The 136,543-nt window shown below is 48.5% G+C and overlaps 1 protein-coding gene and 1 long non-coding RNA gene across 3 annotated transcripts; one reads left to right on the top strand and one right to left on the bottom strand.

The window, feature by feature from the left end:
- Positions 1–23,632: 23,632 nt before the first annotated feature.
- On the bottom strand, positions 23,633–91,005 carry DMBT1 (deleted in malignant brain tumors 1). Its single transcript, XM_070363768.1, is given in 45 exon segments — positions 23,633–24,192; positions 26,017–26,285; positions 26,878–27,266; positions 36,217–36,401; positions 37,484–37,692; positions 39,328–39,469; positions 39,706–39,735; positions 40,799–40,831; positions 41,429–41,455; positions 41,953–42,031; positions 42,033–42,274; positions 42,674–42,876; positions 43,173–43,326; positions 44,876–44,908; positions 49,576–49,602; positions 50,017–50,340; positions 51,425–51,451; positions 52,044–52,073; positions 52,853–53,176; positions 53,732–53,761; positions 54,732–54,758; positions 55,334–55,363; positions 56,112–56,435; positions 58,570–58,599; positions 59,378–59,701; positions 60,791–60,817; positions 61,397–61,426; positions 62,205–62,528; positions 64,220–64,249; positions 65,024–65,080; positions 65,083–65,346; positions 66,437–66,463; positions 67,043–67,072; positions 67,850–68,173; positions 69,274–69,300; positions 69,880–69,909; positions 70,698–71,021; positions 72,050–72,076; positions 72,668–72,697; positions 73,465–73,788; positions 74,845–74,889; positions 77,341–77,370; positions 79,277–79,306; positions 80,337–80,399; positions 90,875–91,005. Coding segments are annotated over 45 exon segments (5,763 nt in total). The 5' UTR covers positions 90,936–91,005; the 3' UTR covers positions 23,633–24,025.
- On the top strand, positions 88,323–107,890 carry LOC138985823 (uncharacterized). 2 transcript variants are annotated; one of them, XR_011462784.1, is made up of 3 exons: positions 88,323–89,039; positions 102,582–102,763; positions 107,433–107,890. It is a non-coding gene; the product is annotated as an uncharacterized lncRNA (long non-coding RNA). The 2 variants fall into 2 exon arrangements; XR_011462785.1 differs by lacking the exon at positions 107,433–107,890 and adding an exon at positions 103,819–105,431.
- The last annotated feature ends 28,653 nt before the right edge of the window (positions 107,891–136,543 follow it).

A 136,543-nucleotide genomic window follows, 5' to 3' on the forward strand; every position in this document is an offset into this window, starting at 1 on the left:
CATGGAAGGAAGGCAGTTCCTCATCTTACCTCCCAGCCCAAGCAGCCTGTCTTCATCCTACGTCATCCCACATCAGGCTCGCTGTCCTCCCCTGCAGTGTCCGTGCAGCGCTGCGGCTGCCTGGGGGGAAGAAACCAGTCTCTTTTCTAAGGGCACTCAGGAATCCAAGTCTCAGGTTCCTAAATTCACAACAGCCTCTGGAGAAAATTTATGGGGTAACAGCAGCTTTTGAGGACTTCCGTCTCTCAGATGGTTGTCCCAAACCTCATACCTGGTTTCTGAGGTTCCTAAACAAGCCTGGTCTCCTTGCTTCTAGCCCCTTCCCCGTGGACTGCTCCCTGGCACACCTCTCTTCTCCTCTCCATGAGATGCACTGGGTGTCTGCACCTGGCTCAAAGACCCTCTAAGTACCTCCCGCTCCATCAGAGCTTCCCAGCTGCTCTCTTTCTAGACCGTCCCATGGGTAGGCATCATCTCCTTCTCAGTGACCATGCTTTTATTCTCAGGGAGGAGCTGAAGGGTCTGCTGGGCATTTTGTAAGATGCCTTCCCAGAATCACAGGTTTATTCAGCATCTGTTCCCCTTGCATGTGTCACAGGCCTTGGGAGAAGCTGATCCCAGACCCAGCTCCAAGGACTGGCCTCAGTGGTGAAGGAGGTGGTGTGAGTGTCCCCAGGAAGCTCCCCATCCTGGCGATGTGCAGGAATGAACATGTCCCCAGGTGAAGGGACAGGGGAGGTCTGGCTGCAGGGGAGGTGGGAGAGGTCTGCTCCACGTCCTCCCCACTGAGGGTGAGGCCAAGTCACAAGGGAGGCAGAGCAAGAGGATGGTGGGCTGCCAGCCCAGAGCCGCTGGGCAAGCTCGCCCCAAAGCCCCTCCCTTCCAGCTCCAGGGGACACTGCCCGTCCTTTTGGTTGAAGGCGTCCTTGTGGATGGCATGTCAGTCTTTTGAAGGAGGAAATATCCTCACCCCTTCAAGGTGCCATGAATCCCAGAACAAAAAAGTGTTCCTAAAATTTCTTAGAGAGTCTTAAAAAATGAAATACATCTATCCCCTTTTTGAATCCCCAAGCTGGCAAACCTGCTCCAGCTGTTTTGGTGTGTGTGTTTGTGAGAGTAAAAGCAAAAATTTCTAATCCTGCAACAGAAAATTGACCAAGGGTGATGCCAGCCATTCTGTACTGCTCGTAATGTAATGGAATTCTTTCCAAAGACTCATCAGTAAAGAAGCCGTCTTGCTAGGTGTTTTTCATAGCTGCACTTTATGATGTTAAGCTTGTACCTGTCAGTGAGTGGTTTCTAAGAGTTTTATTTGACATCATTAATAGTTACAGAATTTTGTTTCATTTGTTTTGAATCTATTGATGTGTCATTATAGATTTTATGTTTATTCTGTTAACATGACAAGTTCCTCTAAATAGGTTTTTGGTGTATCGTTGTACTCTTGGGATAAATCCTTATGCTTTACAAATATTATCACACTACTAAGTCCAGTTTCTAAAACTGTATTCTATTTCATTTTTTGCTCTTATATTGACATCCATGTTCTTGAATTAGATTGCATGACATTTTCTTTCCTGTATTGTTCTTTCCCATTACTCGTATCAGATTATACTTACATCAGATTATTCTAAACTTATAAAATGAGCTGGGTACCCTTTTCACTTCCTCAAGATATCTTGGAAAAGTTAAAGGTCATCGAAACAGTGATTTTCATTGTTAAACTCCCTGGAACTATCAACTTTCTGAAAAGAAATCTTCTCATTATTAATTCCATTTTTTTTAAATTATGAAAGTATGATAACATATTTACAGGAGATTTGGAAAATGTAGAACAAAGTTTTATATAGGTTATGTTCAGCTCAGCCTAGAATGGAAGAAATATGATTCCCAAATTAACCTGTGTGAAGACTGGCTGGAAAGAAATGCAGTACTTTACAGGATCATTGAAAATGCATGTGTGAACCTATACTCATTCACTCATTCATTCATTTAAGAATTGCAACTTGGACATTGGAGTCCCACAGTGGTACAGCCACACAAGGAATAAACAAATGATAAGTTAAATGACCCAGGGATTTATACAAGGTAAGTGAGGGGGGAAAAGGAGCGAGATCCCTGCACCTAAGAGGTGTCAAGAAGATGATAAGGTAACGTTAGCCCTCAATCTGAACCATGGTATCCTATATGGGGGTGGGGGGGCGGCGGTTCTGGCAGAGGGCATGTGAGTCAAAAGGTTTGGACAGATGCGATCCTGGCAGATGAGATCATGTGACAAAGGCATGGAGTTGCCCCAAATTCTTCAGTCTCCAAAACTCAGTGTGTGATGGTTCAGCATTGAAAGGAGCAGAGGGGAGAAGAGGTTAGAAGGGAGGGAATCTCAGAAAAGGAAAGATTTTGGAAAACTAGGCTAAAGTGGGTAAACTTAATCCTGAAGACAGAGATCCAGAGAAGGGTTTTCAACAGGAAGTGCAAATGGAATCAGATGTGTTTAGACGCGTGTGCTGGATATTGAACTGGAAGAGACCAGGGTGGGATCTTTCCTAAAATCTACAACATCAGCAAAGAAGCCCCACCTCCAGGGAACTCACCTGAGGAAGGGAGACTCCAACACGGCTTCTGAGCTGGTCTCCTCAGGATGGTCCAGATAGACGAGTGGTGCTCTCAGGGGAGCTGATGACCCTGCCCAAGTCTGGGGAGACTCTACACCCCCCACCTGACGAGTGGTGCTCTCAGGGGAGCTGATGACCCTGCCCAAGTCTGGGAGGAGACTCTACACCCCCACCTCTCCAAAGAGAACAAGGTAACACAGAGGAGGATCCGGGTGTGCCCTCGTGTGTGGGGTTTGTGTCACGCAGGCAGATATTATGCTTCTTGGTCCTCCTAACATCCTGGCCTCTGGTAAAATGCAGCATCAAAACCTGAATCTGGGAATATTACTAAGCCATAAAAAAGCACAAATTTGAGTCAGTTCTAGTGAGGTGGATGACCCTAGAGCCTGTTAGAGAGAGTGAAGAAAGTCAGAAAGAGAAAAATAAATATTATATATTAACACATATATATGGGATTTAGCTTCCAAGGTCAGACGAGATTGGCCATGTTCAGGATGGCATGGGCATATCAAACCCATCAATCCTAAAGAAAATCAGTCCTGGATGTTCACTGGAAGGACTGATGCTGAAGCTGAAGCTCCAATACTTTGGCCACCAGATGTGAAGAACTGACTAGGTGGAAAGGACTCTGGTGCTGGGAAAGACTGAAGGCAGGAGAAGGGAACAACAGAGGGTGAGATGGTTGGATGGCATCACCAACTCAATGGATAAGAGTTTGAGCAAGCTCTGGGAATTGGTGATAGACAGGGAAGCCTGGCATGCTGCAGTCCACGGAGTCGCAGAATTGGATATGACTGAGTGATTGAATTGAAACTGATGGGATTTGGGGCTTGGGTTCACATGGTAAAGAATCTGCCTGCTAATGCAGGAGACCTGGGTTTCATCCCTGGGTCTGGAAGATCCCCTGGAGAAGGGAATGGCAACCCACTCTAGTATCCTTGCCTGAAAAATTCCATGGACAGAGGAGCCTGGCAGCCTACAGTCTATGGGTTTGCAAAGAGTTGGACACGCTGCAGAGACTAACACTTTACTTATGGGATCTAGAAAAATGGTATAGATGAACCCAATGGAGATGCAGATATAGAGACTGGACCTGTGGACACAGTGGCACAGGGAGAGAGTGGGACGAATGCAGAAAGTAGCAGCAACATATATACACTAACACGTGTAAAATGGGTAGCTGGAGAGAAGTTGCTCTATAACACGGGGAGCCAAGTCTGGTGCTCTGTGAGGACCTAGAGGGCTAGGATGGAGAAGGGGAGGGAGGCTCACGAAGGAGGAGATATATGTAAAATTACGGCTGATTCATGCTGTTGTATGGCAGAAACCAGCACAACATTGTAAACATTAAAAACCAACAAACCAACCAAGCAACAAAAACCCCTGAATCTGATGATCCCACAAACAAAACATGTTTTACTCTTTGCATATCTTTTTAAGACACCCGAATGTAGTTCTAGTTGGCCAGTGGGCATTAGAAGAAATTTAATGTATCACCATCAAATATTCTTTATCACCAACCACATTGTCAGAAAGTTTAGCAGAAAGATGCTCCAATGTCTCTACTCTGTCTTAGAGGTTTATCTTGGGCACAAGAGGGAAATAGTAAATAGGCAAAGTAACTATCCAAAGACAGGCCTCAAAAAATAAAAACCTCTATGAGTTTAAAGAACTTCAGAAGAGGTTCCTGTCATTCTCACTGATGTCTGATTCTGTAACCTGTGACATGAGGACATTTAGAGTAAAAGAACAAATCCAGACCAGGTAAAGAGACTTTATTCAAAATGATTATAATGACAAGTGGAATGATCCAACAACAAGACTGGCAAGTATCGAAAACTCAGGAATAAGGAATCTTTCTTTGCAGGGAAGAGACAGAAGGCTGGAAAGGATGGAGGAGACCAGATGGGACGAGCAGGTGTGATCAGACAGGTGACCAGGATGTGTCTCTCCTCGTGGTCAGCTGATTCCAGAAGCGTCTTCCAGGAAGATTGTTTTCATCTGCAACATTTGTCCACTCTTAGGTGTGAGCACGATCACTAAGCTGTGGATGGAGAACTTAACTAGAGTTTGGTTAAGTCAGTTACACAGGGGCATCCCCCATAGCTCAGTTGGTAAAGAATCCGCCTGCAATGCAGGAGACCCTGGTTCAATACCTGGGTTGGGAAGATACCCTGGAGAAGGGATAGGCTACCCACTCCAATATTTGTGGACTTCCCTTTTGGCTTGGGGAGCTTCCCTAGTGGCTTAGACGGTAAAAGCATCTGCCATGATGCGGGAGACCCGGGTTCAATCCCTGGGTCAGGAAGATCCCCTGGAGAAGGAAAGGACAACACACTCCAGTATTCTTCCCTGGAAAATTCCATGGATGGAGGATCCTTATAGGCTACAATCCATGGGGTCACAAGAGTCAGACATGACTGAGTGATTTCACTTTCACTTTCTTGCCCTTGTGGCTCAGCTGGTAAGGAATCTGCCTGCAATGCAGGAGACCTGGGTTCGATCCCTGGGTTAGGAAGATCCCCTAGAGAAGGAAAAGGCTACCCACTCCAGTATTCTGGCCTGGAGATTTCAGTGGACTGTATAGTCCATGGGGTCGCAAAGAGTTGGACACGACTGAGTGACTTTCACTTCACTTCAATTAAACAAGCATTTTCTTCCCACTGGTAAGTGGGGGAAAAGTTTAGCTGATCATTAATGAGAAAAAAGAAACAGTTTTGAGAAACTGTGTCTGATTTGCCTTAGGTGACACATGTATATATTTGTATGCATAAATATTTGGTGAACATAATATACATTTTGTGTAGTAAATGGCGAATATCCATCCTGCTATATCTATATCCGAAGATATATATGTGCATTATATCTATATATCTGGTAAATATATGCGTTTTATATAATATACTATGTGTAGTACACATTTTAAATGTACACACTAGAAATGCTTAAGGTTATAAGATCCAGAAAGGGAAATTTTCTATTTGGGAGGAATATGGGACATAATCAAAGGGAAGAGTAAAATTTGAAAAGAATTTTCATATGGGTCTTTCCAATTCCACTATCTCAGATGCAGAATGTTGAGAATGAGCGGGTGGATGTCTCTGGAGAGACTCACTGGGTCATCCTGACTCTCGCTCACCCAGTGATGATCATGCAGAACTTAGATTCCACCTTATTTCAGCAGTCATGTAACAGCCACCTGCCCAAGTGGCCACAGAGCCACGCACGGACAGGAGAGGGCACTTCAGCAGACCCCTGTCCATCTCACCTACCTGATGGACGCCCGTAGTAAAATATATCAAAAGAAGATACTGGCTGGTTGGAACTTCTGTAGTACTTCACAGTCATGACATTGGAAGAAGATCGAAACACCAGGTGTCCCCCTGAACAGAACTTCCCAAATGTAGTACTGTCTGGCAGCCCGTCTATGATTTCCACATACTCTTCATTACAGTTGAGGCTGTTGGAGCAGAGGGAAGGGCAGGCATCAGCCTTGGGAATCGTGGTCCCTCCGGCAGGCAGCCTCCCCAGTCCAGACCCCACACAATCACACAGCTTTGTGCACCAGACTTCCCAGGCTGGTGCCCATGGGGAAGGAGACTCATCCTTCAGGAGTGGGTGGTGGTCACCCAGGACCCTCGCCCCCACAGGGGCTGCAGGTGACTCCTTGCCTCCTGGGCAACCCCACTGACGGGGCTCAGGGAAGCCCACCCAGGACTCTGGGATCAGGAGCCATGGGAGGGCACAGTACAACCAACCCTGAGGACCGTTTCCTTGGGCACAAGCACGGAGTCAGGTGAGGCCCAGACATGCGTGTGTGATGCCACTCCTGCTTCACCCTCTGCACCCCTAGCACAGGGGGCCCAGCACCCCTTCTTGGCCTCCAGGATCTACAGAGGCGAGAGGGCCGTCCAGCTCTCCCTGCTGTGGGCAAAGTGCACACTCGGGGTGTCACACTCCTGCTGAGGTCTCTGTCTCCTCCTCCTGCCCATCAGACCTCACCCCACCCTGTCTTCCTCTCTCAGCCACCAGCGTGTGTCCCAGCCAGGAGTGAGGTTGGAGCCTCTCTGGGCTAAAACGAGACACGGAAGGGACATCTCACCAGGACACACACTCAGCTCCCTCTGTACTAGCTCGCTCTTGGACTCATTCCTTCCTAGTCCCATATCCAAAACTTGTCTTGGGGAGTGTCAAAGAGACAATAATGAAAACTTTTAGAATAATCTATCCCTCTGATCCTAACAGAAATGGTGATGTAGGAAATGCCTCCCTCCTTCAGCCCTGGCGTGTGGTTTTGGTAGATGGTCTGAGCCCTGCTGTGAGGCAGGCATCTCCAGGTTGTCCTCCTCACATGGAGCAGCTCCTCCGCCTAGTGGGAGACCTGATCTCACAGAAGGACACGGCCCTCAGCTATAAGATGATAGAACTAATCTCAGCCTCCCCTGACGGTGACCTTTATTCCACAAATAATGAAAATGTCACTTCCAGGTTGAAATATATGAAGAATAACCGGCTACAGAAGTGCTGTAACTATTGCTACTTTGGAAACACCTTCTGGAGCATTATAACTTCCTTCATACTTTCAAACATTTATTAGATCTTTCATTCAGTTATTCACTCCTAGGTAAAACAAGCAAACAAGCAATAGACACGCATCCTAGGAGAGACAAACTCAGACATCAGCAGGAGTGATGTTATGCTGTCAGTCCCCCAGAGTTTTGCACGGATTAATGGATGGGGCACAAATGCGAGAAAGATCTGCCCAGCTGTGGACAGTCAGAGCAGGGGTTTCTGGTGCGATGGAAAAGTTCTTCTTCCAGTGAACTCGTGAACTAGGAAATGAGGACCCTAAGCAGCAGATGATGAGTCTGGGAGAGGTGGAAGGTGCCTTCCAGGTAGAGGGGACAGTGTGAGCAAAGGCTCAGAGCTGCCCAACCGTCTGATGGGTCCACAGCTCAGTGTGTGCTGGCTCAGCTCAGAGAGGGGCAGAGGGGAGAAGAGGTTACAAGGGAGGGGAGATCGGGGTCCCCTGGAGGGATCTGAAAACCATGCAAGGAGGGTCAGCTCTATGCAGAGGGCAGGGGGCCATGCAGGGTCATCAGCAGGAGTGAGCTGGAGTCAGGATGTGTCTGGATGTGTGTGCTGGGTGGTGCAGGGGGAACGGGAAGGGGCAAAGAGGGACACCTTCCCATAAAACCACACCATCAGCAAAGAACACTCAACTGAGCACTGACCTGAGAAATGGAATTGTCAGTACAATTCTATAACCTCTCTCCAAGAGGATGGTCCAGGTACACTTTGGCTCCCATGAGGAATAGCTGGAGATCCTCCCAGAGAAGTTTCTGCGGACGCCCCCACATTTTCTAGCGTCTACAACAGAAGGCAGTTTTCTTGGTGCCCAGAGGCTGTGACAACCCCTGGGTTGGAGGGCGGGGGTTGCTGTACCATTCTTGGGGCCCACACCATCATTAAACCTTGTGATTTCCGGATTCCAGAAATCACAAATCAACATCAATGATCCAAGTCTAATGACCTCCAAAAAAGTGATTTTGATGTTTTACTCTTTTAAACATTATAAAGGGAACCATACCCATCACTGAAATTTGTTTTGACCCCTGGAAACAGATATATTTAATCCCTCTTCAGCAAATAAATCTTTATCATCAACAGCATGGTCAGACTGGAAGTCAAAAGGTGCACACAAACCCCTCCTTCTGGGTGCTGTGTGTCTCTTCCCAGTGAAGCCTGAGAAATAGCAAAGGAACAGCCTGAGGAGCCAGACCCCTCAGAGCCATGAAAACCCACTCACTGTGCAGACCTGCAGGGAGCACCGGGACCCACTCAGTGACGCTCAGGCTCCACATCTGTACGTGAGGATAAAAGGAGCATTTTCCTTCAGGCATTTGGATCTAATGAGCTCCTGGTTGGAAGGTGCTCAGCCAGTGCCTGGGCCTGGAAACCTCTAGAGCACACAGCCCATCTCTGGTCAGCTGCACCCTCTGACCCGGTCCATCACGATATCCTCACTCCCTCTCCCTGTGAAGCTCTCATCTCTGACCCTGAAGATGGTGATGTCCCCCAGCCATTAGGAGGCGGCTCCATCCTCCTTGGCCACCTGCTTCATGGAGATGTGGCCCCTTCCTCCTCCCTGCAACCCCCAGTGAGGCTTCTCCTGAGTTTGGAAGATGCGGTGGGGTGGAGAGAAGGAATGAGGCAGAGGGGGCGTCCTCAGAGGTCAGGAGAGACTGGAGTTAGGGATTGTGATGACGGAGCCAGGCTGTGAAGTACAGAAAGCTATGTTCTTTTGGTAACGGGTACGTACATCTCCCTTGTAGAGAAGCCACTTGCACCTGAACTTTAAGGCTCATCTCTACGTGATGAGGGGAAGTGGTGAAATCACATCGTCTACACTTACCTTCATCCGATTCTGTTGAAACCGTTGTGGCTGAAAGGTAGCAAAACAGAAAACATCGTGAAAATGAGAGGTTACAGAGGGGTCAGGGTAAGAGAATGGAAAACGCACAACCCAGTGACGACGAGCCGTGTGCCAAGGGATGGCCGTGAGAGGAGAGAAATGCTTCGCTGCCTCCACCCTGGGGACCATCCTGGTCACACAGGGGAAGGGCAGACCATTCGAAGGCTAGACCATTCAGCTTGATGTCTTTGTTTTCCCCAGATCTACTCAGTTTAGGGCCAACGTTCTCTCTCTGCAGCCAGAGTTGGAAGAGTCAGCCCCCGGGGAAGGTGACCACCTTGTCCCTTTAGCCTAGGGTTATCCAGGTCTCAGCACTGAACTACCTTCTCCCAGAAAATGTCTCAGTCCCGGCCAAACTAAGAGAGTAGTTCACCCAACTAGGACATGAATGTTTCTCATTAATCCTTTGGTGGTGAATTTGATGTTGTATTGAACACATTGAGTAAAATTTTCAGTTAAGGAGAAGTGAACCATCTTACTTTGTAGAAGCTTCACTGTATCAGGGACCTGAGTTAGGTGCATGGATCCAGGGCCCTGCTTTCAATCACGTGGCCTCCCAGAGTGGACCTGCACTGTGGCTTATCTTCACGATACAACGATCAGGCGTAGCAAAGCTTAAGAACATCTGATTCTTGGCCCTCGTCACAGCCCTGTGGGGATGAGACATGCATGGCTTTGGACAAGTCATTTTCTCTCCTTAAGCCTCAATCCATTCATCTCTAAAATGGAAATGAACAGTAAGAGCCTCCTTGGTTCCAGAGGACAGTCCACACACGCATAGCTCAGTGCCTGGTGCAGGGATGCTTCCCACTAGGGACCCTGCCACTCATTCATTTCCTTTCCCGTAGAAACTGCTTTCCTTAGTAAATAGAAATCAGCAAGCCCTCTGGAAACTATTTGACATAAACGTCAACCAGGACACTGGAGTCCATCCCCACCTACCCTTCCTGAGTCTGAAGTGTCATTGGATTGGGGGCACAGTTACTTTCAAATTTCTTTTGATATTGATTTCTAACATAATTCCACAGTGATAAGAGAACAGACTATGATTTCAACACCTTTAGACCATGAAAGTTTTGTACCTTGTCTTATGTCCCTGGATATGTTCCAGTGTCTCCTAGTTTATCGTCTATAGGAACCTGAATAGAATTGGTATCTTACTGTTGTGTGAAAACTGTATAAATCTTAATTATGCTGAATTGGTTCACAGGGCTTCTCAGGTCTGTTATATTCTTTTACTTCTCTGTATATTCTTTCTATTAATTTTGAGAGTTTGATATTAAAACTCCAATGAAACATCTTATTTATTTAAAAAAATAACTGTAATAGATAGCGGAACTATATGTAACTTTGTTCTGTATTTTCCAAGTCTCCTGTAAATGTGTTATCATACTTTCATAGAGGGATGGTATGGGGAGGGAGGTGGGAGGGGGGTTCAGGATTGGGAACACGTGTACATCCGTGGTGGATTCATGATGATATATGGCAAAACCAATACAATACTGTAAAGTAATTAGCCTCTAATTAAAATAAATTTAAATTCAAAAAAATAAATAAAAATTAAAATATAAAAAAAAATCCTCCCCACCCTGGGGCATCCATCACAGTCTGCTTAGGAAGACACAGATTAAGGTTTGCCTGAAAGCAGGCCTCAGGGACAGAAGCAGAAATCATTCCTATTCCTTCAGGTGACGTATCTGGCCTGGACCCACACGTACAGTGACCTCCTCTGATCTAGAGTCTGAGGTCCCGACTTTGAAGCAGGGGGAACAAACAGCCCCTTGTAGGAGTTCAAGACACATCACCCCAAAACATGCCATCTTGATCTACTGACGATTTGAACTGAAGGCACTTGAGAAACAGCAGAAGCAGGAGGGGCTCTGATGGACCCATTTCTACCTACAAGGCGCCCATGAAGTGTCCCAGGAGAAGGGCTGCCCCTCCCCACCCCCACCCCGGGCCTCATCACAGGAGCCTGGGATGGACCCTAAGAAGGATCTGGGCGCACACACTGACTGCACGACCCTCTCCTTCCGCTCGGCCCCCACTCAGCTCCTAGTCGTGACCCACCATTGACTGTAGGGAGAGAAGGGGGGAGGGAAGAAAGAGCCTAGTCATGGGGACAGTCCCTGATAGGAAGTGTGAGGGGCAAGGTGAGCAGCGGAGGAAAAACAGGGAGAGGGGAGGGAAGCTGAGTGAGGCGAGAGGAAAAGAGGAGACGGAGCTGAAAAGGGCAGAGGAGGAAGCACAAAATGCGACAGACAGAGAGACCCAGGAAGGAGGAGACAGATTTCCCTGAAGAAATGGCTGCCTTCCTATTCTTTCCTGCCAGCACTGGGAACCAGCATGAGTAGTGAGTCCCTCAGTCATGTCAGACTCTTTGAGACGCCATGGGCTGTAGCCCGCCAGGCTCCTGTGTCCAAGGAATTTTCCAGGCAAGAATACTGGAGCAGGTTGCCATTGCCTTCTCCAAGGGATCTTCTCAACCCAGGGATCGAACCCACATCTCTTGAGTTTCCTGCATTGGCAGGCAGATTCTTTACCACTACCGCCACCTGGGGAGCCCAAACCAGCGTGGGGCCCTCTGTGTTCAGTGCAGGCCCAACGGCTAGCCCCCTGAAGGATTATGACTATCTGTCAGGATGGCCTCAGCCCTGCTGGGAGCTGCTGCTCCTGCTGGTCATTCCTGAGCTCATGTTGCTGCCACGTCTCATTCCCAGGGACAGAGGCAGAGCACCCCACCTGTCCAGGGGCTTCTCCAGGGGCCCCCGCTTCCCCTTAGATGCCACCCTCCAATCAGGTCCAGCCAGGGTCCCACCTCCAGCACCCACACTGGTCACACATCCAAGACCCCTGAAAGGCTGACCATGACTGGTTCACTTCATCCAGATGTGGGTGAGGGCTGGCTGTCCTGCAGGGCATCCCAGGCGAGTGAAAGTCACTCAGTCATGCCCAACTTTTTGCGACCTCGTGGACTATACAGTCCATGGAGTTCTCTGGGCCAGAATACTGGAGTGGGTAGCCTTTCCCTTCTCCAGGGGATCTTCCTAACCCAGGGATTGAAGCCAGGTCCTCCGCATCGCAGGCAGATTCTTTACCAGCTCAGCCACCAGGGAAGCATCCCAGGGGACATTGGTTAAGGCAGAGGGGGCCCAGGGAATGCATGCCAGAACAAGGACAGACAGCCCAGAAAATGCTTAAAAGTCATTATATGCTCAGCCCTGGGTCACGGCCATGCTGCTGAACCCTCCTCCTCCAGGCCAGGCTGAGGGTGGCATCTCCTTGGAGGAAGGCAGCTTGCAGATCCTCTTCCGTGGCAACAAGCGAACTGCACAGAATCTCTAGGTTGAACAGGAAGCAGAGAGGCCTGGGGGCAAGGGGCTGGGGGCCAGGCTTTACCTGTGCTGAGCAGCAAGGCCCAAGGGATGACGCTGGGCAGCTTCATCTTGGCAGCCTGGCACCAGCCTCAGCAGTGAGCCTGGCCCTGGAGGCCTGGGGCTATATACACACAGCAGCTGACACCTGATCTCCTCCTCCCCTGGAGCTCAGCCCAGCAAGGCTGCGGGAGCCCCGGGTTCTCTAGGAGAAGTGGGCTGCCTGCTGCTTCCCCCTTGTCTATGTCAGAGATTTTCTGTGTCCTTTCCCACCCAGACTGGGAAATGATGGCCTGTTTCTTCTCTCCCTCTCCTGTTTTTGTGGTCCTTGATGAAGGTTGACAAATTAGCCACAGACCACCAGGATGCCCTGTTTTCAGGGCCCTCTTCCCTGGGGTTCAGCTGCAGCATATCCACCTCTAGTTACTTCATAAACCTCAGTATGACTTGGATGGAGAGGAACTGAGACCCAGAGAGACCAAGGGACTTGCCCACATCCCAGGGTGCCAGTGGCAGAAGCAGGACCAGTCTGATATCTTGGCTGCCTGGTCTTAAGAGCCCTCCTGTGTCACTCAGGGCAGAGGCAGGTAAACAGCCCCCCACCTGCTCCAGGTGCGGGTCATGATTGGTGGGGCAGCTGGAGTACATGTCAGCCTGTGTGGTGTGTCCACAAGGGTGACCTGGACACACATGTCGGAATTCTTTCTGTTTATGATATAAAGATCACGTGGCTCAGTCCGATGAGTGTCACAGTTGTGAGAACCCAGCAGAAGCCCCTGTGGAAGACAGTCTAGCAGGTTCTCAAATGTTCCACACTAGTTTGTATATGGGCCCAGGTTTCTACCAGGTATTTACCAAGGAAATGAAAACATGCGTCCACACAGAGAATTGTGCATGAATATTTATGGCAGCGTTATTCATTAGAGACAGAGTGAAAAAAATCCAAATTTCCATCATCTGATAAATAAATAAAACATGGTCCATCCCTAAAATGATAACCATTCAGCCACCAAAAGGAATGGCAGCCCACTGGCCTTCCAAGCATCATTACCAGCTATATACACACCAACCAGGAGAAGCCGATGTCCAGTTTCCTGATTAAACAGCTCTGAATTTTACCAAGTCTTTCAAAACATCTTGGTGATTACCATTGTTTGAAATAATATCTTCTATTAAAATGTGCATTTCTCCAACTCCAGTGCATTTGGCCACTTCTCCAGTGTTTCTAGTCCAACCCCACTTCTTGTGAGAAATGTCTGTTCATATATATCTTTGAGCCAAGCTTTTATTACTGTTGCATCACTCACTTTTCCTTATGAGTTGTAGAAACTTCCTGCTCTTTCTAACTCATACCTTTCTTTACAGGAGCCCTAATGGGCTCCCAGTGGGAGGGACATTCCACCTCCAGCAGAACACAGGGAAGCTGTCTGAGCCATCTGCTCACTCAAGCTCTTCTGGCTGATGAGAGGAGGAAGTTTATTGGACAGGGTCTCCCTCTCAGAAAACAGTGCTGACTCTGCTCCAGTTGGTTATGCTCCCTGGTTGCTATATGTATAAAATGCAATCGTTCCTCATAGTTCTCCTTCCATCTAGAATCTCCCTTCCCTTACCATTCTCTGTTATCCCTTCCAGTCCCCTACACACAGAATACTCCCTGGCTCTGGTCTGTGGACAGAACAAGGAGCACCCCGTGGCTGTAAATGGCTGGATGGAGGGAATGCAGGAGCCATGGGAGGAAGGCAGTTGCTTGTCTTCCATCCCAGCCCAAGCATCCTACTTCAGTCCCCATGTGTCGGGCCCGCTGTCCTCCCCAGCAGCATCCAAGCAGGGCTGTGACTGCCTGGGGAAAAAAGAAACTATAGTCCCTTTCCCAGGGACACTCAGGAATCAGGCTTAGGTTCCTGAAGTGTCTGTGCCCCCTGGAGGAAATTTATGACGTAATAGTTTTTGAGGACTTCCGTCCTTCAGATGTTTGTCCCAAAGTTCACGCCTGGTTTCTGAGGATCCTAGACAAGCCTGGTCTCCTTGCTTCTAGCCCCTTCCCTGTGGACTGCTCCCCAGCACACCTCTCCTCTCCTCTCAATGAGATGCACTGGGTGTCTGCACCTGTTCCACAGACCCCCCCTAAGTGTCTCCCACCTCATCAGAGCTTCCCAGCTGCTCTCTTTCTAGACTATCCCGTGGATAGGCATCATCTCCTTCTCAGTGACCACGCTTTTATTCCCAGGGAGGCTCTGAAGGGTCTGTTGGGCATTTTGTAAGCTGCCTTCCCAGCCCGGATTCCCTCCTCATTGATAGAGAACTGCTATTTCATTCCATTTCTATTCCCCTTGTGTGTGCCATGGACCACGGGAGAAGCTGACCCCAGACTCAGCTCTGAGAGGAGGTCAACAGGAAGTCCCCGTCCTGGTGATGGTGCAGGAATGAGCATGTCCCCAGGTGAAGGGATAGGAGAGGTCTGGCTGCAGGGGAGGTGGGAGAGGTCTGCTCCACGTCCTCCCCACTGAGAGTGAAGCCAAGTCACACGGGAGGCGAGCAAGAGGATGGTGGGCCGCTGGTCCAGAGCCACTGGGCAAGCTCGCCCCAAAGCCCCTCCCTTCCAGCTCCAGGAGGCACTGCCTGTCCTTGTGGTTGAAGGCGTTTGAGATGGGGGTCCCAGTCAGAAGGAACCTGACTGACAGGTGCAGAAAAGACAACCTTACCCCTTCAGGTTCCCAGGATACGAGGGACACAAAGTTTTTCTAAGATTCCGTAGAGAGTCTTAGGAGAACAACAATTATCTTCCTTTTGAGCCCCCAAGCTAAGCAGACCTGCTCTAGCTCTGCTTTTCTTTGGAGGAAAGGCCATAATTTCTAAATCTTCCAGCACAATATTGATGAAACATGATGACAGCCATCTTGTGGTATTCTTAACTCTACTGCTGCTGCTGCTAAGTCGCTTCAGTCGTGTCCAACTCTGTGCGACCCCATAGACGGCAGTTCACCAGGCTCCTCTGTCCCTGGGATTCTCCAGGCAAGAATACTGGAGTGGGTTGCTATTTCCTTCTCCAATGCATGCATGCATGCTAAGTCATTTCAGTCGTGTCCAACTCTTCATGACCCCATAGACAGAAGCCCACCAGGCTCCTCTGTCCACAGGATTCTCTAGGCAAGAATACTGGAGTGGGGTGCCATTTCTAGGGATGCTCTTTATATCTTAATCACAAACTATATGTTTTGCTGGATGTTCTTTCTAGTTGTGATTTATGAAAGCAAACTTGCTTCTTTCAATGACTAATTTCTAATAGCTTTGTTACAACGTTAACAGTTATTCCATTTTTTTGAGTTTGTTTCTGTATCCATTGAGGTGTTAATATGGATTTTAGTGTTTATTCTATTAATATGAGAAGTTACTTTCACAGATTTTTTTTATCTCAAGTTATCTTTGTATCCTTAGGATAAATATTTATTTTTAAATTATGGAATTTAGTTTCCTGAAGTTCTGTCCTATTCTTTTTTATTTTATGTTTGCACCTATGTTCATAAATTTTATTTACTGATTTCCTTTCCTGTACTATCCTTGCCTATTACTCATGTCAGATCATAGTTTTATCAGATTTTTCTATATTTAAAATGATTTGGGTAGCCTTTTTGAGTTCTCTAAGATATTTTGAATAAGATAAAGATGATTGAAAACAGCAATATTTCCTTGTAAAACTGCCTGAAAGTATGACCTTTGACCACAAAACTTTTTTTCACTCTGTGGACAATTTCAGGGCATCAGTCATCACGTTTTATTAAATAACCTCTGATGTGATTATAAATGGATTGTTTTCTTAATTTCTTTTTCTGATAGTTTGCTATTAGTGTATAGAAGCGCAATAGATTTCTATATATTAATTTTGTATCCTGCAAATTTACCTAGTTCATCAATGAGTTCTAGTGGTCCTTGGGTGGCATCTTCAGGATTTTTAATCTGTACTATGGGGCTGCCCAGGTAGTGCTGGTGGTAAAGAATCAGCCTGCCAGTGTACGAGTCCACTTCAGCTCAGTTGTATCTGACTCTTTGTGACCCCATGGCACGCCAGGCTTCCCTGTCCATTACCAACTCCTGGAACTTACTCAAACTCATGTCCATTGAGTCGGTGATGCCATCCAACCATCTTTCAATCCCTTCTCCTCCTGACTTCAATCTTTCACAGTATCACAGTCTTTTCCCATGAGTCAGTTTTTCACATCAGGTGGCCAAAGTATTGGAGCTTCAGCGTCAGCATCCATCTTTCCAACAAATACTCAGGACTGATTTCCTTTAGGATGGACTGGCTTGATTTCCTTGATGGCCAAGGGACTCTCAAGAGTCTTCTCCAACACCACTGTTCAAAAGCATCAATTCTTTGGCACTCAGCTTTCTTTATAGTCCAACTCTCACATCCATACATGAGTACTGGAAAAACCATAGCTTTGACTAGATGGACCTTTGTCAGTAAAGTAATGTCTCTGCTTTTTAATACACTATCTAGGTGTGTCATAGCTTTTTTTCCAAGGAGTAAGCATTTTTTAATTTCATGGCTGCAATCACAATTGCAGTGATCTTGGAGCCCAAGAAAATAAAGTCTCTGACTGTTCCCATTGTTTCCCCATCTATTTGCCATGAACTGATGAGACTGGATGCCATGATCTTAATTTTTTGAATGTTGAGCTTTAAGCCAACTTCTTCACTCTCCTCTTTCACTTTCATCAAGAGACTCTTTAGTTCCTCTTCACTTTCTGCCTTAAGGGTGGTGTCATCTGCATATCTGAGGTTATTCATATTTCTCCCAGCAATCTTGATTCCAGCTTGTGCTTCATCCAGTCTGGTGTTTCGCATGATGTACGCTGTATATAAGTTAAATAAGCAGGGTGACAGTATACAGCCTGACATACTCCTTTCTCAATTTGGAACCAGCCTGTTGTTTCATGTCTGGTTCTAACTGTTGCTTCTTGACATGCATACAGATTTCTCAGGAGGCAGGTAAAATGGTGTGGTATTCCCATATCTTGAAGAATTTTCCACAGTTTGTTGTGATCCACACAAAGTTCAGTGCAACACATTTGACAAAATTCCTGCCAATGCAGGAAAAGCGGGTTCAATCCCTGGGTCAGGAAGATCTCTTGGAGTAGAAAATGTCAACCTGATCCACTACTCTTGCCTGGAAAGTTCTATGGACAGAGGAGCCTGGTGAGTTACAGTCCATGGTGTTGCAGAGTTGGACACGACTGAGTGACTGAACACATCTATACTATGATGACATTTGTAAGCAGTGACATTTAACTTCAGCCATTCCAGTTTGAATTCCTTTTATTTTTCTTTTCGGCTTGCTGTAACTAGGAATTCCAATACTATGTTGAATTTAAGTGGTGAGAGTGAGCATCCTTGACTTGTTCCTGATCTTGGATGGAAATGCTTTCAACTTTTTACCACTGAATATGATATGAGCTTGGAGAAGGCAATGGCACCCCACTCCAGTACTCTTGCCTGGAAAATCCCATGGATGGAAGAGCCTGGTGGGCTGCAGTCCATGGGGTCGCTAAGAGTCGGACACAACTGATCGACTTCACTTTCACTTCTCACTTTCATGCATTGGAGAAGGAAATGGCAACCCACTCCAGTGTTCTTGCCTGGAGAATCCCAGGGATGGGGGAGCCTGTTGGGCTGCCGTCTATGGGGTTGCACAGAGTCGGACATGACTGAAGCGACTTAGCAGCAGCAGCAGCAGCATTATATGAGCTGTGGACTTGTTGTATATGGCTTTTATTATGTTGAGTTGTGTTCCCTCTATATACACTTTGTTGAGAGTTATATTTCTTTTTAAAAAAACTCTCAGGAAATTGTAATCCATTACATCCTGTGACGAAATTTGCACCAAGTACCCTTCATTTCTCTGTCAAGTCTTTCTTATAATTTACGTGAAATTATCTCATATGTTAGGTGCTAAATAAAACTCACTTTGTACTATTAGAAAAAACTCTCAGGAAGCATGGCTTTTTGAAGCAGAAAACTTTGAATTGCTAGTTCTTTTTTTGACAAACAATATTTATTAAATCAAAGAAGTAATGAATGGATGAATGGGTAAAATACTTATTTTTAAAATCTGTCTCATTACGCTTGTTTTCATAAGACCATTTTTTGACCATGCCATATCACTTGTGGGATCTTTGTTTCCTGACCAGGGATCAAACATGGGCCCCAGCAGTGGAAGGGTGGAGTCCTAACCACTGGACCACCAGGGAAGTTCCGTCATGAGACTGCTTTTTAAAGCAGTTTTAGATTCAGAGCACAATTGTGAGACAGGAACAGAGGTTCCCCACATAACCCATGCCCCACACATGCACAGCCTCCTCTACTACATCAAAACTCAGCAGAGTGGAACATTTGTCATAACTGAAGAATCAGAGTTGAAGCATCATAATCATCTGAGGTTCATAGTGTACATGAGGGTTCACTCTTGGTGTTGAACATCCATGGCTTTGGACAAAATATATGACATGGATCCATCGTTATAATAGCACATGGAGTATTATCACAGTTTTCAAAATCCTCTGGGCTCCACATCGTCATCATTCTCCCTTAAGCCCTTCAAACCATTGACCTTTTTATTGTCTTCATAGCTTTACCTTTTCTAGAATGTCCAATAGCTATAATGGTACAGTGTAGAGCTTTATCAGATTGGCATCTTTCACTTATCAATATGCCTTTCAGTTTCTTCCAAGTGTCTTTTTGTGGTTTGATAGCTCATTTCTCTTTAGTGCTACAAAATGTTCCATTTCTGGATGTACTCTACTTTACTGACCCATTCACCTTCCAAAGGACATCTTGGTTACTTCTGAGTTATGACAGTTATTAATAAAGCTGCGTAATATCTGAGTGCAGACTTTCGTGTGAAAATGTTTTCAACTCTTGTGTGTAAGAACCAAGATATATGATTAGATACCACATGTAACGGATACCATATGACATTTGTCTCTCGCTGACTTACTTCACTTAGTACGACAACCTCTAGATCCATCCATGTTGCTGCAAATGACATTATTTCTTCTTTTACGGATGAGTAGTATGTATGTATGGAGAATGGCACCCACTCCAGTGCTCTTGCCTGGAGAATCCCGTGGGCGGAGGAGCCTGGTGGGCTGCAGTCCATGGGGTCACTAAGAGTCGGGCACGACTGAGCGACTTCACTTTCACTTTTCACTTTCGTGCATTGGAGAAGGAAATGGCAACCCACTCCAGTGTTCTTGCCTGAAGAATCCCAGGGACGGGGGAGCCTGGTGGGCTGCCATCTATGGGGTCGCACAGAGTCAGACACGACTGAAGCGACTTAGCAGTAGTAGTATGTATGTATCTCTCTATATATGTATATATACACCACATCTTCTTTATTCTTTCACCTGTCAATGGGCTTTAAATTGCTTCCTTGTCATTCTATTGTAAACAGTGCTGCAATGATGTATTTTATTTAATTAGAGTGCATATATCTTTTAAAATTATTTTTCTGTATTTATTTTTGACTGCACTGAGTCTTCATTGCTGTGGGCTTTCTCTAGTTGTGGAGATCGGGGCTACTGTTCATTGAGGTGAACAGGCTTCTCATTGCAGTGGCTTCTCTTGTGGAGCACAGGCTTCAGTAGCTGTGGTGCACAGGCTTAGCTGCTCCGTGGTGGCATGTGGGATCTTCCTGGACCAGGGATCGAACTCATGGCCCCTGCATTGGCAGGCAGATTCTTAACCACTGTACCACCAGGGAAGTGCATGTATCTTTTTTAATTAGAGCTTTCTCTGGATATATGCCTAGGAGTGGGATTTCTGGATCATATATTAACTCTATTTTTAGTTTTTAAGTACAGAACCTTTGTACTGTTCTCCATAGTGGCATCACCAATTTACATTCCCACCAACAGTGTAGGAGTGTTCCCTTCTCTCCACACTATCTCCAGCATTTGCTATTTGTAGACATCTTAATCATGGCCATTCTGATCAGTGTGAGGTGATAATTCATTGTGGTTTTGACTTGTATTTCTCTAATAATTAGTGGTATTGATTCTTTTCATGTGCCTATTGGCCCTCTGTGTGTCTTCTTTGGAGAAATGTCTGTTTAGGACTTCTGCATTTTTTTGAGCAATTTTGTTTTGTTTTGTTTTAATTAAGCTGTGTGAGCTGATCATACTCTCTTGGTAACTGTAGCGTTGTAGTAAATTGTGAAGTCAGATAGTGTCAGTCTCCCAATTTTGTTCTTCTCCTTCAATAATTTCTCATCTATTTGAATCATTTCCCTCCACAAATAAAGCTTTCAATCAGCTTGTCAATACCCACAAAATAACTTGCTGGGATATCAAAAGGAGTTGCATTGAATTCATAGCTCAATTTGGGATCTTGACAATACTGAGTCTTCCTGGCCTTGAACATGGATTGTCTCTCCATTCACTTAGCTGGCCTTTGATGTCTTTGAACAGAGTTTTGTGGTTTTTCTCATATAAATCATGAAATAATTTTGTTTAATTAAAATCTCAGCATTTCATTTTGGGGTTCTAAACTAAATTATATAGGTTTTATTTCAATTTTTTTGCTTGTTCATTGCTAATATATAGGCAAGCAATTGACTTTTGTGTATTAACCTTTTTATTCTGCAGCCTTACTATGATCATATATTACTTCAAGTAGTTTTTTTTTAAACAATTCTTTCACATTATCTAAGAAATGATCATGTCATCTGTGAACAAAGTGTATATCTTCCTTACCAATCTGAATGTTTTTTACTTTCTTTCTTTGCCTATTGCATACTGGAAACAAAACTTTTCAGTAATTAGTATGATACTGAAAATGAGTAGTAAGAGAGGATATACTTGCCCTGACCCAGATATTTGTGGGAAAGCATTGTCTCTCAGTAAGTATGATGCCAGCTATGGGGTTTTTATACATATTCTTTAACAAGCTGAGGAAGTTTCTCTCTGTTCCTATTTCATTCTGAATACGTCTGATGAATGAGCTGAATTCTTTCAAGTGTTTTCATGCATATATTGTTCTGATCATGTGATTTTTCTTTTTTGCCTTTTTGATGTGCTAGATTACAATAATTGACTTTTGAAGGTTGAGCCAGACTTGTGTACTCATAATAGACCCCACATGACTGTGCGCATAATTCTTTTTATACATTGCTGGATTCAGTATACTATGATTTTGTTGAGAATCTGTGCCTGTATGAGTTTTAAGTTATTTCAAAATAATTTTTTTTAGAAATATTAAAAGTTATGCTTTCAATGATACTATTGGTCACCTTTAAGATTCCAATTACAATCTTTGCAGGAGTGTTCTTAAAAATTAATCTTAAAAAATTAATCTAGAATGCTAGGTAAATCCATAAAGACATAAAAGATTCATGGTTTCGAGGTAGTGTTAATCTTCCAATTGGATGGAGGTGGAGAGGGATGACCGTTTATGGGCACAGAGCTTCATTTAGGGCTGCTGAAAATGCATTGCAAGTTGACAGAGATGGTGGTTGCCCAACATGGTGATTTGGAAAAGGCAATGGCAACCCACTCCAGTACTCTTGCCTGGAAAATCCCATGGACGGAGAAGCCTGGTGGGCTGCCGTCTATGGGGTTGCACAGAGTTAGACACGACTGAAGTGACTTAGCAGCAGCAGCAACATGGTACTTATACCAAATTCCACTGAAGTACACACTTTAAAATGGTTCATCCTATGTTACCTAAAATTCACCTTGTTAAAAGTGAAAAGTGAAGTCGCTCAGTCATGTCTGACTCTTTGTGACCCCACGGACAGTAGCCTACCAGGCTCCATGGTCCATGGGATTTCCCAGGTAAGAATACTGGAGTAGGCTGCCATTTCCTTCTCCAGGGGATCTCCCCAACCCAGGGATCGAAGCCAGGTCTCCTGCATTGCAGACAGACGCTTTACCATCTGAGCCACTAGGAAAGCCCACCTTGTTAAAACATTCACCCAAACAAGCTAATCCGGAGTGAATATCTGTTCCAATTGTTGATTTCGTTGGCCAACGTGTTTAGCATTTTGTCTATTTTATGTGTTGTCGTTTGGTTTCACAGGTCCATTTGGAGTGGGATGTTTTTGTGAATCTCTGTGTCTTTCTTCCTCTGCCCTGTCCCCATCCTCCATCCCTACACTCTCCTCTCCTGTCTTAGCAGTTTTGCAGTGACCATGAGTCCAGAACCAAGGGCAGCTCTAGTAGGAGATCTGGTCAAAGATCCAAGAGCACCAGCTGTGTCTGTCTTCTGCCTCCCACAGTGGGGCCCCAGATCCAGCAGAAGATTTTCATCAGCCTCTCTCGGTTGATGGTCATTGGGTGGGTTGATGCTCATCAGTCCCCATGAGGTTGGCTGGCTCCTGGTCCTTCCAGTAGGTCCTGCCTGTAGGAGAGACAGGGGGTCCCAGCTCCCATGTAACCCCTGAGCTTCACCCCACCAGCCATTAGTATTTCATCAAACAAGAGTGATTTAAATGAGGATCCATTGGCCAAAGGACAGAGGTTTTATTGGCCACACGGCCAACCCTCTGCCGCAGCGTCAACCTGGCCCCCTGTCAGCCTGGCAGGAGACGCCTTCACAAAGACTTTAAAGGTTCCCACTTCCTGTACTCCCTGACCCTCCACCAAATCGACTCTCCTCCTCACACCTCCCAGGAGATCATATGGGAGGAAGGAGATGTGTCCAGGGTCACTGCTGGTTTCTGTCCTGTGACCCCTTGTAAGCTCCTAACATTTCACCCTCTCAACCCACAGCCCCAGCTTGATGCTGCCCCAGGGCCCTCAGGTCAGCCTTGGCCTCCTGAAACTACCTGCTCCATCAGGGACTCGTAGCAAGAAGGAAGTGTCCCCAGGGCTCTTCTACAGAGGCTGTAATGGGTCTGGGAGGGGAGGCAGGCAGATATGGGGGTGGGTGGCAGTCTGCCCACCCGCGGTCACCTTGCCTATGAAGACCCCCAGGGGCCGTGACTGGAAACGGCTGGGAAGCTGTGTCGGTCCTGTCTGTCCACTGCTCACTCCACAGTCTCCTCAGTCTTGGGGTCACTACAGCGCAGGGCCCCACGGCCATTCTCATTCCTGCGGGAGCCCCTCTACCCGTCTACCAAACATGAAGAGGTCCATGCTGGGTGCAGCCTCGGAAACAAGTGACCAATCTGACAGTTGCTTTGAAAAAAGTTATTTATTCAGCTTGCCCTATAACAAGGAAGGGCTAAGATATATACACCACAGGCCAAAGAATCTGGTTCCTAAAAGGTCAGAAAAGAAATTCTATCCACAACAAGTGCTCCTAGTGTGTAAGATCCCTGCTACAGGCAGGATTTTTAGGTCCCTGACCTGCTTGCCTGACATTTTGTCCCTGTGCAGAGCCTATGTTTTGGGGGAAACCTGCTCTCATTTTTCTCACCCCCCTCCTCCATCCACCCCCACCATGCACCAGGCCAGAGTTTAACACAGTTGTGTGCTCTGGGTACCAAGCTCTGGATGCTGGTTTCTTCCCTCCTCACATGGCTCCAGAGCACAGGGACTTGGGTCTGAGCACCACATCCTCCTGCTTCACATCTTAGTGCTTGGAGGCTGGGCACAGGCTGCCCGCACTCTCCGCCCCAGTGCGAAGGCTGCCACGGCCACGACCATAACCACGAGGACCCCGGCAAAAATGGTGGCAGTGTGGTAGCTCCCGTGGGTGCTGGTCTCCTCCTCTATGTCCACCACCTGCCGGTCTGGGAAGGAGAGGAGACTTGAGGTCAGGATGAGCCCAGCAGGGAAGGAGAAGGGGAGACAAGTAAGGGCAGGGTGGGCGTGTGGGCGGGTGGGTCCCAGGGCATGGTGATGGCAATCAGAACCATTTGGTGGGAGGGAAAAAAATAAAGGGAGAGAGGAGTGCTTTTCAGGAAACTGAAGCCAGATTCCACCCCCTCGAGGGCAGCTGAGTGTCAGCCTTGGGAGATTTCAGTGTCTTGTCAGCTCTTAGGAGCAATGAAGGATTCTAAACATAAGGGCAGAGATGGGCTTTGGGATAGTCTCTCTGGCTGAAAGCGCCTAATGGATGTGAAGGGAGGGAGTTGGGGCATTTGACCCCATCTGGGAATGGCTACAAAGGTCCCAGCAAGAGGCAGAGACACAGACCTTGAGCTACTGCTGTGTCAGTGGGAATAGAGAGAGAGGAGAGAAAGGAGCGGTGCCCCATCGGCACCCTTTGTCCGGTCCCTGCCCCACCTTCCTTCTCTCTGTAGCTCCACCCGCCATGGCAGGTGACCTGTGATGGAGCTGTGTCTCCTCCTGCTGGAGCTGCAGGGGTTTTGATCTATTTAGTTCTATCTCCTAGCACATAATAGACCTTCCAGAGATGATCTTCAAAGATCACACCAGTCCACCCTAAAGGAAATCAACCCTGAGTATTTACTGGAAGGACTGATGCTGAAGCTCCAATACTTTGGCCACCTGATGTGAAGGGCCAACTCATTGGAAAAGACGCTGATGCTGGGAAAGATTGGATGCAAGAGGAGAGGACGACAGAAGATGAGATGGTTGGATGGCATCACCGACTCAGTGGACATGAGTTTGAGCAAGCTCTGGGAGATAGTGAAGGACAGTGCCTGACATTCTGCAGTCCATGGCATCTCAAAGAGTCAGACACGACTGAGCAACTGAACAACAACAAAAATGCCCGGAATGCTGAAAATGTGAGGGAAGAGCCCGGAAGCAGCCAGACTAGGGGAGGGCCTGGGTCTGGGCCCTGGGAGGGAGGGAGCTGTCAAAGAACCTCTGTGAGGATGAGCCTGTGCCTTCAGGGGAGATTGTGGCAGCTACTGCTGCCCCACCACTAACACCACCACATTTGTTGACCTGGCCCAGCCTGGACCAGAAATGATGGGAATCCCTCTGCAAACATAACCTCATCTGCACCCACAACAGCACAGCACAGCAGGGGAACTCTGCTCCCCATTCCAGGTGCAGAAAATGAAATGGCTTTTCCAGGGTCAACCGCTGGGAGCTGTCAGAATAAACCAGTCCTGCCTGGATCTACACGGCCCTGCACAGACCCTGAGGTCACAACCCTGAAGGTACAGTTTGTTATCATCATAGGTAATAATGTAATCATTAATGTTAACATTGATGACAATATGATGGTAACAAAGTCACTGATCTTTGCAGCCAATGACTTGTACCAGGCAGAGGCCAAAGCAGTGTAACTAACGGTGTTTTATGTAACCCTCTCTGCAGTCCTAAGAGCTAAGTATTAACGTTTTTGTTTCATGGATGAGTGTGAGATCGGTATTCAGAACTCACAGGATAAAGGTGTCATGTATGCTGTGTCCCAGCTTAGAACTGTCTTGACCAAACCCCTCACATGCATCCCCACAGACCAGAAGCCCTTGGAAGAACATGGGAACCAGGTCTAGTTTGACTCTGTATCGACTCCATGTCATATAGCACAGGTGCCCTATTCAAGGGGAAATAGGACAGCCACGGAAGCAGCCTGAGTCCCTGTGGTCCACAGTCCGGGTCCCAGGCAGATGGGGGGTGGGAGGGGGGCCACCTACCGAGGTTCCTCTTCTGGGGCGAGGCCTGCAGCTGGATGGGTCCCAGGACGACATCCACCTTCTCCTGGTAGGAGCTCACATCCCTCTTGGCCCTCACAATGCAGCCTCTGTTGCAGCGGGAGAAGGGGTCATACGCCCTGCACACGACCATCTTGCACTTCAGGTACACGGAGGGGAAGCGGTTCAGGAAGTGGAAGGAACTGAACTTGAAGCGGACGATGTTGGACGAGGGCTGGTGGTAGGATCGGTAGGTCTCATCCTTCACACACCTGGAGGAGCAGAGGAGTGGGTGTGAGCTCTCAGCAAGGCGCTGCGCTCCTCATGCCACCCGACCACGCACTGCACGTCCTCTGGGGAGGATGGCGGTCACGGGGTCACCTGCTCCCTTCACAACCCTCCTGTGGACCACCTGCTGGGCAGCCTCTTTATCCACTGCGCCATCTACCCCTTGTTTAACCTTCCCAACAGACTGGGATAAGGGCTTCACTACACTCATCTGATGGCTGAAGAAACTGGCTCAGAGAGGTGCGATTTTCTATCCAGGGTGATGCAGCTAGCATGGCACTGAGCTGGCTTCTCAACTGCAGTCTGCTTCAAAATCAATGTTGCTCCTGCTACATGCATATCTTTGGAACCTTAAGACTCGGCTGGAGTTTAGTCACTTGGTCTAGTGTTACTTTATAGCTAAACTGCTGGATGACAACTGACGACTCCCTGAGTTCTCCAGATACCCAGAAATGATAGCCTGGCTGCTGAAGCCTGAGCTACTGGAGCCCAGTCTGCATTCCTTGTGCTCTGAGCTAGCTGGGCATGAGTTTATCAGGTAAAAGCTGAAGTCCACTCCCAGAAGACGCTACTTACCCGCTCCGGATGAGATCGTAGGTCAAAGATGTAAAGTCATTGGGATTCGGTGATGCCACACAGGTGTCCACAAATAAGGCTAGGGAGGGGTTAGAACGGAGGATTTCAGCCTGAAGGTACAAATTCTGGTTTAGGTCCACATAGTATGGGCTGCTGGTCACCGGATACAGGAATGAAGAGGATGTATAAAAGGAAATGTTCACGTCAAAATTGCCGTATTGTGTGTTCTCAATGTCTATGGTGTCATTAGTAACATAGACCGTGTTAACCCAGGTGTTCTGGAGCATCTTGCAGCTGATGTGAATTTGGAGGTCCCTCTTCCTATTGATGATGCTTCTTGAAGCAGTCGCTTTGAGGAAGTTGGAGTAGGTAATGGTGTCGTTATCCACCTGGGAGGGGCAGGAAGGAGAGCAGAATCAGGCAAATGTCATCCACTAAGGGCATCTCATTGCTGGTTTGGGTTAGGAGGAGATTGAAGTGATGCTGCAAGACTGCAAAATGCTTCCAAAGCCTCAGAGAGATGGGAGGTACCTGTCGCTATGGCTACCGTTACCTGGGATGGACACACTTCGCAGCAAGATCCCCTCCTTTCATACCTCCCCTTTCCTTTGCCTCAGGATACAGACCACAAGGCTGGTGGTCCTCCTGGGAGCTGCTGCTCATGGAAGGATGGGTGTGTCCGGATGACCCCTACCCCGGCTGCATGACTAAGTTGAGTTTGGTCTTCCTGGCTTGGGGCCCTTCGGGCTGTTCTGTTTCAGTCTCACTCTTGGTGGGAGAAATCAAGGGAGGCAGTTGTGAGGGAGGGGTGGCTGGCAGGATTCGATTTCACTGTGCTGTGGGGATGCGTGTAGCTACTGCAGCTTGGTGTCTGAAGCTGCCGGAGCCCAAAGCAACAGAGATCCAGACTTATAGCCGTGGCAGCTCTCTGACCTCTGGGCAGGAACCTCCCCAGAGGTTCTTATGGAGCACCGGGTGGGTGCCATGGCAATGCAGGAGCACTTCCATCACGCTTTGGTTCTCCGCTCCCCAAACCACAACACCATTTCCTACTGCACCTTTCAGGAAGCAGCAAACTCATATGATTGTTGGTCTCTCATGCTGCTTGATGTGCTTATGTCTTGTAAGAGCAACCTCTCCAGGGAAAAGAGTCTCGCAACCTGATGGTCTATGAGCAACTCAAGGAAGGGTGATGTCTAAGCATCTCTCTTTTCCCAGAGCTTGGTAGTGCTGATGATAGCATCATTAGCATCAATAAAAATTCATGGAATGGAGGAAAGGCCCGGAGCATAGAAGCCCAGCCAAAGTACTGTGATGGAAGAAGGATGGAGCTGGCAGTAGCAAGCCCAAATGGCCAAAAGGTCACAGGTGAACAAGTGCCCCTGGAAGCCCTATGGTCACGATCCTCTGGCCGCAGGTGAGGTGAGCACAAGAGCAGCATTCCCAGGTGGAGACAGGGGAGTGGGGGAGGACTCTCCCTCCCAAATGCTGTGATGGTCAGAACCTTGCCTGGTATGAGTTCCCACCAGTTGTGGGCGCTTTTGCAGGAATGGACACAAAAATAGTGGCCTAGATAGAAGCCCTTGTAATATGTGAAACAACCGTACTCTTTAAAAAAAAAAAAAAAAACATGGAAGGGGGACTTCCCTGGTGGTCCAGTGGTTGAAGGGCAGGGGATAAAGTTTTAATGCCTAGTCAGGGAACTATGATCCCACATGCCCTGTGGCTGAGTCAAAAGAAAAATGAGTCATTGAGTCAGTTACACATGTACACCATGAGGAGCAAAAGTGCATTCCTGGCCACTTGGGAGATTAGACAAGTTCCCTTCTGAAGCCAGCACTTGTACAACTTAAATATAATTATTCTTTAGAACAGCATGTATTGCAGAGGCTTTCACTCCATGTCTGAAGTCGCAGAGCTCAGCTCTGAGTTAGTCCCTTCCAGAAAGACTTGTGAAAAGAGAAAAGTTTAACAAGTAACTAAAGTGGTCAGATATGCAGATGACACCACCCTTATGGCAGAAAGTGAAGAGGAACTAAAAAGCCTCTTGATGAAAGTGAAAGTGGAGAGTGAAAAAGTGGGCTTAAAGCTCAACATTCAGAAAACGAAGATCATGGCATCCAGTCCCATCACTTCATGGGAAATAGATGGGGAAACAGTGGAAACAGTGTTTATTTTTTTGGGCTCCAAAATCACTGCAGATGGTGATTGCAGCCATGAAATTAAAAGACGCTTACTCACCAGAAAATTACTAGAAATAATCAATGACTATAGTAAAGTTGCAGGATATAAAATCAACACACAGAAATCCCTTGCATTCCTATACACTAATAATGAGAAAACAGAAAGAGAAATTAAGGAAACAATTCCATTCACCATTGCAACGGAAAGAATAAAATACTTAGGAATATATCTACCTAAAGAAACTAAAGACCTATATATAGAAAACTATAAAACACTGGTGAAAGAAATCAAAGAGGACACTAATAGATGGAGAAATATACCATGTTCATGGATTGGAAGAATCAATATAGTGAAAATGAGTATACTACCCAAAGCAATTTATAGATTCAACGCAATCCCTATCAAGCTACCAACAGTATTCTTCACAGAGCTAGAACAAATAATTTCACAATTTGTGCGGAAATACAAAAACCTCGAATAGCCAAAGCAATCTTGAGAAAGAAGAATGGAACTGGAGGAATCAACCTACCTGACTTCAGGCTCTACTACAAAGCCACAGTTATCAAGACAGTATGGTACTGGCACAAAGACAGAAATATTGATCAATGGAATAAAATAGAAAGCCCAGAGATAAATCCACACATATGGACACCTTATCTTTGACAAAGGAGGCAAGAATATACAATGGATTAAAGACAATCTCTTTAACAAGTGATGCTGGGAAATCTGGTCAACCACTTGTAAAAGAATGAAACTAGACCACTTTCTAACACCATACACAAAAATAAACTCAAAATGGATTAAAGATCTAAATGTAAGACCAGAAACTATAAAACTCCTAGAGGAGAACATAGGCAAAACACTCTCCGACATACATCACAGCAGGATCCTCTATGACCCACCTCCCAGAATATTGGAAATAAAAGCAAAAATAAACAGATGGGACCTAATTAACCTTAAAAGCTTCTGCACATCAAAGGAAACTATTAGCAAGGTGAAAAGACAGCCTTCAGAATGGGAGAAAATAATAGCAAATGAAGCAACCGACAAACAACTAATCTCAAAAGTATACAAGCAACTCCTACAGCTCAACTCCAGAAAAATAAACGACCCAATCAAAAAATGGGCCAAAGAACTAAATAGACATTTCTCCAAAGAAGACATACAGATGGCTAACAAACACATGAAAAGATGCTCAACATCACTCATTATCAGAGAAATGCAAATCAAAACCACTATGAGGTACCATTTCACACCAGTCAGAATGGCTGCGATCCAAAAGTCTACAAATAATAAATGCTGGAGAGGGTGTGGAGAAAAGGGAACCCTCTTACACTGTTGGTGGGAATGCAAACTAGTACAGCCACTATGGAGAACAGTGTGGAGATTCCTTAAAAAACTGGAAATAGAACTGCCTTATGATCCAGCAATCCCACTGCTGGGCATACACGCTGAGGAAACCAGAAGGGAAAGAGACACATGTACCCCAATGTTCATCGCAGCACTGTTTATAATAGCCAAGACATGGAAGCAACCTAGATGTCCATCAGCAGATGAATGGATAAGAAAGCTGAGATACATATACACAATGGAGTATTTATTACTCAGCCATTAAAAAGAATACATTTGAATCAGTTCTAATGAGGTGGATGAAATGGAGCCTATTATACAGAGTGAAGTAAGCCAGAAGGAAAAACATAAATACAGTATACTAACGCATATATATGGAATTTAGAAAGATGGTAACAATAACCCGGTGTACGAGACAGCAAAAGAGACACTGATGTATAGAACAGTCTTATGGACTCTGTGGGAGAGGGAGAGGGTGGGAAGATTTGGGAGAATGGCATTGAAACATGTAAAATATCATGTAGGAAACGAGTTGCCAGTCCAGGTTCAATGCACGATACTGGATGCTTGGGGCTAGTGCACTGGGACGACCCAGAGGGATGGTATGGGGGGGGAGGAGGGAGGAGGGTTTGGGATGGGGAACCCATGTATACCTGTGGCGGATTCATTTTGATATTTGGCACAACTAATACAATTATGTAAAGTTTAAAAATAAAATAAAATTAGAAAATAAATAAATAAATAAAAGACGCTTACTCCTTGGAAGGAGAGTTATGACCAACCTAGATAGCATATTAAAAAGCAGAGACATTACTTTGCCAACAAACGTCCGTCTAGTCAAGGTTATGGGTTTTCCTGTGGTCATGTATGGATGTGAGAGTTGGACTGTGAAGAAGGCTGAGCACCGAAGAATTGATGCTTTTGAACTGTGGTGTTGGAGAAGACTCTTGAGAGTCCCTTGGACTGCAAGGAGATCCAACCAGTCCATTCTGAAGGAGATTAGCCCTGGGATTTCTTTGGAGGGAATGATGCTGAAGCTGAAACTCCAGTACTTTGGCCACCTCATGTGAAGAGTTGACTCATTGGAAAAGACTCTGATGCTGGGAGGGATTGGGGGCAGGAGGAGAAGGGGACAACAGAGGATGAGATGGCTGGATGGCATCACTGACTCGATGGACGTGAGTCTGGGTGAACTCTGGGAGTTGGTGATGGACAGGGAGGCCTGGTGTGCTGCGATTCATGGGGTCGCAAAGAGTCAGACACGACTGAGCGACTGAACTGAACTGAACTGAAAGTGGTTTTAGTGGAGAAGGAAATGGCAGCCCACTCCAGTCCTCTTGCCTGGAAAAGCCCATGGACGGAGGAGCCTGGTGGGCTGCAGTTCACGGGGTCGCAAAGAGTCGGACACGACTGAGTGATGTCACTTTCACTTTCAAAGTGGTTTTGCTGCTGGGGGAACCTTGCCTCTTCTCTGACCTTGGTTTCCCTTTTCTCCTGTCAGAGGGAGGCTCTGGGCTGCAGGGGATGCCAGAGCCTGCACTTTGGCCTCAGGTCTGGAGAAGAACCTAGAAGGGGCTCTATGCCTTCCAGGCCTCCATGGGAAGTGTTACTCGCTCGGTTGTGTCTGACTCTTTGCGACCATGTGGACTATAGTTCACCAGGCTTCTCTTGTCCGTGGGGTTCTCCGGGCAAGAATACTGGCGTGGGTAACCATTCCCTTCTCCAGGGGATCTTCTGGACCCAGGGAATAAACCCTGGTCTCCTACATTACAGGCAAATTCTTTACCACCTGAGCTACCAGGGAAGCCTCTATGGGAAGTATGCTGTATTTATATTTTCTTTTAAAAAATGGGGAACTTTATATTGGAGTGCCAGTGATTAGCACAATAAATCACATAAATGTTGCCATCTTGTTATTTCTTCAAAGATGAACTGAAGTGTCTTCAATTTGTACATTCACATGAAAGTGTTTTTGAATCCACATTTGTCTCTGGTTTCCATGGTCAAGCTAGATTCTGAACGCACACCAAGCCACGTGGCATGCGAGTTTAGTTCTTGATCATAAGAAGCCGTTCTGATTTTAAAATTCATTATTAGACATCTGCCCAGGTGGCACTAGGAGTAAGGAACCCACCTGCCAATGCAGGAGATGCAAGAGAGGTGGGTTCAATCCCTGGGTTGGGAAGATCCCCTGGATGACAGCATGGCAACCTACTCCAGTTATTTTTGCCTGAGAAATCCCATGGACAGAAGAGCCTGGTGGGCTGCAGTCCAAGGGGTCGCAAAGAGTCGAACACTACTGAAGTGACTGAGCATGCACGCCCACACTGTGCAAGGTGTGGGATGGGTGGGGAGACCAGGCTGTCCTGGCCTCTACATTTGCCCGACACCGGCTAAACAGGGTACCTGGAGGAGATGCAGATAGTTCCAGCTACGGATCACACTATCCTGTCTTTGAATCTCAGCTCTGCCACTCGTGACCATGTGGCCTTGAGCAAGTGGCTTAACCTCTGTAAGCTTCTGTTTCCTCTTGATTAAATGGGAATAAAGTTTGTCTCAAGAATTTTGAAAGTCTCATTGAAACTCAGAGTTCAGTGTCTAACACGCAAACTAGCCATTAGTAATCTGATTATAAAGGCTGAGGCTCTGCACCAAGGGGCGTAGGCCATGGCAAAGATGAATGAAATGTGGGCCTGCCCCAGAGGCATGGTTTGTAGAGGATACAGGTATTTAAATAAGCAGAGGAATAAGAATTAACCTACGCGGCCCACGACCATCCAGGTTAGAAGACCAGGGCTGCCCTGTGGCTTTGGCATCTCCTAACAGAAATGAAGGAACACAGATGGAATAGCCCAGACATCAGAGGCTCCAGACCGTACATTTGGAGCCTGGAGGGGTGGTTGCCTGTGGTGGACCAACTTCCCCTGACTAAACTCAGGACAAACCAGAATCCAATATGACTGATCTGTGAAATGTAAAAGCCAGGTGGACTAGAGCGTTTGCAGGGCGTGACTCATCTTCTCTGCACTTAGGCCTCCATGACCCACTCAGATCCTCCCAGAAGGAGATCCTATGGGAGCTGGGTGACCACAGTGGTGACTGCAGACCCTCGGGCCCAGGCACCCTTCCGCTGCCCACAGGCTCCTCTGGTTAGCTAATCAGCACCCCCTGCCTCCATCACTGTTCCTTGTGACTGAAACAGATGAGGCACTGCGCCCTTGGGGCCCCTTGCCTGGCACACAGCAAATGGGTAGAATGTCTTTGGTGACTGACAAACCCTCTGATCGTGTGTGTCACACACACTACACACATTTGAGCACTTCGTGCTGTATATTTGCTGCAGACCTAAACCTAATAAAAAACTTCCTAGGTGGCTCAGTGGCACAGAATGCGCCTGCGAATGCTGGAGACACAGGTTGGATCCCTGGGTCAAGAAGATCCCCTAGAGTAGCACTCCAGTATTCTTGCCTCGGAAAATCCCATGGACAGAGGAGCCTGGGAGGCTACAGTCCATGGGGTCCCCAAAGAATCGGACACGATCCAGCAACTAAACAACAACAAACCTAATAAAAGTATTTGCTCTGTGTCTGTTTCCTGACATCATGAGAAATGCTGAGCTGGATGAAGCACAAGCTGGAATCAAGATTGCTGGGAGAAATATAATAACCTCAGATAGGCAGATGACACTACCCTTATGGGAGAAAGTGAGTAAGACCTAAAGAGCCTCTTGATGAAAGTGAAAGAGGAGAGTGAAAAAGTTGTCTTTAAGCTCAACATTCAGAAAACTGAGATCATGGCATCTGGTCTCATCACTTCATGGGAAATAGATGGGGAAACAGTGGAAACAGTGGCTGACTTTATTTCTTGGGGCTCCAAAATCACTGCAGATGGTGACTGTAGCCATGAAATTAAAAGACGCTTACTCCTTGGAAGGAAAGTTACGACCAACCTAAACAGCATATTAAAAAGCAGAGACATTACTTTGTCAACAAAGGTCCATCTAGTCAACGCTGTTGTTTTTCCAGTGGTCATGTATGGATGTGAGAGTTGGACTATAAAGAAAGCTGAGCACCGAAGAGTTGATGCTTTTGAACTGTGGCGTTGGAGAAGACTCTTGAGAGCCCCTTGGACTGCAAGGAGATCCAACCAGTCCATCCTAAAGGAGATCAGTCCTGGGTGTTCATTGGACGGACTGATGCTGAAGCTGAAACTATGATACTTTGGCCACCTGATGCAAAGAGCTGACTCATTTGAAAAGACCCTGATACTGGGAAAGATTGAAGGTGGGAGGAGAAGGGGACAACAGAGGATGAGATGGTTGGATGGCATCACCAACTCAATGGACATGGGTTTGGGTGGACTCCAGGAGTTGGTGATGGACGGGGAGGCCTGGCGTGCTGCGGTTCATGGGGTTGCCAAGAGTCGGACACGACTGAGCGACTGAACTGAACTGAACTGTTCCCTGACAGACAAGATCTGGAAGTGGTTACTTAGGTGGCACTCAAAAATTCAGATCTAGAATGGAGAGTTTGAAATAAATTTGCATGAAGTTAAATGCAACAACTCTCAGAGTGCCAGCAGTGCCATGCTGATGGCAGTAAGAGGCCCGACGTTCTCATAATCCCAGAGCTCCGTCTGCCTTTGCAGGCATCTCCCCCACCAGGCTGGCCCATCACACGCTGACTCTCCATTTCTCAGCTTCGCAGAAATGGAATCACAGGGCAGGGCATCTGGTGTGCCTGCCTTCTTTCACTCAGTGCCACATTTTTGAGATTCTCAGAGTCTGACGTCAGCCCTGCCCCTACCTACCTGGCTAAGGAGCCTTAGGCAATCTGCTTGACTCCTGGAAGCCCAGTCTCCCTGCTTTTCAAGTGGGATGATAATGAGGGAAGGTTTGTTGCATCTTGTTGCTGGGGGACTCGGGGAGTTTGACAGGGACTGATCTCAGGGTCTGTCACTTGTAGGGTGACAGGATCGAGGAGTTTCTCGGGACATAGGACTTCTCGCTAAAATTGGCCAAGCCCCACGTCAGCCAAGACAGCTGGTCACCCTAGGTGGTGACAGCTCAACAAGTGACACTTGCGGAGGCAGATGTATTGTGAAGCTAATAAGCTTAAGGACTTCCCTGGCGGCTCAGTGGTGAAAAACATCTGTCTTGGTTTGATGCTTGGATGAGGAAGATCCCCCAGAGAAGGAAATGGCAACCCACTCCAGTATTTTTGCCTGGAAAATCCCATGGACAGAGGAGCCTGGTGGGCTACAGTCCATGGGGTTGCAAAGAGTAGGACACGACTGAGCAACTAAAAAACAATTAAGTTTTGGCTTTAGCACCCCCATCCCCACCCCGACCCCAAGCACAGGTCCTCCCAGGGGTCAGCAATATGCTGGCACCACCATGCATTTCTGTAAGATTTCTAAAAGTAAGATATGCTTGCTTTCTTTCCATGAAGGAGGCACCCATCCCTCTCACCCACCCCAACCTCAACCTATATAAGCTCTAGGACCTTCAAAACCTGGAACGGCCCCTGGGAGTTGCTACTGTTCTTGCTGACCTGATGGCAGCCTGCCAGGCACCCTCTCTGATGGACACTGTGGGAAAAAACTCCCCGCTGACCTTCCTTCTTTTTCTGTTTGAACGTGGCTGGAGCCACATCATGACACCAAGGAACACATTTATATCCTCACCCAGATTATGTTCTGGTTATACCACAGTCATGTTTTCTGGGTCCCCAGGATTCCCAAAGCATAGCATCCTTCGCTAAGAAAGCTTGCTTGGCAGGAGGTGGGGGGAAGCTCCAAGCTTACCTGCTGGATGGTGCCGCAGCCGGAGTAGGGGATCACGAACGTCACCAGGCTCGACGTAATCTGGGGCTGACACTGGTAGCTTGAGTCCGAGCCGGGAATGGCAAGGTCCCTGACAGAGTAGCCCAGGGATTGGAGGTAGCTCGTCCTCACTCTGGCTTCCATGTGATTTTGCAGGCAAAGCAGCTCTGGGGGCCAAAGGCAGACAGTGCAGTCAGTCACCGCACCCCCGCTAAGCCCACAGAAAGACTGAGATGGCTGGCCCATGGTCTTCCTGTGGACACAGCTCACCAAACCCCCTCCAGATGCCCTGGGGCTCAAGTCAGTTTCATTCGCCTGAGACCCCTATGAGGGCACAGGGACTAGGATTCCTCTGATGGAGAAATGGAGGCAAGATGTAAAACAACAAAATGTTTCTGCCAGGTTGCCATTTATCCTTTTAGTAGGATAGCACTTGGGCTTTGCTGGTGGCTCAAATGGTGAAGAATCTGCCCACAATGCAGAAGACCCAGGTTCAATCACTGAGTGGGAAAGATACCCTGGAGAAGGGAATGGCAACCCACTCCAGTATTCTTGCCTGGAGAATTCCATGGACAGAGGAGTCTGATGAGCTACAGTCCATGGCATTGCAAAGAGTCGGACACAACTGAGCGACTAACACACATACACACAGAGTAACACTTGGGGCAACTTGCAGGGATGTTGGGAAATCAACATCCTTAGCTATGGACTTAGCATAGGTCCTGCAGCTAAGGGCAGGTCAGTGCTTAAAATCCTGACTGCAAAGATAGCCAGCACATCTCCTTGCCCGGCCCCTGGTCAATCTGTACATCAGTCCATTTAACAGATCCAACCATGGCTGCCATCCTCTGCTGGATGTGGCTGAGAGAGCAGCTCAGACCACTTTCAGGAATCAGCTGAATGTGCTAGATCTCAGGACAAGGTCACAGTGTCCCTCACTCTGGGAAGGCCACAAGGTCTCAAGCCAGGTGGTCCCCTCTGCCCTTGGCACTGACATCTCACTGTCTGATGACAGCATCTTCTCACCCCTTCTACTTCGTCTCTGCTGACCATAGAAAGGCCAATCCACCACCCATCGGCCAGTCCTGGGCAGCCAGAGTCCCCAGATCCCCTGCTCTTGGCCCCCTTCTGCCCAACACCAAGCCTTGGCGGCCTGATGGGGTGACTCTCGTTTCTCCTTCCACAGCCCTGGGATGGCTGAGCCACTGAAGGCGCTCAGAGGTGTCACTCCAGATGGGCGGGGACTTACTCGTGTTCCCATTGGAAAGAATGGAGAAATATTCAGCTGAGAACCCTCTCTTGGTGATGGAGATGTCGCTGATGAAGCGGATGGAAATGAAGTTGGACGATGAGGTGAAGGAGCCCCTTGACCCGTCACAAACCCGGGCGAGCAGTGGGGAGCTGTGGTGGGGGCCGTCGTACACTTCGATGTAATCATAGTTACAGCCGCCTTCCAGCCTGCAGAGACGGAACACACAGTCTGGCTTCACTTCCAACCAGGATTTGATGCCGGCGGTCAGAGGCCTTACGCCTCTAAGCCAGAAACTCCGACAAAATTAATAATCGAAAGGAATAGACTTTCATTTTTTACCAGAGTAGAGTCAATGTACAATATTACACAAGTTATGGGTGTAAATACAGTGATTACAATGTTTAAAGGCTATACTCCATATATACTTATTTAAAAAATATTGGCTATCCTCCCTGGGATGTATTGAAAGCATAGAGCCTTGTAGCTTGTTTTCTACGTCATGGTTTGTCCCTTTTCATCCCCTACCCTGAGCGCCCCTCCCTCAACCCCTCTCCCCACTGGTAACCACCAGTTTGTTAGACTTTCTTAAATCCAGTGGAGGTTCATCCTCCCATGACCTCCATACATCGGTCTTAGTCCTGCCTTTTGGGGTCATGCATATGAAATCTACAGCTCCTCTCTTGACAGCCCTTCGCAGTACGTAAGAAAGAATGACAGCCCACCTTCGACTTCTTCTTTGATGAAAAAGACCCCAGTTTCCCATAGAATTTTTTTCTTAAAATCCATGAATTCATAGTGACAGAAACAAATAATTGAACAAGTAAATATTGGGCAAATGAGATAACCTCTCTGCAGCTCGGATTTCTTATTTATAAAGGTGAAATCTCCCAATGCAAGTGTACTGAAGAGAGCTATCAGGAGGCTCTAACAGTGGAAAAGTGCTTCCTAAGATGCCACAAACGGTGGTCACTGATATTAAGATGCTGGCTCAGAACTAGTCACGGTCAACCTTCCTCTGTAGAATTTCATGAGCTTTAAGTACAATCCCCCAAATGAATAGTAATGATGAAGAGATTAAAATAACATCATATCTTTTGCAAAACTTCACGCGAATTTCCAAGGCAGAAACTCCCAGGCCACCGCAAGCAGAAATCAAGAAAAAAAAACTACTTTGTTCAGTGGTGACTGTTAGAGAAAAAATGACGGTACCCCCTTTCCAGGACTCTACAAGCTACTGGTGTCTCAGTGTGGTCACCCCTGCCCCTTGAGCCAGTCATATATCCTGGTGGTTCTGATGTTGTCTCCTCTGCTTAAAACAAGGATTCCCACCCTTCACTGGATGAGGAACAGATAACCTAAGCTCTGTCACAGGAATTATTCCTCTTCTGCCCGAAACCACTCCCCCAAGAAAGAGGGAGCAGAGAGAAAAGAGTTCAGAAAAACTAGTGTGGTTGTTAATAGGATTCTTTGTGCTATTACTACTTCTAACAATAACCCCTCCCATTGGGTAACACTGCCCGAGTATTTTCATATATTTCTCCTGTGACTTTCCCAGGAACCAGGAGGGGAGGGGAGCGGATATTATATTCTCCTCTTTTGAGGCTCAGGAGAGTTAAATGACTTCCTGAGGTCACACAGCAAAGCAGTGATGGACCTGCAACTTGACCCAGGACTCTGATCCTGGCGTCCCCTCCACGGCTGCTTCTAGGCTCGGTCGAAAATGGAACCCATAGAAAAAAAGGGCAGTGGGGCAAATATCTCTCCTGAAGTGCCATTTCTCTCCTCCTAGAATGTCTGCAAGGGGCTCACCACATGGCCCTCCCCGCTGCACATGCACTCACTGGACATCTCTGAAGGTCACAGTCACTCGGTAGTTGTTTTGAACTTCAATGTCCCACACACACTTGGCGTTGTTCGGATAGTTCCTAGGGTAGAATGGGCTGGAAAAGTTCCCTGAAAACTGGGTCAGGAAGCCTCCGCAGGCTGTTGGGACAAAGGGAGAAATGCCGATGACCCGCAGTGTACACTGTACAGTCACATGGGGGAAATCCACCGGGAGGTGCCTACACCTGGACTGCCTACTGAGGGTTGGGGCGGTGCCCCTACAGGGAGGCTGTACCTAGGGAAGCCCTCTCCTCACTGTTCTCCTCATCCCTCCCCAGTGTCACTGTCATCAAGGAGAAGGGAAGGGGGACTGGTCAGTGGGGCTCAGAACTTACTGGCTGGGCCGGTGACGTTGTAATCAGGATCTGTTGACAAACAGAAAAGATAATGATCAGTTTCCTGGCAACCTTGGTTCAGCTGCTGAGTCCTTGTCAGCTCTGCGCTGGAAAAATGCCAACCCCAAGTTCCCAGAGAGATGCCAGATGCGGGACTTGCCCTCTGGGAGCTCACAGCCTAAAGAAGAGGATGGAAAAGAGCAAATCCCAGCCTCCAGGGATGGGACTGTGATGGAGCAGAGCCCAGGAGGTGCTAGGAGCTGGGAGATTTGGCTCCTGATCCAGACTGAGGAGGGAAAGGGGACGGGTACACAGAGAGGTGAGGCCAAAAGGTCAGAAGTGTGCTCTAGGCAGAGGGAACAGCATGTGTGAAGGAACCTAGGTATGAGAGTAGCTGGCATAACTGGGGACCCCCTATGTGGATGGAGCAGGGATGGGAAGGATAGCAGGAATCAACTCCACAATGGGAAAGAATTTGCAAGCCCTAGAGATTATCCTGAGCACTGAGGATCTGGGTCCAGACGGTGCTGAGGATTCCAGCCTCGAGGCCAGGACAGACCTTGGCATTTGATGAAGATACCCTAGAGCACTGCAAAGAATGGGTCAGGGGGAGGGAGCCTGAAGCTGCTGCTGCTGATGTAGGAGACAAGGTGGTGAGGAGGGGAGGCTGTGGATGCAGAGGAGACATATGGGGCAGGGTGGGGGCAGTGAGCGGCGGTTCAGCACCCACTCAAAAGCAGGCTATTGGGAACTTTTGTTGATTACATGCCAGGCTCCATCCAGGCTGCACTGACCTGGGACTAGTGTCCCAGACGAGGGGCGAGACCTACACAGTGGGAGACTTCACCTAGACATTGACCAGAGACCCGAATCTTAGGATGGTCAGGTGATTAAAGGACAAAGAAGAGCCTGGAGAGAGGCCCAGCCCTCCTGGGGTTGGGACATCAGCTACAGAGACGCCACGTGGCAGGAAAGTCAGGAGCGGTGAACTCATTGGAGAGTGAGTGCCGTGACTACAGCCTGGAGACCAGCAGCAAAGCCTGGGGAGAGGAAACGCAAGGCCTGCGGGTCAGGTGAAAAATGTGATACTTACTCTGAGTGGGTGTAGTTGTTGGGGACAGCCAATCTAGAAAGAAAACCAAGTGATTTTAGGATATTGCTGGATCATTTTTTAATTCCATACTCAAGGGTTTGATGGAGAAAGTAAATCGTTCTCCTTACTTCAGGACTTCTCAGAGACTTGATTATACCAATTTACACTGACCAGACAAAAGGGGTTAGAGACACACCACATCCAAACATACTAGAATCAGATATTTTCCTTGTGTCATAAAGATCATTTGGGGAATCGCTCTCAACATGAAGGATTATTTAAGAGATAAACCTCTGTAGGGCTGCTATTCGGTCATAGTTCTACAATGCTGACAGTTCTGCTTGGCATGACTGGGACACTTATTTTCATAGACGTGATCACAGGACATGATCCTCTCCACCCCCACAGCAGCTCTGAACAGGCGCAGGCAGCAGGAGGTACCAGGGGATCAGAGGTTCCTCCAGGGACAGCTGAGTGACAGCCCTGGTCCTGAGGACCCAGAGGGTCACTGAACAGCCTCCAGAGTCCTCGGAGGGAAATGACTCTTCAGGAGGAGGCTGCTCTTCTATTGGAAACCTGAGAGGTGGAATCCCGGAGAGGCTTTGGCTGGGTGGGGCTGCAGGGACTCACCTGGAGTGGAGGAGTTGGTCGGTATATCTGCAAGAAAGAGGAAGTATGATCAGCCTCCACACCAAGTTGTTGTTCAGTTGCTAACTCATCTCGGGCACTTTAGGGACTCCAAGCACTGTACCCCGCCAGGCTCCTCTGACCATGGGATTCTCCAGGCAAGAATACTGGAGTGGGTTGCATTTCCTTCTCCAGGGGTTCCTCCCAAACCAGGGATCGAACCAGCATCTTCTGCTTTTAGGTGAATTCTTTACCCTTTGAGCCACAAGGTAAGCCCATAAAGCAAATGGGAGAGTAATGGTAAGCTGGATAGCAGCTGAGTGATCAGCACAAAGACCAGAGATGAAGTGGCCTCTGCAAGGTCTCCCGAGTGCACAAGTCAAGGGGTACTCTGACAAGCTCCTGCCCACCCCCACACCCTGAACTAGCCACAGACACCATCAGTCACTGGCCTCCAGTTTCCCCCGCTCCAGTGTCCAGCAGCTCAGAGGTGAAAGGGGCCTTCCGCAAATGACATCACCCAATACCTGAGCAAATGACTCCAGCATCTTCATGGTGGCCACAATTGTGGTAGAACCAGCCTCGGTTCCGGCACTGCCAGAGATTGGGACTCCGCCCCTGAGCACACCACGTCATCCAAGGTGATGGGACCAGAGCCAGAGCCAAAGTAGGCATTTCCTGGGGCTGAGACTGCATATCCACAGCCCAGCTGTCTGCACACCACCTGGGCATCTTGAACGTCCCAGTTGTCATCGCACACTGTTCCCCACTGGCCACCATGGTAGATTTCCACACGCCCAGCACATGTGGGATGGGAGGAGTTCCAGTTCACCAATCTCAAGCTGACATCTGAAAGACACATGCTGTAAGAGGTGATGACCCCATCCCCCAGCAAATACCCAAAGCCAATTAACCCCTGGTTCTTTCCCCATCCCAAAAGCCACCCAATGACACTGATCAGTGAATAAACAGCTACATGATCCACCTGGAAGGGGCTCTTGACATCACAGAGTTCAGATCCCCCATCTTCTAGATATATTCTTTTCCGCATCTGCTTCCATATTCTTTCCACACGGTTTATTCACAGGTTACAGAATATGGCTCCCTGTTCTCTACAGTGGGACCTTGACGTTTATCCATTTGAATGTAGTAGTTTGCATCTGCTAATCCCCAAATCCGCATCCACCCCTTCCCCAAAACCCCATCCCCTTGGGAACTACAGATCTTTTCTCTATGTCTGGTACTCACTTCTTGGAAAGGAGTTATACCAAGCAGAAAAACCAGTTTTTTGGACACTGCCGTCACTCCGAAATCGAACAGTCAATCGGTTGGAATAAGAAGTGAATATTTCCCTGGTGTAACGACAGATTCTCCTCGCTGAGGCATTGCTACTCAGCGGTCCATTAAGGATTTCAACATAGTCATAACTGCAGCTACTGTGTGTCTCCAACCTGTATGGAAAACGGGGTTCATGTCAACATCAGGATGTCTGCTGCTCATAAACTTTGTAGCTATTTTGAACTTTATGAGAAATGTCCTTGAATCTAAGATCTTCTTCTTGCTCTTTCTTAATCAGATCAAAGGACTGCCCAGTATTGTCTGATACTTCCCAGTGGGGACCAGAGAAACCTGAAATGTAGTCCATGGTACCTGAGAGGGGAAAGCCTCCTGGCCCAGGACCCAACCCAAACCACAGGGTGGTCCATGGAAGATGCCTCCTTCTCCAAGTGGCCTGGGGGTTACTTACTGCAGACTGTCGAAGCCCAGGTTTATGAGGTAGCCGGGGTTCACTTGTATTTCCCAGACACAGTCGGCGTTGTTGGGGTAGTATCCTGGGTAGGATGGGCTAGAAAAGTTCCCACTGGCACTGAATAAGAAGCCACCACAACTTGAAAAGGAGCCTGCAGAGCAGAGAGAGAGGAACATTCCCATTGTGGTGGGTCTCCGGGGGTGTTGTGACCAGCGGTCGTCTTCTGGGTGAGTGTCCTCAGAAAGTCCTTTTCCTTCCTGCAGGACTTCTCAGTGCCTTGACCATTCCACCTACTCGGAGACTGGCCAAAAGGACTGGCGTGCACAGAAGCACACCTTCCAATTTTGGCACCAGATGTTTTCAAGTGGCCCTAAAAATGGCAACCCACTCCAGTGTTCTTGCATGCAGAATCCCAGGGATGGGGGAGCCTGGTGGGTGGCCGTCTATGGGGTAGCACAGAGTCGGACACGACTGAAGCGACTTAGCAGCAGCAGCAGGAAAGATCATTTGTGGTTACTCTCAATGTGAAGGAGCATTTAGCAGAGAAAGCTCTGTAAGGCTGCTACTCCGTCTGTTTTGAAAATGGCCACAGTTCTGCATGGCATGAGTGGGACACTTATTTTCATAGAAATGATCAGAGGACCCAATCCTCTCTCTCTCTCACTGAACAGGCACAGGCAGCAGGAGGTGGCAGGGGACCAGAGGTCTCTCCAGGGACAGCTGAGTGACAGCCCTGGTCCTGGGGACTCGGCTGGTCACTGAACCGATTCGAGTCCTCGGAGAGAAATGACTCCCCAGGTAGAGTCTGCTCTTCTCTTTCTGGAAACCTGAGAGGGTGGAATGCCAGAGACAAACCTGGCTGGGTGGGGCTGCCGAGGCTCACCTGGAGTGGAGAAGTTGACTCCTGGTGCTGCAAGAAAAGAGGTAGCATGATCAGCTTCAGCATCCACAATGGGCTGCAATGAACCCATCAGTTTCCTGAGAGATGCTGAGTGCCCGGCCCCTTCATGGCCAGAAAAGGGCGGCCTAGGAGTTGCACCCAGGAGCTGAATAGGAAACATCAATCTCGCATATCGTTCTTCACAAACATCAGCAAATATCTGGGCAATTTCACTCTTACAAACTGGATGTCCCCTCCTCGATGTGAGGGATTGACCTTGCCATTGGCTGAAGATGACCATCACCGAGAGAATGGATCATGGGGAGGGGCAGGCTGAAGCTGCTGCTGCTGTAGGGAGCCCGGTGGGGAGGAGGGAAGCGTGAGCATGCAGAGGAAATATCTGGAAGCAGGGTGGGGTAAGGAGCAGTGATTCAGTGGCAACTCAGAATCGGGCTGTTGGGAGCCTTTGCTGGTGACACACCAAGCTCAGCAGTGAAGCAGAGTCCATCCAGTCTGCTCTGACCCCTGACTAGTGTCCCAGGCAAGGAGTTGAACATAAACAGGTGGTCAGCATCATCTAGAGACTGACTAGATGTAGGAATCTCATCCTGGTCAGACGAGTAAAGGACAAAGAAGAGCCTGGAGAGAGGCCCAGCCCTCCTGGGGTTGGGACATCAGCTGGGGTAATCACCTGGCATACAGTCAGGAGAGGTGGACTTATTAGAGAGTGAGCACCCTGACTGCAGCCCGGAGACCAGCAGCCAAGCCTGGGGAGAGGAAACCCAAGGCCTGCGGGTCAGGTGAAAAATGTGATACTTACTCTGAGTGGGTGTAGTTGTTGGGGACAGCCAATCTAGAAAGAAAACCAAGTGATTTTAGGATATTGCTGGATCATTTTTTAATTCCATACTCAAGGGTTTGATGGAGAAAGTAAATCGTTCTCCTTACTTCAGGACTTCTCAGAGACTTGATTATACCAATTTACACTGACCAGACAAAAGGGGTTAGAGACACACCACATCCAAACATACTAGAATCAGATATTTTCCTTGTGTCATAAAGATCATTTGGGGAATCGCTCTCAACATGAAGGATTATTTAAGAGATAAACCTCTGTAGGGCTGCTATTCGGTCATAGTTCTACAATGCTGACAGTTCTGCTTGGCATGACTGGGACACTTATTTTCATAGACGTGATCACAGGACATGATCCTCTCCACCCCACAGCAGCTCTGAACAGGCGCAGGCAGCAGGAGGTACCAGGGGATCAGAGGTTCCTCCAGGGACAGCTGAGTGACAGCCCTGGTCCTGAGGACCCAGAGGGTCACTGAACAGCCTCCAGAGTCCTCGGAGGGAAATGACTCTTCAGGAGGAGGCTGCTCTTCTATTGGAAACCTGAGAGGTGGAATCCCGGAGAGGCTTTGGCTGGGTGGGGCTGCAGGGACTCACCTGGAGTGGAGGAGTTGGTCGGTATATCTGCAAGAAAGAGGAAGTATGATCAGCCTCCACACCAAGTTGTTGTTCAGTTGCTAACTCATCTCGGGCACTTTAGGGACTCCAAGCACTGTACCCCGCCAGGCTCCTCTGACCATGGGATTCTCCAGGCAAGAATACTGGAGTGGGTTGCATTTCCTTCTCCAGGGGTTCCTCCCAAACCAGGGATCGAACCAGCATCTTCTGCTTTTAGGTGAATTCTTTACCCTTTGAGCCACAAGGTAAGCCCATAAAGCAAATGGGAGAGTAATGGTAAGCTGGATAGCAGCTGAGTGATCAGCACAAAGACCAGAGATGAAGTGGCCTCTGCAAGGTCTCCCGAGTGCACAAGTCAAGGGGTACTCTGACAAGCTCCTGCCCACCCCCACACCCTGAACTAGCCACAGACACCATCAGTCACTGGCCTCCAGTTTCCCCCGCTCCAGTGTCCAGCAGCTCAGAGGTGAAAGGGGCCTTCCGCAAATGACATCACCCAATACCTGAGCAAATGACTCCAGCATCTTCATGGTGGCCACAATTGTGGTAGAACCAGCCTCGGTTCCGGCACTGCCAGAGATTGGACTCCGCCCCTGAGCACACCACGTCATCCAAGGTGATGGGACCAGAGCCAGAGCCAAAGTAGGCATTTCCTGGGGCTGAGACTGCATATCCACAGCCCAGCTGTCTGCACACCACCTGGGCATCTTGAACGTCCCAGTTGTCATCGCACACTGTTCCCCACTGGCCACCATGGTAGATTTCCACACGCCCAGCACATGTGGGATGGGAGGAGTTCCAGTTCACCAATCTCAAGCTGACATCTGAAAGACACATGCTGTAAGAGGTGATGACCCCATCCCCCAGCAAATACCCAAAGCCAATTAACCCCTGGTTCTTTCCCCATCCCAAAAGCCACCCAATGACACTGATCAGTGAATAAACAGCTACATGATCCACCTGGAAGGGGCTCTTGACATCACAGAGTTCAGATCCCCCATCTTCTAGATATATTCTTTTCCGCATCTGCTTCCATATTCTTTCCAACACGGTTTATTCACAGGTTACAGAATATGGCTCCCTGTTCTCTACAGTGGGACCTTGACGTTTATCCATTTGAATGTAGTAGTTTGCATCTGCTAATCCCCAAATCCGCATCCACCCCTTCCCCAAAACCCCATCCCCTTGGGAACTACAGATCTTTTCTCTATGTCTGGTACTCACTTCTTGGAAAGGAGTTATACCAAGCAGAAAAACCAGTTTTTGGACACTGCCGTCCTCAAATCGAACAGTCAATCGGTTGGAATAAGAAGTGAATATTTCCCTGGTGTAACGACAGATTCTCCTCGCTGAGGCATTGCTACTCAGCGGTCCATTAAGGATTTCAACATAGTCATAACTGCAGCTACTGTGTGTCTCCAACCTGTATGGAAAACGGGTTCATGTCAACATCAGGATGTCTGCTGCTCATAAACTTTGTAGCTATTTTGAACTTTATGAGAAATGTCCTTGAATCTAAGATCTTCTTCTTGCTCTTTCTTAATCAGATCAAAGGACTGCCCAGTATTGTCTGATACTTCCCAGTGGGGACCAGAGAAACCTGAAATGTAGTCCATGGTACCTGAGAGGGAAAGCCTCCTGGCCCAGGACCCAACCCAAACCACAGGGTGGTCCATGGAAGATGCCTCCTTCTCCAAGTGGCCTGGGGGTTACTTACTGCAGACTGTCGAAGCCCAGGTTTATGAGGTAGCCGGGGTTCACTTGTATTTCCCAGACACAGTCGGCGTTGTTGGGGTAGTATCCTGGGTAGGATGGGCTAGAAAAGTTCCCACTGGCACTGAATAAGAAGCCACCACAACTTGAAAAGGAGCCTGCAGAGCAGAGAGAGAGGAACATTCCCATTGTGGTGGGTCTCCGGGGGTGTTGTGACCAGCGGTCGTCTTCTGGGTGAGTGTCCTCAGAAAGTCCTTTTCCTTCCTGCAGGACTTCTCAGTGCCTTGACCATTCCACCTACTCGGAGACTGGCCAAAAGGACTGGCGTGCACAGAAGCACACCTTCCAATTTTGGCACCAGATGTTTTCAAGTGGCCCTAAAAATGGCAACCCACTCCAGTGTTCTTGCATGCAGAATCCCAGGGATGGGGGAGCCTGGTGGGTGGCCGTCTATGGGGTAGCACAGAGTCGGACACGACTGAAGCGACTTAGCAGCAGCAGCAGGAAAGATCATTTGTGGTTACTCTCAATGTGAAGGAGCATTTAGCAGAGAAAGCTCTGTAAGGCTGCTACTCCGTCTGTTTTGAAAATGGCCACAGTTCTGCATGGCATGAGTGGGACACTTATTTTCATAGAAATGATCAGAGGACCCAATCCTCTCTCTCTCTCACTGAACAGGCACAGGCAGCAGGAGGTGGCAGGGGACCAGAGGTCTCTCCAGGGACAGCTGAGTGACAGCCCTGGTCCTGGGGACTCGGCTGGTCACTGAACCGATTCGAGTCCTCGGAGAGAAATGACTCCCCAGGTAGAGTCTGCTCTTCTCTTTCTGGAAACCTGAGAGGGTGGAATGCCAGAGACAAACCTGGCTGGGTGGGGCTGCCGAGGCTCACCTGGAGTGGAGAAGTTGACTCCTGGTGCTGCAAGAAAAGAGGTAGCATGATCAGCTTCAGCATCCACAATGGGCTGCAATGAACCCATCAGTTTCCTGAGAGATGCTGAGTGCCCGGCCCCTTCATGGCCAGAAAAGGGCGGCCTAGGAGTTGCACCCAGGAGCTGAATAGGAAACATCAATCTCGCATATCGTTCTTCACAAACATCAGCAAATATCTGGGCAATTTCACTCTTACAAACTGGATGTCCCCTCCTCGATGTGAGGGATTGACCTTGCCATTGGCTGAAGATGACCATCACCGAGAGAATGGATCATGGGGAGGGGCAGGCTGAAGCTGCTGCTGCTGTAGGGAGCCCGGTGGGGAGGAGGGAAGCGTGAGCATGCAGAGGAAATATCTGGAAGCAGGGTGGGGTAAGGAGCAGTGATTCAGTGGCAACTCAGAATCAGGCTGTTGGGAGCCTTTGCTGGTGACACACCAAGCTCAGCAGTGAAGCAGAGTCCATCCAGTCTGCTCTGACCCCCGACTAGTGTCCCAGGCAAGGAGTTGAACATAAACAGGTGGTCAGCATCATCTAGAGACTGACTAGATGTAGGAATCTCATCCTGGTCAGACGAGTAAAGGACAAAGAAGAGCCTGGAGAGAGGCCCAGCCCTCCTGGCGTTGGGACATCAGCTGGGGTAATCACCTGGCATACAGTCAGGAGAGGTGGACTCATTGGAGAGTGAGCACCCTGACTGCAGCCCGGAGACCAGCAGCCAAGCCTGGGGAGAGGAAACCCAAGGCCTGCGGGTCAGGTGTAAAATTGTGTTACTTACTCTGAGTGGTTGTGGTTTGTGGGGGCTGCCAACCTAGAGCGAAAAACAAGTGATTTTAGGAGGCTGCCCCAAATTGTTAAATTCCATCATCATCATTTTCATGGAGAAAGGAAATCCTCGTCCTAATAAGGATTTCTCAGAAGCTTGACTATTCCCTCCTACAGTATTACTAACCACGTGGGCTAAGTACATAGAATTCCCACCTGATTCAGGAGCAGATATTATCACTGTGGGAAAAGATCATTTGGGAAATTGCTTTCAACCTGAAGAAATTTTTTAACTGATAGATATTTGCGAGTCTGCTACTTGGTCATGGTTCTAAGTGGTCAGTCTGCATGACATGACTGGGACACTTATTTTCAAAGAAATGATCAGAGGACCTAATCCTGTCTCCCCTCATAGTAGCTCTGACCAGGCACTGGCAGCAGGAGGTGGCAGGGGGCCAGAGGTCCCTCCAGGGACAGCTGAGTGACAGCCTTGGTCTTGGGGATTCCACTGGTCGGTCACTGGACAGCCTCCAGAGTCCTTGGAGGGAAATGACTCCCTAGGAAGAGGGTGTTCTTCTTTTATAAATGTGAGAAGTGGAAACCCAGAGAGGAGTCTCACTGTGTGGGGCTGCTGGAACTCACCTGGAGTTGAGGAGTTGATCTGTGCAGCTGCAAGAAAGAGGAAGCATGATCAACCTCATCACCCAGGCTCAATGCAAGAAACCCATCAGATCCCTGAGACAGAGATGCTGAGTGCCCGGTCCCTCCATGGCCTGAAAAGGGCGGCCTGGGTTTTGTCCAGAAGAACTGAATATGAAACATCAAGCTCAGAACATCAGTCTCTACAAATGAAAAAAGTCTGAGGGGAATTTGCTCTTACAACCTGTAATCACACCCCTGCTCTGGGGGCCCAATACAGAAGGGGCTGCAGTGGATACATGAAACCCACCCGCCACCTATCAGTGATAGAGGAAGGGAAATAGCCCATCTTCCATGGAAGCTCAGTGTGATTGGAGCACAGTGCAAAGAAGAGCTCTTGTTGGGAGAAAATCACTCACTAAAATGGCGGTCATGGAAACCAACCTGAGCAGATGACGCTGGCATCCTCGCTGTGTCCACAGTTGTGTGAATTCCAGGGGCTGTGGGAGCAGCTCCACAGGTAGGTCTCATGGCCTGAGCAGCCCACGTCGTCCAGGACAATGGGCCCTGAGCCCTGACCAAACCGGGCATTTCCTGGGGCTGAAATGGCCGAGCCACAGCCCAGCTGCCTGCAGACCACGTTGGCATCGTTGGTGTCCCAGCTGTCGTCACACACGGTGCCCCAGGAGCCTCGGTACAGGACCTCCACCCGGCCCTGACACCTGTCACCTCCATTGACCAGCCTCAGGGCCAAACCTGACTCGGTTCCTGGAAGGAGACAGGAAAAGTCAGCCTCCTGTTTCTCCTGAAGGAAAAGGCACTGAGGACTGAGATTCAGATTTCTTCCAGGGGAAGGCTGCTGAGGTCTAGGCAGTGAGTCCATAAGGACTGGACTGAGCGTGGTCCTCACTCTTTATCTCTGATGGCGTGTGATAGAAGCCTTGACTGTGCACTGTGGACTAGCTCTGCAGGTTCCTTGATGGCATCCCCAAATTCAGCAATTCAGGCACTGAATCCTGTCTCAGGATGCAGGTGGAAAGAGGGGAAGCCCACAGCCTGTGTGGGCAACCTACATCCGAGACCTCTGGGATAAAATGAGCCTCTGCAAAGGAGACCACTGACACAGCTTCCCTTTCCCACCAAGGTGCCGAGTTCAGCCATTCACCCCTACGTGGGAACCCACTCCATCAGCCCAAGGTTATTCTGAAGACTTTTCCACTCAGTACGTATTCATGTACTTTCACACACAAAGTGTAGCTTGAAGCTTTTTTTTTGTTTTTGCTTGAATCCTGAAATAACCTTGGAATTGTTGAATATCATTGGAGGACTTGGAGATGACTGGGGAGAAGGCACCTATTACCAGCAGGCTGTTCACAGTCCCCCCAGGACTTGTCAGCTCAACATCAAGAACAAAAAGACTCTTTCCTCCTGTGGCAGGAGACTTGTGGCTGACAGGCGCCCTCTGGCAGGAAGCAACCTGACACTGAAGCTCATAAACAAAACCAAGCAGAGGTCAGAAAAGTGCATGGGGACAAAGAGTATTGGAACTTCTGGATCCTGCTGTACCTGAAGGTTGCCTTATGGCTCAATATCCTCGATATGTAGGCCGTGGCACCACCCAAATTAAGAGTACGAGTGGCCATCCTAATACTTGCAAACAAAAGCATTCTGAGTAACATACGGCACAACTCGTAGGTAAAGCTTATCCATAACTCTGGCCAGTGAAGGCAATCATCCAGAGTGGATGAGGTAGTGACCTCAGAACCTGGACCCAAGAGGCAAGAACTGCACCCATGTCTGTGGACTGGAATGTTGCATGCTGGTAGTTGAGCAGGACCTGAATGACGCTCACCATAGTCAGTTGTTGGATACCACCAATCTGGAGGGGAAACAGAGCAGGATTACAAAGAAGGTTGATAGAATCAAGGCTGGTCTAGTTCCTATGACTAGGATCAGAACAGTGGGGTCTGAGGAACTTCACAGTCCGGAGAGAAGAAGCCTTTTCTGAGAGTTTGCTGTGAGCCCAGATCATGTCATCAAAGGTACACACTCATCTAATGAGGCGGCACAGCCCACAGAGCCATCAGCACGTCCTGCTGACTGGGTACTTCTTGGTAATATAAACGCCTAGACTCGGCCATCGGTGGAGGACAGGAGAAAGCTCTGTCCTCTCCATACACATAACTTTTGGTCCAGAGAATGCGTGCAAGCAGAAAAGACCCCGGGACACACCACCCTGTCACCCAAAACTCTGGGGAGACACTGTGTAGCCACGAAATATTGAAGTAACTTAGACAGTCCAGAGGATGCCTGAGTTATGGCTCATCTGGAAGTGTCTTTGTGGTCCAGAGTAATCAGGGCAGGTACTGAGAGGTGGAAAACCTCCACAGTGCCTGCTTGGGGATACTGGGTGGGGGCCCTGGGGGCGACTGGGGAGGGGACATCCCAAGTTAAGAGGCAGCAGGACTCACCTGGCACAACCGTGGACTGGGTCTGGGCACCTGGAGGGGAGAGAAGGGAGGTCAGACACAGTGCACAGAACGGGCTCCATGAGGGCAAAGGGGTGATGCTAAGATGCAGGCCAGGTGAGCGGTCAGTGCATGCACCTGCTCTGCCATGGATGGCGGGGCCTCTGTCATCCTCAACCCTCCAAAGATGCTCCTCCTGAGAGGTCCCAGCAGACCAGCATCTCTTATTTCCAAAGTCAAGGTGATTGACTCTGTGTCTTGATGACACAGTGGACCCGGAGCATTCGTCAGGCCCACAGCTTTTATGGATCCACTGAGACACTGAGACGGGGCCCCAGCTCCAGGTCAAGTCCCATGTGTGATCTGTCAGGGTCAGCCTTAGGGGATGACAAGGGGGTGCCTGGCAGGTCACACAGGGGCCAGTGCCCTGCTCACAGCAGACCTGGTGCCCAAACCGTGCTTCCCAGTTCCTTGGAGGGGCCACGGTCCAGGACTCAGAAGACAGAACCGAGGCCACCAGCAGCGCCAGCCCATGCCCTCTGCTCAGAGACCTCCTGGCAGACCTGTGCTCTTCTGCCCCTGGTTTGCACTGGGGCATGGAGCAAAAGGCTTAATGTCACTTTTGGTGTGTGTTTCTGTTCTAATTCTCTGTCTACATACCCAGGGGCCAGACAAAAGCTGATATACTAAATAAGCAAAACACTAAGAGGATTTCAAGGGAAATGGAAAGGTAGAGAGTGTTTCTCGAGGGGATCAGAATGTGAGCAAGAAACCACCTCCAGAGAAGCGCACCCAGCTTATTTGAGACCCACCTGAGCAGATGACGCTGGCATCCTCACTGTGTCCACAGTTGTGTGTGTTCCAGGGGTTGTGGGAGCAGCTCCACAAATAGGTCTCATGCCCTGAGCAGCCCACGTCGTCCAGGACAATGGGCCCTGAGCCCTGACCGAACCGGGCATTTCCTGGGGCTGAAATGGCCCAGCCACAGCCCAGCTGCCTGCAGACCACGTTGGCGTCGTTGGTGTCCCAGCTGTCGTCACACACGGTGCCCCAGGAGCCTCCGTACAGGACCTCCACCCGGCCCTGACACCTGTCACCTCCATTGACCAGCCTCAGGGCCAAACCCGACTCGGTTCCTGGAAGGAGACAGGAAAAGTCAGCCTCCTGTTTCTCCTGAAGGAAAAGGCAACGGGGCCTGAGATTCAGATTTCTTCCAGGGGAAGGCTGCTGAGGTCTAGGCAGTGAGTCCATAAGGACTTGACTGAGCGTGGTCCTCACTCTTTATCTCCGATGGCGTGTGATAGAAGCCTTGACTGTGCGCTGTGGACTAGCTCTGCAGGTTCTCTGCTGGCATCCCCAAATTCAGCAATTCAGGCACTGAATCCTGTCTCAGGATGCAGGTGGGAAGCCCACAGCTTACATCCCAGACCTCTGGGATAGAATGACCTTTTGCAGCTGGAGACCACTGACACTAGCTACCCATTCCCACCAGGGTGCCAGGTTCGGCCATTCACCCCTATGTGGGAACCCACTCCATCAGCCCAAGGTTATTCTGAAGACTTTTCCACTCAGTACGTATTCAGGTACTTTCACACACAAAGTGTAGCTTGAATCTTTTTTTTTTAAGCTTGAATCCTGGGGGTGACGGTGGGGGAGGGGAAGTCCTGGAGTCAAAAGGCAGCAGGACCCACCTGGCACAACCGTGGTCTGGGTCTCGGTAGCTGGGGGAGAGAGAACGCAGGTCAGACACAGTGCACAGAAGGGGCTTCACGTGGGCTAAGGGGGGGATGCTAAGTTGCAGAGCAGCTGAGGTGTCAGTCCTTGCACCTGCTCTGCCATGGATGGGTGGGGGGCCCTCTGCCATCCTCAACCCTCCAAAGAGGCTCCTCCTGAGAAGTCCCAACAGACCAGCATCTCTTATTTCCAATATCAAGGTAATTGACTCTATGTCTTGATGACACAGTGGACCCGGAGCCAATCGTCAGCCTCACAGCTTTTATAGATCCACTGAGGCAGAGACAGGGCTCCAGCTCCAGGTCAAGTCCCGTGTGTGATCTGTCAGGCTCGGCCTTAGGGGATGACAAGGCGGTGCCTGGCAGGTCACACAGGGGCCACTGCCCTGCTCACAGCAGACCTGGTGCCCAGACCGTGCTTCCCAGTTCCTTGGGGGAGCCATGGTCCAGGACTCAGGAGGCAGAACCTGAGTCTGCCAGTCTCTCCAGGACTTGTCAGCTGAAGATCTAGAACAAAGAGGCTCTTTCTTCCTGTTGGGATGTAGACTTGGAGCTGACCCCTGCCCCCATGACAGGAATGAAAGTTAGAATGAAGCCCAACACATGGAAATCAGAGGTCTAAAAAGTGGTTAAGACAGGTAGTCCTGGAACCTCTGGATCCAGCTGTACCTGAAGGTTGCCTTATGACTCAGTATCCTCAATATGTAGGCCGTGGCACCAGCCCAAATTAAGAGAGCACGAGTGGCCATCCTAATACTTGCAAACAAAAGCATTCTGAGTAACATATGGCACAACTCATAGGTAAAGCTTATCCATAACTCTGGCCAGTGAAGGCAACCATCCAGAGTGGATGAGGTGGTGACCTCAGAACCTGGACCCAAGAGGCAAGAACTACACCCATGTCTGTGGACTGGAATGTTGCATGCTGGTAGTTGAGCAGGACCTGAATGACGCTCACCATAGTCAGTTGTTGGATACCACCAATCTGGAGGGGAAACAGAGCAGGATTACAAAGAAGGTCCGTAGAATCCTGGTCTAGTTCCTGTGACTGGGATCAGGACAGTGGGTTCTGAGGGGCTCCACAGTCCGGGAAGAAGAAGCCTTTTCTGAGAGTTTGCTGTGAGCCCAGATCATGTCATCAAAGGTACATACTCATCTAATGAGGCGGCACAGCCCACAGAGCCATCAGCATGTCCTGCTGACTGGATACTTCTTGGTAATATAAACACCTGGACTCGGCCTTGGGTGGAGGACAGGAGAAAGCTCTGTCCTCTCCATACACATAACTCTTCGTCCAGAGCATGGATTCAAGCAGAAATGACCCCAGGACAGACCATCCTGTCACCCAAAGCTCTGGGGAGTCTGAAATCACTGAGGCAGTCCAGAGCATCAGATGCCTGTGTTATGGCTCATCTGGAACCGTCTACATGCTCTAGAGTGACCAGAGCAGGTACTGAGAGGTGGAAAACCTCCACAGTCCCCTCCTGGCGCTGCCAGTTGGGGGCCCTGAGGGTTACTGGGGGGAGGGGACATCCAGAGTCAAGAGGCAGCAGGACTCACCTGGCACAGCCGTGGACTGGGTCTGGGCAGCTGGAGGGGAGAGAAGGCAGGTCAGACACAGTGCACAGAACGGGCTCCATGGGGGCAAAGGGGTGATGCTAAGATGCAGGCCAGGTGAGGGGTCAGTGCATGCACCTGCTCTGCCATGGATGGCGGGGCCTCTGTCATCCTCAACCCTCCAAAGATGCTCCTCCTGAGAGGTCCCAGCAGACCAGCATCTCTTATTTCCAAAGTCAAGGTGATTGACTCTGTGTCTTGATGACACAGTGGACCCGGAGCATTCGTCAGGCCCACAGCTTTTATGGATCCACTGAGACACTGAGACGGGGCCCCAGCTCCAGGTCAAGTCCCATGTGTGATCTGTCAGGCTCGACCTTAGGGGATGACAAGGGGGTGCCTGGCAGGTCACACAGGGGCCAATGCCCTACTCACAGCAGACCTGGTGCCCAAACCGTGCTTCCCAGTTCCTTGGAGGGGCCACGGTCCAGGACTCAGAAGGCAGAACCGAGGCCACCAGCAGCCGCAGCCCATGCCCTCTGCTCAGAGACCTCCTGGCAGACCTGTGCTCTTCTGCCCCTGGTTTGCACTGGGTGTGTATTTCTGTTCTAATTCTCCAGCTACATACCCAGGGGCCAGACAAAAGCCTATATAATAAATAAGCAAAACACTAAGGGGATTTCAAGGGAAATGGAAATGTAGAGAGGGTTTCTCGATGGGGTTCAGAATGTGAGCAAGAAACCACCTCCAGAGAAGCGCACCCAGCTTATTTGAGACCCACCTGAGCAGATGACGCTGGCGTCCTCGCTGTGTCCACAGTTGTGTGTGTTCCAGGGGTTGTGGGAGCAGCTCCACAGGTAGGTCTCATGGCCTGAGCAGCCCACGTCGTCCAGGACAATGGGCCCTGAGCCCTGACCGAACCGGGCATTTCCTGGGGCTGAAATGGCCGAGCCACAGCCCAGCTGCCTGCAGACCACGTTGGCATCGTTGGTGTCCCAGCTGTCGTCACACACGGTGCCCCAGGAGCCTCCGTACAGGACCTCCACCCGGCCCTGACACCTGTCACTTCCGTTCACCAGCCTCAGGACCAAACCCGACTCGGTTCCTGGAAGGAGACAGGAAAAGTCAGCCTCCTGTTTCTCCTGAAGGAAAAGGCACTGAGGACTGAGATTCAGATTTCTTCCAGGGGAAAGGCTTCTGAGGTCTAGGCAGTGAGTCCATAAGGACTTGACTGAGCGTAGTCCTCACTCTTTATCTCCGACGGCGTGTGATAGAAGCCTTGACTGTGCGCTGTGGACTAGCTCTGCAGGTTCTCTGATGGCATCCCCAAATTCAGCAATTCAGGCACTGAATCCTGTCTCAGGATGCAGGTGGGAAGCCCACAGCTTACATCCCAGACCTCTGGGATAGAATGACCTTTTGCAGCTGGAGACCACTTACACTAGCTACCCATTCCCACCAGGGTGCCAGGTTCGGCCATTCACCCCTATGTGGGAACCCACTCCATCAGCCCAAGGTTATTCTGAAGACTTTTCCACTCAGTACGTATTCAGGTACTTTCACACACAAAGTGTAGCTTGAATCTTTTTTTTTTTAAGCTTGAATCCTGGGGGTGACGGTGGGGGAGGGGACGTCCTGGAGTCAAAAGGCAGCAGGACCCACCTGGCACAACCATGGTCTGGGTCTCGGTAGCTGAGGTCAGACACAGTGCACAGAAGGGGCTTCACGTGGGCTAAGGGGGGGATGCTAAGTTGCAGAGCAGCTGAGGTGTCAGTCCTTGCACCTGCTCTGCCATGGATGGGTGGGGGGCCCTCTGCCATCCTCAACCCTCCAAAGAGGCTCCTCCTGAGAAGTCCCAACAGACCAGCATCTCTTATTTCCAATATCAAGGTAATTGACTCTATGTCTTGATGACACAGTGGACCCGGAGCCAATCGTCAGCCTCACAGCTTTTATAGATCCACTGAGGCAGAGACAGGGCTCTAGCTCCAGGTCAAGTCCCGTGTGTGATCTGTCAGGCTCGGCCTTAGGGGATGACAAGGGGGTGCCTGGCAGGTCACACAGGGGCACTGACCTGCTCACAGCAGACCTGGTGCCCAGACCGTGCTTCCCAGTTCCTTGGGGGAGCCATGGTCCAGGACTCAGGAGGCAGAACCTGAGTCTGCCAGTCTCTCCAGGACTTGTCAGCTGAAGATCTAGAACAAAGAGGCTCTTTCTTCCTGTTGGGATGTAGACTTGGAGCTGACCCCTGCCCCCATGACAGGAATGAAAGTTAGAATGAAGCCCAACACATGGAAATCAGAGGTCTAAAAAGTGGTTAAGACAGGTAGTCCTGGAACCTCTGGATTCAGCTGTAGCTGAAGACAGAACTATGACTAAATGTCTTAGACATGGAAGTTACTAGGTCCTAGTCCAGCTTGAGTGTCGGTTGAAATCTTACCACATGGAAACTGAAACAGCCTGACTAATACATTCTCTAACGGATAGGTGAAGGTTATCCACAGTTCTGATGAGTAGACGGAATCCCTGCCGTTGAATGAGGTGGTGAACACAGAGCTTTAAGCCAAGATTTAGACATTGAACCCTGAGAGTTCAGCAGCATCCAAGTGACGCCTACCATAACTAGTTGTCGGATACCACCACTCTGGAGGGGAAACAGAGCAGGATTACAATGAAGCTCAGTAGAATCAAGGTTGGTCTCATTCCTATGACCAGGAACAGGACAGTGGGATCTGAGGGACTCCACGGTCCAGGGAGAAGAAGCCTTTTGTGAGAGTTTGCTGTGAGCCCAAATCATGTCATCAAAGGTACACACTCATCTAAAGAGGTGGCACAGCCCATAGAGCCATCAGCATGTCCTGCTGACTGGGTACTTCTTGGTAATAGCATCACCTAGACTCCACCTGGGGCGGAGGACAGGAGAAAGCTCTGTCCTCTCCATACACAGAACTCTTGGTCCTGAGAATACGTTCAAGCAGAAATGACCCCAGGACAGACCACCCTGTCACCCAAAGCTCTGGGGAGACACTGTGTAGCCACGAAGTCCTGAAATCTTGAGCCAGTCCAGAGGATGCCTGTCTTATGGCTCATCTGGAAGTGTCTTTGTGGTCCAGAGTGAACAGGGCAGGTATTGAGAGGTGGAAAACCTCCTCAGTTCCCTCCTGGGGCTACTTGTTGGGGCCCATGGGGCTGACTGCTGGGGAGAGGACGTCCCGGGGTCAAGAGGGAGCAGGACTCACCTGGCACAACTGTGGACTGGGTCTGGGAAGCTGGGAAAGAGAGAAAGAAGGCAGGTCAGACACATAGTGCAGAAGGGGCTCCACAGGTGTAACGGGGGTGATGCTAAGCTGCAGACCAGGTGAGGGGTCAGTGCGTGCACCTGCTCTGCCATGGACGGCGGGGCCTCTGCCATCCTCAACCCTCAAAGATGCTCTCCTGAGAGGTCCCAGCAGACCAGCACCCCTTATTTCCAAAGTCAAGGTGATTGCCTCTGTGTCTTGATGACACATTGGATCCAGAGTCAATTGCCAGGCTCGCAGCTTTTATGGATCCACTGAGGAATGAGACAGGGTCCCAGCCCCAGGTCAAGTCCCATGTGTGATCTGTCAGGCTCGACCTTAGGGGATGACAAGGAGGTGCCTGGCAGGTCACACAGGGGCCACTGCCCTGCTCACAGCAGTTCTGGTGTCTAGACCGTGCTTCCCGGTTCCTTGGAGGGGCCACGGTCCAGGACTCAGGAGGCAGAACCGGGGCCACTGGCATCCCCAGCCCATGATCTCTACTCAGAGACCTCCTGGCAGACCTGCGCTCTTTTGCCTCTGGTTTGCACTGGGGCATGGAGCGAAATGTCACTTTCCATTTGGTTTGTTGTTTTGGTAATTCTCAATCTACATACCCAGGGGCCAGACAAAAGCTAATATACTAAATAAGCAAAGCACTAGGAGGATTTCAAGGGAAAGGGAAATGTAGAGAGTGCTTCGTGAGGGGATCAGAATGTGAGCAAGAAACCACGTCCAGAGAAGCACACCCAGCATATTTGAGACCCACCTGAGCAGATGACGCTGGCATCCTCGCTGTGTCCGCAGTTGTGTGAATTCCAGGGGCTGTGGGAGCAGCTCCACAGGTAGGTCTCATGGCCTGAGCAGCCCACGTCGTCCAGGACAATGGGCCCTGAGCCCTGACCGAACCGGGCACCTCCTGGGGCTGAAATGGCCGAGCCACAGCCCAGCTGCCTGCAGACCACATTGGCGTCGTTGGTGTCCCAGCTGTCGTCACACACGGTGCCCCAGGAGCCTCGGTACAGGACCTCCACCCGGCCCTGACACCTGTCACCTCCATTGACCAGCCTCAGGGCCAAACCCGATTCCGTTCCTGGAAGGAGACAGGAAAAGTCAGCCTCCTGTTTCTCCTGAAGGAAAAGGCACTGGGGCCTGAGATTCAGATTTCTTCCAGGGAAAGGCTGCTGAGGTCTAGGCAGTGAGTCCATAAGGACTGGACTGAGCGTGGTCCTCACTCTTTATCTCCGATGGCTGTGTGATAGAAGCCTTGACTGTGCACTGTGGACTAGCTCTGCAGGTTCCTTGATGGCATCCCCAAATTCAGCAATTCAGGCACTGAATCCTGTCTCAAGATGCAGGTGGAAAGAGGGGAAGCCCACAGCCTGTGTGGGCAACCTACATCCGAGACCTCTGGCATAGAATGAGCCTCTGCAAAGGAGACCACTGACACAGCTTCCCTTTCCCACCAAGGTGCCGAGTTCTACCATTCACCCCTACGTGGGAACCCACTCCATCAGCCCAAGGTTATTCTGAAGACTTTTCCACTCAGTACGTATTCATGTACTTTCACACACAAAGTGTAGCTTGAAGCTTTTTTTTTTTTTTATTGCTTGAATCCTGAAATAACCTTGGAATTGTTGCATATCATTGGAGGACTTGGAGATGACTGGGGAGAAGGCACCTATTACCAGCAGGCTGTTCACAATCCCTCCAGGACTTGTCAGCTCAACATCAAGAACAAAAAGACTCTTTCCTCCTGTGGCAGGAGACTAGTGGCTGACAGGCGCCCCCTGGCCGGAAGCAACCTGACAGTGCAGCTCATAAACAAAACCAAGCAGAGGTCAGAAAAGTGCATGGGGACAAAGAGTATTGGAACTTCTGGATCCTGCTGTACCTGAAGGTTGCCCTATGGCTCAGTATCCTCGACATGTAGGCCGAGGCACGAGCCCTAATTAAGAGAGTGTGAGTGGCCATCCTAATACTTGCAAACAAAAGCATTCTGAGTAACATATGGCACAACTCATAGGTAAAGCTTATCCATATCTCTGGCAATGAAGGCAACCGTCCAGATTAGATGAGGTAGTGACCTCAGAACCTGGACCCAAGAGGCCAAAACTGCATCCATGTCTGTGGACTGGAGTGTGGCATGCTGGTAATTTAGCAGGATCTTAATGTTGCTTACCATAGGCAGTTGTCGGATACCACCAATCTGCCGGGGAAACAAAGCAGGATTACAAAGAAGGTCGGTAGAATCAAGGTAGGTCTCGTTCCTATGACCAGGGACAGGACATTGGGACCTGGGGGGCTCCACCATCTGGGAAGAAGCCTTTTCTGAGAGTTTTTGTGAGCCCAGATCATGTCATCAAAGGTACACAGTCATCTAAGGAGGTGGCACAGCCCATAGAGCCATCAGCATGCCCTGCTGACTGGGTACTTCTTAGTAATAGCATCACCTAGACTCCATCTGGGGTAAAGGACAGGAAAAAGCTCTGTCCTCTCCATACACAGAAGTCTTGGTCCAGGAATACGTTCAAGCAGAAATGACCCCAGGACAGACCACCCTGTCATCCGAGCTCTGGGAGACACTGTGTAGCCACGAAGTCCTGAAATCTTGAGCCAGTCCAGAGGATGCCTGTCTTATGGCTCATCTGGAAGTGTCTTTGTGGTCCTGGGCAGGTATTGAGAGGTGGAAAACCTCCTCAGTTCCCTCCTGGGGCTACTTGTTGGGGCCCATGGGGCTGACTGCTGGGGAGAGGAGGTCCCGGGGTCAAGAGGGAGCAGGACTCACCTGGCACAACCGTGGACTGGGTCTGGGAAGCTGGGAAAGAGAGAAAGAAGGCAGGTCAGACACATAGTGCAGAAGGGGCTCCACAGGTGTAACGGGGGTGATGCTAAGCTGCAGACCAGGTGAGGGGTCAGTGCGTGCACCTGCTCTGCCATGGACGGCGGGGCCTCTGCCATCCTCAACCCTCAAAGATGCTCTCCTGAGAGGTCCCAGCAGACCAGCACCCCTTATTTCCAAAGTCAAGGTGATTGCCTCTGTGTCTTGATGACACACTGGATCCAGAGTCAATTGCCAGGCTCGCAGCTTTTATGGATCCACTGAGGAATGAGACAGGGTCCCAGCCCCAGGTCAAGTCCCATGTGTGATCTGTCAGGCTCGACCTTAGGGGATGACAAGGGGGTGCCTGGCAGGTCTTACAGGGGCCACCGCCCTGCTCACAGCAGTTCTGGTGTCTAGACCGTGCTTCCCGGTTCCTTGGAGGGGCCACGGTCCAGGACTCAGGAGGCAGAACCGGGGCCACTGGCATCCCCAGCCCATGATCTCTACTCAGAGACCTCCTGGCAGACCTGCGCTCTTTTGCCTCTGGTTTGCACTGGGGCATGGAGCGAAATGTCACTTTCCATTTGGTTTGTTGTTTTGGTAATTCTCAATCTACATACCCAGGGGCCAGACAAAAGCTAATATACTAAATAAGCAAAGCACTAGGAGGATTTCAAGGGAAAGGGAAATGTAGAGAGTGCTTCGTGAGGGGATCAGAATGTGAGCAAGAAACCAGCTCCAGAGAAGCGCACCCAGCATATTTGAGACCCACCTGAGCAGATGACGCTGGCATCCTCGCTGTGTCCGCAGTTGTGTGAATTCCAGGGGCTGTGGGAGCAGCTCCACAGGTAGGTCTCATGGCCTGAGCAGCCCACGTCGTCCAGGACAATGGGCCCTGAGCCCTGACCGAACCGGGCACCTCCTGGGGCTGAAATGGCCCAGCCACAGCCCAGCTGCCTGCAGACCACGTTGGCGTCGTTGGTGTCCCAGCTGTCGTCACACACGGTGCCCCAGGAGCCTCGGTACAGGACCTCCACCCGGCCCTGACACCTGTCACCTCCATTGACCAGCCTCAGGGCCAAACCCGATTCGGTTCCTAGAAGGAGACAGGAAAAGTCAGCCTCCTGTTTCTCCTGAAGGAAAAGGCACTGGGGCCTGAGATTCAGATTTCTTCCAGGGAAAGGCTGCTGAGGTCTAGGCAGTGAGTCCATAAGGACTGGACTGAGCGTGGTCCTCACTCTTTATCTCCGATGGCTGTGTGATAGAAGCCTTGACTGTGCACTGTGGACTAGCTTTGCAGGTTCTCTGATGGCATCCCCAAATTCAGCAATTCAGGCACTGAATCCTGTCTCAAGATGCAGGTGGTAGGAGGGAAGCCCACAGCCTGTGTGGGCAACCTACATCCGAGACCTCTGGGATAAAACGAGCCTCTGCAAAGGAGACCACTGACACAGCTTCCCATTCCCACCAAGGTGCGAGTTCGCCATTCACCCCTACGTGGGAACCCACTCCATCAGCCCAAGGTTATTCTGAAGACTTTTCCACTCAGTACGCATTCAGGTACTTTCACACACAAAGTGTAGCTTGAAGCTTTTTTTTTTTTTTTTTTGCTTGAATCCTGAAATAACCTTGGAATTGTTGCATATCATTGGAGGACTTGGAGATGACTGGGGAGAAGGCACCTATTACCAGCAGGCTGTTCACAATCCCTCCAGGACTTGTCAGCTCAACATCAAGAACAAAAAGACTCTTTCCTCCTGTGGCAGGAGACTAGTGGCTGACAGGCGCCCCCTGGCCGGAAGCAACCTGACAGTGCAGCTCATAAACAAAACCAAGCAGAGGTCAGAAAAGTGCATGGGGACAAAGAGTATTGGAACTTCTGGATCCTGCTGTACCTGAAGGTTGCCCTATGGCTCAGTATCCTCGACATGTAGGCCGAGGCACGAGCCCTAATTAAGAGAGTGTGAGTGGCCATCCTAATACTTGCAAACAAAAGCATTCTGAGTAACATATGGCACAACTCATAGGTAAAGCTTATCCATATCTCTGGCAATGAAGGCAACCGTCCAGATTAGATGAGGTAGTGACCTCAGAACCTGGACCCAAGAGGCCAAAACTGCATCCATGTCTGTGGACTGGAGTGTGGCATGCTGGTAATTTAGCAGGATCTTAATGTTGCTTACCATAGGCAGTTGTCGGATACCACCAATCTGCCGGGGAAACAAAGCAGGATTACAAAGAAGGTCGGTAGAATCAAGGTAGGTCTCGTTCCTATGACCAGGGACAGGACATTGGGACCTGGGGCTCCACCATCTGGGAAGAAGCCTTTTCTGAGAGTTTTTGTGAGCCCAGATCATGTCATCAAAGGTACACAGTCATCTAAGGAGGTGGCACAGCCCATAGAGCCATCAGCATGCCCTGCTGACTGGGTACTTCTTAGTAATAGCATCACCTAGACTCCATCTGGGGTAAAGGACAGGAAAAAGCTCTGTCCTCTCCATACACAGAAGTCTTGGTCCAGGAATACGTTCAAGCAGAAATGACCCCAGGACAGACCACCCTGTCATCCGAGCTCTGGGAGACACTGTGTAGCCACGAAGTCCTGAAATCTTGAGCCAGTCCAGAGGATGCCTGTCTTATGGCTCATCTGGAAGTGTCTTTGTGGTCCTGGGCAGGTATTGAGAGGTGGAAAACCTCCTCAGTTCCCTCCTGGGGCTACTTGTTGGGGCCCATGGGGCTGACTGCTGGGGAGAGGAGGTCCCGGGGTCAAGAGGGAGCAGGACTCACCTGGCACAACCGTGGACTGGGTCTGGGAAGCTGGGAAAGAGAGAAAGAAGGCAGGTCAGACACATAGTGCAGAAGGGGCTCCACAGGTGTAACGGGGGTGATGCTAAGCTGCAGACCAGGTGAGGGGTCAGTGCGTGCACCTGCTCTGCCATGGACGGCGGGGCCTCTGCCATCCTCACCCTCAAAGATGCTCTCCTGAGAGGTCCCAGCAGACCAGCACCCCTTATTTCCAAAGTCAAGGTGATTGCCTCTGTGTCTTGATGACACACTGGATCCAGAGTCAATTGCCAGGCTCGCAGCTTTTATGGATCCACTGAGGAATGAGACAGGGTCCCAGCCCCAGGTCAAGTCCCATGTGTGATCTGTCAGGCTCGACCTTAGGGGATGACAAGGGGGTGCCTGGCAGGTCTTACAGGGGCCACCGCCCTGCTCACAGCAGTTCTGGTGTCTAGACCGTGCTTCCCGGTTCCTTGGGGGCCACGGTCCAGGACTCAGGAGGCAGAACAGGGCCACTGGCATCCCCAGCCCATGATCTCTACTCAGAGACCTCCTGGCAGACCTGCGCTCTTTTGCCTCTGGTTTGCACTGGGGCATGGAGCGAAATGTCACTTTCCATTTGGTTTGTTGTTTTGGTAATTCTCAATCTACATACCCAGGGGCCAGACAAAAGCTAATATACTAAATAAGCAAAGCACTAGGAGGATTTCAAGGGAAAGGGAAATGTAGAGAGTGCTTCGTGAGGGGATCAGAATGTGAGCAAGAAACCAGCTCCAGAGAAGCGCACCCAGCATATTTGAGACCCACCTGAGCAGATGACGCTGGCATCCTCGCTGTGTGCGCAGTTGTGTGAATTCCAGGGCTGTGGGAGCAGCTCCACAGGTAGGTCTCATGGCCTGAGCAGCCCACGTCGTCCAGGACAATGGGCCCTGAGCCCTGACCGAACCGGGCACCTCCTGGGGCTGAAATGGCCCAGCCACAGCCCAGCTGCCTGCAGACCACGTTGGCGTCGTTGGTGTCCCAGCTGTCGTCACACACGGTGCCCCAGGAGCCTCGGTACAGGACCTCCACCCGGCCCTGACACCTGTCACCTCCATTGACCAGCCTCAGGGCCAAACCCGATTCGGTTCCTAGAAGGAGACAGGAAAAGTCAGCCTCCTGTTTCTCCTGAAGGAAAAGGCACTGGGGCCTGAGATTCAGATTTCTTCCAGGGAAAGGCTGCTGAGGTCTAGGCAGTGAGTCCATAAGGACTGGACTGAGCGTGGTCCTCACTCTTTATCTCCGATGGCTGTGTGATAGAAGCCTTGACTGTGCACTGTGGACTAGCTTTGCAGGTTCTCTGATGGCATCCCCAAATTCAGCAATTCAGGCACTGAATCCTGTCTCAAGATGCAGGTGGTAGGAGGGAAGCCCACAGCCTGTGTGGGCAACCTACATCCGAGACCTCTGGGATAAAACGAGCCTCTGCAAAGGAGACCACTGACACAGCTTCCCATTCCCACCAAGGTGCCGAGTTCGGCCATTCACCCCTACGTGGGAACCCACTCCATCAGCCCAAGGTTATTCTGAAGACTTTTCCACTCAGTACGCATTCAGGTACTTTCACACACAAAGTGTAGCTTGAAGCTTTTTTTTTTTTTTTTTTTGCTTGAATCCTGAAATAACCTTGGAATTGTTGCATATCATTGGAGGACTTGGAGATGACTGGGGAGAAGGCACCTATTACCAGCAGGCTGTTCACAATCCCTCCAGGACTTGTCAGCTCAACATCAAGAACAAAAAGACTCTTTCCTCCTGTGGCAGGAGACTAGTGGCTGACAGGCGCCCCCTGGCCGGAAGCAACCTGACAGTGCAGCTCATAAACAAAACCAAGCAGAGGTCAGAAAAGTGCATGGGGACAAAGAGTATTGGAACTTCTGGATCCTGCTGTACCTGAAGGTTGCCCTATGGCTCAGTATCCTCGACATGTAGGCCGAGGCACGAGCCCTAATTAAGAGAGTGTGAGTGGCCATCCTAATACTTGCAAACAAAAGCATTCTGAGTAACATATGGCACAACTCATAGGTAAAGCTTATCCATATCTCTGGCAATGAAGGCAACCGTCCAGATTAGATGAGGTAGTGACCTCAGAACCTGGACCCAAGAGGCCAAAACTGCATCCATGTCTGTGGACTGGAGTGTGGCATGCTGGTAATTTAGCAGGATCTTAATGTTGCTTACCATAGGCAGTTGTCGGATACCACCAATCTGCCGGGGAAACAAAGCAGGATTACAAAGAAGGTCGGTAGAATCAAGGTAGGTCTCGTTCCTATGACCAGGGACAGGACAGTGGGACCTGAGGGGCTCCACCATCTGGGAAGAAGCTTTTTCTGAGAGTTTTTGTGAGCCCAGATCATGTCATCAAAGGTACACAGTCATCTAAGGAGGTGGCACAGCCCATAGAGCCATCAGCATGCCCTGCTGACTGGGTACTTCTTAGTAATAGCATCACCTAGACTCCATCTGGGGTAAAGGACAGGAAAAAGCTCTGTCCTCTCCATACACAGAAGTCTTGGTCCAGGAATACGTTCAAGCAGAAATGACCCCAGGACAGACCACCCTGTCATCCGAGCTCTGGGAGACACTGTGTAGCCACGAAGTCCTGAAATCTTGAGCCAGTCCAGAGGATGCCTGTCTTATGGCTCATCTGGAAGTGTCTTTGTGGTCCTGGGCAGGTATTGAGAGGTGGAAAACCTCCTCAGTTCCCTCCTGGGGCTACTTGTTTGGGCCCATGGGGCTGACTGCTGGGGAGAGGAGGTCCCGGGGTCAAGAGGGAGCAGGACTCACCTGGCACAACCGTGGACTGGGTCTGGGAAGCTGGGAAAGAGAGAAAGAAGGCAGGTCAGACACATAGTGCAGAAGGGGCTCCACAGGTGTAACGGGGGTGATGCTAAGCTGCAGACCAGGTGAGGGGTCAGTGCGTGCACCTGCTCTGCCATGGACGGCGGGGCCTCTGCCATCCTCAACCCTCAAAGATGCTCTCCTGAGAGGTCCCAGCAGACCAGCACCCTTATTTCCAAAGTCAAGGTGATTGCCTCTGTGTCTTGATGACACACTGGATCCAGAGTCAATTGCCAGGCTCGCAGCTTTTATGGATCCACTGAGGAATGAGACAGGGTCCCAGCCCCAGGTCAAGTCCCATGTGTGATCTGTCAGGCTCGACCTTAGGGGATGACAAGGGGGTGCCTGGCAGGTCTTACAGGGGCCACCGCCCTGCTCACAGCAGTTCTGGTGTCTAGACCGTGCTTCCCGGTTCCTTGGAGGGGCCACGGTCCAGGACTCAGGAGGCAGAACCGGGGCCACTGGCATCCCCAGCCCATGATCTCTACTCAGAGACCTCCTGGCAGACCTGCGCTCTTTTGCCTCTGGTTTGCACTGGGGCATGGAGCGAAATGTCACTTTCCATTTGGTTTGTTGTTTTGGTAATTCTCAATCTACATACCCAGGGGCCAGACAAAAGCTAATATACTAAATAAGCAAAGCACTAGGAGGATTTCAAGGGAAAGGGAAATGTAGAGAGTGCTTCGTGAGGGGATCAGAATGTGAGCAAGAAACCAGCTCCAGAGAAGCGCACCCAGCATATTTGAGACCCACCTGAGCAGATGACGCTGGCATCCTCGCTGTGTCCGCAGTTGTGTGAATTCCAGGGGCTGTGGGAGCAGCTCCACAGGTAGGTCTCATGGCCTGAGCAGCCCACGTCGTCCAGGACAATGGGCCCTGAGCCCTGACCGAACCGGGCACCTCCTGGGGCTGAAATGGCCCAGCCACAGCCCAGCTGCCTGCAGACCACGTTGGCGTCGTTGGTGTCCCAGCTGTCGTCACACACGGTGCCCCAGGAGCCTCGGTACAGGACCTCCACCCGGCCCTGACACCTGTCACCTCCATTGACCAGCCTCAGGGCCAAACCCGATTCGGTTCCTAGAAGGAGACAGGAAAAGTCAGCCTCCTGTTTCTCCTGAAGGAAAAGGCACTGGGGCCTGAGATTCAGATTTCTTCCAGGAAAGGCTGCTGAGGGTCAGGCAGTGAGTCCATAAGGACTGGACTGAGCGTGGTCCTCACTCTTTATCTCCGATGGCTGTGTGATAGAAGCCTTGACTGTGCACTGTGGACTAGCTTTGCAGGTTCTCTGATGGCATCCCCAAATTCAGCAATTCAGGCACTGAATCCTGTCTCAAGATGCAGGTGGTAGGAGGGAAGCCCACAGCCTGTGTGGGCAACCTACATCCGAGACCTCTGGGATAAAACGAGCCTCTGCAAAGGAGACCACTGACACAGCTTCCCATTCCCACCAAGGTGCCGAGTTCGGCCATTCACCCCTACGTGGGAACCCACTCCATCAGCCCAAGGTTATTCTGAAGACTTTTCCACTCAGTACGCATTCAGGTACTTTCACACACAAAGTGTAGCTTGAGCTTTTTTTTTTTTTTTTTTTTTTTTTTTTTTTTGCTTGAATCCTGAAATAACCTTGGAATTGTTGCATATCATTGGAGGACTTGGAGATGACTGGGGAGAAGGCACCTATTACCAGCAGGCTGTTCACAATCCCTCCAGGACTTGTCAGCTCAACATCAAGAACAAAAAGACTCTTTCCTCCTGTGGCAGGAGACTAGTGGCTGACAGGCGCCCCTGGCCGGAAGCAACCTGACAGTGCAGCTCATAAACAAAACCAAGCAGAGGTCAGAAAAGTGCATGGGGACAAAGAGTATTGGAACTTCTGGATCCTGCTGTACCTGAAGGTTGCCCTATGGCTCAGTATCCTCGACATGTAGGCCGAGGCACGAGCCCTAATTAAGAGAGTGTGAGTGGCCATCCTAATACTTGCAAACAAAAGCATTCTGAGTAACATATGGCACAACTCATAGGTAAAGCTTATCCATATCTCTGGCAATGAAGGCAACCGTCCAGATTAGATGAGGTAGTGACCTCAGAACCTGGACCCAAGAGGCCAAAACTGCATCCATGTCTGTGGACTGGAGTGTGGCATGCTGGTAATTTAGCAGGATCTTAATGTTGCTTACCATAGGCAGTTGTCGGATACCACCAATCTGCCGGGGAAACAAAGCAGGATTACAAAGAAGGTCGGTAGAATCAAGGTAGGTCTCGTTCCTATGACCAGGGACAGGACAGTGGGACCTGAGGGGCTCCACCATCTGGGAAGAAGCTTTTTCTGAGAGTTTTTGTGAGCCCAGATCATGTCATCAAAGGTACACAGTCATCTAAGGAGGTGGCACAGCCCATAGAGCCATCAGCATGCCCTGCTGACTGGGTACTTCTTAGTAATAGCATCACCTAGACTCCATCTGGGGTAAAGGACAGGAAAAAGCTCTGTCCTCTCCATACACAGAAGTCTTGGTCCAGGAATACGTTCAAGCAGAAATGACCCCAGGACAGACCACCCTGTCATCCGAGCTCTGGGAGACACTGTGTAGCCACGAAGTCCTGAAATCTTGAGCCAGTCCAGAGGATGCCTGTCTTATGGCTCATCTGGAAGTGTCTTTGTGGTCCTGGGCAGGTATTGAGAGGTGGAAAACATCCTCAGTTCCCTCCTGGGGCTACTTGTTGGGGCCCATGGGGCTGACTGCTGGGGAGAGGACATCCTGGGGTCAAGAGGCAGCAGGACTCACCTGGCACAACCGTGGACTGGGTCTGGGCAGCTGGGGGCGAAAGAGGGCAGGTCAGACACATAGTGCAGAAGGGGCTCCATGGGGCCAAAGGGAGTGATGCTAAGCTCTAGAGCAGATGAGCTGCCAGTCCTTGCACCTGCTCTGCCATGGGAAGGGGTGGGCTCTGCCATCTTCAACCCTCCAAAGAGGCTCCTTCTGAGAAGTTCCAACAGACCAGCAGCTCTTATTTCCAATGTCAAGATAATTGACTCTGTGTCTTGATGACACAGTGGATGCAGAGTCAATCGTCAGGCTCACAGCTTTTATGGATCCACTGAGGCAGTGAGCCAGGGCTCCAGCTCCAGGTCAAGTCCTTTGTGTGATCTGTCAGGCTCGACCTTAGGGGATTTCAAGGCAGTGCCTGGCAGGTCACAGAGGGGCCACTGCCCTGCTCACAGCAGTCCGGGTGCCAGACTGTGCTTCCTAGTTCCTTGGAGGGGCCACAGTCAGGACTCAGGAGGAAGAACCGGGGCCACTGGCAGCCGCAGCCCATGCCCTCCGCTCAGAGACCTCCTGGCAGACCTGCGCTCTTTTGCCTCTGGTTTGCACTGGGGCATGGAGCGAAATGTCACTTTCCATGTGTTTTGGGTTTTTTGTTTTTTTTTTTGTAATTCTCAATCTACATACCCAAGGGCCAGACAAAAGCTAATATACTGAATAAGCAAAGCACTGGGAGGATTTCAAGGGAAAGGGAAATGTAGAGAGTGCTTCGCAAGGGGATCAGAATGTGAGCAAGAAACCACCTCCAGAGAAGCGCACCCAGCTTATTTGAGACCCACCTGAGCAGATGACGCTGGCGTCCTCGCTGTGTCCGCAGTTGTGTGTGTTCCAGGGGTTGTGGGAGCAGCTCCACAGGTAGGTCTCATGGCCTGAGCAGCCCACGTCGTCCAGGACAATGGGCCCTGAGCCCTGACCGAACCGGGCACCTCCTGGGGCTGAAATGGCCGAGCCACAGCCCAGCTGCCTGCAGACCACGTTGGCGTCGTTGGTGTCCCAGCTGTCGTCACACACGGTGCCCCAGGAGCCTCGGTACAGGACCTCCACCCGGCCCTGACACCTGTGTTCTCCGTTCACCAGCCTCAGGGCCAAACCCGATTCGGTTCCTGGAAGGAGACAGGAAAAGTCACTCTCTTTGTCTCCTGAAGGAAGGAGTCCTGATGTCTGAGTGAGATTTCGATATCTTCCAAGGAAAGAGACTGAGTCTAGTTCTTGTTCCTTATCGGGAGCTCTTGACTGAAGTCTGGCCATCATGGCTGACCCACCAGGGACTGTGTCAGGGAACCATGTCTGTGTGCTGAGCTATGCACATTCTCTGATTGGTTCCCCACAACTCCTGGAATTCAGGAGCAGAGCTCAGCCTTGGGATGCCAGAGGGAGAGGGTGCCCACGTCCTGCATCCCTAATGACCCCTGAGATGGACAGGAGCCCATGCATCAGGGTACCACCAGACACAGCTTCCCAGCCCCCCAAGGTGCCTCTTTCTGCTGCTCACCCAACTTGGGTCTCTACCTCACTTGACCCGAAATTGTTCTGAAGGCTTGCTTTCCACTGAACTCCATGTTGTTTTCAAACACAAAACTTAGCCTGGATATAAAATAAATCACAGACCCACAGCCTATCACCAGAGCACATGGAGATGATTGGGGGAATGGCACCTATTGCCAGCAGGCTGCTCGCAGTCTCTCCAGGACTTGTCAGTGGAAGGTCTAGAAAAGAGACTCTTTCTTCCTGTTGGGATGTAGACTTGGGCTGAACCCTGCCCCCATGGCAGGAAGGAAAGTTAGAGTGAAGCCCAAACACATAAAAAAGCAGAGGTATAAAAAGTGGCGAAGACAGCTAGTCCTGGAACCTCTGGATCCAGCTGTACCTGAAGACAGAATTATGACTAAACATCTTAGACAAGAAAGTAACTGGATCCTCGTCCGGCTGAAGTGAGTGTCAGCTGAAATCCTACCACTAGCAAGCTAAACCAGCCAAACGAATACATTCTCTAACGGATAGGTGAAGGTTATCCACAGATCTGATGAGTAAAGGGAATCCCCAACGTTGAATGAGGTGGTGAACACAGAGCCTTAATCCAAGATTTAGACACTGAACCCTGATAGTTTGGCAGTATCCAAGTGATGCTTACCATAATTAGTTGTCGGGTACCACCAGTCTGCAGGGGAAACAGAGCAGGATTACAAAGGTCGGTAGAATCAAGGTTGGTCTAGTTCCTATGCCTGGGATCAGGACAGCGGGATCTGAGAGGCTCCACAGTCCGGGGAGAAGAAGCCTTTTCTGAGAGTTTGCTGTGAGCCCAGATCATGTCATCAAAGGTACACACTCATCTAAAGAGGTGCAACAGCCCACAGAACAATCAGTATGCCCTGCTGACTGGGTACTTCTTGGTAATATAAACGCCTAGACTCGGCCATGGGTGGAGGACAGGAGAAAGCTCTGTCCTCTCCATACACAGAACTCTTGGTCCAGAGAATGCATTCAAGCAGAAAAGACCCTGGGACACATCACCCTGTCACCCAAAGCTCTGGGGAGACACTGTGTAGCCACAAAGTCCTGAAATCTTGAGCCAGTCCAGAGGATGCCTGAGTTATGGTTCATCTGGAAATGTCTATGTGCTCTAGAGTGACCAGGGCCGGTACTGAGAGGTGGAAAACCTCCACAGTCCCCTCCTGGGGCTGCTGGATGGGGGCCTGGGAGTGACTGTGGGGGAGGGGACATCCCGGAGTCAAGAGGCAGCAGGACTTACCTGGCACAACCGTGGACTGGGTCTGGGCACCTGGAGGGGAGAGAAGGGAGGTCAGACACAGTGCATAGAACGGGCTCCATGAGGGCAAAGGGGTGATGCTAAGATGCAGACCAGGTGAGGAGTCAGTGTGTGCACCTGCTCTGCCATGGACGGCGGGGCCTCTGCCATCCTCAACCCTCCAAAGATGCTCCTCCTGAGAGGTCCCGGCAGACTAGCATCCCTTATTTCCAACGTCAAGGTGATTGACTTTGTGTTGATGACACAGTGGACCTGGAGCCAATCGTCAGGCTCACAGCTTTTACGGATCCACTGAGGCAGTGAGACAGGTCTCCAGCTCCAGGTCAAGTCCCGTGTGTGATCTGTCAGGCTCAACCTTAGGGGATGACAACGTGGTGCCTGGCAGGTCACACAGGGGCCACTGCCCTGCTCTCGGCAGGCTGGGTGCCCAGACCGTGCTTCCCAGTTCCTAAGGTCCGGGACTCAGGAGGCAGAACCGGGGCCGCCAGCAGCCGGTGCCCTCTGCTCAGAGACCTCCTGGCAGACCTGCGCTCTTTTGCCTCTGGTTTGCACTGGGGCATGGAGCGAAAGGTTTAATGTCACTTTCAGTTTGTTTTTTTGTTGTTGTTCTAATTCCCATCTACATACCCAGGGGCCAGACAAAAGCTAATATACTAAATAAGCAAAGCACTGGGAGGATTTCAAGGGAAAGGGAAATGTAGAGAGTGCTTCGTGAGGGGATCAGAATGTGAGCAAGAAACCACCTCCAGAGAAGCGCACCCAGCATATTTGAGACCCACCTGAGCAGATGACGCTGGCATCCTCGCTGTGTCCGCAGTTGTGTGAATTCCAGGGGCTGTGGGAGCAGCTCCACAGGTAGGTCTCATAGCCTGAGCAGCCCACGTCGTCCAGGACAATGGGCCCTGAGCCCTGACCAAACCGGGCACCTCCTGGGGCTGAAATGGCCCAGCCACAGCCCAGCTGCCTGCAGACCACGTTGGCGTCGTTGGTGTCCCAGCTGTCGTCACACACGGTGCCCCAGGAGCCTCGGTACAGGACCTCCACCCGGCCCTGACACCTGTGTTCTCCGTTTACCAGCCTCAGGGCCAAACCCGATTCGGTCCCTAGAGGGCAGCACAGGGAACCACTTCATGTTTCTCTTGAGGTCACAGGACTAAGGCAGGTTCCACTCAGGGGACTTCTAATGGCTTTAGATCAAAGCAGTCCATCCTAAAGGAAATCAACCCTGAATATTGACTGGAAGGACCGATGCTGAAGCTGCAACTCCAGTGCTTTGGCCACCTAATGGAAAGAACTGCCTCATTGGAAAAGACCCTGATGCTGTGAAAGATTGAGGAGAGGACGAGAAGGGGTCAACAGAGGATGAGATGGTTGGATGGCATCACCAACTCAATGAACATGAGTTTGAGCAAGCTCGGGGAGATGGTGAAGGACAGGGAAGCCTGGCGTGCTGCCGTCCACTGGGTTGCAAAGAGTCTGACACGACTAAGGGAGTAAACAACAACAAATGGCTGCAGTTCCCTGGGCTGGGGGTCACCTTTGAACAAGGCTGTGAGTTAACCTTCATCACAAGGAAATAAACAGAGACTTTCTTCCCCCAGCCCAGACTACCAGGACCTCAGGCTCTCCTGGCTGTAACTCTCAGCTCTCCTACTGGAGGAGCCCCCAGGGTGGGTTACAGGACCTCTGCACCCCAAGCTAAAGGACCATGGTTCCTATAGAGTGAACAAAAATCAATGAGGCCCCATATGGACTCAGGTAGATCCCAGACAAGCTGGCATCCTCAACAGATTTCAATTGCCTCTCCAGGCTCTGTAGCCAGTGACCTTGAATCCTAGCTTGACCCGAGGTCAGCATGTATCAGTGAGGATAACATGGTGGGCATGGAGCACGGGGAACAGGACTCTCTTAGAGACAGAAAACCAAGCTCCATCTTGGATCTCCTTAGAGATGTCTCTGCAGGTTGATCCCTCCCCTATCTCAGAGTCAAGATCCGTGGAAGAGACACCCATTCAGTGAGGCCTTGTTCAGAGGACCTCCCTGTTTGAGAGCTAAGCAACCCCATCCCTTATGCCTTCTGCACCTCTTCTGTACCAGATATAGACCTCCGGGTGCAGCAGGGGAATGAGCCCACAAGGATCCCACATAACAAATGTTACCTTCTATTGGGTTCACTGTTGAGAGTTCCTCCGTGGCAAATATAACTGCAGAGTGGAGAGAAGGAAAGGTCATTGGGTTGTTGCTCTCCTCCAGGGAGGACTGGCCCTCAAGCTTGGCTCGGAAATGGGGCTGGAGGCAAAGATCCAGAAGCCCTGCCCACTGCCCCAAGGCTGTGTTCCTCCTGAAGCAGAAGGCAAATCTGTCTCTTTGCCAGCCCTCATTCAATGTTGGAGGCCACCAGGGACATTTTTGGTTCCTGTTACCACCTCCTATGCTTCCACAATCTCCATTCAAAAAAATCACCCTGTGGATGAATGGCCCAAATCTATTCACAAGACTAACTTGAAATGGGCTTCCCTGGTGGCTCAGCAGTAAAGAGTGTGCCTGCAATGCAGGAGACGCAGGAGACCTGGGTTCGATCCCTGGGTCGTGAAGATTCCCTGGAGGAGGGCATGGCAACTCACTCCAGTATTCTTGCCTGGAGAATCTCATAGAGAGAGGAGCCTGGCGTGCTACAGTCCTTGGGGTCACAAAGAGTCGGATACAACTGAAGCAACCGAACATGCATGCAAACTTCAAATACCAACTGCCTGTTTCTATGGTGCAAACATACTCTGAGATGACGACATCTACTGTCACTGAGGTATTCCCGAGGGTGGGCCCAACTAGGAGGAAAGATGTTCCCAAAGGTGCATCTCCAAAGCAAAGATACCTGCTGCAACGTGACTGCTTAGACAGAAATGCTCTCTTGGGGGACATATTCTTAGGTGGTGACTGGATTTCACAGCCACATCCTGTGCTTAGTGACATGTATGTGCACACAGCAGCCCACATAGTAAATGCCACAGGTTGCTCTGAGAGTGTGTGTGCTCAGTCGTGTCTGACTCTTTGCGACCCCGTGGACTGTAGCCCACCAGGCTCCTCTGTCCATGGAATCTTCCAGGCAAGAATACTGGAGCAGGTCACCATTTCCTATTCCAGGGGATCTTCCTGACCTAGGGATCGAACCCGTGTCTTCTGCATTAGCAGATGGACTCTTTATCACTGCGCCACCTGGGAAGCAGGAATAGTCAATCGGATGGCCTGTAGGCTTTTCCCAGGGTGCACTCTGGGGTTTTTTTAGCTCCAGCTACTGCTCTCTTCTGATCATTTCTGTGAATGGTCCCTGCAGAAATCCAGCTTCCACCTGTGCCTTTCTCCTGGAGGTCAATCACCAGAAACCTGCCCCTCAAGTCCCTCCCAGGCCATTCCTGGACCCTCAGGGCATGCTCTGAAAGGGCAGGGATTGGCCTCGACGCAGCCAGGACCCAATAGCAGGGTCAGCTGCCCTAAGTGAGCGCGTGAAAGATGCTAATGTACCAAAGTCGGCACAAAGGGTGTGTATGCTCACTGTGGAGAAGGAGGAGGGAGGATCCATTTAGAAAGAATCGTGGACAGAGCCAAAGAGACCTGTTCCGGGTTCAAATCCCTGCCCAGCCACTGGCCCACCACGTGATCTGAGATATAGAACTTGACAAGATACCTAAGGATGCCCTGGTTCCTCCATCTGCACAAAGGTAATTATCCTACTTACCTCAAAGTGCTGTTGGGAAGATTTCATAACAGTAGCACTTTCTATGTGCACTAGTTGAGCACTTACTCTGTGCCAGCCAGTCTTTTAAATGCTTTTTTTTAAAATATATATTAACTCATTCTTTGTAAGAAAATAATTTTGTGCAGGGTACAAAGCAAGTCCTTGGGAGATATTAACTGTGTTCGATAGAACTGGCATTCATGGCAAGAAGAGGCACTGATTCTACCCTCCTCCCACCACCTCCTGACTCCAAGCTGAAGCCAATCTCATGCAATGAATAACTGACAGGTAGAGAGAAGAAAGCTGAGTGCCGAAGAATTGATGCTTTTGAACTGTGGTGTTGGAGAAGACTCTTGAGAGTCCCTTGGACTGCAAGGAGATCCAACCAGTCCATTCTGAAGGAGATCAGTCCTGAATATTCATTGGAAGAACTGATGCTGAAACTGAAACTCCAATACTTTGGCTACCTGATGCGGAGAGCTGACTCATTTGAACAGACTCTGATGCTGGGAAAGATGGAAGGCAGGAGGAGAAGGGGACGACAGAGAATGAGATGATTGGATGGCATCACCAACTCAATGGACATGAGTTTGAGTAAATTCTGGGAGTTGGTGATGGACAGAGGCCTGGCATGCTGCAGTCCATGGGGTCGCGCAAAGCGTCAGACACAACTGAGTGACTGAACTGACTGACTGAGAGAGACGAAGGGAGAAGAAGGACACAGGGGACTTGTTGGGTGTGTGTCTAGGACACACCAAGGGTCTTGGCACCCCTGGACTCCTCCTGCTCCATCCTTGCATTCTAAACGCCAGGCCCTTTTCCTGTGGCCCAGGCTGCTCTCAACCTCAGTTCGCCGCATCCCTGGCCGACCCGGCCAACAAGCAAAGCTCCAGGGAAGGCAAGTGAACAAAAAATGTCTTACCATCATTTATAGTCTGGAAATTCCCCTGATCTAGAAAGAAATACAGATTCATCTTAGTCGGTTCTGCTGTTTCTAAATGACACGCGGTCACAGCAAAGGGCTTGAGGTCCACCTTACAATCACGCCAGGGGGCGCTGTGATTCAGTCTTGAGCTTGTGAGCCTGTGGCATTCTTGCTAAAAGCGTTTGGGGTTTTGGAATAGAACTTCAAACCAAATGGGCCGTTTGTTTTGAACTACTATGGGGCGTTCAGTAGCTTTAGACGTAATAAAGTACGTGTCTGTTTACCATGCCCCTAACACTAGTTAACAGTCCCATGCGATCTATGCTCAGAAACCACCCAGCTTATTTCATTCTCCTGAGTACTATCTTTTCTGCCGAGCAGACTGCATCGATCTCCAAGTCTGAGGATTTTGTGGATGGGAACCTTGTCTGAGCCCTCTCCATGGACTAAGCGGAGGATGTCCAGCCTAAGGGGATGGTAGAGACGGACAGGATGGCACAAAAAGGAGGCTGTAACAACAATTCAAGACGTGACCAAGGATTAGCATCCCGGAAACGTGTTCACGATCCTCTTCTGAATTCGCCTCCATCGTCTCCATGCAGATTTAGACAAGGACTTAGAAGGCAAATAAGAACTGCGTCTGGGTGGCAGCCGCCCACCTGCCTGCTCTTCACTCTTTTGCCCCCAAAGATGAACGCTGTTCTACCGCTAATGGCAGCTGACACTTCTGAACTCCATTGATCAGAAGTCCTTTTTTTGCCCTAGAGCTTCAGAAAATATGTCAAAGGTACAGTTTGGGAAATGGAACTTAGAGATAAGCCCCCATCAGGGAACTGTGATGCTTAGATAAAATATTAGGGTGGGGGTGAGGGTAGGGTGACTAAGTCAGCCTAAGTCTATATCTGTTCCCTCGAGTTCCTGGCACCAGTGCCAGGAATAACAGAAAAATGCTCTTCCTTCCTCCTCTGTCTGGCCAACTCTTACACCAGCCCTATACCTCCGTTTACCTGTGACTTCCACGGGGTGGCTCTCTCTGATGGCTTGAGCACAGGCCTCTTGCCAAGGACATCTCTCCCCAGCACCCATCATAGCTGTACTTGTAACTGTGTGCTCAGAGATTACTGTCTTTCTTTCCATAAAACCCTAAGTCGCTCCAGGGGCCTGTCCTGTTTAGAAGGATCCTGGTAGGACTCGCTCTTGACGGACAAGGTGGCATTGATGTTGAGCCCATTGTGAAAGATGTGTGAAAGTTCAATGTTAGCAACTCTCTTATGGAAAAGTCTTTACATCAACAAGCCAGACTTAACGGTGTACCCAATAACCATTTGGGAAAATGTTTAAAAGCTGCATTTACTTGACATTAAGCAAAACGTAGACATTAAGAAAAAATAAGTTTAAAAAGGTAGCACTTAAAATATATGCATAGATCTCCTGTCATTTGCTTTGGAAATTCTTAGTCAAATCTTATAAGTACATTGCAAACATGAAAGCTTAATTCAATCCTGGGCCATGTAGCAGGCTTGATCAAAATGGGGTCTGCAGACCATCTTTATTTTCAGTTACATAAAAATTCAGATACCCAAGTCCCACCCCAGACCACCCAAATCCAAGTGTCTGGGGTGGGGAGGTGAATTCTAAGGACCTGCATTCAACCAAATACCCTAGTTGATTCTGATGTGCACTGAAGTTTGAGGTGAAGGCAAAACAAAATCAAAGAAAAAACTAACTGTGTAACCACAGTCCATTTGTCCTGCAGCTGAAAGAAGTTTCTATTGCCTTCGTATTTCCATGAAGGACGCAAATCACATTATTACCCAATCCTCATACCATTCACTAAGTTCCAGAGAGGCTGTGTGTATTCTTCAGATATAAATAGCTATATAGAATGATAAACTTTAAACCAAATACACCATACCATTTTCAAAATACTTACCATGTGTTCTGGGAGAATCTGACTCAGAAACTATAAAAGAATAAAAGAAAAATCAGACATGTGCATGTTTCATGCATAAGGACCCTAACCAAGAAATCCACCTTTGAGCCATTGCTTTTTTTATAGTTGACTCTCAATTGCAGATCTAGTGCAATGAGAGATCTAAGCTTGCTTCCAAAATGCCTGCAGGGTGAAAGTACACAAAGACTTGTTTTTTGTTTTTTTAAAAAGGAAGTCTACACTTATGCCATCTCTTCTTCCTTGCACACATACCCAAGGAGGCCCATTTTTAAAAGCTTAATCATGGCAGATGATGTTGAACATTTTCTAGCCTGGGAACCTGGAGTCATACTCCAGAGTTCTACATCATACTCAAGAATTTTACAAGTGTCATCTCAGCTCATCCTCATAGAACCCCATAGGGAAGCTGGCTTGAGTAGGTGACCCAGACCAACTGACCAGTAAGTGACAGCCGGACCTGTACTCAGATGGTTGCTCTTAACCATTTCGCTCTTCTACCTTCCAGTGTATATATATTTACCAATTGTATTATTTGTATTTGGCTCAAATCATAGTCTGTGCTTTTGCGCAAGCAGGTATGCTCATGCACACACAGGACTGCCATAAAAGAGGAATTAGGGAGCAGAAGCAGTTAGCACTTAGAGCACTGACTGAGGCCAGGGTACTCCTTATTCCCCCAAGACTTGTAGCAGTTCTAGAGAAGAAAAGGAATGTGATTCTCACCAGAGAGGCTCAGCTACATACGCTGCCCCACCACTGCCCCTGCCGCCCTGCTGGACACCCAGTGGGGCCGCCTGGGGGCCAGAGACCTTAGGAAAGGAGTGTGACCGGACAGACACGGCCTGGGGGCCGATCTCATGGTCAGGATGGAACCTCACGAGGAAGGAGCTAAGGGTCTAGGTGGACCCCATCAGAGGAAACCCTTCCTGTCCCACATCTAAAACCCAGCAGAATTCTCTGTGGCAGTCCCTCCTGAGTCCTTGGGGGTGGCCTTGGGCACCACAATTGCCCAGCCTATCTAGAGTTCAGGTAGACTTACCAGAGCTGAGTAACTCCCAGAAAGCACTTTCTGTGGTGTGTCTCGTTGCTGATGTTGCTGGAACTACAAAGAAAAACAGGCAGATGAGAGCTCTTCCAAAAACAAGCATTAAAGCCAGACTCACCCTCCCTCCCATCAGCTAATTCGAGCAGCAGAGGGAGTTGCATTGCTCTTTGCTTTGGAGGGTAGCTGGACCCATTATTCATTAACTCATTGATTCACTCAGGGAATATGGGCCTGTCTCTGACCACACAAGGGGCACGGAGGAGAGGGATCCATCACTGAAGGTAAGATGTAATTCTCTGGAGCTCAGAGGCCAATGGCAGCCAAACCTCGTGAGCATGATCAGTCGCTCAGTCGTGTCCAATTCTTTGTGACCCCATGGACTGTAGCCCGCCAGGCTCCTTGGTCCATGGGATTTCCCAGGCAAGAATATTGGAGTGGGTTGCCATGCCCTCCTCCAGGGGGTCTTCCTGACCCAGGGATTGAACCCGTGTCTCCTGCATCTCCTGCATAGGTATGCGGGTTCTTTATCACTGAGCCACCTGGGAAGCCCCTGGCAGCCAGACTTGCTAACCAGTAATTCTCCATTTTGGCCAATGAGGAACACAGTGGAGGGGAAATGGAAACCTCAAAAGAAGCAATTCCTGGGCTTGGAAGAAGGGCAGGAGGACTCCAGAGAGGACAGGATGTTTCAACAAGGCTTAGAAGAAGGCATAGATATATATCAAGAAAGAACAGGGTGAAAGTTGTTAAGTTGCCAGATGAAACTCAGAATGCCCAGTAAAATTTGAATTTCAGATAAACAATGAATTCTTCTTTAATGTAAGTATGTTCAAAATATTACATGGAATATGTATACTTAAAATTTTTATCTAAAATTTGAATTTAGCTGGATGTGTTATATTTTTGTTTACAATATCTGGCTACTCTCCAGTATTCTTGCCAGGGAAATTCCATGGGCAGAGGAGCCTGGCGGGCTACGGTCCATGGGAGATCCCAAAGAGTCAGACATAACTGAAGTGACTTAGCACTCACTAGATGGAAGGCATCCCAGCAGGGGCAGTAGACAAAAAGTTGTTTTAACTGTCCTTTAGGTAACTAACCCCCGAGCCGGATCCACTGAGCTCTCCATCCTTTCTGTAAACCTACTGACCTCTAGCGCTAGGGGGCTAATTTCTAGTACACTTGGCAACTTGCATTCCAACCAAGTTGTGTGATCAGTGAATGACAGATATGAGCCCTGAACCTGTTTATGTTGATTGTACTTGACACTAAAATAAATATTAAGTAAATTGATCAAATATGGTACAAATAGAAAGATGTCCTTCAAAAAAATAAGGCTGAATGCTTTGGAAATAAAACTAAGGTGCTCAAAAGAAATTGAGTGGGTTAGGCAGCAAAAAGGAGAAATATATTTAAAGCAATTGAACTTATACCCTTTGTTCATTCAGTCACTCAGTCATATCCCGCACTTTTGCAACCTCATGGACTGTACCTTGCCAAGCTCCTGTGCCCGTGGGATTTCCCAGGCAAGAATACTGGAGTGGGTTGCCATTTCCTACTCCAGGGGATCTTCCTGAGCCAGAGATCAAACTCTCATCTCCTATGTTGCCAGGCAGATTCTCTACCACTGAGCCACCTAGGAGGCTGCTTTGCAAAGGTCTTTCATTTCACACTCTACTTTAGAGAGACTAAAAATGAAAAGTTATAGATATGCCAAATGGGAGCAATTTATGCAAGAAAGGTGCTGCAGAACTGCAGAAGACCTCTGCTGAGAGAGAAGCCTACAGCAACAAATTGGCGAGTCAAAGTGTGTTTATAAGTTTTAAGATAAAAGGAAACATTTTAAATGTGTATCTATCATATTTTTTATTTTAAACAATATTTTTGAAGGAAAAAAACAACTCCCTGACCCAGTCACATTAGAAAAGGGTTCTTTTAGAACAATGGCTCTTAAAATGGTTCCATGAATCTTCAGTACCAACCAGCACCTGGGAATTTGTTTTTAAAAAATGCAAATTCTTAGGCCTCCCCCAGACTTAAGAATTTACCCTTGAGGTGATGCCCAACAATATGTATCCATTCCAGGTGATTCTGACACACATTAATGTTTGAAAACCACTGTCTACTGTGCAGCAGAAGTGTTTTGACAGAGTGGTAGGGAATAATGTATTCAACAATCACGCTCCTTGTAGAAAGTGAAGAGGAACAATGGGCTGTTGATGACGGTGAAAGAGAAGAGTAAGTTTCAAGCTGGCTTGAAACTCTGCATTAAAAAAACTAAGATCAAGGCATCCAGTCCCATCACTTCATGGCAAATAGAAGGGGCAAAAGTGGAAGCAGTGACAGATTTTATTTTCTTGGGCTCCAAAATCACTGCAGATGGTGACTGCAGCCGTGAAATTGAAAGACGTTTGCTCCTCGGAAGGAATGGCAAACTTGGACAGCAGGTTAAAAAGCAGAGACATCACTTTGCAGACAAAGGTCTGTAGAGTCAAAGCTATGGTTTTTCCAGTAGTTGTGTACAGATGTGAGAGTTGGACCATAAAGAAGACTGAGCGCTGAAGAACTGATGCTTTTGAACTGTGGTGCTGGAGAAGACTCCTGAGAATCCCTTGGACTCCAAAGAGAACAAACCAGTCAATCCTAGGGGAGATCAGCCCTGAATATTCATGTGAAGGACTGATGCTCCAATATTTTGGTCACCTGATACAAAGAGCTGACTATTGGAAAAGACCCTGCTGCTGGGAAAGACTGAAGGCAGGAGGAGAAGGGGGCAGCAGAGGGTGAGATGGTTAGATGGCATCCCTGATCCAATGGACATGAATCTGCGAAAACTCTGGGAGATAGTGGAGGACTGAGGAGCCTGGCGCACTGCAGTCCAAGGGGTGGCAAAGAGTTGGACATAACTTAGCAACTGAAAACAACAACAGCTGGATGCCTGACCCAGCAGGCAGGGGAATGTTGAGATGACACAGTGCTGCCTCTGGAAATTGGCTCTAGTGGACGAAACTTAGAGACAAACAGTTAGAGGACAGGGAACTGAGAGCTCCGATTGTGGGATGTCGGGAGTCCAGAAGAAGAGCTCACGGAATGGAACCAGGACTTCTGAGCAGAAGTGCACCGGGCAGAGGGGAAGATGTGGATGAAAACAGGCTCCAAGGAAGTAAAACACTATAAATAAACTTCCCTTGAGGAGCAACCCAGAAGAATGAAACTACCAACTCTGTGTAAAGCTTCTTGGCTGTCTCCTCAGATGAAGAGATGAATCGGGTTTCCGGATGGAAGGACTGAATATAGGACTATCAGTCGTTCTAAACTAATTCATAGGTTTGATATCATTTCCATCAAAAAGTTTCTCTTGGATTGGTCTTTAAAAAACAATTTTGAAGTTTATCAAGAAAAATAAATAGGCTAGAAATGACTGATAAGTTCTTGAAAAAGGAAAAAAAATCCTGCTGGGGAGAGGGAAGGGACAATGTGGGTTTGGGACTGGGGGTCTTGGCCACCTACGAACCTGGGAGACAGGAACCTCGAGTTCAAATTCTAGCTCTGCTGTTTATTTGGTCTCTAAACTTGGGCAAGCCATTTATTCTCACCCAGTCCTAGTTTCTTCATCTGCAAAAAGATAGTTATACTAACCTACTTCACAAGGTTATTGTGAAGACAGAGTTAGAAAACTATATCAGATGCTTAATTAATATAGTGTTTGCCATGTTGTCAGCATTCAAAAAATTATGATTAGCTCCAAAATATTCAAAATAAAGCTATAAAAATTAAAGCAAAATTTAAAATTTAAATTATTTTAGAATCATTTTAGATATTTACTTCACACCAGAAGGCAAAATAATTTTCAAAACCAAAGAACAGGATTTTATTAAACAAATGAAAACAGGAAACTAGTTAAATGTTTATTTTATTTTTGTGAAATGTCTAGATTTTAAATCAACAGGAAATTACAAAGAAAAATAGCAATAAATTTAATTATGTTAAAATATTTGTGCAGAAGGAAATCAAAATTTAAAGGCAAATAACAAATTGGGAAAATATTTGTCATCAATATAATGGACCAAGTGGAGAGAGTTTGTTCAATATAATGGACAGAGAGAGTTTCTATAAACCAACAAAGATGATACTAACTTTCACACAAAAAAATAGAGGATAAAAACAGACAGTTCAAGTAAAGGAATTCAAATGGCTTAAAATTTTTCACCTTCACTATAAAGCAAAGAAATGCAAATTAAAATAACTACATCAATTTTTATCCAACAATTCAGCCAAGAGTTTTGAATGGTAATATTCAGATTCAGCAAAGTTGTAGAAGATTGCATTCTCCTTTTTTACTATTGGAGAAAGAATTGGTAGATTGCTAGAAAAAATGTAACAGTATGCTTTAAAATCTTAAAATGATCAACTCTCTGACTCAGTAATTCCACATCTAAGAATCTAGCCAAAGGAAATCATAATTTACTTAATGTGGACAACGATGCATGAACAAACATGATCTTCACAGTATTATCTGTTATAATTACAGAAAGAATTGGAAAAAGGGTGGTAGAAATAGGAAGAGGTTGGTAAAAGGGCACAAACTTTCAGCCAGGTGATGAATAAGATCTTAGGATCTAATGTAAAACATGGGGACTACAGTTGATAAAACTGCATCTGTTATACATCTGAAATTTGCTAAGGGAGTAGAACTTATATGTTCTCACCAAAATAAAAATAGACATGTGAGGTGATGGCTATGTTCTCAACTAGATGAGGGAGAATCTTTCCACCACGCATATGCATATCAAATCACCACAAGGTGCTCTTTAAATATCCTGTACATTTCTTGGCCATTCATACCTCAATAAAGCGAAAATTTTTTTAAAAGAATAAAACTTGAAAAAAAAAAACTTCAATCTCCCAAAATCATGAATGCATGTTAAAATGTTCAGAATACAAACTATAGAAAAACTGTATGTTAAATGCTATCCTTTAGGGACTTCCCTGGCTGTCAAGTGGTTAAGACTCTGAGCCTCCACTGCAGGGGACATGGATTTGATTCCTGGTGAGGGAACTAGATTTGGCATGCCACTCGGCGGGTGGGGGGGTGCAGCGGCGTGGGGAGCGGGGAATGATATCACTTCCATACACATGTAATTGGAAAGAAATACGTATTTTAATAAAGCCAATCTCAGGTGATAGGACGAGGTGTGTTTTTATCTTTGCTGTGTTTCTCTGGTTCCTATACTCTCCACCCTAACTGTGCATTAAAAGCTGTGGTTTGAGGCTGAATGCGGGAGATGTGGTGGCAGGTGATTTAGGAGGCAAATTCTTTTAGGTTCAGGAGGAAGTGTGGTTGTAGGCTAAAGGAAAAGAACAAGGATGAAAGAAAAAGAAGATAAGGAAAAAAAAATGAAGCTAAGGATAAAGCAGAGAGGGAGGAAGAGGAAAGAGAAGGAGGGGAGAGAAGGGGACGTGTAGGGAGGGAGATAAGCTGCTCTTATCTCTTGGCAATTACAGCTTTCCCAGCGTTGAGCTAACTGTGCTACCTGCAGTATCTCGTTTTATCCTCAGGATATCCTTTATCAGATTATTACAGTGTCAGATTATTACACAGTCTACTTTATGGAAGGGAAACCCAAGGCTTAGGGACGTGAAACAGCTTGTCAAAGGTCACACAGCGCTGACAGTGAAACTGATGCCAGAAGTCAAGGGCACTGACCCCAGAGTAAATGTGCTCATAGCTCAGCTCCACCGCTTCCCAAGATTCAAGTGCAAACGAGATTCCGTTTCAACTTGTCAGAAAGCAAAGCATTCTGAAATAATAATCTTTAGTGATGGAGAGTTTGTGGTCAGCATTGCCCCTGACAGCACTGGGGTTGGTGGAGTTTGGGGTGGTAACAGCATGGAAGGACATAAGTGCAGTCATTGGGCAGCAATTGGGCCATTTCTAGGGAGGAATTTGAGGCACAGGGAGGGTGTGTCTTCTAATTATTACCTCCCAGCAATGGACAGGTATTTGGGATTCAGTGTCAGGTTGCCTATCTCAGGACAAGGGGAGTCTGGTCACTGTAGTCCTCTTTCCCTTCCAACCCAGCTCTGGGGACTCAAAGAATAGCTGGTCCACCCTCCATCCCTGCCCTTCCCTCCTCAAGAGCCCAGCTCATATGCTGCACTCCATGCTCAGTGGTCACGAGTATCCGCTGGGAAGCAACATTCCTGGCTTTCCTGTGAATGACCCCATTATCTACCTGGTGATGCTCTGTCCCCACCTCCTCCATGCCACAGCATTGCATGGGTTTAGGGCAGCCAAGAGTGGAGAAGAGATTTGTAGGATACTGTATGGTATCACTTACATACAGTTTTAAAACAACACAAATGAATACACATGCAAAAGAGAAACAAACTCAGATTTAGGGGCTTCACTGGTGGCTCACTGATAAAGAATCTGCCCGCCAATGCAGGAGATGTGGGTTCGATCCTAGGTCAGGATGATCCCCTGGAGGAGGAAATGGCAACCCACTCCAGCATTCTTGCCTGGAGATTCCGACAGACGTGGGAGCCTGGCAGGCTGCAGTCCATAGGGTCGCAAAGAATCAGACACGACTTAGCACCTATACAGATTGCTCCTGATATGGGGTCTTGTTTAGTTACTAAGTCATGTCCGACTCTTTTTGCCACCCCATTGGACTGTAGCCTGCTGGGCTCCTCTGTCCATGGGATTTCCCAGGCAAGAATGCTGGAGAGGGCAGCCATTTCCTACTCCAGGGGCTCTTTCAGAACCAAGGATTGAACCCGTGTTTCCTGCGTCTGCAGGCAGATTCTTTACCACTAAGCCACCTGGGAAGCCCCAGTATGGTGTCTGGCTCCCTTTAAACTATACATAAGGATGAGAAATACTTTTCAGGACCTGGCCCAGGGCACAGAGAATGGCTCAGGAAGGGTCCTCCTGCCCCTCCATTACGGCCAGCAGGAGCCTCTGCTAGGCTCTAAGGGATGCATGCTGTTGTACTAAGTGAGCCAGACACGGTTCTTGCCCTCCAGGGTCTCCCTGCATAGCAGGATCTCTAGAAAAATCCATAGAGTTAAGATGCTATCGGAGAATAAGAGTGGCAAGCATCGGATGACACATGGTTTGTGAGTGTGTGTGGTTGTGTGTTGAGCGTACACGTCAGGGTTCCTGGATGGGACAATGCCCATGGTATTTAAAAAAGAGCAGCTAGATTTAGCCAGAGCTGAGGAGGTGGGGAGGGGAAGAATAAGACTGTGTTCCAGGTGGAGGCAACAGCGTGAGAGCAGTCACCACAGCAAGAGGCAGCTCCTGAGGGTGTAAGGTGGCGGGGACAGAAGTGCTCTGCACTGTAAGACATCCTGCTGGAAAGCATCCTGCTGGAAAAGGGGCAGAACAAATAAAATCATGGGGTGGAAACAGCAGGGGACAGGTTGAAACTGAAACCCTGGTGGGGGTTGTCAAGCCAGCTGTGGAGAGACCTGAGGCTGGAAGCAAGGGTCCTGAGTGCCTGGCTGAGACTCAGGCTCTGGGCGTGGCCTTGGACTTCCTCTTCATTCTGGAACATACCACACCTAGATTGGGCTGAGTGACCTAACACCCAGAGGGTAGCTTGTGCAGTAAAGACAAGTTGCAGCGAAGACAGCTGATGAGGGAATAATTAGACATCTGTGGGACCTATTTAAAAGATAACAGAAGTGCCTACCCCAGCCCAGTGTCAGCCACCTAAGGACATCTTACAATTTCCTCCTTCTTTTTAATGTGTTAATTATTGCCCAAATCCCTGATAAACTGTGAAAAGGGGAAGTACAAGCATTAACTAATCGTAAGCAATTATTACTTTCTCATTTTGACCTTGAAGAAATGAGACCAGGGAAGTTGAGTTTAAAAAAAAAAAAAAGATTATTTTGAAATAAGTTTCCAGAAAAGTTGCAGAAAATACAGTTTCCATATCCTCTTACCCAATTTTCCTTCATGATAACATCTCCTATGACCAAGCTACATTTGTCACAATTACCAACCGACAAGGGTACACTCCTACTGATAAAACTCCGGGCTTTATTTGGATTTCACCAGTTTTTCCTTTTTCTAGGATCCAATCCAACATGCTGCCTTGCATTTATGAAGTCGTGTTAGGATTATGCCCAGAAGAGTAACGGTGGATGGTGCCCAGACACTCCACATGCCAGACACCACATGGGTGAGCCCATGTCTGTACAACCTTATGAAGCTGGAACACAAGCCCATTTTATCAGTGAGTAAACTGAGGCTTGCAAAGGCCCAGAGTTGGTAAATGGCAGAACCAAAGACATTGCCAGGAGCAGAAGGAGTTTCATGGCTGCTTTAGACCAGCACAAACCTGAACTCTTTGACTTTTTCTCAAGAATTGGTGCAGAGACTAGAACTGGGCAGTGTCTGCTGCCTGGGTTTCCCCAGCATGGAGCTCCTCCACAGGGCTCCAGCGCTGACCTGAAAGCCACCGTTCATCTCCTTAGCCGAGTTCTCCGCAAGAAACAGTGGGAGCTAACTGGACAAATCCTTTACTCAAATGCCAGCAGACCTCCTCCAGGTTCAAATCCTGGCCCAGCCCTGCAACAACTGCTGACCTTAGACAAGACACAGAACCTCTCTGAGCCTCAGTTTCTTCATCTGCAGGGTGGATACCCAACTTGGGAATTGTCAGCAGATTTAGACAAGAAAAGGTAGGTGTCTGTCTCACAGAATACCTGGTACAGAGCAACCACTTTGCAGAGGTTTAATTCTCAAGGCTAAAATGCAAATGCAGGCATGCGTGTCTGTGCACGTGTGTGCACATGCACAACCACAGCCCCCTCAAGCCACTTGTAGAGGGTGCCGTAAGCCCCTCTACATAAGCCTTGGTAGATAGTGAAGTGAAAGTCACTCAGTCGTGTCCTGTGGACTATACAGTCCATGGAATTCTCCAAGCCAGAATACTGGCGTGGGTAGCCTTTCCCTTCTCCAGAGGATTTTCCCAACCCAGGGATCTAACCTGGGTCTCCCACATTGCAGGCAGATTCTTAACCTGCTGAGCCACCAAGGAAGCCCAAGAATACTGGAGAGGGTATCCTATCCCTTTCTTCAGCGGATCTTCCTGACCCAGGAATTGAACCAGGGTCTTCTGCATTGTAGGCAAATTCTTGACCATCTGAGCTATCAAGGAAGACCCCTTTGTAGATAAGGACAGGTCAGTTCATTCCCTGTCCCATAGGGGCTGACGTGAACCCCCTGTCACTTTTCAGAGCCAGTGCAAGTCTGGGGATGCACTTCATATTGATAAAAGCCAGAGCTAAGAACACTGCCTTCCATTTTCCAGTATTCTGATGGAGACATAGTCTCTGGCCCCTAGTCTGTCCAGAGCCAGTACCCACCGAGGTCCTCCTGACAAGAGGGGAAGGCAAGTGTTGCCCGTCAGTGAGTTTCCTGTCACAGACCTAGACACAGAGACAGCGAAAGATAAGAGAACGAGAGAGAGAGACAGACAGGAAGGGAGGAATGATAAACAGACTGGCTAAACGTCCTGTTCACTGAGCATCTCGGTAAAGCGACATTGCGGTTCAAGGTCTCGGTGATTTGCCCAGGGCTCTTTCATGTCCATTTTGTCACTTGACATTCTAAGAACACAAAGATGTGCTTGAAACTAATCTCCAGATCATTTATCTAAAGCAGTCACAGACAGGGACTTCCCCGCTGGTCCAGTGGTTAAGAGTCTGCCTTGCAATGAAGAGGATGCAGGTTTGATCCCTGGTCAGGGAACTAATGGCAACCCACTCCAGTGTTCTTGCCTGGAGAATCCCAGGGATGGGCGAGCCTGGTGGGCTGCCATCTATGGGGTCGCACAGAGTCAGACACGACTGAAGTGATTTAGCAGCAGGGAACTAAGATCCCATATGCCTTAGGGCAGCTAAGCTCATGTGCTGCGACGGAAGATCCCATATGATACAGCCAGGGTCCCACGTGCCCCAGATAAGACCCCACATAGCCAAATAAACAAATAAAAATTTAAAAATAAAGCAGTGACAGACATAGACTTGGAATCTTAATGATCTTTTCTGTGCTCAGCTATGTGATCTGATTTTGCCTGGTAATTGTTAATTATCAAGCCAGACACACCTGCAGATAGAAGTCACATTATGCACATTTACAGAGCAATCTTTGCTGGCCATGTTCGTCAATACACAAACTGCAGGCTTAATCAATGATAACAAAGTTTTAATAATATACATTTTTCCTTAATTTCAGGAATTTTTCTAAAACCAATCAATCATTTCCTTAGTTGAGTGACTCACTGAAGACAAGTGACATAGTGATTGGCTTTGTCTAACTACAACCATTGCATTTCTCAGCCAGAAACAAAGCAAAAAATCTTTGCAATTACAATGATCACCAAAGAACTATCCCCCCGTTCTTGATATAAAACTCCTCTTGAGATGAAGGAATAGCACCAAGAAACAGATATAATTTGCCACGATTCGGATTTTCAGCAGTGAAAAACAAATGTAATAATTAAATATAATACCTGTAGATAGAATTTGATCCAATAAAAGACATATTTGAAGGATGACTGTGGAGATCCCCATTTTGCTGGGTTCTTCTCAATCTCAGTAAAAATGCCTTGATATTTATAGGTTCGTAGTTAAAAGGAGGCGTGTCCTCCAGGATACCATATTTGTATTGGTGCCATAAAGATAAAGGAAGTCAGGGACTTTTCTAACAATCGATGGCTAATCTGTGGAACAATTTAGGTGGGTTAGACTGATTGTTGTATGACAGTCTGGCAATTTCCCAACTGCAAAAGTGCTGATATTAGCAGTGCAATTTCCAACTTCCTTCTAGGTGAACCTCTAAGTCTCTCAAGCGCTCCCTGAATATAGGCTTGACTTTAATCTGGGAGAATGTGAATGAATTTGTGGGAAGTCTGCTCCAAGGCTCAGGGCAGAGCAGGATGTGGGCTGCTGAGCAAATACAGGACACGGTGCCAAGGGGAAAAGCATCTCTGGGATAGTTTGTGCTGGCAGGGCACTCTTCTGTTGGCCCCTGGCCTTGAAGAAATGAGGAAGACATTGCAGACATGATTGGAGAGGAGAAGACATGAGAGATATCCATGGATTCCATGGGCTTATATTAGCTTTAGCCATCGACTTCCGGGTCTCATACTCATTCCATAACCCAGGAACTGAGAAATATGTGACCTTGAACTGAACCACTTCCAACCATTCACAGGCTTGGATTCACATTGCCTGACCCTTTTTTTGTTTAGTTGCTCAGTCATGGCCAACTCTTTGAGATCCCATGGACTGCAGCACACCAGGCTTCCCTTTCCTTCACCATCTCCTGGCATTTGCTCAAACTCATGTCCACCGAGTTGGTGATCCCATCCAACCATCTCATCCTCTGTCATCCTCTTCTTCTCCTGTCTTCAGTCTTTCCCAACGTCAGGGTCTTTTCCAATGAGCCAGTTTTTCCCACCAGGTGGCCAAAGTATTGGAGCTTCAACTTCAGCATCAATCAGTCCAAGGAATATTCAAAGTTGATTCCCTTTAGGATTGACTGGTTTGATCTCCCTGCTGTCCAAAGGACTCTCATGAGTCTTCAGCACCACCGTTCAAAAGCATCAGTTCTTTAGCACTCAGCCTTTTTATTGTCCAGCCTGGCAAACCCACCAAGCCTGCCTCCAACCTCCTCCAACTTTGCCCACAATCCCTCTCTTACATAGATACAACTTTGGGATCCCTGGTGTTTATCACCAGACTCTGGTAAAACTCCCTGGTAAAACTCCCTAGAAGGTTTCCTGTTGTTCTATTTTTTTTTTTCCCCTCCCCAAATTCTCTTGATGGTCAGTAACTCTCGGTCAGAAGCATATGGCTTTTCAGGACTTGCCTTTGTTATCCTGGCCTGAGTGAGCCCTGTCTTGCCTTTCAGCTGAGATGTCGACACTGTGAGATGGCACCTAAGCTTCCTTGCCATGAGTTGTTAACCCCTGATCTCCTGCAGCTTCGTTCTGGAAGGATACTAGGAACCCATGCCTTGTATTGGTCACCAGGCAGGATTTCGGGCCAGATGTCTGCATTAGGCTCCATCCAGATGAAAGTTACATTCAACCCTGGATTCCTTTTTTCAATCCTATGGCTTTTCCTGTTGTTCCCCAATTCCTCCTCTCCCCTTGATGAGAAGAGGCACATTTCCGAGGGACTTGACTGGTTCCCATTGTCCTACTGGCAGCCCAACAATTGATAAGTGTCAGGTGACAGGAGAGGAGAAGCAGGATACACATCTGCTAGGGAACCCGTAAGACCAGATACCACAGTGGATTCCTCTTATGATTATGACAGGAATGGTTATGATCGTTTGTTATTGCTTATTATGTTATGATGGTTATTATGAGAGGGGGTTATGATTGTTTGCATTCGGAAGCGTTAGGTTTAGGATCATAAAAAAAAGGGTGCCATGATTGTGCACCCGTCCTGCACACAGCAAAACAAAGCAATAAGAGGCAGGAATACAAAATATCCACAGGGGAGGAAGGGGGTACAAAAGGTCCCTCCCCCACAGAAGCAGACTGTCTTGTCTTAGAGACAGACCTGCATGGTGACCATTGCAATAAGCAAGAGTATTAGTGCAAGTTGCTAAGGGGGAGAAAAACCATGTGACTCAATGGCAGAGGCAGTTTCTCTAAGGAAGTGAGACGAAATGCAATCGGGAGTCATTTGGCAACCAAGAGTGGGAAAACCAGATGAGGAACAGGAGTGACCTTCACACAGGACAGTGTGACAGTGGAGGCTGGGGGAGGGGAATCCTGCCCTAAAACTGGAGAGGAAGCCTCATGGATCACTCAGTTCAGAGCATGAAGGACAGCAGCCCTTCCTCATTCTTGTCATTTCGATGACTCCATCCTCTACCCCCTGTGGTCAGCAGTAAAGATCCTAACACAACAAAGGCTTGTGAGCTTTTTGTTCAGAAGATACCAGGAAGAAGGAAGTGGAGGGGACCTACCCGTCATTCCAAAGCCCACTGGGGAGGCATCCAGGTGGGAAGATGGGTGAGGTCAGTGGAGCAGGAAGGAGGTGGGGGTCCTGGGTGTGCAGGAAGAAGACCATGGGGCCACGACCCACATGCCACCCCCATGTGGGTCCTTCATCACCAGGACCCCTTCCTGGCCCAAGGCCCACAGCCCTTTATCAGACCCTGTTCAGAGAGGGCTTCCTCTTGTGCAGAAAGGAGGGTCCCGGGGGGACGCACCCCTTTCAGAGGGCTCACCTCTCTCTCTCCATCCCGCTGATTAGAAGCATCTACGTCAGCAGCGTGTCTGGGTGGAAAAAGAGCCACAGAGCTCCATTTCCTAGCAAAATCCTAGCCACAGAGCTCTATTTCCTAGCAAAATCTGCCATTAAGGACAGCGGGAAGAAGGAAAACTCATTGAAGCTCCAAGACTCGGCCCTCAGACCCTGCTTTTCAATGACCTTCTCCAGGTGGTTACGACCTGTTGAACACCCGCTCTTGCAAATCCCGGAAGGTAGAACCCAGGGCTGGACCTCAGTCCAGGAGGCATGGCCTTGGGAAGAAACCTCTGTAGGGGTCATTCACAGCTTTATTTAAGCAACAGAACCCTTTCCTAAACTGAAAATCACAGGGAAGCTCCAAGTAGGAACAGGTCAGTGGAACCCTCTGGGTGTGGCAAGGGAGTCCCTGCCAGCTCAGCGAGCACCCCCAAGCCCTGTCCTCCCAAAGGGCAGCCTGTGGCAGGGCTGGGGATTCCTTGAGGGAAGCCAGCCCCTCTCTTCACAGAACCTGGAGGCCCAGCGAGGCTCCTGGGGTTGCCAGGGCTCCATCTGGACACTGTGCTGGGGTCCCCAGGGGGCTCCCCAGAGCAAGCACCTGCCCTCACCTTGGGTCATCTAAGCCCCTTTCCCCAGAGGTTGGCTCTACATCCTACCTGCCACCCTGTGACCTGGAACAGACCTGGGTGGGAAGAGTCGGGGCCTGTGGCCTCTGAGGCATCACCGTTTGCTTCCAGACCTTGGAGGTCTGGGTGACCATGGCTCCCCTTCGGGGGTCAGGTTGATCCCTAATATCTAATTTCACTGTTGCTGAGTAACCCGACTTAATTGTCAGCCACTGTTACCATTGTAACAACCCTTTGGGCACGGTGTACATGATGCACTGTTGCAATGTCACTCAGCTTTGCCCTCTGAGAGCCTGCCTTCCCAACCAAGCTACCAGGGACCCGCACCCCACCCCAACCTCCAGCCTGAGGACCAAGCGGAGTCTCATCCTTTCCTCTATAATCGGATGCCTCAAGCTGAACAGGTGCTCAGTGGGCATTGGCTGCTAAAGGTGGTCGTCAAGAGCAGAAACCTGCCCTCCCGCCTTCCAGGGTCACCAATAGCCTCGAGGAGGGGACACCGAGGTCCAGGGAGGGAAGGGACTGGCAGAGCCAAGCCAGTGTCCAGGGTGGCAGAAACTGCCTCCCATGAGAAGGATGGAGAGCAGGAGGACTGATACAGCTCCCTGCTGAACATGGTCCAACCTCAGAATCTTCCAGTCACAAACACAGCCCTCTAGTGGCCCTTGATAATAGGTAATAGCAGGCTCATCACATTCTTCTCATCTTTCTCAGGATAACACTGAAAGCCCTCACCATGGTCTATAAGGCCCCACTCAACCCCCATGGCCTCTCTCCACCCAGCCCACCCTACCAATTGTCAACCCCAAGGCCTTTGCACTTGCTGTCTTCTCTGCCTAGAAGACTTTTCCCCCAGGAAGCTATGAGTTCATCCCTTCCCCTCCTTCTTTTCTGACCTATCGTCTCCTCTGGGCAGCCTTTCCTGACCACCCCTGCACTGCACTCCCTCCCACTTCCCTGGCTGTTCCTCTCTCCACAGCTCTTTTCACCAGATGGCCTTCTTATATATTACTTCCTCATTCTTTTGCCTGTCTGCTCACACAAGCTCCACAAGGCAGGACTTTGTGTCTGTTTTGCTCACTGATGTATCCCCAGAATCTCAGAACAATACTTAGCACATCATAGGCGCTCAAGAAATACTTGTGGAATGAGTTGACTGAATGAGTGTGGACAGAGGAAGAGGAAAGAGGAAGACCAGGGCTCTTTACTCAGATGGCTTGAGTGAGTTCTACGTCAACGGAGTGTGAACCACATGCTATAGATTATGCTATCCATTCACCTGTTCAGTCAACAAATAAGTGCTGATCACTTACAATGTTCCAGGCACTGCTCTAGCTAATGGGGCTGAAGTCCAAAGTCAAATAGACATGACCCTTGTTCTCATGGGCTTGCCAGGTGAGGCTAGTGGTAAAGAACCCGCCTGCCAATGCAGGAGACATAAGAGATGCAGGTTCGATCCCTGGTTTGAGAAGATCCCCTGGAGTAGGAAATGGCAACCCACTCTAGTATTCTTGCCTGGAAAAGTTCATGGGCAGAGGAGCCTGGTGGGCTACAGTCCATGGAGTCTCAAAAGAAGGAGACACAACTGAGCATGCATGCCCTCGGAACTGCCCTCATGGGCCTTATAACTAAGGTAACATAGACAACAGGCAAGAGGTAAATCCATAGGGAGAAACATTTCAGAGTGGGAGGAGAATTAGGAAGGAAATGAGCAAGGTGATAGAATGGTGAGTATGTGTGGTAGGAAGGGCTATTTGGATAGGGTGGTCAAAATCTCACACTAGCTCAATAACTGCTTCAGGGATTCCTTATCTGAGGCTCAGAGAAGTTAAGTAACTTTCTGAAAGTCACAAAGAAAGTGGTATAGCCAGAGCTTGAAGTGAAGTCTGACTCTAAAGTCTGGTATTTTCCCGCTGGACTCCAAAGCCTTTCCCTTTCCCCCAGAAGACTCTTTCTATTCAAATAGTGGGCCTCGTGTCTAAGTGCCCTTCACCGCAGGATGCCCTGCTGTGCAGAAACATTCAAAGGAGCAGGTAGAGCAGGAAAACTGGCACTAGGGTCATCAGAACAAGCGCAGAATTTTTTGACATATGCCCCACGAAAGATGCTAAGTGGCTTCTCCCTGGAAGAGTGAAGGGAGAATAGTTTTAAAGGCAACACTACATCTAGACCAACACAGTTAAAAGTGGTATAGGCAGCTTGTGGTGCCCAGTCGTCTTGCAGCAAAACCAGGGAGGAAAAATCATAGTTGTGACCATCTCCATGAAGTTATTTCCTCCTTCACTTTTTCCTGTTAAGGTACAAAGGTTAATGAAGCCCAGCACACTCTCCCTCCAAGGGGGTTATTGCAACTGAGCGGGGAACCCTCCCTAGGGAGTTGTCATGCCGAGTAAAATAAGTCAGAGACAAAGAAATACCACACAGCATACCTTATTTGTAAAAATCTACAAAGACATGACGCAAATGAACTTATTGACAAAACATAAACAGACTTAGAGACGCACTTATGGTCACCAGAAGGGATAGGTGGGTGAAAGTGACTCTTAGGGCTTTGGTCTGGACGTGTGCACACTGCTCTATGTAAAATGAATAGTCAACAAGGACCTCCTGGATAGCACAGAGAACTCTGTTCAATGTGATACGGCAGCACGGATGGGAGGGGAGTCTGGGGGAGAATGGATACATGTGTATGTATCACACCACTGTTAACTGGCTATACTCCAATATAAAATAAAAAGTAAAAAAAAAAAAAAAAGTGAAGGTCCAACAGCAAAGTGAAGGAAACCCAGGGTGTCGGGGAACGATGGGAATGGCTGTTTCAGGCAGGGATGCCCATGGGTTGTCAGCATAATGGAGTGTTAGCCTTTTCAAGTTCAACTCACTCCAGTGCGATCAGATTCTAGAAAATCCAGTTACACTAAATACACTCGCCAGACACTAACTGGTGAGCCAGGAAGACCAATTCATTCATTTGCAATAGGAGTATCCTTTGACTAAAGGACTGTTTTGTTTGAAAGATCAAATTATATGCCAATAATTTGCTTGGGGAACAAAGAATGAGAACAAGGAAACTGCGCGATGCCCAAAAGAAACTCTCATCGAGATAGTGGAGCCTGTCATTACCCTTTGGACGTCTCTGCATAAAGAACTGTTTTGGGTTCCTCTAAAGGCTCGTCATTATGGTCACCCTCCTACATCCCCAACATGGGGCCCCTGATAAGTGAGACCTAAAGAGATTCAGATAGACCACCTCCCACCAGAGCACAGGAGAGCTTGGGCCACAGCCAAATTGGTTCCTTTCATAGTTTTTCATGTTCAATTCCGTTGCTTCAAAAGGGTGGCACTTGACAGTCTTTTGTTAACTTAAAAGACAAGAACTCAGTTACCTTAGGAGGAGAAGTCTTGTGGTCCAGAGGCACTGGTGATGAGTCTAGAAGAGTCCTGAGCTGTAGGAAGGCCCTTCATCCCCATCTCCTTCAACGCCTTCGCCTGTGACTGGGAAATAACACAGAGGGAGGGATGAAACGGAAATGGAAGACACCACTCGCATGCATGACCGTCTAGAAACACTGAACCACCAGCCAAGCCAACCGTGAGTAAACGCACCCAAATCACTTTTGTCCTTGAGTCTCAAAACCAAGTGTACCGGTCCTGGAAGGCGGAGGTGGGTGATTTTTACACACGTCAGAATCGACCAGAAGTGTAACAGGAGTGCAGCGGGAAAAGGTGCCGCCAAAGGTGAATGGGTCTAAGGGCACCTTAATTGTTGCTCGAGGGCACCTGAGTGAGGAAGAACCCCTTTCCTCTGGATGGGCCAGACTGTGTCGCAAGTACTAGCGCAGGTTCATTGGGCCATTTGATACACTAACCCACTGGCTCCCACAGTGTGGTCCCTCGACCACCAGCATCAGCATCAACCAGGCACTTGTCAGAACTGCGGAGCCTCGGGCTGCAGAGTGGGCCCTGTCATCTGGGCTTCAACAAGCCCCCCACCCCCACCCCCGGGGACTCCGAGGGTCATTCTGCACTAAACAAACCTGCTGGCTTCCCCACCCAGGTGAGTAAAGCAGGGCTCTGAGCTGCAGGGATGAAGCAGGGCCAGTGGCAGTGGGGAAGACGATAACAGTAGCTGAAGTCAGGAACGGAAGCTGGGGGCCAACTGGATGGCAGTGGCGTGGGGACCAAGGGGACAAGGGAGCACAGGATGACCAGTTCTGCTCCAAGTCACACGGAGACAGGGAGCCCAGGAGGAAGGGTGGGCACTGGGGACAGTGAGCGTTTTGGGGGCCTCTGCCCCTCTTCTTTCCTCCTCCTGATGGACTCCTTCTGCTCCCAAGGCTTCAGGGACCTTGACATACACACACACCCCAGTTCTCTCTTCCCAGTCCCTGCTTCCCCCTCAAACTTCTAACTTCCTGCTGGTCACCTCCACTTGCACAAAAGCTTAACCTGCCCCTCCAGCAGATGCAGCCCTGGAGGGGATGGGAGAGGGGCCCCCAGAGAAGATTCAGTGAAAGACAAACAACCCAGGGCCCTGGATGGGGGTGTCCTCCTCACCCAGCATGGGGCGGGTAAAACCTTAGATGGTTCCAAGGGCGGGAGGCTGGAAGGCAGATGAAACGGAGGGGTCATGAGTGTGATGAAAAGGGAGGGTGAGGCTGGGGATGGAGGAGGTGAACTTGGGAGGCACCAGGGAAATGAGGTCCAGACCTGTCCCCATCCGTGTGGGTGTCCTAAGACAGGGAGGCTGGCTCCCCATCCGTGTGGGTGTCCTAAGGACAGGGAGGGTGGCTGCCCATCTACGTGGGTGTTCTGAGGACAGGGAGGCTGGCTGGAAGTGGAGTCTGGGAGCGTCGCGTCAGCCTGAGGTTCTGGACGTGGCTGTGGTCTGGGTGTGGCCACGGGACTAAAGGAAGGCCACTGGGCAGAGGGCGTCCCAGCACCGAGGCTCTGCTGGGCTCTGCACTCCGACACGATCCCGACCTGCTGTTCCCAGACATTTGCTTTCTCAACCCCGTCAGGTTTCAAATAACTCTTATTTGAGGGGCCTTTTTGTCCCCACAAAGCTGCCATGTTTTATTTGCTAAATGATGATGTTTTTAAAGCCCAGTTTTCATTATCACTGTTTCATAAACTAACAGATGTTTAAACAAAAAGAATCAGGGGTGATGGATCCGATTCAGGGACCGCCCCTCTGAGAAGGGGGTCTCCTTTTTGCCACAGGTCGGTCCCTCTTCATCTTAGTAGTGCTGTCCACCCGCCAGCATCTGGGGGCAAGCGGCAGGTATCCTAGTTGAGAGACACCAGGGCCAGCACAGTCAAAAAGCTAGCCCTCTACCCCAAGCCTGGCCAGGCTCACAGTCCTTCTGCCCCCTCCAATCTTTTATCCTCACAGAGCTGGAGTGAGCTTTAAAAGCCATGAAATGAATCCTTGCCGAAAGCCTCCGGAGGCTATCCTAGGGCATTCCTTGTAAGACGGAGCCCCGCAGCAAAGCCTCTGGAGCAGGAACTATGCATCCAGTCGTCCCCAGGCAGCTCTGCTGGCACTTTCTATTCCGGGGCTGTGACAAGTGCAGCATCCCCCCACTTACACCAGAGTCCTGGTTTGGGATAAGCTGATATGGCCACCTCCTCCTCCCATGTCTGGTCCCTGGTCACTGGCCTCCAACCTGGCTGGCCTTCCTTCTTGTCCTCAGCCGTACTCCATGCCCTTTCCCCTCGAGGTCTAGAACTCTCTGCCCACCTCCTTCTCTCTCCTTCAACAAGGAGTATGGGTCTTTCAAACCAGTGAAACAGCACCGATTCAGAAGAGGAAAGTGATGTGGGCATCACAGGAGGGGGTGTTGCTGAGGATAAATGATCCAGATCCAAACCCAGACTGACCATTCCCAGTGCTGTGGATCGCCACACCTCTCCGTGCCCCAGGGTTGGAGGGAAAACACAAGGGGAGCCCAGGTCTTAACAGGCGCCCAGCAGGTCCCCACAGGGCCCCTGGGAAAGGCATCAGGCCCAAGCCATCACTCTCAGACTTGGAGATGCCGTCTCGGTCCAGCCTCTTATTCTGATCCTGAGAATGGAGGCAGTGGTTCCAAACAGCAGTTGGAGCGGGCCAAGTGGAGCATCCTAAAGGACCCTCATCACCCAGAAGGGGAGCGTTTTATTTACAAAGGAGGACCATCTGTTGCCCACATTGGCTGAAGAGCCCAGTGTAGTCCAAAGTCAGCTCAGGCGCCACGTGCAGCCCCAGGGACAGGGAAGTTGTATCCATGGCCCCTCGGCTCCAGAGAGCTGGTTCACATCAGGTTCCAGGCAGTGGTTCAAATCCACTGCTTTGTTCATCAACCACCCTCAAGTCAGTCTTTGCTGTGGCCTTGACAGGGGGTGTTGAAAACCACAACACATGCTGTAAAAACTCCAAGGAAATTGGAACAAAAAAGAGTCGTAAATGGGTACAGGGCAATGACAAGCACATAACACTCAGCCAAACCAAAGAAAACAAAACTGCCTTAAAAACAGTATAGCCATAATGGAGTTCTTATGCATGGCCAGTGAAGAAGGAAACGTGATTGATGGCTCCACAAAGGTATCACCGACTCTCAGCTAGTTCCTTGAATGGGAAATGTTTTGTCCATATTTCCTTCTTCCTTGTTACAACACAAGACCCAGAGAGCCAGTGCACATGTGTGTGTATGTGTGTGTGTGCTCGGTCGTGTCTGACTCTTTGCAACCCCATAGATTGTAGTTCACCAGGCTCCTCTGTCCATGGAATTATTCAGGCAAGAATACTGGAGTAGGTTGCCTTGTCCTCCTCCAGGGCCTCTTCCCAACCCAGGGACTGAACCTGTGTCTCCTGCCTTGGCAGGTGGATTCTTTACCACTGAGCCACCTGGAAAGCCCACTGCACTGCACACACACATGGGCAGTATCCCCCAGAGACCACCCATTTGGCTCTATTTAACTGAATGAACATTTGATCAGGTTGAGAATTGAGCAGTGGGAAACCCTGTCCAGTAGGGAGCTGGCTCAGGTCAAGGGAGCCAGCCTGCCTTTATCCAAGGCTGGGGGAGAACTGTGTGTCCTACATCAAGACATTGGAGGTCTGGGCTCCAAGGAGGGGCTCCAGACTGGGAGGACCCAGCGCCAAACCCTTTCCTCTTGCAGAAAACACCAGGGCACAGGGCAGGCTTTACCTGGTTCTCTTCACCCAGAAAAGGCTGCTCAGAATTCTTTCCTTTCTCTGTCATTGCATCACACATTCTCAGAAAAATGGATTAATCCCTCTTGCTTCCTCCATGAAACCTTTTTCTCCACACCCATGGGGTCAGCCCCCCTCCCTCTCCACCTTCCTCTGGCTCACATGTCATATTGAACTGAGCCCTAATTATTCCGTGCATCACTACTTAGGCTCCCCTTTTGAAATCAGGAAGCACAACTTCCATTTCCCAGCACTGCACACCCAGCAAGATCTCAAACAGCACTTGAGGACAAACTGCAAAAACTGCTGTGCTCTCAGCACCCTGAACTTGACAACCAAGCATCATATACACTCTTCAGGTGAGACTCAGCCCACATCACAGATGAGGAAAACTGAGGCTCACAGAGGTGAAGTAGTTACTCCCACGATCATAGTTAATAAGTGAGTAGAGTGGGGAGAGCTCAGGACACAACTGCCTGACCCAGACCCTACAAGCTTCCTGATGATACTGTTCTTGCCTGAGATTCCCAGACAGGATGTGATATTTCTCTCCTAATTTGTTTGCACCTGCCTTGCTCCTAAACAGTGTGATGCAATTTTCAAAATCACATATGGTGCAACAGCAACGAAAGAAATGTTTAACAAGACCATAAAAAGTAATGGTAGGCTAGGAAAACAAAGCTGGAGTAAAATTTCAACCCAAAATTGAGAAATACCATAAGGGGCTCCACTAAAGGAACTTAGTTAGAATTGTGACTCCAAGCTTCCTAGCAGGCAAAGCAAAGAAGGAAACAAGATCAGTGTAAAACTGAACTCACCTGCTTCTCTTAGAGACATTAGTTCTCTTGTTTCCAAGGCCTTGAAAAAATATCTCCCAAGTGGTCTCATGGACAGATTACCCAGGTGAAGGATGGTGCCCGGAGTGTGATGAAGAGGAGGGTGAGGAAATTGGCTCTTCTGTACTGCCTCCTCCAACCCATCTCAGCTCCAGCAGAGCAGAGGTTACACTTAGAATCCTATGGTGGCCCATGAAGCCCAGAGATAGACAGCTCCTGCATGTCAGTTCATGGCCATCAGGAATTTTGACTTTAATGCTAGTAAAATCTTCCATCCTGTCCCATTTTCTAGGACTTGAGGACAAGTTGCAAAAGCTGTCATGCTCCCAGCACCCCGAGCTTGACAACAAGGCTTCATATATACTCTTCAGGTGAGATTCAGCCCACTTCACAGATGAAGAAAACTGAGACCCAAAACTCCCAACAGGCTTTCACTTTTCTGTGCAAACAGACGCACGAGAATCTCAGTCCCAGGTAAGAAACCCCACATCCGGACCCCCATCCATTTCTCATCTTCCTCCTCCTCCTCACTGCTAGCAACATTTGGTGCCTTTCCTGGGATGAAAAACCCCGTTGGAGGTGGGTTTTCTTCTTAAATTGTTATTTTCTCAAGAATTCTCATGTAGATATATATGATGGAACATTACTCAGCCATTAAAAAGAATGAAATCATGCCATTTTCAGTAACATGGAGAGTGTCATACTGAGTGAAGGAAGTCAGAGGAGTAGAAATATCATATTATATCCCTTATATGTGGAATCTAAAAGGAAATGATACAAATGAATTTATTTACAGAACAGAGACAGACTCAGACTCAGAGAATGAACTTATGGTTACCAAACGGGGAAGGGTGGGAGAAAGGCATATTAAGAAGTTTGGGGTGGACATGTACACACTGCTATATTTAAAATGTATAACCAACAAGAACCTACTGTACAGCACATGAAACTCTGCTCGATGTGGCAGCCTGGATAGGAGAGAAGTTTGGGGGAGAATGGGTATATGTATATCTGTGGCTGAGTCCCTTTGCTGGTCAACTGAAATATCACATTGTTAATCAGCTATACTCCAATCCAAAATATAAAGTTTAGTATTAAAAAAATCAACTACAGAAACATTAAATGTAGGACCAGAAAAAAAGGTCAAGTGTTTTTGAAACTCAGTGGGAGCAATTTTGTTTCAACAAAACCACATTATTCACTAGATTGGATTAATATCGTTCAGTTGAGTGTTCTCAGGTGGGTAGTTCAGTTAGTATTCTGAGTATACATCTGTCTTTAGTGGATTGAGTTCTATAAGCACATTTGAATATCGCATTTCTTCTTTGTATACATTTAAATAATAATAGAATAAAAATTATTTAAGTCAACACCAGAGGTACTGAATGGCTGAATCTCTTTGCTGTTCACCTGAAATTATCACAGCATTGTTTGTTAACTGGCTGTATCCCAGTACAAAATAAAAAGCTAAAAAAAAAAAAAAGAAAGAAATTCTCCTGTAGAACTTTTCTCTCTTCTCTCCTTGAAAGCAGAGAGATCGGAAAAGTGCTCCACGCTCAACAAAAGAGGAGGGCTGGGTCCCCCATGTAAAATATACAGAATGCCATGATGATGGTTGGAGACTTACCTGGTGGTCCAGTGAAATGCTGACTTTCTATAAAGAATATTAAAAAGAAGAAACATTACTTTGCTGACAAAGGTCCACTTAGTCAAGGCTACGCTTTTTCCAGCAGTCATGTATGGATGTGAGAGTTGGACTATAAAGAAAGCTGATGCTTTTGAACTGTGGTTTTGGAGAAGACTCTTGAGAGTCTCTTGGACAGCAAGGAGCTCAAACCAGTCCATCCTAAAGGAAATCAGTCCTGAATGTTCATTGGAAGGACTGATGCTGAAGCTGAAACTCCAATACTTTGGCCACCTGATGTGAAGAGCAGACTCATCGGAGAAGACCCTGATACTGGGAAAGATTGAAGGTGGGAGGAGAAGGGGACGACAGAGGATGAGATGGTTGGATGGCATCACCGATGCACAAGATTTGAGCAAGCTCTGGGAGTTGTTGATGGACAGGGAAGCCTGGCATGATGCAGTCTGTGGGGTCACAAAGAGTCGGACACAGCTGAGTGACTGAACTGAACTAATGATGATCATATGGCGTGGATTATACTGAAGTCTTGCCACTGGATTAATAGCCAAATTGAAAGAGGAAGAAGGAAGAAACAGCACAGTAAAAGTATCTCAACTGAAACGATTTCTAATTTCGAAAATGTTAAAAATGGAACCCAAAATGTGTGAGTCAACAAAATAATTCGATTAGAAAAGATTGTTTCCTGGTATTTCTTCCCAATACAAAAGGAGAGTTCAGACATCGCCTACTCAATGCCTCTCCCAAACCCCTCACTAGTCAAAGCTCTTTTCTGCTCCATCCGTTGCCTCCTTATAGGTTTCTAGTGGATCTTAGAATCTGGCAACTCTTTGATAACCCCTGTCTTTCCAGTAGTAAACTATAAAGATTGTTTCAAGATAAGAGGAGGTAAGAAAGCCAGATTTTTTTAAGTTGGCTTCCTGGTTGAACCAGAAATCACTTTGTCTCTGTTGCTTTGTGGCCCAGAGGTGAAGAGGTCCTTCCCTGCGGATGGGGATGCTTCCTCCAGGATCTACTGGAAGCTCCTCATTGAACCATAGAAACTTACACAGGACAGGAGCTCCACAAATTTCCCTTTTGTTTTTCAACAGGGCTACATGCAGTGGTAAACTAATGAGGTTGCTTTGGACTGGCTCTAAAATCAGAGGCCAGAGAGCTGTGCTGGGGGTGGGGGTGAGGATGGGGGTGCAGTTGTGGTTAATTGCTAAGTGGTGTCTGACTCTTGTGACCTCATGGACTATAGACCACCAACTCTTCTGTCCGTGAGATTTCCCAGGCAAGAATACTGGAGTCGGTGGATGCGGTTGGGGGCAGAACCATCAGGGTTTAAAATACAGATGCCTGGGTCCCACACCCCCAAGATTCTGATACATCAAGTTTGGCATTGGACCTGGAGATCTTTTGCTTAAACTTTCCGGATTCTGATGGTGTGGATTCTGATCCACACCAAAGTGTGGGAACCGAGAAAGGACGGCTCTGAGCAGGGCCTCCTGGCTGCAAATACGGAAGGAAATTCACATTGCAGCAACAGGTTTATTTGGGAACAGGAGAAAGGTGGTTTGGGGGCTTCCCTGGTGGCTCGGTGGTAAAGAATCTGCCTGCCAATACAGGGAACATGAGTTCCATCCCTGGTCCGGGAAGATCCCACATGCCACGGAGCAACTAAGCCCATGCACCGCAACTATTGAGCCTGTGCTCTCGAGCCCAGAAACTGTAACTATTGAAGCCCACATGCCCTAGAGCCTGCGCTCTGCAACAGCAGAAATCAGTGCAATGTGAAGTTCACACCCTGCAACGAGAGTAGCCTCTGCTCGCCATGAACTAGAGAAAAGCCCACGCAGCAACAAAGGCCCAGCACCACCAAAAATAGATAAATGAACGAATGAATAAAGAAATCAAAAGAAAGGTGGTTTGGGCTGCAAGGCAACGGCTTCAAACAGCTTACGGAGAAGCCTACATTTAATGGAGTCCTGGCAGGGTTTTGAGGAGGACATGGAGTCCTGGCAGGGTTTTGAGGAGAACAGTGAAGGGGGACCTCTTTTATGAAGAAACGAGAAATGACTGTGTGGATCAGCACGTATGGAGCATCCTGTTTATCAAGCACAGCCACACCTGCCATACTGTGCAGGGGTCTGGAAATCTACCAGGAGGAATAGAATAACCCCTGCCTCGAGAAACATACAGTCCAGGGGGACGGAAAAATCACTGGCTCGTCAGAAAGTAACAGGTGGAAACCTTTCAGTTCCTTTGAGACCTTAAAGACCATGGAAGATTTTGACTTTAAGAAAAAAGACAGGGAATTCCCTGGTGGTCAAGTCATTAGGACTCCACGCCTTCACTGCTGAGGGTGCGGGTTCAATCCCTGGTTGGGGAACTAGGCTCCCACAGGCCACACAATGTGGCCAAAAAGAAAAAAAAATTTAAAAAGACTTGGATGAAATCGAAGACCTTTAAAAACGTGAATCTGGGGAACAGATAAGAGTCAGATCTATAACAGTGAAAGATTTGGGAGATGGTACCTGGCAGTGCCTAGGCATGTATAAGTTCAAATCTTCATCTACATTATGTATTCACTTTTTCATAGCTAGAAAACCACTGGGTGTTTTGAGTTATTATTGGCATACATACATTTTATTTAAAAGGCAAAAATGAAGTCATCAGCAGTTCACAGGTCACCCGTGCTGTTTGGGGGGTGAATGTACCAGGTGGCTCTCTGAAGCCATCTTCCATGGATTCAAGGGATCAGCTGAGGCTTAGAGCAGTTTAGGGCTTAAGCTGGACCTCATAGATGCTGTCAAAATCCTTGACATTTCTGGGAGGTATGTTTCCAGATCCTGTAAGTGTCTGATCACAAACTACTTTAGAAAACTCTAATGTATTGACAGAACAGCAGCCAGAGTGAATTGAAATAAACTATAATTTGAGTCATGAATTATCACTGTGCATCAATTTAAAATAGTCTCATTGACAAATTGCTGCAACGAGTGATAAAAATTTAATTTTCTGGTCATTTATAATTTCATAATGAAAGAAATACTCCAATTAAAAAAAAACAGCAAAATGTTTCATTTTATTAGAAAGGGAAAAATATGTGAAGATAAACTCTTTTCCTTTGTGCAAGCTCAGTCACTCAGTTGGGTCTTTGCGGCTCCATGGACTATAGCCTGGGAGGCCCCTCTCTCCATGGGATTTTCCAGGCAAGAATGTTGGAGTGGGCTGACATTTCCTCCTCCAGGGGATCTTCCCCACCCAGGGATTGAACCCAGGTCTCCTACATTGCAGGCAGATTCTTTACCCCTGAGTCACTTGGGAAGCCCCAAACTCTTTCATTATAATGTTTTTTTTAAGAAGAATATGTTTGTGGCTTTATCACAAGCCATGGTGATAATTGCTCTACAATATTCAGATGGAATAAACACCATGTTAATATTTCTTAACCCAATCAAATTCTATCACAAATCTCCCACTCACTACTTTTTTTTTTTTTGCCATGCTCTGTAGCTTGTGGGATCCTGGGTCCCCAGTCAGGGATGGAACCCAGGTCCCAGCAGCGGAAGCTCGGAGTCTGAACCACCGGACCACCAGGGAAGTCCCCTGTTCATCAATGTTGATGAGAAGGCCAACACCCATTGGCCAGAGTGAATTGAAATAAACTATAATTTGAGTCATGAATTACACTTGTGCATCAATTTGAAGTAGTCTCATTGACAAACTCACAACATTCCCCAGGCATCCCCCTGCTTCCTGAGATGGTACCAAGGTCCCAGGCTCTTCCTAGGTGGTCTCAGGTTCCCCCCACCCCATCCCACCTCTTATCCCTGCCCTGTGGTTGACGGATACTATGTTAATTCTGATCCTCCTCAACCAGACGTCACTATAACTGTAGAAACAAGCCTTGCGTGACCTGCATCCTGCCCAGGCCTCCTGGCTTACTCAGTGGTGGGCAACTCGAGTGTCCAAGCCCCAGGCTTAGTGCCCACATCTTCTCTGGCCCCCAGTCTGGCAGCCCCAAAATTTTGGTTTGTGATTTAAAGCAGCCATAGCACTCTCCAGCACTTCTACAGAGCACCAGCCTGAGTTTTCTTTCTGGAACAGGAGACAATACCCTGACAAAAATTTTAAGGGACAAAGACAAAAAATAAATTTGTGTTTTGACCATACCATAGACTATGTTTATTCAATGTATCAATTGCTTGGTGCTCAGTTGTGTCCAACTCTTTGTGACCCCATGGACTAGAGCCCACCAGGCTCCTCTGTCCATGGGATTTCCCAGGCAAGAATACTGGAGTGGGTTGCCATTTCCTCCTCCAGGGGACTTTCCCAACCCAGGAATCGAACCTGTGTCTCTAACTCTTGCATTGACAGGCAGATTCATTACCACTGAGCCACCTGGGAAATGTTTTGATTGCACCACGTGCGTGTTAGTCACTCAGTCATGTCCGACTCCATGGACTGTAGCCCACCAGGCTCTTGTGTCCATGGAATTCTCCAGGCAAGAATACTGGAGCGGGTTGCCATCCTCTTCTCCAGGAGATCTTCCCGACTCAGGGATCAAACCAGGGTCTCCTGCATTGCAGGCAGATTCTTTAACATTTGAGCCAAGATTACACCATAGAGTATGTTTATTCAATGTATCAACTATACAACAACTTTCTAAAGGACAAGTATGATTTTTAAATGTTACAAAATAATAAAATGAATGGCTTCCTATCTTAACTCAGATTCTGACCCATTCCCCTAAAGAATATATGAGTCTCGAAAAGGCTCCAGAAAGGATTTTAATTATATTTTCTTCATACAGTAGAAGTGTCCTTTAAACTTCATGAGTCACACTGTGTGAATAGAACCCTATCTGTATGGAAACTAGGGAAAGTGGCCATTTAAAGGAATCCATCAGCTTCCCTGGTGGCTCAGCCGGTAAAGAATCTGCCTGAAATACAGGAGACCTGGGTTCAACCCCTGGATCCAGAAGATCCCCTGGAGAAAGGAATGGCTACCCATTCCAGTAGTCTTGCCTGGACAAAGGTTCCATGGACAGAAGAACCTTGCAGGCTACAGTCCATGGGGTCACAGGGAGTCGTACACAACTGAGCCACTAACACTTTCAACACTTTCAATCAGGACCCCACTATTATTACACTGAAAAATTGTTTGTTAGTGATTTGGGGATAAATGTAGCTCAGTTGCTAAAGAATCCAGTTGCAATGCAGAAGACCCCAGTTTGATTCCTGGGTCAGGAAGATCTCCTGGAGAAAGGATAGGCTACCTATTCCAGTATTCTTGGGCTTCCCTGGTGGCTCAGATGGTAAAAAAAAAAAAAAAAAAACCCACCTGCAATGTGAGAGACCTGAGTTCAATCCCTGGGTCGGGAAGATCCCCTGGAGGAGGGCATGGCAACCCACTCCAGTATTCTTGCCTGGAAAGTCCCATGGACAGAGGAGCCTGGCGGGCTACAGCCCATGGGGTCGCACAGTGTTGGACAGGACTGAAGCGACTGAGCAGCAGCAGGAGCAGGCTTCTGAAGCGCCAGGTTGCTCAAAGGTTTAGTTGACTTTACTTTTCTAGATTAGTTAAACCATTCTTTCCATTTTGGCCAAAAAACAGAAATTTAAGAGGCAAATTTCTTGTTCTTGTCACAGAAGAGCAGGAAGACCCAGTATTAAACCCATAGGAAGGCGTGGCTCCTTCACTCAAGTTTTCAAGACCTCTTGGCTTCCCTGTGTGGAAACTGCCCATCTGCCATTCCGGGTCCCCTCTGAGTCTCAGGATCCCAGAACTAGGAATGACCTCAGCGAACATCCACCTCCAAACCTTCTCCTGCCCCCATTTTACAGATGAGAAAACTGAGCTCCAGGGAAGTCAAGCCACACACCCAAATTCAAAGAAATGGCTCCAAGCTCTCCTGCCTCACACGGGTCACCCTGCCTCTGCGAAGGCCTCTCAGCTGCTGCAGGCCAGACAGAGATGCTTGTCATCGAGACCGTTCAGCTGGGGGAACGTGTGTGCCAGGAAGGGCAGGTCACATGAGGCCACTGTAGGGAAAGGGAGGCCTCTCCAGCAGCTTCCAAACTATTCCCCGGGTCACTCAGGTGAGTGTGCTCTGGAAAGGCGGAGCCAGCCCTATCGGTGAGAATCCACCGCACCCCGGAAGCCCCAGGACAAGAGGCAGATTATCTGAGTGCTCTTTGTGTGGCAGGGGCCATGGCAAACGCTGCACAGGAGTGGGGGGGGCAGCTTCCTGTTCCCGCTGCCAACACCGATTGCCCAACTCCCCTCTCTCACCTTAGTCCCACACCCAAGCTGCCAGTGCCCGAGGGACGATCTTTCCACATGGTGAGGCCTCAGTCTTTTCCAGCCTTTTCCTGGTCAGCCTCCCTTTCTTTTTTAATCTGCTCTTCTGGAGCCAAAGCAGCTGACCTCCTAGCCTGCCCTTGGCTTGATTTAGGGGTCTCGGTACTCAACCTGTCATCAGCTTACTCCACATCTGGATAGCCCCATCTCATATTCAAATGTGGGCCTGCCAAAGAGCCAGCCTGAGGCCACCCTCCACTGGTACCTGCCTGTCTCCATCTTGATTACTGTCCTGCTGGCCTGGGCCTGAAACAGGCAGCCCTCCCCACGTGTCTTTCACAGCTTTCCTTATCAATCCCACTCCGGTTTTCTTCACCTCCAGCTGTGTCCAGGGGGTTGCCACCAGTGGTCATCAAGAGCTTGGGAACTAACACTCAAAGTTTCAGGGGGTGCATTTAGGGGGCCTTTGTCAGGGCACTGGGCTGGGGCTTTGCCAACCACACCAGGTTCATCACAGAACATGTGTGTGTAATATCCAGGAATCTTTGGACAAGAAAGGACTCACAAGAAGTCAACATATCTGTCCCAAAGTCTTCAGGTTAGAATATTACTTTAATATCATATGGCATCCCTTATGTGTGAAATCTAAAAAGAAATGATACAAATGAACTTACTTACAAAACAGAAACTCACAGACTTAGAAAACGAAAGTCTAATGGTTTCGGGGAAGAGGGAGTGTTGAGGGGGAGGGACAGTTAAGGAATTTGGGAAGGTCATGTACACACTGCTATATTCAAAATGGATAACCAGCAAGGATCTATTGTATAGCAAATGGAACTTTACTCAATGTTATGTGCAGGTTAGATGGGAGGGGAGTTCATGTATCCCTTCACTGTTAACCTGAAACTACCACAACATTGTGAATCAGTTAGGTGCTGTGCTGTGCTTAGTCACTCAGTCATGTCCATCTCTTTGCGACCCCGTGGACTGTAGTTCACCAGACTCCTCTGTCCAAGAGGATTCTCCAGGCAAGAGATCCCCATGCACAGATCCCCTGGATTTATCCATGGGGATTCTGTCCATGAAGATCACACTCTTCTCCAGGGAACCTTTCCAACCCAGGGATCAAATCCAGGTCTCCTGCATGGTGGGGGGATTCTTTACCAGCTGAGCCACCAGGGAAGCCCAAGAACACTGGAGTGGGTAGCCTATCCCTTCTCCAGGGGATCTTCCCAACCCTGAAATCAAACTAGGGTCTCCTGCATTGCAGAAGGATTCTTTACCCACTGAGCTACCAGGGAAGCCCTAATCAGCTATATACCAACACAAAATAAAAAGTTCAAAGTTTTAAAGGAGAAAAAAACTTTTTTGGTTTGAAAAACCTTTAAAACATGAGGCTCCACTACTCTTAGCTATCCTTTTTCATGGGAAATAAAACACGAAGGATATGAGAATAAAAGTTGCTAAACCCTGCCCCAAATAAGGAAGTGTCTCTTTGTCCCAGTACTGCAAGGGTGAGGTTCCCTCCGACTTCCTGCAGAAACAGGATGGTCCAAGTTCAGGCTGGCTGAGAGGCACCCTTGCCCTAAATTAGCACATGCCCATAGGTGTGCAGGCACAAACATAGGCCAAGAACAAAAAAAAGATTCAGGTAGAAGCTGGATATTAAATGAAAACTGTCATCCGGGATTTTTTAAAAATTCATTTTGAGTATTATAGATGGTGGTTTTTCTCAGGTCCACTTGTGATATGAATTTACCTTCTGCCATCTAGCAGATTTCATGGTTCCTTTCCCAGTTCTAAGTGGGCCACTCCTGGACTGCAGGGAGCATGCTGATAGTCCTTGTGTCATAGCTGACCCATCACAGTGTGAGGGACAAGAAAGGATGAGCCTTTTTATTTTTTTTTTTCAGTTTCAATTAAAAAAAAAAAAAATCGAGGAAGGACTCTGACTGGCTGAATTTAAGTCCCAGTGCTCACACTGAGCCAATCAGCAAAGGCCAGTTGTTTTGGTCTCTAAGAGCATGGGAACTCCTGTCCCAGTGGATGAAGCAGTTTCCAGAACCAAAAGGAAAACGATCATCAAAAGAACTGAAGGCAAACACTCAAGACAACAGACATCCACAATAAAGTATTTGTAAACCTGCATGTAGCTGTGGTGAGCTATGACAACACCACTGCCTGAAGACACATTATAAAACATAGTAAATAGATACACCCTGAACAGAAGGTGTCAAAATGCCAACAGCTGTTACATGAAGATGGTAGGTGGTAGGAACTATATACCTTTACATTTTTCTAAAAAGAGTTAGAATTATGTATTAAGCTTAGAAATTTAAAGGCAAAAATAAAATAAAATATGCAGAATTTATAGCTTCTACATCAGCAAAAGAGGAAAAGGCAATATGAAAATATTTCATCAATCTAATTGAAGGCAGGACTGGAAAAAAAATGCAAACAAGAAGGATGGAAAGCACCAGTCGTAAAAGAAAATGCTTAAAATAAGTTTAAATATATGAGAAATAACAAGAAATGTAAATAGGTTATGTTCACTCTTCAATAGAAACAGACTATCCATTCTTTTTTTTTTTAATGAAGCTATATCCTGTCTATAAAAGTCATGTAAAACTGTTTCTAAAACAAACTGACATAGAAATACTGAGAAAAGATACACTGTAGAAGTACTAAAACCATAGTTTGCATGGTGGTATTAATTTGTAATAGAATATGATATTAACTTGGGCTTTCCTGGTGGCTCAGTGGTAAAGAATCTGCCTGCAATGCAGGAGATCAGGGCTTTGATCTCTGGATTGGGAGGATCCCCTGGAGGAGTGCCTGGCAACCCACTCCAGTACTCTTGCATAGAGAATTCCAAGGACAGAGGAGCCTGATGGGCTACAGTCCATAGGGTTGCACAGAGTCAGACAGGACTGAAGTGACTTAGCAGCAGCAGCAGCATGATATAACTTATAGTAAAATCAATATAGATAAGGTAGAATGCTACATAGTAATAAAAGAAACATTCCACCAAAAAAGGTCCATCTAGTCAAGGCTATGGTTTTTCCAGTGGTCATGTATGGATGTGAGAGTTGGACTGTGAAGAAGGCTGAGCGCCAGAGAATTGATGCTTTTCGATGGAGAAGACTCTTGAGAGTCCCTTGGACTGCAAGGAGATCTAACCAGTCCATTCTGAAGGAGATCAGCCCTGGGATTTCTTTGGAAGGAATGATGCTGAAGCTGAAACTCCAGTACTTCGGCCACCTCATGCGAAGAGTTGACTCATTGGAAAAGACTCTGATGCTGGGAGGGATTGGGGGCAGGAGGAGAAGGGGATGACAGAGGATGAGATGGCTGGATGGCATCACTGACTCGATGGACGTGAGTCTGAGTGAACTCCAGGAGTTGATGATGGACAGGGAGGCCTGGCGTGCTGCGATTCATGGGGTCACAAAGAGTCGGACATGACTGAGTGACTGAACTGAACTGAACTGACCAAAATAATCTGGAAACGCGTTAAGTAAAAACGGATACAATTGGAAGGTAAAAGTAATAAAAACACAATTGTGCTGAGGGATCTTAGCAGGTTTTCTCAGACACAGATCAAGCAGGCATAATATTCATGTTGATGTATGGCAAAACAAATACAATATTGTAAAGTAAAAAAAATAATAAAATAAAATAAATAAAATAAATAAAAAAATATAGAAGAGTGGTTTAAAAAAAAGAGAGGGGTGTCAAGGGGAAGCTATTAGTTAGCAAACCCTGATTAAAAGCCAACCATTAATGCAATTTCAGGTAAATCATAAAAGGCAGAAGTTTTCATGCTGTGACTTTCAGTGTCCTTTATCTTATCAATCTGAAAATAATTAGTTAAGAGCATGACTGAAAAATGATGTCTATTGAAAAACAACAATTTAATTATTAACCTAATACAAGACACAGTTATAAAACTTGTCAAAGGGTAACGATTTCAAAAAAAAAAGAACAAGGCAGTCCTTGATTTAAACCTTTCATTGCTTTGAAAAAATGGCATCAAACTGAAAGAACAAGAAGTCCATTAATATCGCCTGTTGGTATCTGTTGTAAGACCTGCTACTTATTGACCAATGGCCTGGTCATCATTCAGAAACTCTTTCTAGGGCAGTGATTCCCATGTAGACTTTTGGCAGCAATTTGAAGAATAAAAAGACTCAAACAACACTAAAGATTACAACAGAATGCTATGAAAGCCTTCACAGTTAACGTGATATTCACTCGGCTGGTCATCACCACCATATCTCTGTTTGATCAGAATGTTTGTTGCTCGGACTGTATTCTCTTATATACTCATGCCCACGTCTGCCGCTGATCCAATTTCATGCTAAGCCCTGGAAGTCTTCTGGGAAAGAGCTACCTTGGGTCAAATGCCCTGCTTAGTTCACTGAGCCTATGATCAATACCCCTAACAAAATAGATCTTTTATTATTCAAAAAAAAAACCATTTTAAATGTTTATCTGACTCTTATCCAAGAGTTCATAGCCCACTGAGGTTCCATTTGAGATCCATAGTTCCAGAGTCTCATTACCCTGACATCCTTGAAGTTTTCCTTTATAACATTTTGTTTGGACTGTTGCCTTTCAGGTTGCTCTGTCCATGGGATTCTCCCGGCCAGAATACTGAAGTGGGTTGCCATGCCCTCCTCTAGGGGATCTTCCCTACCCAGGGATTGAACCCAGGTCTCCTGCATTGCGGGAGATTCTTTACTGTCTGAGCTACCAGGAGAGAAAAACATTTTGCTTTCATTTAAGTCAGTTCCTGGAAGGAAAACAAAATTGAGTAGTTAACTTGCATGATCCATTCAATAAGAATTAATAGAGTGCCAGCTCCATGTCAGCTCCTGGGCCAAGTGTTGGGCTTGAAAATGAACAATACAAGGTCCCTGCCCTTAAGGAGCTTCTGATACAATGGGGAGAATTATAAAGCAGATAATAACAATACAGTGTGATAAGGTAACCAAGGAGACTCGCTGGCACCAAGAGGCCTCTTGCTGGAGGGACTGGAACACAGAAAGAGCATTAGTCACCAAGGTAAAACCTCAGCCAAGTCACGAAAAAAAAAATGTAAGTAGTAAGGAAGCAGAGGAGGGGATGGTGGGTGGGGAGGGTGGGTGGGAAGGGCTTTCCAGACAAAAGGATTAGCATGTGCAAGGCCATGAAGATAAAAGAAAGGACGGGCACCCTGGGAGAACTGCCAGGGAAGCCTAGAGTGGGTGGAGGTATGTGGTAAGAGATGGCAGGTCTCATGTGTGCCCCTGAACAAGGACAACAAGGTGTGTTGTAGAAAGAGGCTTGGCTTCATCTCTACAGCCATTTCTCCTGGATCCAGAACCTCTCGTACTGACCTCTTTGCTTTATCTTCTTTGGGGTTTGAATCAATTCTCTAGCTTTCAATCTGTTCCTAGCTACCACCAGACACATTGAGAACCTTCCATGCCCATTGTCTACAGAACAGACTTCCAAGTTTGACATTCCAGGCCGTCCACAACCCCTACCCAATCTACCTGCCTCCACACACACTTTCTCCTCCTGATCAACCATGTCCTAGTAACAGAGCTTACCCTTCTTCAGCTCTTCTCATTTGATTACAAGAGCCAGCTTGCCTTCTGCAAACTCATTTGCCTCCCAAGACTCACCTCAAGCTGCCACCTTTGATGGAACCCGAGAATACTTTTGCCTGACATTTCATATATGCCATCTTGCCATTGTCAAATTTCTTGTAAGTTTCTCTCTCCTTTCCTGAGCTAAACTGTGAGCTAAACTGGATATTTTTTAAAAAATAGATTGGGTTAACATGGGTCAGAACTTGATTTTGGCTCTATCATTGTTAAAACAAAGATTCAAGGCTAGGGAATGTTAAAACCTAACACCAGAGATGACTCGACTTAACAAGAGTGCAGGAGAACAGACAAGAACCCATGCTCTCACTGTGAGATTCAGACTATTTTATAATGCTTTCTGCTCTGCCAAGATTATCTCCCAGCCACCAGTCATATCAGCAAATGCATCTGACATCTCTAAAGGCCTGACTCACTAAGCAGAAAGATATGGAGACTACTTAGCTCTGAAAGTGATCATGTAAATCTATGAGGGGAATTTCTCCTCTTACTGTATAAACTTTGGCCTTGTTTGACTATACTGTACATACATAAGATATAGTCATAATAAAAACAGCTCTTAAATTTTTTTCTAGTGCAAAATGACCAGGAAGCTCAAAAGAAATAATGTCATAGTGTTGCAAAGAAAAGGAAAAAAGAGGAATGAATTTTTCTCTTTCCCTTTCCTGAGAACAAAGAATATAAAGAGAAGAGTGAGCAGGCCTGAACATTCCTCGTTTTTTAAAAATTTTAATTGCTCCTAACTCTGAATGTCTGTAACTAAGTTTGCTTTTCTGCCCCCCTAACTCTGCAGGAGCTATACTTCGAAGCTAATTTCCTTTGACTCTATGCTAAATACATCCCCTAGCTGGTGTTTTGGAGAAGGACATGGCAACCCACTTCAGTACTCTTGCCTAGAGAATCCCGTGGACAGAGGAGCCTGGTGGGCTCCTGTCCATGGGATCGCACAGGGTCAGACACGACAGAAGCAACTTAGCAGCAGCAGCTGATGTTTACCCTACAACACCCTTCGCCTTGTAGTTACCTATCAGAAAGGAGGACGCAGAGCCCCCGAAAAGCCAGACTCAGTTAGTGGGTTGCTGTCACCAGTTTATGACTGTCTTTGAAACAATCCAAGAGGAAGAAATCAGGATCTTATCACCTTTGCTCCTCATCACTGACTCCTGACTTCGAGTCCTTGCCGTATAAGCCCTGGACTCCTCATAGGGGCTGGGGGGACACAGTTGTTTTGGGCCGTGAGCCTACCGTTTTCCCCTCTCCACTAGCTGAGATAAAAGCCACCTTTCTATTTCCTCCAAACTCTGTCTCCATATTTTTCATTCAGCTTTGGTGGGCAGAGAAGGCCAAGATTTTGGCCAGCAACAGCCACAAAGACCCAGAGCAGCCAAAAATAAATATAAATAAATAAATATTTAAAACTGAATAGGAGTAGATAAAGGGACTGAATGTCATTTCAGTCCCTCTTTACCCATCTCTTTGCTTATTTAAGGTTCTTCCTCTTGTCTGGAAGCCCCAGGAAGGCAGGGCTCCTGTGTTCTTTGTTCGCTGTACAGCACCTCACACAGAGTACATCCAATAAATATTTGTGGAATAAATGATGATTCCTGGTTCTCAAACTGCTGTTCTGGGCAGAAACTCTGCCATCAACCAGTAGAAGTGTTTCTATGAGTCTTTTTTGAATGGATCCACAGAATGAGTCAACTTTGAAAGAGTCAAAGATCGGTGAAAAGTACTAACTGCCCATGTCATTTTGCATCCCGCCAAACGGCAAGCATTGTGCACTGGTATGCACTTGAGGGCTTACTCAGTTGTGTCTGATTCTTAGTGACCCCTTGGACTGGAGCCCACCAGGCTCCCCTGTCCATGGGATTCTCCAGGCAAGAATACAGGAGTGGGTTGCCATTCCCTCCTCCAGGGGATCTTCCTGACCCAGGGGTTGAACCAGCATCTCCTGCGTTTCCTACACTGGCAGGCAGATTCTTTACCATTGTGCCACCTGGAAAGCTCATGTGGTTCATTGAAGAGCTCCATAATTCCTTTCTGATTAATTTCCTTTGAGCCAGGGATTCCAAAACCTGGTCCGATGGACCTATGGGCTTTAAAGCCCCATGAACACTTAAAACATACGGCTGTGTGCTTCTTCCTAGGTATAAAATTCACAGCTTTCATCCACGTATCAGAAGAGTCTGAGCTTTAGAGGTTGATGTTCTCATCTAACCAGCTATTATGAATGGAGGCCCAAAGTGCAGGAAGCAGAGCAATGAATTCAAGTTCTGCAGTCAAGGTCACTTCCAGGAGGGCACCCAACTGGCTCTGGGAGACCAGACAACAATGATAGCAAGAAGTTTTGTTAGGCTCAGTGCACTGTGCTGCAGTAACTCATTTATCCTCCCAAAGCTTATGAGAAAAGCACCGATGTTATCACACGCCCACTTTACAGATAAGGAAACTGAGGCTTGGGAAAGTTAAGTAAAGTAGCCTGTTATCACTAATAGTAAGTGAGTGCTTGGATTCAGTCCCAGGTCTAAGTGGTGTGCAGCCTGCATGCTTAACCACTGCCTCATATTTGTTCTTCCCATGGTCAGAAGAACTGGTCCTCTTTTATGGAAACCACAGAGCACTCTGATTACAAAGAGCCGCTAGCTGCCCTCTTTGCTGTAAAAATCAAGTTCAAGCCTGGTACCAGAAGGCCCCAAAGGTGTCTCCAGCAAACTTTGATTTTTTAAAAAAGACAGGGAATCCAGACAGGTTCCCAAGACTTCACAGTGCCTGGAGCTCTGACCCTGGAGCTCGCATATTTCAGAGCCTTTGTGTCCTAATTACAGGTAAACAGGTGGACATAATAGTCTCTGTTGACTCTTTTCAGGTCTAGTCATTTAATTATGGTCTGCTAAAGGGTGAAAAAAGCCCATGTTCTCCACCCACTGTCAAAATCAAAAGCTTACAATTCAGCTCAGTTCAACCACAATCTAACAATATATCACTTACAAGTCAGTAGGATCCAGGCAACTGTGGGTGGGAAATTTAAAAATGGTGGGTCATTTTAAAGATGAATAAGTCATTTCATATGCCCCTCCTGGCAAAACGTAAGGATGCAGGATACTTTTATGTAATCAATAGAGCCCTGAACACGAGGCACAAATCTATGGAGTCAGATGGAAGCATGATGGCAGTGATGAAGATGACCCCTGTCACCTCGATTTCACAAGGGCCAATATGGGGTTGGCATGTTAAACACGCTGTCTCCAAACACCACAACAATTCTAGGAGGTAAGTTTTCTTGGCCTGTTTTGGAGCTGAAATAAAGTGGAGAAAACTGCCCAGTGGCATAACGTAATAACTAAGTGGCTGAGTCAGAGCTTGAACCCCATTCTCTTTGCCCTCGGAGTCCTGCCTTCTTCCAACCCTCTTGTCCTACAGACCTTGTGCTCTACTGTGAATACCCTCTGTTTTATCTGCTTTGTGTATTCAATACTTGGTCTGCCAAGAAGCATATTCAAAATAGTAATTTTTAAAACACAGAGCAATTCTAGATTTGAGCACCACACGACATGGATTTGTGATCTAGGAAGAGTTAAGGGTTGCGTGCTGACCTTTCCTTTTCAATATCATTTTAAGGAGTCTTCCATGTGCAGTTACCCATTCACTGGGTCATGAGCAATTCGCATCTTCCACCTTAAGCCCAGGGCTGGTGTTCTAGATGCCCTTCTCGGGGGGAGATGCCTAAAACTAGCTGATCAAGCTGGTTTCCTTAATATGAAAATGCGTTTGAAACACCTACCTAATATCCAGCATCATCCAGTGTATTCCTCTTTGTTGTTTAGTCACTAAGTCATGTCTGACTATTTGCGATCCCATGGACTGTAGCCCGCCAGGATCCTCTACCCATGGGACTTCCCAGGCAAGAATACTGGAGTGGGCTGTTGTTTCCTTCTCCAGGGGATCTTCCCAACTCAGGGATCGAACGCGCATCTCCTGCAATGCAGGAGGATTCTTTACCACTGAGCCACCAGGGAAGCCCGTGTTCATCTTTACACGACAGTTAATCATTTACAGTGTTTTGTTACATCTTAGACCATGCCAGTAATGCACAGCACAAAAATAATTTGCCAGAAAGATTAGTTTTCATTGCTCCAACATGTTATGAAACTACCAAATTGCTGACATATAGGTTATCGACCATTTAGATGATAAGAAAACACCATGTCCCAAGAGTGACTTTATTATTAATAACTTTGATTCTCAAACATTTATCAGGCAAAGTCAAGCATCCTCTATCTGTCAAACGTCAGGCTCCTAAGAGTCAGATATTGTATTATGAAGTAGTCAACTAGTGACGTAAATTAAAAGGTAGAATAATAAATGTCTATTTAGGGAAACTGATATCTGCTGGAGATGCCATAAAATGCTTCCTGTTGCTACTCATAGTAACTGTTAATAGAGAGCAATTAGGAGATATCTTTTATCCATACTGTACTGTATTCTACAAAAATCGAAGAGGATAATCAGACATAAGAAGTAATTGGTCCACTCCAGGGGTACTGAGGTCCCAACCTTCATGCTGATTAACTTCATAAAACTGCTGAAATTGTTGCTATTTTGAAAATTTTCTGTCCAATAAACAGAAAAGGCACACTATTCTAAAATCTTAGGTACCATTGGAATCAAGGGGTCTGGGAAGGGGTTGGGAATCTTAATGGTTGCTCAGGCAATTCTGATACAGGTGACCTTTGAGACTGCACATTAAAGGGCCCCTCCCCACCCCTGGCAGGATGCCCACCAGCAATGCCCTGGGACTGACCCGCAGCCCGGTGTAAGGAACAGTAATGTGAACAGTTCCTGGTCCTTGTTCCTCACTATTCTGTTCAGAGGCGAAAGCTGAGGTCTAAGGATAAAGGCCATTTTAACCTCCGGGAAGGTGGCTAATTTGTTCAGTTGGCGGTGCAAAGGCAGGGATAAGTGATTGTGAATCACAGAGGCAGGTAGGCTCAGAGCAGTTTCCTAGAAACCCTCAGAGCCGTGGCCTCACTGTTTTTACCTTATCCCTCCCTCCGGCCTCTCACCAAGTCTTCCCTTCGTATGACCCCTAGGCTCCAGAGCCTCCCCTTCTTCTTGTTCCTCTTCTTTAAGCTTAAAGAAATGTTTATCTTCACTGCCGTTCATTTAAAAAGTGGAGAACGTCTATTTTATTTTAAATTTTATTTATTTATTTATTTTGGCTGTGCTGGGTCTTGATTGCTGAGCATGGCAAGTGGGGGCTATTCTGTGGAGCACAGACTTGTCACTGCAGTGGCTTCTCTTGCTGCTGAGCACAGGCTCTAGGGCCAAGGACTTCAGTAGTTGCAGCCGGAGAGCTCAGAAGTTGCAACTCATGGGCTCTAGAGCATCGGCTCAGTAGCTGTGGCTCACGGGCTTAGTTGCCCCTTGGTGTGTGGATTCTTCCTGGACCAGGGATGGAACCCGTGTCCCCTGCATTGGCAAACTCTTACCCACCGTGCCCCGAGGGAAGTCCTGAGAACACCTATTTTAATTTTGCTAGCCAAAGTTGCTTCACTGTCATTGTGTTTTCCTTGTGTGATGGGGCCCGCAGTCACTAGCTAATTCCTACTCCTCTCTTTTTTGCCAGGTTTGGAGCTGGGATCTCTAAAAGTACAAAGATTTTAGATGTGCTTTTCTTGAGGGCAGAGAGATGTTTAATTCATCTCAGGTGAGCGCTCAGAGATGGGGAAAGTGCTCAAAATATAGCTACTGAATAAGCTGGTCCAGGCTTCAGAAACTCGTATCCTGGATGCGGGCATAGACACAGGTGCGGGGGGAAATTTTCCTCATTGCTGATGTAAAAGACTACCGAAAACTGGATGGTTCAAAACAATACAAATTTATTACCTTATGGTTCTGGAGGGCAAAAGTACAATATGGGTCTTATGAGGCTAAAATCAAGGTCTTAGCTGGGCTGCATTCCTTCTAGAGGCTCTAGGACAAACCCTTTCCTTTCCTTTTCTAGTTTCTTATTGTTTAGTCACTAAGTTGTGTCTGGTTCTTTGCGACCCAATGGACTGCTGCACTCCAGGCTTCCCTGTCCTTCACTATCTCCTGGAGTCTATTCAAACTCATGTCCATTGAGTGGACGATGCCATCCAACTATCTCATCTTCTGTCACCCTCTTCTCCTCCTTCCTTCAATCTTTCCCAGCATCAGGGTCTTTTCCAATGAGTCAGCTCTTCATATCAGGTAGCCAAAGTATTGCTATAGCATCAGTCTTTCCAATGAATATTCAGGGTTGATTTCCTTTAGGATTGACTGGTTTGATCTCCTAGCAGTCCAAGGGACTCTCAAGAGTCTTCTCCAGCACCACAGTTTGACAGTATCAATTCTTTGGCGCTCAGCCTTCTTTATGGTCCAACTCTCACCACTGTGCATGACTACTGGGGAAAAACAAAACAAAACAAAACAAAACATAGCTTTGGCTATACAGACCTTTGTTGGCAAAGTTTCTAGTTTCTGGAGGTGCCCATAGTCTGTTTGCTCCTCTCTGCCAAGCATTAACCTAAGTTTTCATCAGCAAAACTTTAGCTAAGTTTGGGGATACTGAAGGGGGTTTACAGAAGAGCAAGGGCTTCTGTTGGAAACACCTCCCTCATCTCTCTGCATCTTCAGGAAATTTCTCACCGACTTCCCGCCAAGGTCTGTATCTCTTGTCCTTTGCCCTTGCCTTTTCTGGGCTTGTTAACTTCTGTCTCAGGGCTGCCCGGGAAAGACCCAATTTGCTCTTGTCTTCTTTGACAAAGCGGCCGTCTCCTCCTTTTTCCTTTCTCTCCCTCTGGATCAGGAATTTCACCCGAGTTGGAGCTTTCACCTTTTCAATCCCAAAGGCCTCCAAAGTTTTCCCCCAGACAAAGCACTGTCTGGTGTGGTGTGAGCCAGGCTGTTCCTAGGGCTGTATGGCAGCCGCAGACAGCACTGGACTCAAACAGCTGTGTCTCCTTTTCTCATCCAAGCTGTAAAACCACACTGGCTCTGAGTGGCCGTGAAGTGTGGGTACACACCCCTGTGAGCCAGCATCATGCTGCCTTCCAGCATGAAGTGTGCCTCCTAGAAGAAGAGGATCGAGTGTCTCAGGAATAAACCTGAGTTTACCTGGAGTAAACCTCCTGCTCTTATTAGCTGAGCGTCTGGGTTAATGAGAAAAACCTCACTTTGCTCACCTCTGAAATAGGGCCGGTGACACCTACACTTCAGGGTGTCATAACGACCAAATACAAAAGCCAACACATTTCTTTTTTTAATTGAAGTATAGCTGATATATAATGTTATATAAGCTATAGGTGTACTATATGAGAGAGTGAATCATTCGGTCGTCTCTGACTCTTTGTGACCCCCATAGACTGTAGCCCTCCAGGCTCCTCTGTCCATGGAATTCTCCAGGCAAGAATACTGGAGGGGGTTGCCATCTCTTCTCCAGGGGATCTTCCCGACCCAGGGATCAAACCCACATCTCCTGCATTTCAGGCAGATTCTTTACCACTGACTCACCAGGGAAGCCCAATATAGTGAGCTGCAATTTTAAAAAAGGTTATACTCTATTTATAGTTGTTATGAAGTACTGGCTACATTCCTGTGTTGTGTATATCCTTGTAGCTCATTTATTTTATATACAGTAGTTTGTACCTCTTAAACTCCAACACCTGTATTGTCCCTGCTCCCCACTCCCCACTGGTAACCACTAATTTGTTTTCTATATCTGTGAGTCTGTTTTTTTTGTTACATTCACTAATTTGTTTTCTTTTTTGGATTCCACAGATAAGTGATATCATACAGTATTTGTGTTTCTCTGTGTGACGTATTTCACTTAGCACCGTGCCCTCCAAGTCCATCCATGTGGTTGCGAGTGGTAAAATTTCATTTTCTTTTCTTGGCTGCGTAGTTTTCCATCGTGTATGTGTGTCACAGCTTCTTTACCCATTCATCTGTCAGTGGACACTTAGGTTGCTTCCATATCTTGGCAATTATAAATAAAGCTGCTATGAACACTGAGGTGTGCGTATCTTGTTGAATGAGTACTTTTTGGGTTGTTTTTTTTTTTTATAAACATCCAGGAATGGAATTACTGGGTCGTATGGTATTTTTATACTTGCCATTTTTCTGAGAAACCTCCACACTGCTTTCCACAGTGGCTGCACCAATTTACATCCCCATCAATAGTGTATGAGGGTTCCCTCTTGTCCCCATCTTCACCAACACTGAGAATCAACACACTTCTATCTTCAGCAAATGGTCATTTTTGTCATTATTATTATAACCTGGCAAAAACTCCCTGATCCATTTTTTAAAATCTTATCCTCTTAAAACTCCATGAGATAGCACACACACGTGCATATACACACACACACACACACAGAATTAAAGGTTCCCTTGGCCAAGCTCACCTAGCTAATGAGTGGCTAAGCTTGGACCAAAAGCAAGGTGCCCCACCTTCCCCCATGCAGAGCCACTCCTTGGCACAGCCTAAACCCAAAAGCCTCCAAGCTGACGCATGACGTGACCAGAGGTGAGGCGGGGAGGAGAGCGGACTTCCTTCTCAGATTACTCAGTTCGTCCAGCAGCTGGGTGTGGCTAATGTGGGTGCTGACCCCGGCCTGACCCAGACTTCAGCACAACTCCCGAAGCTGTGGGCTGCACAGTCCTCCTGGCCTCAGGAACTGTAACTCAGTTACAAGGACACATGTTTCCCATCTGGCAGCCGAGTTTCTTCTCTCTGGATCAGATGCAGTGGTGGAATGAGGTCCCTAACAATGTCCAGGTTGAGCCTTTGAACAGGCAGCTTCCCCTCTGCTCCTGTGTTTCACTGGTTCCAGGGTCCTCCCCTACCGACTTCTGAGGCGATAGGGGCGGCTTAAAATAAAAACACAGTACAACAGTGGACATTTGAAAACTCTGGGATAGAAGCCACAGGGAGAGGGGAAGAGTGAACAGACATGATTGACAGTGGGTCCCATGGCCATTTCCGGCTGTGAAATCAGCTTGGCTTCCAGCCTGCATGAATCAAGTCTTGTGGTTGCAAGACATAGAAAGTGACTGGACGTAACTCACACACAAAGGGAGATTCATTATACATCTGGGGTGTCTCATGGTCTCCAAGGTCCAGGAGGGGCTGGAAGGCAGGGGCTCGGACTGCTTAGGACTCTCCTTCCCTCATCTCTGCTCCACCAGAGCTCTCCCACTTGCCTCTTGTTTCACTGTCTTCCCCTCTCTCTCCTTGGATTTCCTCTGCTTATCAAGGAAATCCCTGGCTGCCAGCAGCTCTCCAATTTGAATCTGCTCCGTTAAAGTGACCCACAGCCTTAATCCAGAATCTCTTGGTTCCAACCTAAGAGGCCAACAGATCAGAAAGCAGAGCTTGACACTGCATTTACACAGCCATTTACATAAGGCTGAGTCAATTGCCTACAATAAAGCATGGCTGTCCTCAGCAATGAACATCAGGGCACTTGGAAAGGAGGGCTGTGGAAGCCCTAACCACTCTCAGAGGTTCCAGGGCCCTGATCCCCTCACGGTGCCAGGACGCAGGAAATGGCTCTTAGAAAAGGCAGCCTGGACACCCATTCCACTTTCCACGTGAGTTGGGTGAAGAGGTAATCTTGAGAAAAGTGGTGAATGGAGAGAGGATGCTGAACAGAAAAATCAATAGATGCTCAGTGCAAAGTTATTAATACTTAAGGAAAACAGCATCCACAGAGGGTACCCCATACTCATTTCTGGCATTTGCTGCAATCCCAAACATTTCAACAGAAACTCAGCTCACCAGGAATCTCTCATCTAAAACTGGAAACAAACACATTCAGAGGATGAGCGGGATGGTAAAGGGGTGGGAGACTGCACCCAGGAAAGCTGCATCTCCTTCTTAAATTGTGTCTGGTTAGCCTAGCTATCTGGAGAAGGCAATGGCACCCCACTCCAGTACTCCTGCCTGGAAAATCCCATGGACGGAGGAGCCTGGTGGGCTTCAGTCCATGGGTTTGCCAAGAGTCGGACATGACTGAGCAACTTCACTTTCACTTTTCACTTTCATTCATTGGAGAAGGAAATGGCAACCCACTCCAGTGTTCTTGCCTGGAGAATCCCAGGGATGGGGGAGCCTAGTGGGCTGCTGTCTATGGGGTCACACAGAGTCGGACACGACTGAAGCGATTTAGCAGTAGCAGCAGCAGCAGCCTAGCTATCGGGGCTTCCCTGATAACTCAGTTGGTAAAGAATCCGCCTGCAATGCAGGAGACCTCGGTTCAATTCCTGGGTTGGGAAGATCTGCTGAAGAAGGGAAAGGCTACCCACTCCAGAATTCTGGCCTAGAGAATTCCATGGACTGTATAGTCCATAGGGTCTCAAAGAGTCAGACACAACTAAGTGATGTTCACTTCTCTTCACTTCACTTAGCCTAGAGAATGTGGCTTCCCTGGTAGCTCAGGTGGTAAAGAATCCTTCTGCAATGCCGGAGATCTGGGTTTGATTCCTGGGGCAGGAAGACCCCCTGGAGAAGGGATAGGATACCCACTCCAGTATTCTTGGGCTTCTCTGGAGGCTCAGATGGTAAAGAATCTGCCTGCAATGTGGGAAACCTGGGTTTGATCCCTAAGTTGGGAAGATCTCCCGGAGGAGGGCATGGCAACCCACTCCAGTATTCTTGCCTGGAGAATCCCCATGGACAAAGGCAGGCTACAGGCCATGGTGTCACAAAGAGCTGGACACAACTGAGCGACTAAGCACACAATCTAGCGAGTGAAAGACAGAAGTAAGGATGGACGTAGCTGCTGCCCTTGAGTGCGCAACGTGCTGGGGTTCACAGGGGGGTTGGATGACCTGTGTGACCCCTGCAGGCAGAATCGGGGCAAAAAGGTAAAATTTACCAGAGTACAGATTTTTTGACCCAATATAAAACAGAGCTGCTTTTTAGAGATTGGAAGGAAAGGATAGCCCATGGTGCTAACTTGTGTGGGAAATTGGGCTAGAGGAGTCCTAAAATCGCTTCCAGTCTTTGAGTGATACCCCCAGGGTGGACCCTGTCCCCTGGGTCACAAGCCCTCCTTTTATGGGGCCAATAGGAAGGGCTGCCATCCCCGGCCCCTGGGGAAGATACTGGAAACAGTGTGTCCTGCAACAGGACTCATCCAGGGGCTGGAAAATCACTCCTTGTAGGTCTTAAGAAGGGCCAAGGGAGGTGTCTTCACCTGTGTCCCCTCATGTAGGCGCCGCAGTGTACAAGCAAGGTTTGAGGGCTCCCACTTCACAGATCAAGACCCTGGACCTCATCACCATAAGGGTCCACCAGTCAGGGAACAGCTCACCCTGGCATATTCAGATGATGGAGTACCATGATGGTGAGATATACATCCAGGTATAGATATATCACTGGAGAAGGAAATGGCAATCCACTCCAGTGTTCTTGCCTGGAGAATCCCAGGGATGGGGGAGCCTGGGGGGCTGCCATCTATGGGGTCGCACAGAGTTGGACACGACTGAAGCGACTTAGCAGCAGCAGCAGCATAGATATATCACAAGAGGATACAGCTCAGAAAACAAAGCTGTATAAAAACAAAACTACAGAAAAAGACCCACTATGACAGCGTGAATGAAACTCTTAAAAGCTGGCATAAAACAGTACATGTTGCCCATAGATATATACGCAATATAAAAATGTCTGAAAAAGTGACCCATCAAATTAATAACAACAGTTGCCTCTGGGGGTGAGGAGGCAGGAAGGATTGGGATTAGGCAAAGGTGGTCAAAGGGAAGTTCAGAGGTATTTGTACAGCATTCCCTTGGTATTTATAAAAAAGCAAATCTAGCAAAATGGGAGCAATTGTTAAACCTGGTTAGATGGAAGGTGGGTGTTTGCTCTCCTGAGAGACAGAGACAGGAACAGACTGAGGCCCCAAGAGACTAAATAACTCTCCACATCACCTGGGATGCAGCCTGAAATGCAATTTCCAGGCTGTGCGCCTCACAGCAGGTGGATTCTGACCCAGTTCTGCTCAGCTACCTCCTCTGCCTCACACTGGCCTGGAACCATCCTGCCCAATGGCCCCGCTGGGTACCCCCACCATTCATTGTCTGGAACCCCAGCAACCTCAACCTTTAAGAACAGGGAAGATTCCAGAGGTCAGGAGGGTGACTCGCTCAGCCTCCCTGCAAAGAGTGAGTGGGTCACATCACAGCCTGAGCAAACATCAGCAATGGGAGAGGCCAGGAGGCCCCGAGGGGTGTGGGAACAGAGCAGGGCAGAAGTTGTAAATCAAATGTTCTCAGCCTGACAACTCACCACCCTGGAGATGCCTGCCTTCCATCTCAGTTCCCAGAATTTCTTGCTGAGGGGAGGAGGGCCCAGCACGGCATGGAACAGATCTGATCTCCCGGGCAGGGGTTCTCAGCTACAGGACTGGTTAGCACACAGGTTCCCCAGCTCAGCTCAAGGGCGGGTCTGTCGTGTCAGGGATCCACAGTGGAGGGGCTCCTCAGACAGGCATGCCCCTGTGGACAGATACACAGCAGGCAACCCCAGATCGCAGCCCAGTGCCACAGGGGAGACTAAGTCCTGCTGATCATCAAGAATGGGAGAGATGCTTTGCAGGTAAAGAGAACTCTGACCAGAGGAGATGGCTATGGCAGGCGAGGAAACCAGCTATGCAAATGAAAGCTCAGAGAGGTGCTCCTGGTGGTGCTCCCCTGCCCCTGGGTCTAGTAGTTCCAGCTTTCAAAGTACAGGAAGCCAGGGGCAGCAGGACGCTTCCTGTCGGCCGAGACGGACACTGCAACCACCGGATAGCATGCCAAACGGTTCTCTACGGCCGCTCATTTCTTCAGCATTCCTCAGCCGTTCGTCGACTCCTCCCTGCCCCGATGGAGAGGCCATATGTGAGGTTCCTGCTGTCAGGAGGCTTGTATGTTAGGAGGAGAAAGAAGCAGAAAACCAGCAGACAAGTGCATGAGATCAGTGTGTGTGCACAGAGGAGACGGGGGCTGCTGTGGCCGGAGCCCAGAAGGGAACCGGGAGAGGCGGGGGCTCTGAGCTGCAGCCCCTGGGCTTGGCGGTGCTGCCCACCGTCATGGCTGGAGGAAGCTGCCCATTCCTGCCCGCAGGCTGGCTGGCTGGTCCTCCTGCTCCCCCTGCAGGGTCCTCTGACATCTCCCTGGACTTTCATGAAGTCAGTTCACCCTCTAGTGGACACATCTATGCCGTCATCCAAGCCACAAAGTTGAATGGGATTTTCCCTCCTCTCCCAGCCCAGTAATAAACTGTTCAGAGGTTCTGGACTTCAGATGCCAAATGCCTGCTTCACAGATAGTGGAGGTTATAAAATGAACTGGGAGGAGGGGAGAGGCCCTGTGTGAGAAGGAACCAGGAGGTCCCAGACCTAGTAGCCTCACACCCCTAAGTGGGCTCGGCAGGGCATTCATGGAAGAAAGGGGCACGTTAGCCAGACAGGGGCCCCTGGGGCGGACGGACAACGCCAGAGGCCTAAAGGCACCGCCTGAGAGTCCAGGAGGGAGGAGACGGTGGCTTCACGGAGCAGAGGCAGCTCTGGTCCTCAGAAGCCTCCTCCATCCTGCTTGGGCTCTGAGGGATCTTGTCACAAGGACAGGTGACTGTCGCAGGAGAGGGGTGTGCTCCCAGGGCACAGAAACGCACACAGACGTAGAGCACCTCACAGCACCTGCCCCGTTCTGCCCAGCCAAGGCACAGCGCTCCACGCCAGCCCCCGCCCCGCCTCATTAGTCAAGGACAGATTTTCTTCCATCAGAATGTGTGCTTCTGTCCCAGACAGAGGACGCACTGGGAAGCAAGTGGAAGAGTAGGTTGCAAGGAACCTGGCTTGCAGCTACAAGAGGGCCACGTAGGGGCCAGCAACCACACTCCCAGCAGATGGGGTTGGGGCTTTCGTTGTCTTTCAGCATGAACCCTGCAGGTTTGAGCCTGCTGGAGCATCTTCTCCTCGGGAGGCTCTCAAAGACACTTGCCTCTCACCTTTGCCCGGAACACCTGTCTTGAACCTGCGGTCTTGAGCCAAAGGAAGCAGAAAGGGGTGATGCTGGAGGCCAGTGTGGGTGAGCGGAGCCCGAGGTCATTTTCTGGGACAGACGGGAGCTTCCTGTGGTTCGAGGGCTTGATTGTGAGTTCAAGTTGTTCAGATGTTTGTTTTTGAACTTTAATTAATGGGCTATTTTTGAAGGCAGTTTTAGGTTCACAGCAGAACTGAGCAGAAAGTGGAGTTCAGAATAGTTTCATTGCCTGAAAAATCCTCTGTGCTCCAGCCATTGATCTCTCTCCCTTTTAACTCCTGGCAGCCACTGACTTTTTTTTTTTTTTTTTACTGTCTCCACAGTTTTGCCCTTCCCAAAATGCCATATGGTTGTAATCATACAGTAGGTAGCCTTTACAAATTGGCTTCTTTCACTTAGTAACAAGCATTTAAAGTTCCTCCATATCTTTTCATGGTTTGACAGCTCATTTTTCTAGCATCAGGTCATATTCCATTGTCTGGATGTATCGCCACAGTTTGTTTAACCATTCAACGACCGAAGAATACATTGGTTGCTTCTAAGTCTTGGTGATTATGAATGAAGCTGTTAAAGCCTCCATATGCATGTTTTTGTGTAGACAGAATTTTTCTTTCTAGATGCTTTTGTTTCCACTCTTTGTGGATTTTCAGCGTAAAGTAATTTTTACTGATGAGAAAGACAGACGTGTGACAGACGTCTATCCCTTGTTCCACCCGAATCCGTGGAAGGGCCTGGGCTTGGGGTTTCAGACCAACTAAGCCGCCAGGACAGAAGGAAGCGCTGGGCCACTGTGGTGGGAGCCCGTGCCCAGGTTCAAGAGGCAAACAGCCTGATTTTGACTCTCTCTTTGACACACTCTCTTCAGTGTGTCATTGAATGAGGCTGGCTGTCCCTCTGAGCTTCAATTTCCTCCCCTAAAGAGAGGGGCTGCAAAGTTGACAAAGGTGTGCCATCAGAATTCCCTGGGATGGTGGCTGTTAAGCCTTTCAGCACAGCGCAGGGCCCAGAAAACACTGCTGGATAAGAGGTCACCGGAGCGGGTGTGCAACCAAGGTGAAAAGTAGAAACTGGGGTTTCCCTGGTGGTAGAGTGGTTGGGACTTTGCTCCCTCAGTGCAGGGGCGCAGATCTGATTCCTGGTCAGGCAGCTAAGATCCCATGGCTCACGGCCACAACATCAACACATTAAAAAAAAAAAAAAGCAATATTGTAACAAATCAATAAAGACTTTAAAAATGGTCCACATTAAAAAAATGTTTTTCAAAAGAAGAAACTGGTTTGGCAAGCCCCTCATTCACTGCCCTGTTTTGAGAGACTCTTTTGAAACTCCTGGTCACGTTGATCTCCTTTCATTAATACTGGAGAGCAGCTTGGACTGTTTCCTACCCTCTCCCACTTTCTCAGTTTCAGTCATTAACTGTCGGTGCAGTTAATTTACAAGGGGAAAGACAAGGATGATAAACCAGGTAACAGCTAAAAACACTGAGGATTCTAATGAAAACCACCACATAAAGTAATTAGCCTTCAGTTAAATAAATTAATTAAAAAACAAAGAATGCATATATATGTATAACTGAATCACTTTGTACAGCAGAAATTAACACACCATTATAAATCAACTATACTTCAATAAAGTATTTTAAGCAATGTTGAAGATTCTTGACTGTCAGGATTTTGAGGCAGTTTGAAGTCACAGTGTTAAGTGTTTTACTGATCTCTTCTGGGGGTTTTAGGCTGTTTAGGTTTTCAGCATCAGGGCCCGGCCTTTGACGATGGAGCACACTGCTTACCCTGGGTATCATTTCAGAACTGATGACTCTTCAGAAGACAGCACAACAGAAAAGGCCCAGGCATCTTGATGCCTGGACTATCTGTAAATGAATGCTAGGCAGGCATGCTCCAGGCTCTCTCTTACTGCCCACAGCGCTTACCACCTTCCTGGCGGTGGGGGGTGGGGAGGGGAGGCGATGGCTGTGAACCCTTGAGAGCTTTCCTGTTCTGCAAAGTCATTCTCACCAACCAGCCACTCAGGTTATCACTGCTTCAGAGATGGGTCTAATGAGAATTATACCACACTGGAAACGTGACTCTTCAGCTTCAAATTTCATAGGACAGCATCAGCCAAAGAAGACAAGGGCTTAGTGGTTAAGAGAGGGCTTGACCCAGACACTTGGGTTCCAACGCAGCAACTTTACCTTCCTTCTTGCTGGGTGACATTAGGCTGGTTACTGAACTGCTCTGAGCCTCACTGTCCCCATCAGAAAAATGGGGATCCTACGGTGGTGGCGGGGAGAAGGAAATGGCAGCCCACTCCAGCGTTCTTGCCTGAAGAATCCCAGGGATGGAGGAGCCCGGTGGCCTGCCGTCTATGGGGTTGCATGGAGTCGGACACGACTGAAGCAACTTAGCAGCAGCAGCAGCACGGTGGTGGCAGAGGAGGAAGAGGAGATGGGGTAAAGGAGGATCAGGCACTTTAACTACAAAAGCTCACCTGGCCCAGTGAGACACACTTAACAGAGACATGTTTCCATAGAGTGTTCTGAGCCACTTTTAATCTTTTTAACTAATAATGCATTCGTTAACGTTGTTTCATTTGATGTTTGCTGATCCTTGGCGGGCTTAAAGTTCTAAATAAAACAACTGCCTTTTGGCAGGAAGGCCTCTGCTCTCTGTGTGCTCCGCCCTCATTTTGTTGGAAGAACAGAGGACTGTGGCCTCCGGGCGGCAGCTGGCACAAACAGCAGCCAAACAGCCCAGCTGGGCCCCAGAAACAGGCCCCGGATGGGATCAGCAGCCCAGGTAGCCCAGCATCCTGCAGACTGTGACCTTTCTGATGGGTGCTTCCAACACTCCAGCCTTATTCCATTCTATTAATGGCCTTGTATTCGGCAGTTTCCTTCCTATGAGCTGTGGCTCAGTGTATCCTGAGGCGGTCGGGGGAGGGGGGTGGGTGGGGGTGGGAAGGTGGGGACACGTGCTCAGAAGTGTAACCAACAATACTTGTTTCCAAACAGAGATGGGGGCTTCCTTGGTGGTTCAGTGGCTAAGACTCCACGCTCCCAATGCGAGTGACGCAGGTTCGATCCCTGCTCAGGGAACTAGATCCCGCAAGCCGCAACTAAGGGTTCACACGCCTCAATTAAAGGATCCCCTATGCTGCAACGAAGATCAAGGGTCCCTCGTGCCACAACTAAGACCCACCACGGCCAAATAAATAAATACTACAAAAAAAAAAGGGATGACTCTGCAAGCCAGCATCCTTGACGGTCCTCTCAGATCCAGCTGGCAAACGGTCACATTCCTTGAGCCGGTTCTCAAGACAGTTCCTCAGAACGGCGTGGGCTCCTGAGAGGGTAACAGGCAGGAAGGCCAGGGGTCTCCAAACAGAGGAAATAGCCTGCAAGTGTCAGACATTTTTACCTCTCTTAAGCACAGGAGGAAACAAACTAGCGATATTTTTTTCCTTCTCTATACAAATTTAAAAGGAGGTTTCTCTTCAAATACTGTGTTGCCATAATGACACCTGGTTTCACCTGAAGTTAACTATTCTCAAACCTAGAGTTAACCAAGGCCTTTCTCTTATGGGAATGTTTGTCTTAAGCTATGCTAATGTGCTATGCATTTACCCCAGACTCTGTCTTCAAGTCGGTTCTGCCTCTTGGCTCAGAACCTGCTTGACAAACCAGTATGTTATACTCAGATATTGTTCCCCTAATCTATGTAAATGAAACTATTTGTGTGGTGGTCTGCCCTTCTTCAAGATTCAAGTTAATCATTTTATGGCCCAGGATAAACCATTTGGTGCCAAGATTATCCCAAAATGCATCTTATGGGTGAGGGGCCTGGTGCCATTCTGAGTTTTAAGACATTCCTTTCTTTCATTAACAGACTGCCAGTGACTGTATAACATCCAGCTGAAGACTAGGGGGGGCGGGGGAGGGGGGTTACTCTTTCTGCCCCCTTCTGATGCCTATGTCAGAAGCTTTCTCTATCTCCTTTATACTTTAATAAAACTTTATTAAACAAAAGCTCTGAGCGATCAAGCCTTGTCTCTGGCTCCAGATGGAATTCTTCTCCTCCGGGGGCCAAGAATCCCGGCGTCTTTGCGTGATTCAACAACAATCTTTCACTCCCAGCAGGAGAGCTGGGCAGTGGCCTGTGGCGGTGGCCCTGGGAGAGCTGCAGGAGGCCCTGTGGAGCAAGTGAGTCGCAGCTGCCAGGCAGGCAGGCATGGGGTCAGGAGGGGCTGACCCAGGAGGGCAGGGCCACGTGGCCCAGAGGGCAGCATTGAGATTAGACTGCCCGCCACAGCCCAGCTGTCAGTGGCATCATCAGAGTGGCTGCAAGTGTGGCCCAGACAGCAGTTCCTCTTCATTTAAAAAAAAAAATATTTATGGATTTCTTTATGTCTGGCTGTGCTGGGTCTTTGTTGCTGCCCTCAGGCTTTCTCTAGTTATAGTGCGGTGCGGCTGCTCTCCAGTCACACGCACGGGCTTCTCTTTGCGGCAGGCTTCTCTTGTTGCAGAGCACGGTAGTCACACGAGCTTCAGTAGTTGGGGTGCACGGGCTGAGTTGCCCGGCAGGTGGAATCTTCCCAGACCAGGGATCAAACCCGAGCCCCCTGCATTGGCAGGCCAATTCTTAACCACTGGACCACCGGGGAAGTCCTGCATTTCTTCTTGAAAATGCCTTTGCGCCAAGTCTTACAACCACTCAGCCTGACGCTCCAGGCAGTCCCACAACTGACGGGTGTTACCAGGACACAGGAAAAACCTACTTGCCAGCCTGGTGCCATCACATCCCTGACCATACTTATGAAAGTGACAGTGTTCGATGCTCAGTCGTGTCCGACTCTTTGCGACCCCATGGATAGCCCGCCAAAGCTCCTCTGTCCATGGGATTTCCCAGGCAAGAGTACTGGAGTGGGTAGCCATTTCCTTCTCTAGGAGATCTCCCCGACCAAGGGATCCAACCTGGGTGTCCTGCATTGCAGGTAGATTCCTTACAGGCTGAGCCACCAGGGCCCCGACCTCGCTTATAACCACCTTCAAAGGGGAAGGCAGCTTTTACCATCATGTGGAACCTGCCCTGTCCACCCGCCCAGACACAAGCCTTCCGCACAACCTCAGCAAGACTGGCCCTGCCTTCAGTGGCACTTACCTAAAATGGGCCCAGTGCCCTTGCCTGCCAATCAAAGCACTATCTCTGAGGCTCGGGCCTGTCTGAAGAGTTGACCGGGTGGAGGCGAGCAGCACGCAAGTTCTTGTAAAAACATTCTGCCTTTCACCACACCCACCAGACATGGGGCACTCTTCCAATTTTCAGATGGAGACATCAAGCCAGAAAAGAGCAGGTTCCTGTCCAGAGCTGCTGGCACGACCGCCACTCAGCTGGGCCTAGAAAGTGCAGCAAAGAGAGCTCTGCACTCAGGGCCTCTGTCTCGAAGCTTCCCGCAGGGCCGGGTGGGGATTGGCCAGCAATGCAAATGTGCCCTGTGATTGGTGGCTTAGGGTTTTGCAAAAGCTGGAAGCAGAGGGCTGGAGCCTGGAGGGCTGAGATTGGGAGGTGGTGGATGGGCAGAGGGAGCTTTGCAGGAGACAGAGAAGTGGTTGTTGATGGGCGCAAACGGGCAAGGAGGAGACAGAAACCCAGCAGAGGGGCTGAGCCCGCAGGTCCCCATGACCACCTTCTAGAAGTGGAGATAGATTTAAGCTAGATAGAGACAGAGGGACCAGAAGGCTTGGTCCTAAGAAAACAAAGATGGACCAGATGGCACCATACAAAAGCCATGAGCTCAGACCCCCTGGGCTTATATCAGAGCTCCCCCTTATGAGCTCCGTGTCTTAAGCAAAAGGCCTAATTTCTGAACAGCCATTTCTTCACCTGTCAGAGGGGATAAATGCAGTGTTCACCTCAGGGCTGAACTGAGGACAACTACTAGCTAATAAATGGATGATGCTCAGCATGGCGTCTGTCACGCAGCAAGCACCCAACAGATGTCAGCTACTGTGAGTGTCATTAAACCCCAGAACAATGGCAGGCTTGTTAACATTGTTCAGTTGCTCAGTCGTGTCCAGCTCTTTGTGACCCCAGGGACTGCAGCACGCCAGGCTTCCCTGTCTTTCACTATCTTCCAGAGTTTGCTCAAACTCAAGTTCATTGAGTCGGTGATGCCATCCAGCCATCTCACCCTCTGTCACCTTCTTCTCCTCCTGCCCTCATTCTTTCCCAGCATCAGGCTGGCAGGCTAATAACAAAACAATAGCAGCTGTACTGATCTAGTGGCACGTGCTATCATGGTTAACCCTCACAACTCCAGTGCAAGAGGGACATTGTTATTGTTCCCCATTTTACAGAGGGCTCAAAGACACTTCACATATATGTTGCTAGCATTTACTGAGTGATTACCTTGTGCTGTGTATTAGTTCATTTAATCCCCACAACAGCCATAAGAAGTCAGTACTATTGCTATTCCCATCTGGGAAACAGGCACAGAGAGGTTAAGTAACTATTCAAAAGTCACACAGCCACTAAGATCTAGACAGTAGAGTAAACCCAAGTCTGTCTAACTCCAAAAACCATGCTCTTTCAACTAAGCTCTGCCTCCCAGGTTTCA

The sequence above is a fragment of the Bos mutus genome, chromosome 26 (assembly GCF_027580195.1).
Source record: "Bos mutus isolate GX-2022 chromosome 26, NWIPB_WYAK_1.1, whole genome shotgun sequence".
Lineage (NCBI taxonomy): Eukaryota > Metazoa > Chordata > Mammalia > Artiodactyla > Bovidae > Bos > Bos mutus.